The 114,524-nt window shown below is 43.4% G+C and overlaps 3 protein-coding genes across 4 annotated transcripts; 2 read left to right on the top strand and 1 right to left on the bottom strand.

Annotated features, from left to right (window-relative positions):
• The first annotated feature begins 8,898 nt into the window (after nt 1–8,898).
• LOC115137134 (zona pellucida-like domain-containing protein 1) lies at nt 8,899–13,570 on the top strand. The gene is given in 12 exon segments (XM_029673233.2): nt 8,899–8,996; nt 9,286–9,393; nt 9,808–10,034; nt 10,566–10,602; nt 10,605–10,755; nt 10,964–11,036; nt 11,303–11,400; nt 11,658–11,741; nt 11,873–12,044; nt 12,299–12,398; nt 12,588–12,614; nt 12,736–13,570. Coding segments are annotated over 11 exon segments (1,230 nt in total). The 5' UTR covers nt 8,899–8,996; nt 9,286–9,293; the 3' UTR covers nt 12,897–13,570.
• Nucleotides 13,571–13,643: 73 nt separating this feature from the next.
• On the bottom strand, nt 13,644–15,345 carry zgc:162608 (uncharacterized protein LOC100037332 homolog). Its single transcript, XM_029673234.2, has 3 exons — nt 15,141–15,345; nt 14,908–15,007; nt 13,644–14,678 (listed from the first exon to the last, which is right to left on the bottom strand). Exons 1-3 carry the CDS (start codon nt 15,187–15,189, stop codon nt 13,865–13,867), a joined length of 963 nt encoding a protein of 320 aa, XP_029529094.2. The 5' UTR covers nt 15,190–15,345; the 3' UTR covers nt 13,644–13,864.
• Nucleotides 15,346–27,347: 12,002 nt separating this feature from the next.
• Nucleotides 27,348–92,678, top strand: si:dkey-103g5.4 (uncharacterized). 2 transcript variants are annotated; one of them, XM_029673232.2, is made up of 33 exons: nt 27,348–27,526; nt 27,692–27,915; nt 28,658–28,819; nt 29,917–30,096; nt 30,789–30,909; nt 31,015–31,104; nt 32,165–32,342; nt 32,623–32,785; nt 32,997–33,185; nt 34,541–34,715; nt 38,028–38,167; nt 39,471–39,581; nt 39,860–40,065; nt 44,210–44,367; nt 44,843–45,070; nt 45,295–45,630; nt 69,347–69,745; nt 70,452–70,622; nt 70,750–70,907; nt 71,138–71,278; nt 71,537–71,684; nt 71,984–72,135; nt 72,418–72,543; nt 73,990–74,179; nt 74,277–74,351; nt 74,580–74,741; nt 74,850–74,909; nt 75,258–75,374; nt 77,316–77,467; nt 77,664–77,750; nt 77,978–78,124; nt 91,106–91,267; nt 91,511–92,678. In XM_029673232.2, exons 1-33 carry the CDS (start codon nt 27,379–27,381, stop codon nt 91,652–91,654), a joined length of 5,400 nt encoding a protein of 1,799 aa, XP_029529092.2. In that variant the 5' UTR covers nt 27,348–27,378; the 3' UTR covers nt 91,655–92,678. The 2 variants fall into 2 exon arrangements, with proteins under 2 accessions (XP_029529092.2, XP_029529091.2); XM_029673231.2 differs by having other exon boundaries at nt 91,508–92,678.
• Nucleotides 92,679–114,524: the final 21,846 nt, after the last annotated feature.

The following is a 114,524-nucleotide window of genomic DNA, read 5'->3' as shown; positions in this document are numbered from 1 at the left end:
TTGTCAATGACAGATTATGCCCAAGCAGAATCAGGAAAGAACAAATACAATATTCTATGAATGAAGACGTAGCATACATTTTCTCATATACCATAAATAGTATTGTCGGTGTCCTGGAATTTTTATTTCATTTTTGTTTAACCTTTATATAACTAGTCAAGTCAGTTAAGAACAAATTCTTATTTACAATGACGGCCTACCCTGGCCAAACCTAACCCGGACAGTGCTGGGCCCATTGCGCGCCGACCTATGGGACTACCAATCACGGCCGGTTGTGATACAGCCTGGAATCGAACCAGGATATGTAGTGATGCCTCTAGCACTGAGATGCAGTGCCTTCGACTGCTGTGCCAATGGGAAAACCTATTATTTCCAAAAAGTCAACTTATGTTTTGCTAGAGGTGTCACTACAGACCCAAGTTCGATCTCGGGCTGTGCTGCAGCCGGCCGTGACCGGGAGAGCCATGAGGCGGCGTACAATTGACCCACCATCGTCCGGGTTAGGGGAGGGTTTGGCTGGCTGGGATGTCGTTGTCCAATCACGATCTAGTGACTCCTTGTGGCGGGCCGGGCGCATGCATGCTAACTTAGCCAGCTGTACGGTGTTTCCGCCGACACATTGGTGTGGCAGGCTTCCGGGTTAAGAAGCAGTGCGGCTTGGCGAGGTCGTGTATAGGAGGACGCATGACTCTCGACCTTCGCCTCTCCCAAGTCTGTATGGGAGCGATGGGACAAGACTGTAATAAATATATAAATGCATTTATTTTCAGATACATTTCCATGTAGACTAGTCATGGACATTCACAATATTTTTTTTATGACTTTTGTTGGTTCTAGAGTCATGTCCCTTTATCAATAAACGGAGGGGAATGTATGCCAAATATTTACATCTAAATAGAAAATACTATCCTATTTGGCCCAGCACACACAGAAGTCAGCCACAAGTCAGCCACAAGACCGAGACTCATCGCCTCTCTTCGTGCTGTCTCAATAAGTCATCAGCAGATGGTAAACCCTGCAACACATGCTTTCTGGGAGCAAATGAAGAGCTCAGACAAGCCAGGATGTGTTCCACAACACATTCATTTTATGTGAGGCACTTTTGTGCTGTCTGGCTGGCTCTGGGCCAGAGGTTCACTACTCGTCTTCCTGGAATGTAACTCTCTATCATGTCTCTTTATTAGTGACACGAGTCTTGGCCCCATGAGAAGGTCGTCATCTGAGCGAGGCCAGGGTAGTGTTACTCAAGTCAAGCAAAGGCATGCACTGTCTCTATGCGAGGGGGTCCACCTCTGGTGTAACTCAGGAATGGAATAGGCCTTTTTTTAACTTCAAGGCGTCAGTTGATTTCTTTGACAGGGAAACAATGTATGTTATATAATGTTAAATATGGTCTTACTGGAGCTGATACAAGTCTGTGATTTGGGACTGCATTCTGGTCATTTTTAATAATCATATTTGAATTTGCAGGTATTTCCAAATAATAAGAGGAACAGTTGTGTCAAGTTGGCTGGATGTCCTTTGGGTGGTGGATCATTCTTGACACACAAGGGAAACTGTTGAGTGTGAATACCCCAGCAGCGTTGCAGTTCTTGTCACACTCAAACCGATTCGCCTGGCAGCTACTGACATACCCCGTTCAAAAGCACTTACATATTTTGTTTTGCCCATTCACACTCTAAATGGCACACATACACAATCCATGTCTCAATTGTCTCAAGGCTTTAAAAAAATGTCTTTAACCTGTCTCCTCCCCTTCATCTACACTGACTGAAGTGGATTTAACAAGTGACATCAATAAGGGGTCATAGCTTTCCCCTCGATTCACCTGGTCAGTCTATGTAATGGAAAGAGCAGGTGTTCCGAATGTTTTGTATACTTTAGTCCACGAGCACTGATAACAACCCAAACTTGGCCAGCAGATGACAGCAAGAGACTACTACTCTTACGACAATCTTTTTTTTTTACTCATCACCGTGTCTTGACCATCATTGCATTGTCTTATTCAAGCAATGACAGTGACCAATAATTAAGCTATTTCTACTTTCACACTAGTTCTACTCCAACATCTCCAACACAAAATAGTCTTCTCAAGGACACACCATGTACCATAACACTTAGATAATGGCCCTTGTATGGCCATAGAGCCCCATAGTGGAGGTGTCATAATACCCATAAAACCTAGCGGTCAAACAGGGAAATGGTTCCAACAGTTTTTCCACCGTTTTAGACACACTTAAAATAAGTGCTTGGTGTAGGCTCACCCTGGCGTGACGTTTTGATAACCTTTTAAATCTCTCCCAGGCAAGGTGACTTTTATCAATATATTCGTCTCTATTTACTCTCAGATTATTTTAAAAAATCTAATTAGCATCAAAGTATACATCGTGCAAAACTACAAATCCCTGCAAGCTCCTGCTCCTCATATCTTCTCAATGCCTTTGCTAATATGTATTGTGTCAATTTCAAACTTGCACAAGACAATTCTGTCAATTTAAAGAAATCTATCCTCTTTATTAATTTCTACATTTAGCTAACATTAGATAGTTATAATCCAGAGATTCCTACCCTTGCCTCGAGTCTCGTCCAGATCACCATGGTATTTGTAGTTCTTTATGATAGCCACATAATTAGCATTTCAATTTTGGAAGGGTAAATACAGTTGAATGTATTGATAAAAGTCAAGAGATATTTGCATGGTTATCAAAAGTTCACACCAGGTGAGCCTACAAAAAACACAGCCATTATTTTAAGTGTTTCTAAAATCCCCTATGGGAGAAATTAATGGTGGAAATACGATTGGAACAATTTCCACGTTTGACCTCTAGGTTGTATGGGTATTATGACTCATACTATGGTACTCTATAATAGGTCCACCTTGCGAGCTGGCATGATGAGAAAGGAGAGATAAACTAGTTGCGTGACGCAGGGGTAGTCAACTCTGATAGACAGGTACTATAATGAATTCTTGATCTCTCCACTATACCCTTTGTGAGAGTTCAGTTATCAGCCGGAGGAAGACGACACGACAGCACCCTCCTCAGGGGATAGGTATTCAGTGTAAAGCAAATTAGTACACAACTGGGCCCACTGATTGGCTTGGTGTCGCCCTCTATATAGGTGTAACAGGAGAGGAGTGGATTGGGAGCAGACACGGGGACATGTGAGGACGTCGGACTTTCCTACCGCAGAGAAAGCGGCTTCATCTAACACATCTTGGCTCTATGTTAAACAAGGCAGGTTATAGATAGGGGGAAGAATTCCCCCTGTAAATATTATGTGTAGACGATAGTCTAAAGACGAGGGGAGTCATTTGTTGTTTTGCGTTCCCTTTTTGGCCACAGCCTTTTGGTTAGCTGCTTAGTTTGTTTATTCTTTTCAATCAAATCAAATTGTATTTGTCACCCACGCTGAATACAACCTTACAGTGAAATGCTTACAAGCCCTTAGCCATCAATGCAGTTTTAAGAAAATACAACAGAAATGTAAGAGACAAGAATAACAAATAATTAAAGAGCAGCAGTAAATAACAATAGTGTGGCTATATACAGGGGGTACCGGTACAGAGTCAATGTCAATGTGCGGGAGCACCGGTGTCAAGGTAATTGAGGCAATAAGTACATGTAGGAAGAGTTATTAAAGAAGTGACTATGCATAGATAATAACCGAGAGTATCAGCAGCGTTCCAGATGGAGGGAGGGGCAATGCAAATAGTCTGGTTAGCCAATTGATTAGATGTTCAGGAGTCTTATTGCTTGGGGGTAGAACCTATTTAGGAGCCTCTTGGACCTAGACTTGGCAGTATGGTACCGCTTGCTGTGCGGTAGCAGAGAGAACAGTCTATGACTAGGCTGGCTGGAGTCTTTGGAGTATTTGACAATATTTAGGGCCTCCTCTGACACCGCCAGATATAGAGGTCCTGGATGGCAGGAAGCTTGGCCCCGGCGATGTACTGGGCCATACGCACTACCCTCTGGTTTGCCTTGTGGTCGGAGGCCGAGCAGTTGCCATACCAGGCAGTGACGCAACCCGTCAGGATGCTCTCGATGGTGCAGCTGTAAAACCTTTTGAGGATCTGATGACCCATACCAAATCTTTAAGTCTCCCGAGGGGGAATAGGTTTTGTCGTGCCCTCTTCACAACCTCCCTATCCAGTTGCATAGGGAGGTGTTCAGTCCCAGGGTCCTTAGCTTTAAGAATGAGCTTTGAGGACACTATGCTGTTGAATGTGCTGTAGTCAATGAACAGCATTATCATATAGGTGTTCCTTTTGTCCAGGTGTGAAAGGGTAGATTGGAATGCAATAGAGATTGCATCATCTGTGGATCTGTTGGTGCGGTATGCAAATTGGAGTGGGTCTAGGGTTTCTGGGATAATGGTGTTGATGTGAGCCATGACCAGCATTTCAAAGCATTTCATGGCTACAGATGTGAGTGCTACGTGTTGTTAGTCATTTAGGCAGGTTACTTTAGTGTTCTTGGGCAAAGGGCCTATGGTGGTCTGCTTGAAACATGTTGGTATTACAGACTCAGACAGGGAGAGGTTGAAAATGTCAGTGAAGACACTTGCCAATTGGTCAGCGCATGCTTTCAGTACACGTCCTGGTAATCCGTCTGGCCCTGCGGCCTTGTGAATGTTGATCTCTTTAAAAGTCTTACTCACATCGGCTGCGGAGAGCATGATCACACAGTCGTCCGGAACAGCTGACTCTCTCATGCATGTTTCAGTGTTACTTGCCTCGAAGCGAGCATAAAGTTATTTAGCTCGTCTGGTAGGCTCGTGTCACTGGGCAGCTCTCGGCTGTGCTTCCCTGCCACGTCCGACAAGCGTCTGAGCCGGTGTCGTAAGATTCGATCATAGTCCTGTATTGATGCTTTGCCTGTTAGATGGTTTCGTTGGAGGGAATAGCGGGATTTCTTAGAAGCTTCCGGGTTCGAGTCCCCCTCCTTGAAAGCGTCAGCTCTACCATTTAGCTCAGTGCGAATGTTGCCTGTAATCCAAGGCTTCTGGTTGGAGTATGTACGTACAGTCACTGAGCGGATGACGTCCTCGATGCACTTATTGATAAAGCCATTGACTGATGTGGTGTACTCCTCAATGCCATCGGAAGAATCCCAGAACATATTCTAGTCTGTGCCAGAAAAGCAGTCCTATGGTTTAGCATTTGTTTCATCTGACCACCTTTTTTTATAGACCAAGCTTGTAAGCAGGAATCAGGAGGATAGAATTATGGTCAGATTTGTCAAATGGAGGGCGAGAGAGCTTTTCACACTGTTTCAGCATTGGATTCTACCTTGTACAGGAACTATTTTGTCAGGCGAAAGAACCCGTTTAGTGACAATACGAAAGCTAAGGAACCACAACCACTGCCTCCGGTCTGTTCATTTCATTTCATGGGGTTTTGGACTAGCTGATCTGTCACACCTCCTAAAGTCTACAGTATCATTCCCTTACCTATTACCTATTCCCAGCATATTTTCTTTCCCAACTCAAATCAGCATCTTAAACAACCCTAATTGCCCTCGGTTATTGCCGTGACTGAGATCAAATTTCCGCCACCTTTGTTGAGCGCTGAGAATGGATATTGTAAAGAAGCACAATGGTGATTACTGTGTTGGAGTATGTTGTCACTACAGTATAATCCTGGCTGACATGTCTTGGTGTTTTTTTACACTGGTCATGTCTGTCTGGGACTTTTTCTAGCTCGTTTTCAGTGGTGAAGGTTACAGCTGCAATGTTTAACTCTGTGAAATGTTAGGTTTCCTGTATTGGTGATTGGATGGACGAATACCTGTATTAGAAAAACTGAATAGAGAAAGATTCCACGTTTAACAGCTACACTGAACAACAATATAAATGCAACATGCAGCAATTTCAAAGACTTTACTGAGTTACTGATCATATAAGGAAACCAGTCCATAGAAATACATTCATTAGGTCCTAATCTATGGATTTGCATGACTGGACAGGGGTGCAGCCATGGGTGGGCCTGGGAGGGCATAGGTCTACACACTTGGTAGCCAGGCCCACACACTTGGTAGCCAGGGCCCAGCCAATGTTTTTGCCACAAAAGGGCTTTATTACAGACAGAAAACTCAACACCCCCCCCCCCCCCCCCGCTCAGCTCATGGAACATGGGATGTTGCGTTTGTTGAGATGTTGTGTTTATATTTTTGTTCAACATATTATTAACCCATTCATTTTACATTTGAGTTCATTTTCCTGAATTTCTTTGTCATATCTGTGTTCCCTCTCTCAAACCACAAATGATATAGCAAAATACACATGCAATTTTTTTTTTTTTTTTTTTTATCTAGCTAATTCATTTCTTTCTTCGCATCATATAGCATGTAAGGCAAGCAACATGCATTTTATTACTATGGTATTTCCACATGTCCAATATTGTTCTTTCATTCATTTCCAGAATCAATCAACCTTGATTATCCATTGATTTGAAATATTAGTAAACAGCTTAGCTTGAAACTACAAGGGTCCACAGTTTTGCATAATCTGGAATTGTCCCATTGAATGACCCCAGCAGCCATTAGGACCACATGAAAATACAACCCGTGCTGAAGACTAAACAATTGTCATTGGAGAAATCTTGGGCAGAGGCAAAAAAGTGAAGGGACTGTCACCAAGTGATGCATCCGTATAGTGTAACAAATCTCTTCTCTCGCCAAGGGGCTTTTGGCAGAAACATATTTTGATTCTATATTTCCCGCTGAACAATAGGCCTTCACAGTAGCAGTTGTAGCCTATAGCAAAGGCTACTTTCAAAGTAGCTCTTGGAACAAAATAGAATAGAGGGATGACATGCGAGTGAAATTAACAATGCCTATTTTTTTGGTTCTGTGTTTCTTACCTTGTGGCTTCCGTTATCACATTTCCAGCATTCATAGTGTTTCATTCTCAAGACATGAATCCACTCTTCTACATAGGACATCCCAAGGGCCGCTTTGTCTCTCGTATAGACTTAACTTCTCACTTTTAGATGGAAGTTTGATAAGAAATGCAAAAGGAACCCCAGGGATTGTATGGCATTTTGATGAATAGGTTTTGTGTGGTGATTAATGTTTATAAAATTTGAACCGACCCGCCCACTGTTCCAAACAAGGTTATGTAATGAAATGCCAGTGCATGTCCAACCCGTGAAGCTCTAAGGGCCTGTTTCTTAGACAGAGGTTAAGGCTGGTCCTGGGCTAAAAACCATGATCAAAGGAGAATTTCGTATTTTCTGAATCATCTCATTGGCTCAGAATTCATATTATTGCATAGTCTACACAATATCGCAACCTTTCAAATAAAAAATACAATTATAGTACAAGTCATTGATAAAGCCTACTCATTCAAGGGTTTTTCCTATTTCTTTTTTGACTATTTTCTACATAGTTTACGTTTTCACAAATATTCTACAATGAAATAACACACATGGAATAAGTAAGCATTTCACGGTAAGGTCTACACTTGTTGTATTCAGGACATGTGACTAATACAGTTTAATTTGATTCGAATCATCTAGTAGCCAAAAAAAGTGTTAAACAAATCAAAATATATTTTATATTTGAGATTCTTTAAAGTAGCCACCCTTTGCCTTGATGGCAGGTTTGCAAACTCTTGGCATTCTCTCAACCAGCTTCATAAGCTGGTCACCTGGAATGCATTTCAATTAACAGGTATGCCTTGTTAAAAGTGAATTAATGCATTTGAGCCAATCAGTTGTGTTGTGACAAGGTAGAGGTGGTATACAGAAGATGGCCTTATTTGGTAAAAGACCAAGTACATATTATGGCAAGAACAGCTCATATAAGCAAAGAGAAACGAGTCCATCATTACTTTGAGATATGAAGGTCAGTCAATCCGAACAGTTTCAAGAACTTCGCAAAAAACATCAAGCTCTATGATGAAACTGGTTCTCACGAGGACCGCCACAGGAAAGAAAGACCCAGACTTACCTCTGCTGCAGAGGATAAGTTCATTAGAGTGACCAGCCTCAGAAATTGCAGCCCAAGTATTTCAAGAGTTCAAGTAACAGAAACAACATCAGCTGTTCAGAGGAGACTGTGTGAATCAGGCATTCATGGTTGAATTTCTTCAAAGAAACCACTACCAAAGGACACCAACAAGAAGAATAGATTTGCTTGGGCCAAGAAATACGAGCAATGGATATTAGACTGGTGCAAATCTGTCCTTTGGTCTGATGAGTCCACAATCACCCGACCTCAACCCAATTGAGATGGTGTGGGATGAGTTGGACAGTGGGAACTCCTACATATGTTGAAGCCGGTTGAGAGAATGCCAAGAGTGCGCAAAGCTGTCATCAAGGCAAAGGATGGCTACTTTGAAAAATATAAAATATATTTTGATTTAACACTTTTTTTGGTTACTACATGATTCCATATGTGTTATTTCATAGTTTTGATGTCTTCACTATTATTATTATTATACAATGTAGAAAATAGTAAAAATAAAGAAAAAGCCTTGAATGAGTAGGTGTCCAAACTTTTGACTGGTACTGTATATTAAAACATGATATATAGTTATTACTAATTGTTTCCACAATTAGCAAATCACCGAAGAATATTGCATTCAAGCGGGTTTATGAAAGTGTAAAAAAATCCTGTTGTTGAATGGAATGAATCTAATATGATAAAACAGATATGAATACAGTGTACAATATGTCCCTGAAAAGCAACAACGCTCAATCGTTCTTAAAATATCCCCTATTTGACTCCAAGAAAGATGAAATATCCTGTGCAGGTTAACCTTTGAGATCGATGTCAAACCCCACTGACACAGTCCTCTCAGTGGTTGTTTGATGGCTTTCACTTAAAAAAAAGATAAAAACCTTGGTGTGTGTGTGTGTTTGTTGATGGGATGGATGTGTGTTTCACTCCCATGTGATATTAGATGTCAGGGAGGTCTAACACCTGCAGTATATGAGACACACCCCACCACCACCTGCTCACACAAACACCTGCTCAGGAACCTCACAGGTAGGATGGGATGACTTGAGACTCAGCTCTCCTTGCTTTAGTTTTGAAAGGTCAAACCAAACTGACTTGGAGTAGGGAATCATTTTTAGGGGGAAGTTGATCATTTTAGACATGTAACAGATTTTCTTTGGTGGCACATTTGACATGTTTACTTCCTATGTGGGATAACAAACCTCAAAACCACCTCTGCTTTATCAACTTCTCTGCACTCTGTCCATGGATGCCGACTGTGGTTCTTTCTGTTCTGTGAATGTCCTCTGAGTGTGTCTCTCATCCTCTCTCTCCACAGTAGTTAAGATGCTCTCCCTGTGCTATGTCTCCGCTGTGATGGCTATTTTCCTCCAGCCTGCCCTCTCCATTACCTACAACTGTTCTGATCTGTACAAGAGGGTCCCAGGTAAGTCCTGAGGGTTGAACCTCGTGGCTATTCAGGGGTGGAATTCTCCATGTGAAAATCTCAGGGGGAACATTTTGAGCTGAACGATAATTGAGACACAGTAATCAGACAGTGGTGAGCTCACTGATTGATTCCCCCCAGTAACTTGCCTGGCTGGGCTGAGGAGACAGTGGATTGCGCAGTCAAGTGGAACAGAGTCAATAGGCATTTTAACGTCATAGATTTCGCCAGTGGTAACTTGTGGAATAGACACCGGCTGGAATGCACTTTTAACCAATCAGCATTCAGGATTAGACCCACCCGTTGAATGAACAGTGGTAAGATCCCTGAGTGATTCCCCCAGCAGCTACTGTGGTCTAGTAATGATTCTGTATATGTTTTAACCTCCACTCTCTCTCCTCTGTGGCCCCTCAGACAACAACGACTTGACGGTGGACTGCGGGGCCAGTATGATCAACCTGAAGGTGAACCTGTGTACGGCTCAGTGGGCAGGCTTCGACCCCTCCGGTCTGGCTCTGAATGGAGAGCACAACAAGAGTCAGTGCCAGGGCTTGATTGACACCAGTGTGGATCCGCCTGTCATACGCTACCAGCTGCCTGTCAATCACAGCCAGGCGAACCCCTGTCGACAGTCACTGCAGGTGAGAGGGTTACTTGACATTCACTGTGACAGAGTGCCTTGGGTAAGGTGTATATTTGAGGAAATCTGCATATTACAGTTAATGCACAATGAGAGAGTGACTTAGTTACGGTGTAAATTAGGACATCATTAGGATTTGGGCTTTTTGACTGTATGTAATGTGAACTGTGTCCAAGACTATCCCGCTGGTGGTTATTTGGGAAATAGCTCATGGAAATAGGAACATTATGTTTAGCCTACTGTGAACTGTTCAGTTGTGTAAAAATGATACTACCTTACCTTATTATAGAATCGAATGTAAAACAAACCTAATATTGAAGGGCTGTGTTTGTGCACTGGCTAACTGTCTAATAGCAACGTGTTGATCCCCTATCAATCCAATCATCCACGATCTTACACTGATCCGTCATTGTGTGGATCCTACATAACTGATCTATCATTCATTGGGTCTTACATCAACAGCTGACTAGATTACCCCTTTCCCTTTCAGTCATCAATTCCTTAAATCCGTCATTGTGTTGATTGAGCCTAGATCTTGGACGAGGCTCCGGATGCCTCTGGTCCTTTCAACTTTTCTCCAGCATCCAGTCGGTCATCATCACAGGTTACCTTAACACCCCCAAGTCCTCTGTGGGGATCATCAGTTACGCCACGGACCTCTACTATCACTTCTCCTGCCGCTACCCGCTGGAGTACCTTCTCAACAACACACAGATTGTAGCGTGAGTCTCGGTCCTCTAACTGGTTATCGGTAAAAATGTACTTTATTGATCCCCAGAGGGTGAATTGGGTTATATAGCTAGTGAGGTAGCTACGTAGATGTAGATAGATGGGGGGGGGGGGGGGGGGGGTTGATTACAAATTCATTCTGGTATCTTCGTCAGGTCCTTCTTCTCTAACGCCAGCTCTCTCCCACTCTCGCTATCTTAGGTCGTCAGTCTCAGTGGCCACCAGTGACAACAATGGCACGTTCATCAACACCTTGAGTATGAGTGTTTTTAACGTGAGTGCAGGATTCAATTCCCTATGTATAAACAAATAGCATCCATGAATGGTCAGGGCTGTCTGAGAAGTATATAATATCTCAAGTACACTGTACCTGCCTATAGAATGTTATTATTAATGTAGCTATATCTTAGCGACATTATGAAGTGCTCATTTACTCTTATTTCACTCTACTATTAGTCTTTTGATTTGGATATTTACAGAACATATCTCACCTGTGATCTTCCTCACAACTCCTTCTCTTCTCTACTGTTTGTTGTGTAGGGCACTGATTATGGTTACCCATTGGTGGTTCCACCGACAGGACTTGAATTGCGTTCCAAGGTTTATGTGGAGGTCAAGGCCACCAACCTCACTGGGAAGTAAGACAACATTTTGTCTCTTAACTTATCTACTGGGTCAAATGTCAAGTCCACACTCATTTCATGTACAGTATTTTGTATTGTAGTTTTCCATATCCATTATATTCATATTTATTTTGTATATTCTATATTTTCATTATTGTGAACAGTGTACACTCTTTTTCTAACAAATTGACATGACTCTCTCTCTCTCTCCCTCCCTCCCTCCCTCCCTCCTTCCCTCCCTCCCTCCCTCCCTCCCTCCCTCACTCCAACAGTTTTAATCTTTTACTTGACCACTGCTTTGCAACCCCATCAGCGTACAACATGTCAAACAATGAGAAGCACGACTTCTTCACAGGGTTTGACAAAAACCATCCTCTCATCAATTTCAAATATAGAGATATATGAATGATAAATTGCAGCCCAGAATATTGATCATAGTAAGTATGTGCAAAATGACAAAGCGTTTTCTTATAATCCTTATTCACAGATGCACTGTTGATTCACGCTCATCCGTCACACAGAATGGGATTTCCAAGAATTCCCGATTCTCCTTTGAGGCATTTCGCTTTGTGACACACAATAACCTGGAAAAGTCCAGTATCTTCCTGCACTGCATCCTTCGACTGTGTGAGCCCAGCAAGTGTCAGAAACTGGTTGATGTAAGTGGAGTTCACATACCTACACCATTCTTAAAGTATCTTGTTCTTTACAATTAGCACCACCGATAAAACAGTGTTGACCTTGACCCATCACAGTAACCTTGTCAAGAGATCGGATCTCTTGGTATAGTGGCTAACTTGTTGGGTTGACAGTCACTGGACCAGGGTTCCAAGTTCCGGTTGGTGCTATCCCCTGAATTCGCTGCAATGCCATAAATGGTTCATATAAGCATAAGAACTTGTCTTTGTTACAGGCTTGCAATAGCAGGAGAAAGAGATCCCTGGAGCCTTTTGGATCCGAGTCAGCGGAATCAGCCACCGTTTCTGTGGGACCACTCTATACTAGCAGAGATGGTGAGACCTGGAGTCATCATTAATGATTTTGTTCAACATTATGTCCGAGATTCTGATATCCAGTAATAATGATCACAGGTAGCACTTCATTCACTGGAGTTTATAGAGATAATTGCTATTAGTACCACTGCTACTCAAATTCCATTTCAATTAATAATATGTTTTCCCTCCCTGTTGTTTATCCTACAGAGGAAAGACCTGCTGCGTTGGCATATAGTGAGTTAAATGTTTTTGCTAAATTAAAGTGTCAAATAATGAATATGTCTAGGTGGGAGGATAAACGTGCCATTTAAAGCACGCCCAAAACTATGCTCTACTTTTCCTCTGTGTGATCCAGGCAGCGGAGGGGTACAGTCAAGAGGTGACAGGGTTAACATCACAGGGCTGGTGGTAGGGATCCTCTTTGGCACTGCAGCCATAGCCCTGCTTGTCCTTGGCAGCTGGTTTGTCCTCAAGAAGTTCTACTGGGCAGGCGGTCTGTCCCACTCCTTTGACTGAAAGGTGTCTTGGCCAATGACCATCTACCAACCAACCTGTCCACCTCCGAGCTGCCCAATCTGCTTTGCCTAATAGGGTGTGTTTTAGATTTCTTGTGATGTCATTAATTTTGTAGCCAAAAACTACTAGAAGACCTTGAGTGTGTCCTAAGAAAACAAGTGGACACTAGTGTCTAATTCTCCTTTTGTTCATAGATAAAGTTAATCAATATCAATTACCTGTTACGAAGGAAAATGTGTAAATGCCTGAACCATCACAATACTTCACCTTTTATACTAATATATAAGAATTTCTGAAAGTATGTTAAACGCTTGAGCAATAGTGTAGTAGATGAGGCAACATAAATACTTCTTTGAATTTGAATCATTATTCTGGAATGTGGGAACTGATATATTAACTATGGCATTTATCTGACTATTATTAATAGCATTGCCTACGACTCCATAGACATACGCACGGAGTCTTCCACAATGCTATAATATATATAATATATGATATGGATTTGGGGGATTTTGTTTTGATATATACTGTACTCAATACAGTTGACTTGTAACCGAAGTGGGCGGGGTTTCGCAACCCAGTTTTCGTGTCAATCATGCTCCAATTTCAGACCTGCTACTACTGCTCTGTACATTATTGGAAAAAAATACAAAATAAAGTTCAACATGAATTCAATGTTGTAATGGTGTCTGTTTTTTATGAGAATACAATACAAGTACTGCATATGAACTAGCCGTTTACACTGTAAACTTCACACGAGCTTTATTTACAGTTGACAAAATAAACAACAGCAAAAACATAAATATACATGGATTACTTACTGTACTGTATATACAATGGTAGAGGAGTTGATATATATATATATTAGCACAAGGAGCAGAAACAACGATATAGTTTAAATGTACCCAAAAATGGGACACCATGTTCTTTCTCTCTCATTTTGCTATGAGGAAAGTTCTGTTCTGCTTTTACTGGACAGTGTGCAGAATGTCCTGGAGGAGAGCGCTTAGTTTTGCAGAGAAGTCCTCCTCCAATAAGCCCAGAGGTGGAGAGGGCTGCTCGCTGGGGCTCTGAACCTGTGACTCCTGCCCCAGAAGGTGCTTCTCTATTCTGGCATGGAACAACTGGTCCTGTAAGGTGGCACTCTGGCAGAACTGCTCCATGCTGGTGAACACCTCTGCCCTGAGGGGGTGTGGAGCCAGCAGGAGACGGACCAGCTTTGCTTTCAGCACCCCCACCCTGCCCTGGACCTCCAGACTCAACGCCTGTACCTCCTGCCCCAGCCGTATGTTCACCTCCTGCCAGAAGTCCCCCTGGAAGGTACCATTGAGCTCCCTGATCATGCTGGATGTCTTGGTTTTGAAGTCCTGGATGACGGAGGTCATTTTGGCACTGCTGTCATCCAAGGTCTGGCTGATCCACTGCACGGCCTCCAGGTATAGGGTGGGTCCGGCCGCTGCCTGGCTTTCCGCGGCCTCCAATCCCTGAAAGTAGAGCCTGAGGTGGCTACACAGCTCCTGGCTGTTGCTGTTCACGGCGCTCTGGAGCTGCTTGATCAGTGGGGCCAGGCGATCTCTCACGCTGGCCAGGGTGGACTCACTGGACTGGGGGTGGGCAGGGTACACGGCGAGCCTCTCCCTCAACTTAGCGAGCTCCTGGCGAAGGCGGGCGCGCAGCCTCTCGGACTCCAGGGTAAGCTTGTGCCTGATCTCACTCACCATGGGGTTGGGGCTGTCCTGGGTGTACAGGTTGCTGCTCTCCACATGGCTCTTCCACATCCCACTGTTAACATACAGGATCAGTTAAAGCATTGTTATAAATGCTGTTATGAGGCTGTTAAAATACTGTTATAATACCATCACAAAGCTGTTAAGAGAGCGTTATAAGCCTGTTATGGAACTGTTATAAGGCTTTATTGGACCGTTAGAAGGCTGTTAAAAGGCTCACCTGAAAAAATGCATTTGTGATTCATGATTCAATTATTTATGTTATATATTGTATGAGGACATACTTGACATCCTTGTTGAGGTCTGTCTTCTCATGAGCCTGATTGGTCATTATGTCCTGTAGGGCCTGTGATGCTTCTCTGTTGGTACGGTGGAGTGGGTATGCTACAGTAGAAGATAGACGTTGACATACATTAACTCATTTTAAATCCTCTTTAATACATCTGCTCTATATTATAAACACTATTCGATAGCAGATGCAATGATGTTTTTAATGGAAAGGAAAGAAAGCACAAACCTGTGATTGTCAAAAACGACAAGGCGAAGATCACTACTTTGAGATGCATGTTTTTTTTGTTTTTTTTACACTGAGGAGAAATGGGAAAATGAATTAGGATTTTTAACAGGAATCTTCAGACTAAATAGACCAAAAAAACAGAAGTAACGCAAGATCAATAAGTGAGAGAGTGGCCTGTCCTTACCTATGTGCTAGGTTTGGTGGAATGACTCTTCATCAAGACCGTGCTTATAAAGGGATGGGTCCTTCTTATCATTGGTTGTCCTAAACTCTGCCTGTGTCAACACACAACACGTGGAGGGTCATGTTGATAAGGAATAGCACCCAACACAATGCACAAAAAACACTCCCTGTCACAGACTGCACAAGCTCCAACATTCCTTGCGACATCGGTTTAAAGAATTTCAAATGATGTCATCCTGTAATAAGGGAAATATCGTAAAAGTATTGTGGTCATGAAAGGAGTCATGTGGGGCGACACGGTCAATATCAGGAAGAGTTTGCGGGTCAATAGAGGACATAAAGTTAGTTCAATTCAACTACCATGGGGACAAATTATCAACAAAAAAAACAACACTTTGAATTATATTAAAATGCACTATTAAATGTATCCCCTTAGGTACACTACATGGCCAAAAGTACACCATATATACACACAAAAGTATGTGGACACCCCTTCAAATGAGTGGATTAGGCTATTTCAGCCACACCCGTTGCTGACAGGTGTATAAAATTGAGCACACAGCCATGCAATCTCCATAGAAAAGCATTGGCAGTAGAATGGCCTTACTGAAGAGCTCAGTGACATTCAAAGTGGCCACATTTTAGGATGCCACCTTTCCAACAAGTCAGTTGGTCAAATTTCTGCCCTGCTAGAGCTGTCCTGGTCAACTCTAAGTGCTGTTATTGTGAAGTGGAAACGTCTAGGAGAACACTTCCTGTCCCAATGCATAGTGCCAGCTGTAAAGTTTGTGGAGGAGGAATAATGTTCTGGGGCTGTTTTTCATGGTTCGGGCTAGGCCCCTTAGTTCCAGTGAAGGGAAATCTTAACGTTACAGCATACAAATTACATTCTAGACGATTCTGTGCTTCTTTGTGGCAAAACTTTGAGGAAGGCCATTTCCTGTTTCAGCATGACAATGCCCCTGTGCACAAAGCGAGGTCCATACAGAATTGGTTTGTCGAGATCGGTGTGGAAGAACTTGACTGGCCTGCACAGAGCCCTGACCCCAACGAACACATTTGGGATGAATTGGAACGCTAACTGCGAGCCAGGCCTAATCGCCTAACATCAGTGCCCGAATCAACTCTATATTAATACCCATGATTTTGGAATGAGATGTTTGACGAGCAGGTGTTCACATACTTTTAGTGTATGTCAACTTGCAGGTCTCTGAGATCCCAGGCCACCACACAGACAAGGCTATATAGTTTACATTTTTTACATTTTATTTCAAAAGTATGAGGGGGCTTCACACTATTCACACACACAGTCCCAAAATACTCTCTACGCTGCTGGAGGTCCTCGCCATGCTGGAGGTCCTCGGCCTTCGCCATCACCGTCAGTCATCCAGCATTTGTCTGTTGGTCGTTGGTTGCAAGTTATTCCTCTTTGTCCATTGTCAACAAGTGTCTGTGGCACCAAGCCCATGGTATGTTCCATGCTGGCGACAGAGGAAGACATGCATGAGCCATTCTGAACAGAAGTGTTTGACCACACTCGCATGTTTAGGGGTCGACCATCCCTTATCTGCAGGATAGAGCGTTGTCGACTCAGGTCGCTCTGGCTGCATGTGACGTGGTGACTAATGCTGGTAGTGGTCGTGGTGGCAGCAATGGTTTCGCCAGAACAAAAAGTGAGCTGAGAGGGGGGTGATGTGGGGGCCTATGAGGTATGCATGACATTTTTTTCACCTTTATAATACAGCATTGCATGCATTATCATCGCTTTGTGTGCTGGCATAGAGCATAGATCATAGAGCATAGATCATAGAGCATAGATCATAGAGCATAGATCATACAGCATAGATCATACAGCATAGATCATAGAGCATTTCATGCAGTTCTACATCCTTTTAGATGATTTGAGACTTTAGCAGAATCATATTTAATACCTCACAAATGATCGAAATGACAGTCTACTTTGACTAACAAACCGAGATCAATAAAAACGTCCTCGTCTTGAATCCGTTAGTAGCCTAGGTGTGTGGAGATCTCGTACAACATAAGGAAATTATAGTCTTAAAACAGCTTTCCGGTTTCACCCAATGACAAGCTCTGCCAAAAGCCTCGGTTTTACTTTGTGCAAAACAATGCTGTTCGCTCAATAGGCCTATTCGGAAGTTGATAACATATTTAGTAGCCTAAAGACAGATTTGTCTTCTCTGTTCACTGAGATATTTACCACACGTTCCCAACTGCATGCCATGTGATTGGGCTACACACAATTCACAGTTAAGCTATTTAAAAAATATACACTGCTCAAAAAAATAAAGGGAACACTTAAACAACACAATGTAACTCCAAGTCAATCACACTTCTGTGAAATCAAACTGTCCACTTAGGAAGCAACACTGATTGACAATACATTTCACATGCTGTTGTGCAAATGGAATAGACAACAGGTGGAAATTATAGGCAATTAGCAAGACACCCCCAATAAAGGAGTGGTTCTGCAGGTGGTGACCACAGACCACTTCTCAGTTCCTATGCGTCCTGGCTGATGTTTTGGTCACTTTTGAATGCTGGTGGTGCTTTCACTCTAGTGGTAGCATGAGACAGAGTCTACAACCCTCACAAGTGGCTCAGGTAGTGCAGCTCATCCAGGATGGCACATCAATGCGAACTGTGGCAAGAAGGTTTGCTGTGTCTGTCAGCGTAGTGTCCAGAGCATGGAGGCGCAACCAGGAGACAGGCCAGTACATCAGGAGACGTGGAGGAGGCCGTAGGAGGGCAACAACCCGGCAGCAGGACCGCTACCTCCGCCTTTGTGCAAGGAGGAGCAGGAGGAGCACTGCCAGAGCCCTGCAAAATGATAATTTTTGTGTGATTTTGTTGTCAGCACTCTCAACTATGTAAAGAAAAAAGTATTTAATAAGAATATTTCATTCATTCAGATCTAGGATGTGTTCTTTTAGTGTTCCCTTTATTTTTTTGAGCAGTGTATATACAGGCCTACTCCTGGTGTATTATTCTGAATTATGGTCATTTATCAGGGGTGACGCATGATGAATGCAACGCTGGAGAGCAACGACCACACCTTGTTCATAGGTTACAATGTTGCGCAAACCATAAACTTGGACTGAACCAACATGTATCCATTCTTAGAATATTAGGCCGTTTCACATGATGTTATTTTAAGGGGCAGGAGAATTAGAGGCCTCAAGTTGAATGAATTTGATTAGAATTGCAAACAGTAGAAATATTGTGTTCATGCCACAAGATGTACTGGTTCCTGACAAATGGGTTCCGGAACAAAACTGTCCAAAATCAGAGGTGCCGGATCAAATTAAGCACAGGATTTAGCATTGGTGTGTTCTCCATCCAGAAGCAGTCCCCAAACGGTCTTCGGTGGGGTTTAATCGGCAATTGGCATCCAACATTATTGTGCATTACCACCACCTACTGTACGAGTGTGGGCCAGAGAAACTAAAGCCTACCTGACAGCCCAGTTAATCTTAAATTATATATATTTCAGACAGTATCTAATCATGTTCTACTTAGTAAGCTCTTTAAACTAATTTCCTGTATCCCCTTCTCCCTCACACTGGATCTCAGCCTCTTTCCCTCTCATACTGCCCACACTGTATTAGTACATGCTCCAGTATCTATATTTCCTGGCAATAATCACACTTTCCTGTTGGATGCTTTTCTATCACATTTAAAGTCTTATTTAACCCGTAGTCTTGTAAAAATAGCTTCTGCTCTTCTTTCTCTTCCTGCCATCCTCACTCTGTACTTGGAATAGATACCTGCCCTTAGTCTGTTCCACTGCTCCCATAAGCTTGACACCTGTAACATCGTAATAGAGTCGGTACATACACTTGTACAGGATACTCATACATCATAACTTCACTTTGTCGGGCAAAGACTCAACTTCAAAACTCAAAAGAAAAGAATGACTCTTCTGTTTCCCCAACTCTTGCCACCTTGTTTGTGGCAAGAGTTGGGAAACGACGAGCATCACATACAGCGGAAATCTTTCCCCTCAGCTGGTCAACTTTTATATTTACTGTTACCCCAGTTACCACTCCTTTCATTGAGAGCGAAACAATTCACTTTTCTTGCCCCCATTTGTTTTACTACGATGCTCCTTCTCCCTCGAACCAACAGAAATAATTATCACTAGACCACTTCTGGTTACCCTCACCGATTCCACATTACCCAACTCTTTTTTCACCCACCGTGAAACCACAAACAGATCAGCCAAAAGGCAAGAGTCCACTTTTTCCATAAACTTCATTCCTACTGTCACAGACTCATCTTTTCGATAACTTCACCACATCTACCACCTCCGATATGTCACCCTCATTCACTTCCATTTCTCCTCCTGTCTTCAGCTCCCTCTGCTTAGACTTTACACCATTCTTTAACAAACCATCTCCCTTTTTCCCACAATTTTTACCCAACTCAAGCTCACCCTATTCTTCCCTCTCTCTCTCTCTTAGACCTCCTCTCCCTCTCTTTTTCCCTCCTCCTTTTTCCAAGTATACAGCTCCTTACGATAATACTGCACTACTCCTGACAACCATTTTGTTCTTGCTTTCTCTAGGGACTCCATTTCCACTCAATCTCCAAACTGGAGCTGCAAGCTCCCTTTTCAGTAGTGTGGTAGCTCGTTATTTCAATCATGCCCAGGTGTGGCAGACCTGGGCCAACTCAGTATCCAAGGAGACCAGACAAGGGGGAAGAGTCTACAATAAATCAATCAGAAAATAAAAAAGGAGGGAGAGGCACAGCAAACCATTGAAAATAATGTAACATAGAGTAAAGTACACAAATGATGATAAAGGTCACTGCAAGCTCTAAATAAATATAAAATATACACAAAAAGGGCTGGCTTCCAATTGGGGGAAAAACAAGGGAGGGCAACATGTGACAGGCCCTTAACAACACTATCAGATATAGAATACCGAAGCCAACTAGGCTAAAGCTCAATGGTTGCTTCCCGCCAGTCCCTGTCATGAGGCTCAAATCAACAACTGGGTGAGCCTGGAAAAACTCAATTCTGAAGTTCATTCAGTTCATTCTATAAACTATTATACACAATTATTGATTTTGGCTTGAATCCCCTCAGTCTCGGGTACACGAAGAGTACACAGACATGGAAAATAGACTTCTGTCAAAGAACTCACACTATCCGCTCCTCCTATGAAAACAATGGTAGTATATATTATCAGGTTCCGGCTGAACTTGGTTTCCATCTCACTAGAGTTCTCTAATCAATTCTGGATTACTTAATGGAACACTCAGGATCATGGTGGGTGGAGGCAGTAGGCTACATTCACAGACTAGTCTTATTGTTTGTGAATGTAGCCTTTTTGAAACATAATCAAGCTGTTAAAACTCAAACTACATCCTCACAAGTACATCAAAAATGCTGGATCTTCTTCTAAGGCCGGATCTTATTGTTCTTATTGTATCTTGTTTTGACATGTTTTTACACTTCTCACGTCTGTGCTAATATGACTAAAATTAGCTAGCTATGTAACCAACAACTGTAACAATGTATTTGAGAGACAACAAGTGCTTACTGGGCATATGTATATATGTTTTCAATAAACATTTGCAGACTATTTTAATTTAAATTTTACCCAATTTTGTGGTATCCAATTGTTAGTAGCTACTATCTTGTCTCACAGCTACAACTCCCGTACGGGCTCGGGAGAGACAAAGGTTGAAAGTCATGCGTCCTCCGATACACAACCCAACCAAGCCGCACTGCTTCTTAACACAGCACGCATTCAACCCGGAAGCCAGCCGCACCAATGTGTCGTGAGGAAACACAGTGCACCTGGCAACCTTGGTTAGCGTGCACTGCACCCGGCCCGCCACAGGAGTCGCTGGTGCGCGATGAGACAAGGATATCCCTACCGGCCAAACCCTCCCTAACCCGGACGACGCTAGGCTAATTGTGCGTCGCCCCACGGACCTCCCGGTCATGGCCGTTTACGACAGAGCCTGGGCGCGAACCCAGAGTCTCTGGTGGCACAGCTGGTGCTGCAGTACAGCGCCCTTAACCACTGCGCCACCCGGGAGGTCCGACTAAATATAGTTTACATGTTGTCAGTATCACAGGAGTTTGGTGGCACCTTATGGAGAATGGGCTCGTGGTAATGGGTGGAGCGGAATAGGTGGAATGGTATCAAATACATCAAACATGAGCTGTGTTCAAATACCCATACTAACATACTATATACTACATACTTAATGAGTACATACTATTAGTTTATTTTAGTTTACTGTAAACTAACGGTATCCTTTCATTTGATCTTATTAGAGCTTCGCCTGTCTACCGGAAGTTGATGCTGTTGCTATGCAACCTCTTGCTAGCTTGATAGCCTAACAAATTACTAGCTAGACATTTTACGACTTCAGGTGTATTATTCAATTCAATCTGGAGTGCCAAAGTGTGCTCAGAGTGCGCTCTGGGCGTTCGTAAATTCAGAGCATTGTCAGATTGTCTGTTTGTAAATTCAGATTGTTTCATTCTCGGACTGTTCAGAGCGCACAACGACAGTCAAGTACCCAAGCTAACTGGCTAACTTGCTAGCTACTTCCAGACACAAATGAGAGAACACCTCACTCTGATGATCTGATGATTACTCGCCCTGGCAGAGCTGGTTAGGCTGTTTTCATGTTGTCCAGAGCATTGGTGATTGTAACTGTGCTGCTGGCAACAATTTAATTACGCTTTTTTGACGTCGTTTACTGACACCGGCCATATTCAGGCAACATAATGTGTAAGTTAATTTATTGGAAAAGTCATTACTTTATTACATTGCTCAACATTTTCTGAACATTTATCATAATTAGTTAAAGCAATTAATTGGTGTCCGCTCTCGTTGGACTTCAGGCTGCATATTTTTTGCCATTTTCTCCAAATCATAAAACGTTGTGCCTCGACCCTTTTTTAAAATAATTGCATTATGGGCCCTGAAAGTATACTATATACTCAAAATACGTCACAACTATTACGGTTAGTGCGGTTAGTATGAGTATTTGAACACAGCTATGGATTCCATGTGTTTGATGCCATTCCATTTGCTCCGTTCCAGTTGTTATTATGAGTCGTCCTCCCCTCAGCAGCCTCCACTGGTCAGCATTCCTTTGATTGTAAGCCAAGCCTGTCTGTTTTGCCTCAACGTTGTGCATATATTGGTTTTATTGGATAACAACCAACCGATCTATATTGCTCTCACCTCGTTTGAGCTCATCTGTTGCAATATCTCTATACGAGTCATACATATTTTATATATGAATGAGTATAACCAGTCATAATGTCCATGATCTCATACTACTCGTACGTACCGATGTAAAACATGTATCACTAGCCACTTTAAACAATGCCACTTAATATAATGTTTACATAATCCTACATTACTATACCATCTACTGCATCTTGCCATCTTTATGTAATACGTGTATCACTAGCCACTTTAAACAATGCCACTTAATATAATGTTTACATACCCTACATTACTCATCTCATATGTATATACTGTACTCTATACCATCTACTGCATCTTGCCATCTTTATGTAATACGTGTATCACTAGCCACTTTAAACAATGCCACTTTATGTGTTCACATACCTTACATTACTCATCTCATGTGTATATACTGTACTCGATGCCATCCACTTCAACTTGCCTATGCCGCTCTGTACCATCACTCATTCCTATATCTTTATGTACATATTCTTCATCCCTTTACACTTGTGTGTATAAGGTAGCTGTTGTTATATTGTTAGGTTAGATTACTCGTTGGTTATTACTGCATTGTCGGAACTAGGAGCACAAGCATTTCAACTACACTCGCACCAACATCTGCTAACCATGTGTATGTGACAAATAAGATTTGATTTGATTTGATCTGCAGCCATCACGTCAGCACAGAAGGTTTAACCATTGACTGCAGCCAGGTCACATCCTTCACTCATCTCATCCTGCTTGTATGTGTGTGAAAGGTTACCACAACTCTCTTAGGTAACTAGCTAGTTGTCATTGACGGGGCATTGTCATTGACAGGGCATAGTCCAGAGCTTCTGTGGTGAATTATGTAGGTTATTCCATGTAGCCAAAGTCCATTCTTCTTTAAAAAATAAAGTGGAAAAATATATTATGTGAAATGTCCTCGAGAGTGGAGAACAGCGTATCGCAAGGTCTGAGCAAGGGGGGGAAACAGCTAATTCTACACATTTCGCCATAGGCCAAAGAGAAAACACCATTTTTTAAAGCAAATGTCCTGCAATTCTACACATATTGCCATTGGGCAATGTGCCAATATTGACATTTTGCAATGAGGCGGAGAGGATCTAGCATTTTTAAATTTAATTTCCTTTAATTCAACTTTTTTTATTGCCATCACTTATGACGTGTTCATATGCTATCTAGGGAGGGGGAACCACCAGCGGTGGATTAAGGCCACCTGCTTATGCTTGTGCAGAAGGTTGACTTCTGAACATACTGCAGGTTATTACATAAAGAAAATGAGAAGTAAAAAGTGTGACCGTGATCTGGCAGAGTTACTCAAGAATTGCATTTGGCGAAAGGCTCGGCACACGCATACTCAGACTGACTGGCTCTCGTTCAGGCAAATGAGAAATGAGTGCACTCAGGCTATCCGGAAGGCTAAAGTTAGTTACTTTAAGAAGCAGTTCTGTCTCTGTGGGTCTAATGCGACTAGCCCTGATGCTCCTCCCTCTTTTTCCCCTACGCTGCTACAAAGTTTCTCCCTGCAGGCGGTCACTGAGTCCGAGGTGCTAAAGGAGCTCCTTAAACTTGACCCCCAAAAAACATCTGCGTCAGATGGTTTAGACCCTTTCTTCTTTAAGGTTGCTGCCCCTGTAATCGCCAAGCCTATCTCTGACCTTTTTAACCTGTCTCTCCTCTCTGGGGAGGTTCCCTTTGCTTGGAAGACAGCCACAGTCCATCCTTTATTTAAAGGGGGAGACCAAGCTGATTCTATCTGTTACAGGTCTAATTCTATTTTGCCCTGTTTATCCAAAGTGTTGGAAAAATTTGTCAATAATCAACTGACTGGCTTTCTTGATGTCTATATTATTCTCTCTGGTATGCAATCTGGTTTCCGCTCAGGTTAAGGATGTGTCACTGCAACCTTAAAGTTCCTCAATGATGTCACCATTGCCCTTGATTTTAAGCAATGTTGTACTGCTATTTTTATTGACTTGGCCAAAGCTTTTGATACGGTAGACCATTCCATTCTAAGGAGTATTGGTGTCTGAGGGGTCTTTGGCCTGGTTTCTCAAAGAGTGTGGTGAATGAAGTCAACACATCTGCTGTCTCAGCCTTTGCCTGTCACCAAGGGTGTACACCAAGGCTCGATCCTAGGTCCCACGCTCTTCTCAATTTACATCAACAACATAGCTCAGGCAGTAGGAAGCTATCTCATCCATTTATATGCAGATGATACAAGTCTTATACTCAGCTAGCCCCTTCCTGGATTTTGTGTTAAATGCTCTACAACAAAGCTTTCTTAGTGTCCAACAAGCTTTATCTGCCCTTAACCTTGTTCTGAACACCTCCAAAACAAAGATCATGTGGTTTGGTAAGAAGAATGCCTCTCTCCCCACAGGAGTGATTACTACCTCTGAGGGTTTAGAGCTTGAGGTAGTAACCTCAGAAGTACTTGGGAGTATGAATAGACGGTACACTGTCCTTCTCTCAGCACATATCAAAGATGCAGGCTAAGGTTAAATCTAGACTTGGTTTCTTCTATCGTAATAGCTCCTCTTTCACCCAAGCTATCAATCTAACCCTGATTCAGATGACCATCCTACCCATGCTAGATTATGGTGACGTAATTTATAGATCGGCAGGTGAGGGAGCTTTCAAGTAGCTAGATGTTCTCTGCCATTCGGCCATCAGATTTTCCAATGCTCCTTATATAACGTTTCAGGTAAAACCCTAGTGCAGACTGTTTTGATGTAACAATGTTTATTACAGCAACAGGTAAACAACAGGCAGGGGTCGATAATCCAGAGTAGTGGGTCATAGGTACAGGACGACAGGCAGGCTCAGGTCAGGCAGAGGTCGGTAATCCAGAGTAGGGGCAACAGTACAGGACGGCAGGTAGGCTCAGGCAGAGTGGTCAGGCAGGCGGGCTCAGAGTCTGGACAGGGAAAGATCAAAACCAGGAGGGCGAGAAAAAGAGTGACTGGGGGGGGAGCAGGAGCAGAGAAAACCGCTGGTTGACTTAACAAACAAGACAAACTGGCAACAGACAAACAGAGAACACAGGTATAAATACACAGGGGATAATGGGGAAGATGGTCAACACCTGGAGGGGGGTGGAGACAATCACAAGGACAGGTGAAACAGATCAGGGCGTGACACCTTATAGGACACACCACTGCACTCTATACTCTTCTGTAAACTGGTCATCTCTGTATACCAGTCACAAGACCCACTGGTTGATGCTTATTTATAAAACCCTCTTAGGCTTCACTCCCCCCTATCTGAGATATCTCCTGCAGCCCTCATCCTCCACATACAACACCCGTTCTGCCAGTCACATTTTGTTAAGGTCCCCAAAGCACACACATCCCTGGGTCGCTCGTCTTTTCAGTTCACTGCAGTTAGCGACTGGAACGAGCTGCAACAAACACTCAAACTGGACAGTTTTATCTCAATCTCTTCATTCAAAGACTCAATCATGGACACTCTTACTGACAGTTGTGGCTGCTTTGCGTGATATATTGTTGTCTCTACCTTCTTGCCCTTTGTGCAGTTGTCTGTGCCAATATTTTTGTACCCTGTTTTGTGCTGCTACCATGTTGTGCTGCTTCCATGTTCTGTTGCTACCATGTTGTTGTCATGTTGTGTTGCTACCATGCTGTGTTGTCATGTGTTGCTGCCAGCTATATTGTTGTCTTAGGTCTCTCTTTATTTGTATTTTTAATCCCAGTCCCCGTCGGAGGCCTTTTGCATTATGGTAGGTCGTCATTGTAAGTAAGAATTTGTTCTTAACTGACTTGCCTAGTTAATAAATAAAGGTTAAATAAATGAAATAAAAATATTACACATCCCAGGCACACACTCAAGTGTATTCACACTCAAGCACACACACACACACACACACACACACACACACACACACACACACACACACACACACACACACACACACACACACACACACACACACACACACACACACACATACCCATGCACATTCCTATAGTCCTCATATATACACATATATATATACACACACACACACACACACACACACACACACACACACACACACACACACACACACACACACACACACACACACACACACACACACACACACACACACACACACACACACACACACACACACACACACACACAGCTTTGCATTATACATTTTAGTTATGTATTGTGGTTTCTAGGCGGTTGACCTATATTTAAACTGCTACTTTTTTTCATTGATATTTATTTGGTATGTGGTATTGATTTAGTACATGTGTATGCGTATGTGTACCACTTGATAAAAGCCAGGACAGGCCCGTTATCATGAGGAAGCAAAGGGTGAAGATGTTACCTTGGATTTTGAACAGAAGCTGGCAGCCTTTCAGTACACAGGACAAAGTTTGACTGGATAAGCAGCAAAACAAGGTCTTCATTTCTCACGACCACTCTTTGACCTGGCAACACGGCAAACAGAACCCCCCCTGAAAAACAATTAGCTAATTCTAAACATCCAATTCAAATCAATAGTAAATTCCTAGAATTTGGGGAGAATTGCAATGAACCGTAAAGCAAAGTGGTGATGATGTGACGGGAGCCAAATCACAACCTGTTCAATATCAGTTCATTGGTAGGATTGATATGAACAAAGCCTGTAATCTGACCTGGATGCATAGGGTTGCCATTTTCAACCCACCAGCCTCCCATGTTACCCTACCTCGCAGGCCCCATCAATTATTCAGTAGCCCAGGGAAAGTGCTGGTCTCCAGTCCCCCACTGACTCTGGGACAGCAGTAGCAAGATTGTCCAGGACCGGGATGATGCTAAGGAAGGTAGGGCCAGGAGTATGCAGGCGGCCAACCCTGCTGTTTTGGTGCCTGTATGTCTTCGTGGAGGAGCACACTGTGTATGGCCACAACAGAACTGTGGAAACCAGGGAGATGGAGAGGCCATTTTGTGAACAAGGTAGACACACTGTATGTCTCTGCATGCTTAGATAGACCTGAGAATAATTATTATGTGTGGCATGAGAGACAAAACCTGACTATGCCACCTTGTGACAGCGCATGAAAACCCTTGGTGGTACACTACCACTACCACTTTGTGGTAAAACTCTATTTATTCAAACAGGATACTATTGTCCAGTGGGAAGTCCCACACCAGTGCCATGTCCGAAGGGTACATTTGGGCCGACGGTTGGTGCTAGTTCCATGGACAGCTGTCTCAGCTGCCCAACTAACCACTACTGTCCGCGACCTGCTCTGACCTCAGGCATACCCTGTGGAGCCTGGGCACAGCAGCCCCTACCTGGCCAGGACAGATGTGTGTGTCTTGGAGAAGGGCAAACCTTCCAGGTGTGTGTATGTGTGTTTGTGTGTCTGTGTGTTTGTGTGTGTGTGTTTACGTATGTTCTTGTGTGTGTGTGTGTGTGTGTGTGTGTGTGTGTGTGTGTGTGTGTGTGTGTGTGTGTGTGTGTGTGTGTGTGTGTGTGTGTGTGTGTGTGTGTGTGTGCGTGCGTGCGTGCATGTGTGGTTGCAAAGCCCTTCTTTTATGTTTTGTATTGTGTATCAATGACTCTGTCCTGTCCGTCTTCCGTAGTATCAGGCACACAGGTTGCATGCAAGAACAGTTAACACAATATACAGTATATCCACTTAGTTCATGGGTTCAATCTGTAGCCGGCGGGCTCAGAATGTTTCATATCAAGTTTCACCACAGCCGGAGTCTAATTTCCATCCGCGTCAGTCACCCAGTGACTGTTGAGCCTTCCACTCAGCAGCTCATGTTCAAAGGGGAAATGACTCTAGGTACTCTGAATGACTTCCAGGTATTGGGTGTTGATCTAAGCGTTTTAATGTCAAATCAAATCAAAATCCAATTGTATTTGTCACATGCTTCGTAAACAAGTGCGTGGGGAGAGTCCAGTGTGTGTGCTTTGAGTCAAACGAGTTTTGCGAAAGGTCTAATGTCTATTTGTGTGCATGTGTGTGTTTGTGTGTATGTGTTGTTATGTGTTTGTGTGTGATGTGTGTGTGTTGGTATGTGTGTGTGTGTGTGGGTGGGTGGGTGTGGGTGTGTGTGCACGTGCCAATTTAGGCCAGTGATGGGCAGTGCCCCTGTGCCCTAGGGTACCGCCTCATGGGCCAAGGGGACACGTGTTTGCACAGTGTCTATGATATTTGTAGAGATGGGAGAGCGAGGACACAACACGGAACCTGTCTGGACAGGCAGCAGTGGGCACAGCACTGTACCCAGCAGGTTAGGAGAAGATAACTCACCCATGCATGCACACACACACCCTGCACACACGTACACACACACGCACACACACACAGAAACTCTACGTACTGTAGTTCATTGAACAAAGTACTGTGTGCAGTACAGGTGTGTTGATAGTACTTTTTTGATAACACAATTTGCTTTACCAAGACATGCATACAAAAACCGTGGAAACTGTTTCCATTGATACATTCTATTCTGTGTACAATGTACAGATGGAACTGTGGCAACATGGGTGTCTACTCTGTGCTAGTCCAACCAATCATTTACATATACAATAGATCTGTGGATCCCAAACTGGGGGCTCGCGGTCGCGAGTAAATTTATTTTTTTTTTTTTAAAGAAATCAGTCCAGCTTTCAACTTACTCTTGAAAGTTGTAACAGTAGAATGCACAAGATGCAATCTGTTTTCCTTGTCGGTCATTGCATACTGTATCTTAGAGAGCTATTTATAACTTGTCAGAAATGTCAAGATCAACTAGCCATTGTCAGCTAACAATTTTTAGCTAGGTTTTTTTATCCCATAGATTGTGTTGTAATGCTTGAGACACTCAAATATCACATGAATACACATTAGACATGGCAAAATGTATAGAATTGCTAGAAAATAAGCTTTAAAGCTGCAAAATGTTCTCTTCACCAACATGAGGGTGTGAACAGTGCTTGTGCCCATAGAAATAAATGTGGCACGTGTACACGTGCGCAGTGGGGGCGCGGGATGTTCCCCAATGCTTAGAAGAGGGGCCTGAGTAAAAAAGTTTGGGAACCCCTGCACTACATGACTGACAGCGGGCACTGTTTTGGAGCCACTGCGCCTCTATCTTCGCACTCCCCCACCATTGTAAAAAAATATTTTAGAAACCATCGAAATGCATTTATTAATGTCTACATTCGTTTTTGGCACGTTCATTCTATTATTCTATCATTGGCCCATATATAGCATCAGCAATCCAGGGTTTATATACATAATGGAGTCCAACGTAATGTGTAACCTTTTTCCCTTGACTGGCTGCCGCTCAGTCCCAGCCTTTTCCTAGATCAACAGATCCCAAGTGTTACTCTCTTCCTCTCCCAGGTGTGTCTCTCTCCAGGGGACTACCAGGGCTTTGATGGAGCTCTGGGCCTGTGTCTGTGCAGGGAACCCCCAGAGAGAGCTGTGTGTGGTGGCTGGTGTAGGAGCAGGCCAAAGCTGGCACTGCATTTAGTGTGTGCTGCCGTAGACTTGCAGCTGGTATATAGCAACTCTGAAGGCCAGGTAAGCCATGATGACTTGAGCATGTGTAAGTGAAGAGTTGTATGGCAGACACATTATGCGCACATACTCACACAAGGCACACACACACACACACACACACACACACACACACACACACACACACACACACACACACACACACACACACACACACACACACACACACACACACACACACACACACACACACACAAAGGCAGCATAAAAATGTAAATGACCAATTAAAATGTGGATTTGATACACACACACACAGGTACAATTATTTGTCTCTCTGAAGTAAAACCATCAAGCGATGTCTGTCATTGAACAACCCCATGCCATGATTAGATAGTGAAAAAACACACTAATCTCTTTTATAATTTCTTTAAACAATACAATTACATTTACCAACATTTCTGAACATGGATATATAGCATTTTGGAATGAAACTCTTCAATTACAAACACTTGATCCTGTCCCCTTATCTCCAACCAACATCCATAGGACCATTTTATTGAAAAATGTATGGGTATACAGTACACTACCTTGAGTTAAAACTTAGCTTGTACAATCACAGACAATGTACGGAAGATGAACTGAATAAACTTGGAAATCACATACTTGGATATCATATGCTTGGACATCATAGACAGCCACATAGAGTAACAACCTGACATAGTTATGAATAAACGGTCCAGTGTTTTCTCTAACAGGTGAGCGTCTCCGGGAGTGTGTTGCTGGAGACCGTGTTCAAACGCTGGGACTCCCAGGGGACCTTGCAGTGTGACGGTCGCCACAATGTCTCCCTTCCTGTGTACACAGTGCAAACAAATGGTGAGCTCCTCAGATACAGTGTGGGCCCAGTTACAATAGGCCCTTAATACATGGTAGGACCAATAATAACAATGACTGTCTTTGTGTGTGTCTGCTTTTTTAAAGATGCAGGGTTCCTTGGTCTCCTCAATGATGTCCCAGCGGAGATTCTGAAGTTATTTCCAGAGAAAAGCATGGGAATGCACATCTCTACAGGTTACCTATCATCAGAGAAAGATAAAAAAAAACTACAGTGCTATGAAAAAGTATTTTCCCTACTTTTGCATATTTTTTTATAATGAATGTTGTCAGATCTGCAACCAAAACCTAATATTAGATAAAGGGAACCTGAGTAAACAAATAACACGACAATAAATACTTATTGAATTTATTTCATAAAAGTTATGCAACACCCAATGCCCCGGTTTGAAAAAGTAATTGCCCCTTTACACTCAATAATTGGTCGTGTCACCTATAGCTGCAGTGACTCCAACCAAACACTTCCTGTAGTTGTTGATTAGTCTCTCACATCGCTGTGGAGGAATTTTGGCTCACTCCTCCAGGCAGAACTGTGGTAACTCAGTGACATTTGTGGGTTTTCAAGCATGAACTGCTCGTTTCAAGTCACAACATCTCAATTGGGATTAAGTCTGGACTTTGACTAGGCCATTCCAAAACTTCAAATTTGCTGCATTTGAGCCATTTTCATGTAGACTTGATTGTGTGTTTTGGGATCATTGTCTTGCTGCATGATCCAGCTACATTTCAGCTTCAGCTCACAGATGGATGGCCTGACATTCTCCTGTAGATTTCTCTGGTGCAGAATTCATGGTTCCTTCTATTAAAAAAAAGTTGTGCAGGTCCTGAGGCAGCAAAGCATCCCCAAACCATCACACTACCACCACCATGTTTGACCGTTGGTATAAGGTTCTTACTGTGGAATGCAGTGTTTGGTTTTTGCCAGGCAAAGTTTTTGTTATTTGTAAAGTCAGGTTCCCTTTATCTAATATTAGGTTTTGGTTGAAGATCTGATAACATTCAGTATAATTTTTTTTTTTTTTTAAAAGAGAAAATCAGAAATGGGGCAAATACTTTTTCATGACACTGTACATGTTATCCTAATTTTACTGTCCCAACACACTTACTGATAAAATATTATCTCTGTGATTAATTCATTAATCCATCCATCCATTCCTCCGTTTGTTTCTTTGTTCGTTTGTTAATTTTTTCATTCATTCATTCAACCATCCATCCCTCCATGACTATTTTCTACCAGGTGACTCTGGTGTCAGAGAGGAAGGAGGGGCTGGGTCTGATTGGTCCAGCAGAGCAACCACCTGGGGAGGAACCATGAACTCCAGCTCTGTGGGGATTCTGAACCCTACTGCATGTCTACACCTACGGGACACACTGCTCTTCACTGTCACCAGACAACATTACCCTCAGTATGATGTGTAAGTCAATCAAACTGTGCTTCTGACAGTGGATTTTCTACACTTTGCTCTCAGAAATTAGTTTTTAATTTGCATAGGACTTCAAGATATGTTTTATAAAATGTCAAACCTCTTCATCTGGGACAGGGTGCTGTTGCAGATCCAATGCACTCCTGAAAGCATTACGGAAAAGCCACTATCTGCAACAATTATTTTGGCCTTTGCGTATCTTTCTATGAACCGTATTTTCTTTATCCTTTTTTTTTCTACTGAGCTTCAAACTTCCTGTCTTGTTGTCCAGAGAGAACCTGTACAATACCAACCGTGACTTTGACTGGGGTCCTCTGAGACGGCTGGCTGAGGACCTGACACTGGCCAGGACACCACCGACACTCTTCTCACTGGTCTTCACTCAGCCTGGGGTGTACGCCTTCAAACTCAGCGATCATCAATACAAACACATGGTATTACCCTGTTTGCTCAAACGTGGCCTTAGAGGTTCTTACCTAGTGAACAAAATGGGTGAAAGATACAATCGTTGTATAGTAATGCCCTGCTCCTCTTCATTTTTCTTTTCTTGTGTTATGGAGTAACTTTGAACTGATAAAAGTGAAATCCATAAGCCTTCCCAGTATCTAAAGCCAATATGCTCACGTGCTCCTCTGCTCCTCACAGTATGTGAGGGTAATGCCAGCAGGTGGACAGTGCTATGAGGCTGGACCGTTCTTCCCCACTGTCCCCCATCATGTGACAAGAATGGGCATCGCCAAGAGACGACACCTGCTTCTACGCCCTGACTGGTTGGTGACAGGAGGACTGCTGCTTGGCGCTATGGTCATCCTCAGCCTGTGTGTGACGCTGCTGGTGAGAGCACTTCTTGGCGTTGACAGGCACACACACATGCGTCCTCACAGGCATGCCTTGATTGCAAGCGCACACACACGTCCATAAACATTATTGGCAAGTGTAATTGGGAAATTTGAGTTTAGAATATGCGTATGTGTAACAGTTAAGAACGTAGTTGAGAGTGGGGTCAGTCGAGCCAAAGGGTTAGTTGAGTCACCCCTTCTTTCTAGGAAACTATACATAAAATGAATCATGTGACCAAATATTTAGAAAAAAAAGAGAGAAAGACAAGTGGTAAGCAAGTTTGGTTCAAAAAACAGATTTTCACAAAGTCAGATTAAAATGTGTTGTGTTGTAGCTTTCATGATGCTTGTATCTAAACCAAAGCTGATCATTTTAATACTGTTCTATACATCAGTTAGAGTCTCTATAAGCTTATACAGTATATGCAGTCCTAAACCAAGCATGAAAGTGCATCTGTGTAGCTGTGTGGGCTAATATAGTCCAAATGGTTGCTGTGGGGCAGTGGTGGAAAGTACATACTGTAAGTATTTTTTACTTAAGTCGTTTTTTTAGGGGGTATCTGTACTTTTAGATTTTTGACAACTTTTACTTCACTACATTCCTAATGAAAATAATGTACTTTTTCTCCATACATTTTCCCTGACACCCACAAATACATTTTGACTGTTTAGTAGGACAGGAAAATGGCCAAATTCACGCACTTATCAAGAGAACATCCTTAGTCATCCCCACTGCCTCTGATCTGGTGAACTCACTAAACACAAATGCTTTCTTTGTAAATTATGTCTGTGTGTTGTAGTGTGCCCCTGGCTATCCATAATCTAAAGTTAAAACAAGAAACTTCTGCCGTCTGGTTTGCTTAATATAAGAAATTTGAAGTATTCTTTTAATGGATGACTTTCACTTTAACTTGAGTCATTTTCTGTTAAGGTATCTTTACTTTTACTCAGGTATGACATTTGGGAACCTTTTCCACCACTGTATTTTTCCTTTCTGTATTGCACATGATGTTCAGTGTTCTATTTGTGACACTCAAGGTGCGGGTTGATGGTCACTAGACCTGGATACTGGATGTTATGGATTATTTTCATGTCTGTTGATTGCAGCCAGAATGGAGGTACAAGGACACTGAGTATTCATTGTTCTATTGTATTGATGACATTCTGTGAACACTATTGATTCTGTAGCAGGTGACAAATTCATTTCCTGTTTTGTGTTTCGACTTCCTACAAGCCTCTCGGGCTGCTGTTGACTCCCTTTAAGATTCTAGTGGAGCAAAGGTCACGCACATTGTGCACACAATTCTGTTTTTACACACAAGTCAGACAGATTTGTATTCCCATGTGTAGATCTTGTTTCGGGAGTATGGCTGGCCAGAGAAAGTGGCCACCAGAGCCCAGTACCGGACACTCCAGCTCCAGTACCCCATGGAAGACTACGCCTCAAAGGGTTCCAGGGTGACGACATTAAAGAAGTACCACCGAAACCTCCAGGCCAGGATGACGGATGCCTCTATACAGCCCGGTACAGTACAATATATCCTCCTCATTCCCACTCACTCTTCACCCACCATAGCCCATAGGCAAGCAAGCTACCCAACCACCATACTATAAAACATTCCCAGGGACCGGACCATAGTATAACAGCTTACACCTGTACCCTTTACTACCTTACACAACCCTGTTTACACAATGGGGAGACTGACCCTTAGACACCCAAAAGCCACAACCAATCACACTCTGGTGTGGTGCTTGCAAAATACCACCGTTCACGCGCATGCTCACACAATATCAACAGCCACACATACTACAACTGAAACCATCTTGATCAAGTTGGACAATCAGCCCAAATACACTTAGATTTGTTATATTTATATTTTAGCAATTTACATTTGCAATGAAATCACTGCAGTAGTGTAAGAACAAGACCAGTATACAGAAAAATGTGCTCAGTAGCTGATTCAGCATAATATAGAATGGAAAACTTGTTTTATGTGAACGAATGGTATTGTAGACAGGACAATCAGTGCAAGACAGTACAATAGGGGCACAATGTTACAGTAATATCAGTAGCGTGGGTAGAATCACTGGGGAAGACAAGCCAGAAAAAAAGCCATATTACAACCTCTGTGTTGTGATAATCGCATTGTTTGCTGTATAACCTGTTAGTTCAATCAACCAACAACACAAACTATAGCAGCATAAATACTGGAGGCTGAGGCAGGAGGGGTCGGGAGACACTGTGGCCCCGTCCGATGATACCCCCTGACAGGGCCACACAGGCAGGATATAACCCCACCCACTTTGCCAAAGCACAGCATCCACACCACTAGAGGGATATTTCCAACCACCAACTTACCATCCTAAGACAAGGCCTAGTATAGACAACAAAGATATCCCCTACGGCACAACCCAAAGGGGGGCGCCAACCCGGACAGGAAGATCACGTCAGTGACTCAACCCACTCAAGTGACGCACCCCTCCTAGGGACGGCACCAGTAAGCCAGTGACTCAGCCCCTGTAATAGGGTTTGAGGCAGAGAATCCCAGTGGAAAGAGGGGAACCGGCCAGGGAGAAACAGCAAGGGCAGTTCGTTGCTCCAGTGCCTTTCCGTTCACCTTCACACTCCTGGGCCAGACTACACTCAATCATAGGACCTACTGAAGAGATGAGTCTTCAATAAAGACTTAAAGGTTGAGACCGAGTCTACGTCTCTCACATGGATAGGCAGACCATTCCATAAAAATGGAGCTCTATAGGAGAAAGCCCTGCCTCCAGCTGTTTGCTTAGAAATTATAGGGACAACAAGGCCTGCGTCTTGTGACCGTAGCGTACGTGTAGGTATGTACGGCAGGACTAAATCGGAAAGATAGGTAGGTAGTGCTTATGCCTTGCTACCGTGATATATGTGCCTAGCTACCTGTGATATATAGGCCTAAGGCCGAGACAATAAGAAGACACAGTGGCAGAATAAATTCAACCACAACTTTGTTTCATCACAAAACCAGAGAGCAACCTCTGTCCACAAAGCATATGACATGTAACAAACAGTTACATTACCTACAGCATAGTCAGGTAAGTTAATGTCTCCGACATTTTCAGACTACTAAACAACTATTAATTTAGAACCACAGAGAGTTACCGCAACAGGGGCTGCTTCCACTATTCCAACACCATTTCAACTTCAATATTTCAACATAATCAAATCACCTACACTTAGTCTAATACAGCGATACCAAAAACAAGTTAGTCCAATCAACATAAGCTAAATATGATGTGGCTGTCCATGGTTCTGATTTCTTTGTGTATGCATGCTTGCGTGCAAGTAGAAAAACATGTTGACCCACCCAGTTTGTAGAGAAACGCCAATGCCATCCTCCTCTCTTCCATGAGACGAAACGGTCTATAACTCGGTCATACATTACGCTTTTAGTTTTTGATGTCATAGGCTACCTGGCTAAAAAGCTCGCTCGTTAGCCTAACTTCCTTTCATGGGCAACGTTAGCTAGTTAACATTAGCCTACTACAACTAGCTACATATTGAACTTCTATCCTCTCAGGCCAGGGGCACAAAGTATGACTTTATGGTTGGATCAGAATCGCCATTAAAATCAATGGCCAGTACGGAGAATTAAGTAAAACCCACAAGTCCAAATCCCTAAGTTATGAAAGGGACAGTTTTAGCTAGTTAGCTAGCCTCCAGAGGACAACAACACAATGAGATGGGGCCGAGGAGTATTTCTGTCTGTAATAAAGCCCTTTTGTGGGGAAAAACTCATTCCAATTGGCTGGGTCTGGCTCCCCAGTGGGTGAGCCTGGTTCCCAAGTGGGTGGGCCTATGCTTCTGCCCATATTAACTAATGTATATAGGCCTAGGCTATAATATGCCCATATAAAGGAATGTATATATAATATTTGTAGCCATACGTGATTTAATGAAAAGCAGCAAACATATGCATTTAATGAAAGACTCATGAACACAATCTTGCAATAGTCTATAGCTGGCTTCACACACAGCTTCCCCAGCGCTTCACAGCTTCCCAGGTAAACTCAACATATTGTAGCCTCACGGGAATGAACGAGCTGTAGCGGTGCTTCAGGTGAGATCTTCTCTTGCAAATTGAAGGAAAAGTATGATACCCTAAAGCCTGGCTTCCTTTGACACTCATGAACACATGCCTCTGAATACAGATATCAGTTAGTCACAGTGGGCCACATCCTAACTGAAGATCTGTGCACGTAACTCCGACTTTCATGTCTATCATTCATGGGTATCAATTTGAGACTAAATTTGAGTTAAGAGCATGGATCTCAAGTTAGGATTCGGCTTACTAGTATTAATAAGCTAATAAAACAAAATACCTATTCAGGATAACCTCCCTTGTTGAATATTTATCTTTGTAGCCCTCATATATACACACACACACACACACACACACACACACACACACACACACACACACACACACACACACACACACACACACACACACACACACACACACACACACACACACACACACACACACACACACACACACACACACATATATATATATGCTTATTCAACAAGGGAGGTTATCCTGAATAGGTATCTTGTTTTATTAGCTTATTAATACTAATTGGGAACACACTGGTTGAATTAACATTGTTTCCACATTAAACCAACGTGGAATAGACGATGACTTGACGTCTGTTCCCAGTGGGATTTAGCAAATGCTTTTGTCCAAAGTGACTAACATATGGGTGGCGCCAGCGGGAATCAAATCCACAGCCCTTGGTTTGCAAGTGCATATGTCATGCTATACATTCTGTGTTCTATTTCATTGTGTGGTAGCCCTGCACTTGGAGGCAGATGAGTTCTGGGACTATGAGCATCAGGTGGACCTGGAGGCTTTCAGCACTAACACCTTCTACAGCATCCTACTAAAACACAGTGTGTCTGTCACCGCTAGACTGAGCCAGCTCAGAGGAGAGGTATAACCTTGCAGAAATGGAATAACAATAGTATTTATAGAATTATAATGTAACGATATAGGATTAGATTTTTAAATTTTTTTAATAGATTGAGCAACATGATCTCACAAACTCACAGATATTTGACATTTATAGACTGTATGTACATGTATTTCTATAGGTAAGACAAACCTCGCACCAAACCTCTCACTCTCTCACCTTCCCAAGCCTCAAATATCCCGAACGTGAAGTCCAAGTAAATCGAGACAATGTCATATTATATAGTCTTCTCATATTGTATGACATATTGGAATGCTTGTGTTTTTTTGGGTTACACCCGTTTTTCACCATATTCAGGGCTGGTCCTAGCCTTTTTGGGGCCCAAAGCACCTCATGGGCAAAACATTTTAGTGGCCCCACTTTTAAAAGCGGAGAGAAGAAAATTACATTTTAAAATAAGTTTGCTGCAATTCTACTTAGGAATCTACTATTTAGGAATTTTATAAAATATTTTATGCAATTCTACTCATTTTGTTATGGGGCACAGAGAAAAATGTGCAGTTTTATCGCTCATTTCCATCAATTATACACATTTTGCCATAGAGTTGAGATACATTTTTGTAGTTTAAAATAATTTTCCTACAAATTTTTCCATGAGTTATGCCATGTCCTTTATTCCTCGGAGAGAGGGGTTACAGTCAAGGTGTGCCATTATCAACGGCAACCCTGGAGCAATTAGGGTTAAGTGCCTTGCCCATGTGCACATCGGCACATTTTTCACCTTGTTGTCTCAGGTATTTGAACTAGCGACATTTGGAGGTCAGGGCCCCTGCGCAAGTGCCCTGCATGCCTGGTTGGTCATTTGACCATGATTAGTACAAGTTTAGATAGCTGGTTAAACTAATTTACCAATCTAGAAATGTTTTGCTGACATGGGTCAATTGAGTGACTGTCAGTGACTGACGTAACAAGAGAAAAACAGATGTATGCTTATGCACAACCAAATCGCACCTTGTGTATTCTGCTTTTATAACTCAACAGTAAGTTGAAAATGTATTTTTGGGTCTGGGGCCCCTTAGTGCCATGGTGCCCTAAGCGGTCACTTAACTTGCTTATGCCTGGGGCCGGCTCTGACCGTATTAGCCTTTCCTGTTTGTGGTTAAAGTATCTTAGAGTGGTTAGGATTATTACACTGCTCCGGGGAGCTGAGCCGATAACGATGTACAGTAATATGAGCAGCGTGGACCCTGCACGTCTTTGTGAACCCTGTTTCGGAGACAGAAACTTGCTATGCTCTACAGTGTTTGTTTGTGTGTGTCTGCAGGTGAAGGACCTGTATCAGGGGGTGATGGACAAGCTGAAGGGGCTCCAGCTGCAGCCGGGCTGGTCTGCAGTTGGGAAGACCAGGGAGGGCTATGAGAGGCTGCGGAGGCAGGTGTGTGTTGCCCTGACCTGAATCAAATACATGATACGCTGTACAAACACCAAAGGAGCTAATGAAATAGTCCACGAAGTGCAAACATCAAGCTAAATCAAGTGCACCTTGTATTTGACCCAGGTCTCATTGTTTCACGTGCATTGCATTCTATACTAACACTGTGGTAGGTAAAGTACTGCAATACCAGATGCTATCCCCCTGTTGACATAAGAGGGCATTGTCATGTGCCACTGTGATCCACTGTTGCCTCCATCTCTCCCACTAAACACCACCAGGTGGAGCAGGAGGTGATCCGACGTAGGTCCCTGGCCCAGCAGCTCAGGCATCTCTTGGACAGTCAGCTCGGGGTCCTGAGGACAGAGCTGATGGCCCAGCAGACGGTGCACAGGACCTTCGGGGCCCATCTCAGGGAGTGTGTGAGGCTACTGGGCCAAGCAGTGGACAACACTGACCACCCTCTCTGGGATGAACACCCACAACAGTAATGTCTGAATCTGTGTCCCTTGTCTCTTCCTGTCATGCCTGTGTGTTCTGGAAAGAGCTTTGAACTACAACTGTTTTTAATTGGCCAGGGGTATTAATGAGAATATTACAGTTTTTCTCAATCCCGTACAAGCATGTCTTGGACCAATGTTGTCATTTTACAAAACAAAGTCCACAAAAACACAGGACTCGGTGGCCTTTTGCAAAACTCAAAACAAAAATACATTCATCAAAACTATATTATACTGTCAAAATGTCTAAATGAATAAATTCATCAAAAGACCACGACTGCCTGCGAAAAGATTAACGCAACCATACTTCTCTCGAGTCAAAGCAGACAAAAGAGAAAGTTAGTCTGTCTTTTTAAAAATTCCAGTAGATCAACACATTTTCTTTGTAGTCACTAAATCATGATGGTCAAAATTGGAAGAACAACTATCCAAAGGTGCCTAATTATGGGTCATTACTCTCCTTTTATGCATATTTCACCAAACAATTTTATACACATAAAATAAAAAAACAAGCACATTGAGGGCCTCCCGGGTGGCGCAGTGGTCTAAGGCACTGTATCGCAGTGCACGCTGACCAGGTCGCTAGGTGTACGGTGTTTCCTCCGACACATTGGCTGGCTTCCGGGTTGGATGCGCGCTGTGTTAAGAAGCAGTGCGGCTTGGTTGGGTTGTGTTTCGGAGGACGCATGGCTTTTGACCTTCGTCTCTCCCGAGCCCGTACGGGAGTTGTAGCGATGAGACAAGACAGTAACTACTAATCATTGAATACCACGAAATTGGGGAGAGAAAGGGGGTAAGAAAATAAATAGAGCTTTAAAATGGAAGGTCACAATGTTGGAGATGATGACTTAGAAGTAACCCAACTTCATTCTATACATGTCTGCAATATTGTAAAAAAAAATCTAAAAAATGTGTCCCTATTGTCTAGATATTTCCCTATATTGTACATGGTATGACACTGATAACGTGATTTAGAATTTAGTAGTATAAAGCAGTAGTATTTACTTATTGACAGAAAGAGTGAACACATTTCTCTTCCGATGAAAATATGTGTTCCTATTCGGTCAACAAAACACTTAGATGACATTTGTATTTAAAGTTCAGCGAAAGTTGGTCTAAGATATGTAAGTCAGGTCCAAAAGGCAAGAAAATAATGAGTTCTGTAAATGTATTTTAAGAATTTGATCATTGCTGTTCTGTTATTGATACGTTTCAAAACAGACGCAAAAATAGCTTGTACATGATTTTTTTAAAACAAACTCACTTCTCATTGGTCTGTTAAGATCAGGGGTGTCAAGCTTGAATCCTGGAGGGCAGCACAACAAATCAAATCTGGTAAAAGACCATGGTAAAAGACCAAGTCCATATTACGGAAAGAACAGCTCAAATAAGCGACGAGAAACGACAGTCCATCATTGCTTTAAGACCTGAATGTCAGTCAATGCGGAAAATGTCAAGAACTTTGAACTGGTTCAAAAACCATCAATCACTATGATGGAACTGGCTCTCATGAGGACCACCACAGGAATGGAAGACCCCGAGTTACCTCTGCTGCAGAGGATAAGTTCATTAGAGTTACCAGCCTCAGAAATTGGAGCCCAAATAAATGCTTCAGAGTTCAAGTAACAGACACATCTCAACATCAACTATTCAGAGGAGACTGCATGAATCAGGCCTTCATGGTCGAATTGCTGCAAAGAAACCCCTACTAAAGGACACCAATATGAAGAAGAGACTTGCTTGGGCCAAGAAACACAAGTAATGGACATTAGACCGGTGGAAATTTGTCCAAATTTGAGATTTGTGGTTCCAACCACTGTGTCTTGTGAGACTTGGTAAGGGCTATTTGACCAAGAAGGAGAGTCATGGAATGCTGCATCAGATGACCTGGCCTCCACAATCACCCGACCTCAACCCAATTGAAATGTTTGGGATGAGTTGAACCGCAGAGTGAAGGAAAAGCAACCAACAAGTGCTCAGCGTATGTGGGGACTCCTTCAACACTGTTGGAAAAGCATTCCAGGTGAAGATGGTTGAGAGAATGCCAAGAGTGTGCAAAGCTGTCATCAAGGCAAGGGGTGACTACTGAATCTCAAATATAAAATATATTTTGATTTGTTTTTGATTCCTTCCATGTGTTCATTTCTAGTTTTGATGTCTTCACTATTATTCTACAATGTAGAAAATAGTAAAAATATAAAGGAAAAACCCTTGAATGAGTAGGTGTGTCCAAACCTTTGACTTGCACTGTATGTACTAGTAGTACCAGTACCAGATCAATGTACATGAAGGCAGGGTAAAGTGACTAGGCATCTGAATGGATAATATTCGTAAAATAAAGAACAGAGTATCAACAGCAAATGATGATTGTGAAAGTGTGTGGGAGTATGCGTGTGTGTGCTGTGTCGGTATGCGTGTATGTGTTATGTGTGCGGCTGGCTTCCGGGTTGGATGCGCGCTGTGTAGTGTTTGTGAATGTGTCAGGGGTTTGTAGCGCTTTGCTATCAAGGGTGGTGAAATTGCCATACCAAGCGGTGATGCAGCCAGTCTAGATGCTCTCGATGGTGCACGGCAGCTCCTCTTTCCCCCAGTAGGCTGAAAAGATTTGGCATGGGCCCTCAAATCCTCAAATGTCTACAGCTGCACCATCGAGAGCATCTAGACTGGCTGCATCACCGTTGGTATGGCAATTTCACCACCCTTGATAGCAAGCGCTACAAACCCCTGACACATTCACAAACACTACACAGCGCGCATCAACCCGAGCCAGCCGCACACACATAACACATACACGCATACCGACACAGCACATACTCCCACACACTTTCACAATCATCATTTGCTGTTGATACTCTGTTCTTTATTTTACGAATATTATCCATTCAGATGCCTAGTCACTTTACCCTGCCTTCATGTACATTGATCTGGTACTGGTACTACTAGTACATACAGTGCAAGTCAAAGGGGAGGAGCAGCCTTTGACTTGCACTGTATGTACTAGTAGTACCAGTACCAGATCAATGTACATGAAGGCAGGGTAAAGTGACTAGGCATCTGAATGGATAATATTCGTAAAATAAAGAACAGAGTATCAACAGCAAATGATGATTGTGAAAGTGTGTGGGAGTATGCGTGTGTGTGCTGTGTCGGTATGCGTGTATGTGTTATGTGTGCGGCTGGCTTCCGGGTTGGATGCGCGCTGTGTAGTGTTTGTGAATGTGTCAGGGGTTTGTAGCGCTTTGCTATCAAGGGTGGTGAAATTGCCATACCAAGCGGTGATGCAGCCAGTCTAGATGCTCTCGATGGTGCAGCTGTAGACATTTGAGGATTTGAGGGCCCATGCCAAATCTTTTCAGCCTACTGGGGGAAAGAGGAGCTGCCGTGTCCACTTCACGACTGTGTGGGTGTGTGTGGTCCATGTTAAGTCCTTAATGACGTGGACGCCAAGGAACTTGAAGCTCTTGACTTGCTCCACAACAACCCCGTCGATGTGGATGGGGGCATGCTCTCCCCTCTTTCTCCTATAGTCCACAATCAGCTCCTTGGTCTTACTGACGTTGAGGGAGAGGTTGTTGTCCTGGCACCACACTGCTAAGTCTCTGACCTCCTCCCTGTAGGCTGACTCATCGCCATCGGTGATCAGGCCTACCACCTCTGTGTCGTCAGCAAACTTGATGATGGTGTTTGAGTCATGCGAAGCCATGCAGTTGTGGGAGAACAGGGAGGACAGGAGGGGACTAAGCACACACCCGAGGAGCCCTCGTGTTGAGAGTCAGCGTGGAGGAAAAGTTGTTGCCTACCCTTACCACCAGGGCCTGGCCCGTCGGGAAGCACAGGATCCAGTTGCAGAGGGAGGGGTTCAGTCCCAGGGTCCATAGCTCGGTGATGAGCTTGTTTATCCTTGCCTTCAACAGCAGTTATATTCTGATCAATTAACAACAATGGAGAAATGAAAAACAGCAGGAATACAGCAGCCCTTTAGAACAGGAGCTCTACAGCCAAGTTAGATAGACCTTGCTGTGCTTTGTGATGAGAGCTTTGTGGTACACAGTTAGAACCTTGAGTTTTCCCAATGCCTGACAATGTTACCTGACCAGAAATAAACTCTGTGCCCTATGATCGTTAATACAGTGTTGTTCAGAGGGTGGCGTCACTGGCATCCGAGATGGCAGAGCAGGTGTCGGGGGAGTGCCAACGACAGGGGGCTTGGGCGACCCTGGGAGAAGGCACAGGGGCGAAACTTCTGTGTCCCGACACTGGCTCCGTCCTTAGCAAGGAGGACATCATAGGTGAGACCTCTTACCATACTGCACCAGGCTTGAAACCCGAATGCTTAAACATTAAATAACAGATACAGTATCTTACAGTACAGGCACACAACTGCAATAAACAGTCATTCTAGAATCTATTGTCTGTCCCTGCTAAATTTGAGAAGTTCAGAGAAATACATATTTTATATGAATGAAGGTAAAAAAAAATAGTAGTTACACACAGGAGTCACCCTGATTTGTGTTGCGTTCACTCCAAAGCTGTAGCAAGTGAAATGACACCACCTTGTGGTAGAAAGATGTTATGTTTTTGTCAATGGGACAATATACGTATAATGTAAATCAGCCTATGTTCCAGTCAGATGAATTTAGCTTCATAGACACATTGGCTGTGGTAAGAGACTTAAGTCAGATTTACTGAAATATTGTTATAAAGTTTGACATATCGCTTCCTATGAGGTGGATCAAATTATTTTCCCAACTTCATTTCTTCCAGCCCCTGACGGGTCAGTGCGTGCCTGTGGAGCGGCCCAAACAGACTCTGTCACAGGTCTCATACTACCCAAACCCCACACCCACATGCTCCTGGCCAGCGGGCACAGTATGCCAGTGCCCCCTGACTTCTTCCTCCACCCTCAGACTGGCAGACTGCTGCCCGTAGCTGGCAACGTGGGCTATGACCCAGCCAGCTCTATCCTAGTCTTCACAACAGACTCATGTACAGGTGAGTCAAGAGCGCTGTGTGGTAACCACAACTAGAGATCGATAGTACATGCATTACGACTTTGTAATGCACTTTGACTTTGTAAGTTTACGTACAAAACACATACAAACAATTCACTCTTTCACTTTTTAAAGGAATAGTAATGATTTAGATTCACTCAAATCCAAATGTATGATTTAGATAAGGTTGTAGATACTTAAAAATGTCCTGCTCCTTGTTATCAGGGGATATGAGAAAGTGGGAGTTTCCCCTCCTGCCGTTTGTGCCATACCCCCTCTCCCGCCATTCAGCCCAGCCCGTGACCACCCAACTGAGAGGCCTCCGCCCTGGACAAAGACTGCTGCTAGGGAGACCCATGTGTGACCCTGACACAGGCGTCCTGGTGCCCATTTTAGCTGTGACCATCCACCCTCAGACTGGGCTGGTGTACCCCCTGGGAGGTGTGCATGTGTGCCCCCTCACCCGACTGCCCCAGCCCATCCAGGTGGGCTCTCCCATGTTGGACCCCATGACAGGAAATGTGGTGCTGATTGCCGGAGTCAGTCTAGATCCAATAACAGGTCAGTACTGCCTGGGCGAACAAATTACCCCCATAAATACTGTAGTATTACTATATTTATATACTATTCACTGTAGTGTTTTACAGGCTTTACTAAAGTGTTTTTGCGGTCACCTTATAGGCCTACTGCCCTGAACAGGCAGTTAACCCACTGTTCCTAGGCCGTCATTGAAAATAAGAATTTGTTCTTAACTGACTTGCCTAGTAAAATAAAGGTAAAATAAAAAATATATAATAATAATTAGCGTATGGATTGGTTGCGCATTGGTGTCTAGTTGTAGGTTAGTTTTCTAGTGAAATTGTTGACTGGAGCAAATCGAGTCTGAGTCAAGACCAAGAGACAAGAAGGGGGACAAGGGGTCTGAGATAGAGTCAAGACCGCGACCAGAAAAATACGAGTCCAATTCAAGACCATGATTGTAATTTTGTCAAATCACCAGCATAATAAGAGATCAAAATGCCCAGTATGGATTTATAAAATAATGATTATAATAATATAAAAATCATTATAATTTATATTGTTATTCTCAATGATTTTCTGATTGAATCTTTTCAGTTTTTGTTGGAAATCAGGATTTTTCTTTGCTGGTCTCTGGGGATATGAAACTAGCTAGCGAAGTCAGCCATTGGCTAGGCCATCAGAAGTTTGATAAAGGCATCTACCATTCAACTTTACAAAAACGTATAGAATCTTCTGCCTTCTTGAAGGCCAACAAGTCACTGAGCAGTAGCGAGCAGTAGTTTTCCTATGGTCCGGCTAGCTAGCTTTTGTTGCCGGCTAGTTTGCAGAGGCTGCAGCAGGTGTTATCAAAGTGGATGTTGTTGCTCATTTGTTAGCTTCTCATTTTTCAAGAATAACTTTCAAAAATAAGTTCATTTTCAATTATCATCATCATCTGGTGAGTGGGACTGTGTTTGTTTATTGCAGCGTACTTGCTGTAGTTAGCCATCTCTATGAAAATAACTTGTGTGTGAAACATTGTTGCATTTAACGTAGAACTGACAGTACTTTAGCAACATGAAATTGTATTAAAATCTGTTCATATACACCCCCAGGAAGAATATGATACTGAAAAAAAATAAAAAATCTGACAAGCGACCAATTTGGTCATTTTCACGTTTTCATAAATTCTTAGAATGTTTGGGAATTACGTATGCTAAGGCATTTGTGAAAATGTTATAGCAATCAATATAGAGTGAGAAAGCGGCTATGGGTTTGGACAATTTATAGACACTGCAGTGGATAGTGATTTACATTTGTGGATTGGGGATTTACATTTGTGGATTGGGGATTTACATTTGTGGATTGGGGATTTACATTTGCGAATACATTTGGTATGATGTTGATCCCATACACCTCACTCTGACCATTTTTACTCGCCGGAGCAGAGCTGGTTAGGCTGTTTACATTTTATCTACAGCGTACTTGACTAACTCACTTTTTTTGCCCTAATGTTTACTGACACTGGTCATATTCAGCAGTTGTTGCATGTTTGTAAATTCATCAGTTGTTCTGCGCTCTGGCACAGTCAGAAGAGAGTGCTCTGAAATCGGAGTAGATCGCCAGAGTGAATTTGCGAACGCAAGAAAATGCTAAATGTATAACAGTTGTTCAAGTTATTGCAAGCTAACCAGATGACGCCTGCATCTCTAGCTGTGTATAGCCACCGAAAAACAATATGATATGAGGGGAAAAAGTCAGTCACTCACCCACTCCTCCAATGGCAGGACATGACATCCTTCTAGCACAGGCCTGGGCAATTATTTTCCATGGAGGGCCACATTAGAATATATTTTTTTGCCATTGCAGGCCAGGATCTTATTACAAAATCAAATCAAATTTTATTGGTCAAATACACATGGTTAGCAGATGTTAATGCAAGTGCAGCGAAATGCTTGTGCTTCTAGTTCCGATCATGCAGTAATATCTAGTAATCTAACAATTTCACAACAACTACATTTTGCACACAAGTGTAAAGGAATGAATAAGAATATGTACATATAAATATATGGATGAGCGATGGCCGAACGGCATAGGCAAGATGCAGTAGATGATGTAGAGTACAGTATAACCATATGAGATAAGTAATGTAGGGTATGTAAACATTATATAAAGTGGCAATGTTTAAAGTGACTAGTGATACATTTATTACATCCAATTTGTAATTATTAAAGTGGCTAGAGATTTGAGTCAGTATGTTGGCAACAGCCACTCAATGTTAGTGATGGCTGTTTAACAGTCAGATGGCCTTGAGATAGAAGCTGTTTTTCAGTCTCTCGGTCCCAGCTTTGATGCACCTGTACTGACCTCTCCTTCTGGATGATAGCGGGGTGAACAGGCAGTGTCTCGGGTGGTCGTTGTCCTTGATGATCTTTTTGGCCTTCCTGTGACATTGGGTGGTGTAGGTGTCCTGGAGGGCAGGTAGTTTCCCTGGTGATGCGTTGTGCAGACCTCACTACCCTCTGGAGAGCCTTCCGGTTGTGGGCGGAGCGGTTGTCGTCCCAGGCGGTGATACAGCCCGACAGGATGCTCTCAATTGTGCATCTGTAAAAGTTTGTGAGTGTTTTTGGTGACAAGCTGAATTTCTTCAGCCTCCTGAGGTTGAAGAGACGCTGTTGCGCCTTCTTCACCACGCTGTCTGTGTGGGTGGACCATTTCAGTTTGTCTGTGATGTGTACGCCGAGGTACTTACAACTCCTCCCAATCTGCAGACAGTTCTGTACAGTATGCACGAAGCAAGGATTTTAAAGTTTGATGAAAACGTTCCAAAGCTCCCTGGCTCTGGGCATGGAACGCAGTAGACTTGTGTTTAACTTTAAGCTGTTTGAGAACCTGAGCAAATAAATGAGAGGTAAAGTTAGACCCCAGATCTGACTGGATGATTTTTGGAATCCCAAATGTTGAAATAAATTGAATTGACGCTTTAAATACTGTTTTTGAAGTTGTGGTACGCAAGGAAAAAGCTGCCGGATATGTGGTTGCTTGACACATAACAGTTAATAAGTAGCTATGACCTGACTTGGACCTTGGTAAAGGCCCAACACAATCGATAATAAGATGCTCAAAAGGTTGCCCTATGGCTGGTATTGGATACAAAGGTGCTGGCTTTACAACCTGGTTTGGCTTGCTTGTGTGCTGACACGTACCACAAGGTTTAATAAACTGAAATACATCCCGCTTTAAACGTGGCCAGAGAAAATAACGAAGTATGCGATCATAAGTTTACGAACACCCATATGACCTGCCACATCACCATGTGAAGTTTGCAACACTTTATTTGGCAAAGACTACTTTGCAAACTTCACATGGTGATGTGGCAGGTCATATGGGTGTTCGTAAAACTTATGATCGCATACTTCGTTATTGTCACGGTTTACTTCTGTTGAAGGAAAGGCGGACCAAAATGCGGCGTGGTTTGTGTTCATCTTGATATTTAATTAAAATACTGAACACTGAATACAAAAACAATAAACAAATAACGACCGTGAAGCTAAATGAGAACTGTGATGACACAAGCAATCAACATAGACAATCACCCACAAACAAACAGTGCAACCCAGGCTACCTAAGTATGATTCTGAATCAGAGACAACTAATGACACATGCCTCTGATTGAGAACCATACTAGGCTGAAACATAGAAATACCCAAATCATAGAAAAACAAACAGACTGCACACCCAACTCACGCTCTGACCATACTAAATAAATACAAAACAAAGGAAATAAAGGTCAGAACGTGACAAGGAACAACTATTTGAAAGACTGGTTCTCCTAGACCCTGATCATAGTGTGGAACCCATTTCCTGACCAACAGCGCAACAAGAAGAAAATAACACTGAGCACTATTCCTCACCACTGAATCAGGAACAACTTTATCAAACAGATCAGCTAAGTTAGTATCGGCCTTTTGCTCAGCCATCAATGAATCTCTAGAACTAGTCAACTGTTCTGTCTGTAGTTTGACTGGCAACTCAAGACTTTCTGGCTTACTCTTACTCTGAAACATTTTGGTTGCCATCTACCAGGGACACTACACCATCTGAAATAAAGGCTGAAAAATCACAGTGGGAAGACTGAGAATCAAACTCAACGAGTGGCTGAAAAAGCTCACCCTGGTGGTCAGAGGCTGCAACAGGACTTGCCATCACAGCAGGTTTAACTTGACCTGACTTTTTTTTATTTAAGCAGAGGACAATCTTTCTTCCAATGCCCTTCAACTAAACAGTAGCGACAGGTATTAGCATTAACCGGTGCTTTAAGTCCTCCAGACCCAAACTTCTGCTGAGGTCTTTGGAAATAAGTCCCAGAAAAAGGTGACCTACTATTCCTAGGAGTAAAGTTATTTTTATGGTACATGTCAAATGTCAAAATGGCTTTTATTTGTTAGCCTGTACTCATCTGCAAGGATTGCTGCATCACTTGGAGACTTAACTTTACGTTCATTCATGTATGTAGCAACCTGGTCAGACACAGAATTTTTGAACTGTTCTAACCCAATCAAATTAGACAGACCCTCAAAAGTACTGTGAGTGGACCAACTAATTGGGCGTCACCCTAAAGCGGGAATGTGGAATAAACGAGTCAGGAGTAGGTTTTCTTGATTGAACACAGTTCTCTATTGAGGGCATTTGGTCAACACAAACACTCCAACATAATCAATGAAAATCTCCCAAGGAAAAACATACATCTTCTTCTCCAGATAGGATTATTTTTAAACTACAACAAAGGTCACGGGATTGTCACCGTTTTAGTGGTTCTTCATGGATAGCTCCTCTGTCTCGGTGGCCATCTTCCAGAGATAGTCCCCCCCCCCCTCTCTGCTGGTTGCATACTCTCTCTTTGAAGGAGAATATGTCATTAGTACCATCATCTGTGCTTAATTGCCTCTGGTTACCTTGTCTCCCATGCCTTGTTGGGCTACTATCCGTGAGCCCAGCCTGCCCTCTGGTGGTCCTTCCACATACCTTCTCCCTCAGGACCGAACCGGAGGGTCGGGCGCCAGACGCACAGTCTTGGTCGCGTCGGGATAGCGCGTCTGCATTCCCGTTCCTCAATCCGGCCCTGTGGAGGACATGGAAAGAGAATGGTTGTAAAGACAAAAATCATCTGGCTATTCTGTTGTTATTGTTTCTTACTAGCCATCCACGTGAGGGGCGCATGGTCAGTAACTAATGCAAACCTCCGACCCAGTAGGTAGTACCGGAGATAATCGAGGGCCCTCTTAATGACTAAGGCCTCTTTCTCTACGGTAGCATACCTCTGTTCCCGATCACTGAGCTTCCTACTTATGAAGAGAATCGGCTTCTCTGCTTCGCCTTTACCCTGAGCTAGTACGGCCCCGAGCCCCGTATCCGAGGCGTCGACCTGCACAATGAACTCTTGTGAGAAGTCCGGAGCCTGTAGAACAGGATCAGAACACAAGCCATCTTTTAGCAATTGAAGGGCCTCTTCCGTCTCGTCTTTCCACTCTACCTGGTTTGGCAGGTTTTTCTTGATGAGGTTTGTGAGGGGGTTGGCAATGGTTGCATATCCCGGGATAAAACAGCGATAATATCCCGTTATCCCTAAGAAGGCCCGAACGTCTCGCTTGGTCCGGAGTCGAGGCCAGTCACGAATTGCCCTGGTCTTCTCTGCCTATGGGCGTATTTTCCCATTCCCCACGGTGTACCCCAGGTATTCCGCTTCAGACAGGCCCAGGCAGCATTTATTTGGATTGGCTGTCAAATCCAGGGTGGTGTTGAACTTGGCCTTTCCTAAGCGCTCCAAGAGTTCATCCACGTGGGATACGCATCGAATGTAGAGATGGCATTCACGCCCCTAAAGTCGTTTCAGAGTCTCATACTACCATTGGATTTGGGGACCAGGACTATGGGACTGGACCACTCACTCGTCGATGGCTCAATCACGCCCATACTCAACATCTCCCTTACCTCGTTCTTAGCGATGACTCGGCGAGCCTCAGGAATGCTGTAAGGGCGGATATGCACCTTCTTGCCGGGTTCAGTGTGGATATGGTGGAACAGGACATCTGTTTGTCCTGGGAATGGAGAGAATATTCGACCGAAGTTCATAATCAGCTTGTCTAGCTGTCTTGACTGCTCCGGCAGGAGAGTTTGGCCACGGCGCACCTGTGGTAGAACCTCCTCTTTTCCTTTGCCCTCCAGGAACATCAAAGCCACCTCCTCCTCTCGTCCACGGTACGTCTTCAACAGGTTTATGTGATAGAGTTGGACCTTCTTCCTCCTGTCAGTTTGCTTGGTGAGGTAACTGACCGGTGAGACCCTTTTCATTACCTCGTAGGGTCCCCTCCACTGCACCAGCAAGCGATGTTCGGCCGTGGGCACGAGCACCATCACTTTCTCTCCCACGGTGAACTCACGGGGGGTCGCGGACTTATCATAGGCCCGGCCTTGGGTCCTTTGTGCCTTCTCCATATGCTCCTTGACTATGGGCCACACTGCTGACAGGCGGTCTCTCATCAGGGTAATGTGTTCTATTGTGGATCGAAAGGGGCATGGTTGGGTCACCCAGGTCTCCTTGGCTAAGTCGAGGATCCCTCGACAGGGTCTGCCATAGAGCAATTCAAACGGAGAGAATCCAGTGGATGCCTGGGGTACTTCTCGCAGGGCAAACATTAAGTGTGGGAGAAGCATGGCCCAGTTTTTCCCGTCTCGGGACACCACTCTTCTCAACATGCTTTTAATCGTTTTGTTCAAGCGTTCACACAACCCGTCTGTTTCAGGGTGGAATATGCTTGTACGTATCTGTTGAACCTGATATAACCGACACAAGTCCTTCATCAACCGAAACATGAACGGGGTTCCCTGATCGGTTAAGATCGTCTTGGGGTGGCCCACACGAGAGAACATCATGAATAACTCCTTGGCAATTCCCTTTGACGACATGTTACGCAGGGGTATGGCCTCCGGGAACTTGGTAGCGTAATCTATAACCACTAGGATGTACTCGTGTCCTCTGGCGGATTTTGGGAGGGGTCCTACGAGGTCCATAGCTATGCGTTCAAAGGGAGTCTCTATGATGGGGAGAGGAATCAAAGGGTTACGTAGGTGTGGCCGTGGAGCTGTACGTTGACATTGATCACACATCCTACAATACCTGGCCACATCCCGGGTGACCCGGGGCCAATAGAATCTCTGCATGATTCTGTCAAAAGTCTTGTCTCGTGCCAGGTGTCCTCCTAGGACGTGGGAATGAGCTAACTGTAGAACTGTATCCCTGTATGGTCTAGGCACCATGAGTAATTCCTGGTTTTCCCCCCTTCATCGTACGACCCAGTATAAGAGACCCCGCCTGATTGCATAGCATAGTAAGGAAGAGGGGGCTCACCTGATCTGTCGACGTTCCTCCCGTCAATCACCATCACCTTCCTCATGGCCTCCCTTAGGTCTGGGTCTTTATACTGTGAGGTGCCGAACTGCCCACAACCCTTTTTAAGTCAGTGGGTAATTCCCTCAATATCTTGTCCACTACGAGGGTCTCTATCACATGTCCTACTCCCTTTCCAGGTTCTAGCCACTGTTTCGTCAGTCGTATTAATGCAAAGATCTGGGCACAGACGGGTTGATCAGCTGTATAGGTCCATTGATGCAACTTTACTTTAGGTCCAACTTTACGGCCCTATCTCTGGTAGCCAGCTGGTACCGGGACAGGATCTCGGTTTTTAGTCGCCCATAGTCCGCAGCTTCGCGGGAATCCAGGTCAAAATTGGCTTCCTGAGCCACCCCAGTCAAAAGAGGGGCTAATGCGCTCGCCCATTCTGTGGGCGGCCACTCTTCCAAGGTGGCCGTCCTTTCGAAGGTCATGAGGAAGGCCTCAATATCATCCTCCTTGGAGAGACGAGGTAAGATGGCGTGAGCAGCCGCTCTTGGCTTAGCTCTAGGTTCTTCTCGGCGGCTCAGCTGTTGTTGCAGGAGTTCTATGGTTGTCTGTTGTGCCGTGATCAATTGTTGTAGTAGGGCGTTATCCATCGTTCTTGAATGGTTCCTCCGGGTCTACTGGAAGAATCTTGATTTACTCACTTATCCTTGTGTCACTCGTCCACCTAATGCCTGCATTCTCCACCAATGTGAGCGGACCAACTAATTGGGCGTCACTCTAAAGCGGGAAGGTGGAATAAACGAGTCAGGAGTAGGTTTTCTTGATTGAACATAGTTCTCTATTGAGGGCATTTGGTCAACACAAACACTCCAACATAATCAATGAAAATCTCCCAAGGAAAAACATACATCTTCTTCTCCAGATCAAACAGGAACACAATAGGATTATCTTTAAACTACAACAAAGGTCACGGGATTGTCACCGTCTTAGTGGTTCTTCATGGATAGCTCCTCTGTCTCGGTGGCCATCTTCCAGAGATAGTTTTCCCCCCTCTCTGCTAGTTCCATACTCTCTCTTATAGGGGAAGGAGAATATGTCATTAGTACTGTCATCTGTGCTTAATTGCCTCTGGTTACCTTGTCTCCCATGCCTTGTTGGGCTACTATCCGTGAGCCCAGCCTGCCTCCTGGTGGTCCTTCCACAGTACTAACTTCAGAAGCTGTACACCAACGATTAAATGCAGAAGTCAAATCACGAACAAACTCAGAATAGGTTTGTGATCTAACTTTTTCCTGTAACGAAAACGTTGACGATATGCCTCTGACACAAGCTTGTAGACCTTCAGAACTGCTGATTTAACTTTAGCAAAAACTTTACTGTCAACTACACTCAGTGCTGTAAAAGCCTCACGTGCTTTACCTGTAAGTACACATTGCAACAACATAGTCATGCCCAAATCTGACCAAGCTCTAGCTTCTGCAATACGCTCAAATAAAGCAAAGTATGTGTCTGGATCTGACTCACCAAATTTAGGCAACAAACGAAGATTCTGTGAAACATCAAACTGTGGTAGTCCTTCTGGTCTATTAGCATTTCTCAATCACTCTATCTCTAACTGCATTTGCAACAGCTCCCTTTGCTGCTCAAAAGTTAATGAAGGGCTAGACTGAAAACCTGCACCCTCACTACTAGCAGACCCCCAAAAACACCCATTTCTCTAAGACCCTGCTTTAATCTAGTTTTAACAGTCTCTTAAATTTTTTCATCAACCTCTGAAGGAGCTTGAACAAAACTACTCAAAATGGAAGACATTTTCCTCAACCAATACAACTATTACAAATGCAAAAAAAAACACAACTCACCTGCTGTCAGTCTGGGTTCAAGGACAGGAGCCATACCCCACTATCCTCCAAAAACAACTAACTGGCCCTGGTCTTCGTGCAGTCACATGTGGTGGGGTTTTATGCACACAAAACCAGTGGGGTGGAAAAGACAACCAGAAACTGGCGGCCCCCCCATAACCACGGAGGTGCTCCGGAGCCGATGTAAGGGAAAAGGGAAAGGGATGCTCTACCCACGTTCACTGTCACCTAAAACAAAAACACCACGAGCCTCCTATTGACACTCGCTGATAAGCCTGAACATGAGAGGACTCCCACCTGAACAAAACCCAGAAAAACCCAGAGTGAATTGCGAACCAAATTTAGCTACCAAAATAACTGAACCAAAAGAACACATGGCTCTCAATGTTCTCTCCAGTATTGGCCCAACCAAAACATCCCCTCCAACAAAAGATTTGGCAATCTGAACTAAACTAACCCAAGTTAACTACAAAACAATAATCAAATAAGCCAAATTACAAATAAACAAACATATCAATAATAAGACAAAGACAATCTAGACAAAACCTTAACCAACTATAACAAAATGTTAGAGTAAACTAAAATGCTAAAGTAAGACTAGAATACAATTAACTTTAACCTGTTATGGCTGCATCCCTTTGTTCTCAATTTCCGCCTGAAGACATACCCTAATCTAACTGCCTGTAGCTCAGCCCCAGAGGCAAGGATATGCATATTCTTGGTATCATTTTCATGGAAACATTCTGAAGTTTGTGGAAATGTTAATTGAATGTAGGAGAATATAACACAGTAGATCTGGTGGAAGAAAAGAGAAAGAAAGAGCATACGTTTTCTGTTTTTTATTGTTGTAGTATCTTTCACATGTACTAGAATAGCCACACAGTCAGATAGGATGCTGGAGATGATGTTGATGGATAACACAAGAGGGCAGCTGTAGGTGTGCAGAGTTTCAGACTGATAACTTCAGGAATGGGTGAGCTACATGACATTTAGCATGAAGTCACCCAGGTGTCCCACACAAGTTGCCCAAATGTACCCAAGTGGCCGAATTGGTGAAATGACCTATAACTATATACAGCAGTGCAAATAACTATATACAACACATCAAAAAGCAATTCTAACACACACACACACACACAAAAAATGTTTTAAAAAATATTAGAAAATAAATATAGAAAAAAAAACTGTACACCCCTTGGAAATCCTCGTCACAGTATTTTGCTGCCTGTGCCCTGTCCCATAGCAGTCTCTTTCTGATGTAAAGCAGAGGTAAACTGAACAAGTGGTGCATTTCATGCGACACAGAACACAACGACGCCTCCATGTTGTGCCCTTTTGGCCCTGAGGCACAGTCATGCCTGCACAGGTAGAGCGGGCAGCTTGGCACCGGGGCCTCCCAGTCGGAGTCGCTATCACTGTGAAAGAAAACATAAAAAAATATTTGTATTGTATGAGCCTTTTATCATCACATAAAATAAACAGATATGTATTGATTGTATAGAGCAGAGGGAACAGTCACTAAGGTGTTCCATTCAACTCCGGCCATTGCTATATATATATATATACACACACACACACCCAAACAAACCACACACACACACACACACACACAAACAAACTACACATTTCATTGCAAAAATGTTTTTTTTATATATTTTTTTTATATATAATATATATATATTTTTATATTTCATAAAACGGCATTAGCACTTACCCGTCCAGAAGTACGTCCTGTCCTTGCAGAAACAGCTCCTCAGTTTGTTTTCCTCAAACAAAAAATCTGTCTCACTTTCACTTTTACTTTAGAGTTTGACTTCGCTTTATACACCAGGATATCTTCAATGAAATCGTTGAAACTACAACTTTCCGAAATACAGCTGTGCGTAAAAAGCCTTACAGCAACTGCTCTGATCGCCAAGGCGAAAATGGAGTTCCCTGCGCGTGCGATTACAACCAAGGAATTGTGGTCCAACCCCAAACCATTACATACTGGCGTTTACCTCAGCTCATTGGCTATCTACCCAGCTAGATTTCAAGAAGATCAGTGGTCATTAGGCAGAAATATAGTCAATCAATGAAGCTTCGCTAAAATGATTGATGAGTCAGGTAGTCATTTATCGTTGTCTTCAAATCAGCTCACTTCGGTCAATTCTCCCTGCAAAAAAAACAATAATGTTTGACTGTGTTGCAAAAATCCAGAGGAATGCACTGAAACCCACCATGACTAGATAAACTATTGTTTTCAGGGGCGAATCACGCCGAATGCTACGTAAAAAATTGATAGAGATGGAATTCACGGCACAAATAGTTTACAAAATGTTTAGATTTAGGCTATAAAAATGGATTTTATCAAAGAAAACGGCACTTCATTTGATCAATGTGATACTCAGGAAGAGAAATAAGAGCAAGATATCAGAATGTAAGTCATAATTTTACCTTCAGATGTGAATGTTTAAAAACTGTCATGGCGGAAAATGTTTCTGTTCTTGATTGCTCTTCTCAAACAAAAGCATGGGATTTGTTCTCTGTAATAGCTAATTTGGAAAACGTAGTTTGATTACCAAGATTCTAATCTTTTGAAGGGTGTAAAACACTTGCATTTTCAAGAATGTTTAATGTTACGAAATTGTATTTTTAGTTGTCATTCTGAAATTTCCCCTGATGTTGGTCCCTGTACGGGTATCGCAGCCATAACAGTTTTTTAACTTACAGATGAGCCCCCACTTGTCACAGGCCGGCTCATTGTGGCAAAAATGAGGGGACGCGAACAACAGGTATAGGCCAATTTAAAAATATCTTTATTGTAAACAAAACTATTAACTTTAAACTAAGAAAAAGGAATGAGGTGTGGAAGTATCATAATGTAAGGTGTATGTAAAGTGCATGGATGCGTGAATCTGTGTGTATGAATGACTGAGTGAAAACTATGCAAAACTACAAAAGAACAAACAAAACAGGTTCATCCCTGGAGGAGCGGAGAGACAGTTTAAATACTCTGATCCCAGGTGACTCCAATCACTAACGGAGGAACCGCCCCTGCAATGCAGAGGAGCCGTGACACTACCGTCCAGTCGATGTGGATAGGGGGGTGCTCTGTCTGCTGTTTCCAGAAGTCCACGATCATCTCCTTTATTTGTTTTGTTGACGATGAATGGGAGGTGTTTTCCTGACACCACACTCTGAGGGCCCTGACCTCCTCCCTGTAGGCTGTCTCGTCGTTATTGGTAATCAAGCCTACCACTGTAGTGTCGTCTGCAAACTTGATGATTGAGTTGGAGGCGTGTATGGCCACGCAGTCATGGGTGAACAGGGAGTACAGGAGAGGGCTGAGAACGCACCCTTGTGGGGCCCCAGTGTTGAGGATCAGTGGGGTGGAGATGTTGTTTCCTACCCTCACCACATGGGGGCGTCCCATCAGAAAGTCCAGGACCCAGTCCCACATGGCGGGCCGAGACCCAGGGTCTCGAGCTTAATGACGAGTTTGAAGGGTACTATGGTGTTAAATGCTGAGCTGTAGTCGATGAACAGCATTCTTACATAGGTATTTCTCTTGTCCAGATGGGTTAGGGCAGTGTGCAGTGTGATTGCGATTGTGTCGTCTGTGGACCTATTGGAAAGGTATGCAAATTGGAGTGGGTCTAGGGTGTCAGGTAGGGTGGAGGTGATATGATCCTTGACTAGTCTCTCAAAGCACTTCATGATGACGGAAGTGAGTGCTACAGCACGATAATCGTTTAGCTCAGTTAACTTAGCTTTCTTGGGAACAGGAACAATGGTGGCCATCTTGAAGCATGTGGGAACAGCAGACTGGGATAGAGATTGATTGAATATGTCTGTAAACACACCAGCCAGCTGGTCTGCGCATGCTCTGAGGACGCGACTAGGGATGCCATCTGGGCCGGCAGCCTTGTGAGGGTTAACACGCTTAAATGTTTTACTCACGTTGGCTGCGGTGAAGGAGAGCCCGCAGGTTTTGGTAGCGGGCCGTGTCGGTGGCACTGTATTGTCCTCAAAGCGAGCAAAGAAGTTGTTTAGTTTGTCTGGGACATCGGGGTCTGGTTTTCTTTTTGTAGTCCGTGATTTACTGTAGACCCTGCCACATACCTCTCGTGTCTGAGCCGTTGAATTGCGACTCTACTTTGTCTTTATACTGACGCTTAGCTTGTTTGATTGCCTTGCAGAGGGAATAGCTACACTGTTTGTATTCGGTCATGTTTCCAGTCGCCTTGCCCTAATTTAAAAGCAGTGGTTTGCGCTTTCAGTTTTACGTGAATGCTGCCATCAATCTATGGTTTCTGGTTGGGGAAGGTTTTAATAGTTACCGTGGGTACAATAATCTTGAAGCGTGGAATCAGATTGGTCAGACCAGCGTTGAACAGACCTGAGCACGGGCGATTCATGTTTTAGTTTCTGTCTATAGGCTGGGAGCAACAAAATGGAGTCATGGTCAGATTTGCCGGAAGGAGGGCTTTGTATGCATCACGGAAGTTAGAGTAACAATGATCTAGAATTTTGCCAGGCCGGGTCGCACATTCGGTATGCTGATAAAATTTAGTGAGCCTTGTTTTCAGATTAGCCTTGTTAAAATCCGCAGCTACAATAAATGCAGCCTCAGGATATGTGGTTTCCAGTTTACATAGAGTTCAATGAAGTTCTTTCAGGGCTGTCAAGGTGTCTGCTTGGGGTGGGGGCAACACACGACTGTGATTATAATCGAAGAGAATTCTATTGGTAGATAATGCGGTCGGCATTTGATTGTAAAGAATTCTAGGTCAGGTGAACAAAATGACTTGAGTTCCTGTATGTTCTTATGATCACATCTCGACTCGTTAATCATAAGGCATACACCTTCGCCCTTCTTACCAGAGAGATGTTTGTTTCTGTCGGTGCGATGCGTGAAGAAACCGGTACCAACTCTGATAACGTATCCTGAGTGAGCCATGTTTCTATGAAACATAGAATGTTACAATCTCTGATGTCTCTCTGGAAGGCAACCTTTGCTCGGATTTCATCTACCTTGTTGTCAAGAGACTGGACATTGGCGAGTAGTATACTCGGGAGCGGTGAGCGATGTGCCTGTCTACGAAGCCTGACCGGAAGACCACTCCGTCTGCCCCTTCTGTGGCGCTGTTGTTTTGGGTCGCCTGCTGGGATCCAATCCATTGTCCTGGGTGGGGGACCAAACAGAGAATCCACTTCGGGAAAGTCGTATTCCTGGTCATAATGTTGGTAAGTTGACGTTGCTCTTATATCCGATAGTTCCTCCCGGCTGTATGTAATAAGACTTAAGATTTCCTGCAGCAACAGTGTAAGAAATAATACACAAAAAACACAATACCGCATAGTTTCCTAAGAACGCGAAGCGAGGCGGCCATCTCTGTCAGCTCCGGAAGTTACAGGATTGTACATAGTGTATGACTGTGTTGACAGATATATCTACTGTAAATCACATCTTGATATGTTACTTATTTTACTTTTTTAACATGCAGAGAAATAAACCACGTCCATGTTCTCCTTTTGGTAGGTATTTTCATTATTAAACATGCAATGAACTACATGGAGGGAAAAGTACACTGCATTCAGCACCACGGACAGAACTCTTGTTAATGGGTATGTACAAAAACACAAGAAAGAGAGAGCTCAACATTACATTTAAACTACTCAATCAGTGTGAGGAGTGAAGTCTCTGATGGGCATTGACTAGAGCAGTGAAGTCAGGTATAGTTTCTGACTTCACTATGTGCAGGATTGTTTAGAGGCGAGAGTCAGTAAGAGATGATCTGTGACTTGCCTTGTTATATTTCTTCACTGAAAATGTCTGTTCACATACATAGGTTGACCCAAACAGTACAAACATCTTCTGAACGTGACTCCTAATCTTTGGAAGGTTTTGTTCAACAAAATATGCATAAAACCTTGTCAGTGACATTGTTTAAATAGTTCTCCAATCACTGCTTCAGACTGAAGATCGATAAGCTCAAGTTGCAGGTCATTGGGAGCATTATCCACATTGAAGGTGAAAGGAGAGGAAACCAACAGCATGTCATTTTCCAAAACTTTGAAATCCTCAAAACGACAAGAAAACTCACCGTTCAATGCATGCAGCAGCGATGTATACTTCTCCCGCTGGTCAAATGATAGGGAACAGACTAGTAGTGTCGCAAGGTGGGTGAGAATGTTGGCTTCTACTTGATGGGTCAGGAGGAGTAATTTTCCCTTGAAGGCTTTGACAAGGACTGTACATCTGATGTGCAAAAAGGCCCTTCCCTTGTAGTTTGGAATTCAGTTCATTCCTGAGGGCCATGATGTCCACGGTGAAGGCAAAATCAGCCAAGCATCTTGCAGTTTAGGGAAATCCACATATTTTCCTTTCATTTGCAGAAACTCAGCAATCTCCGACTTTTAAGTACCTTCCCCAAACTGAGCCATCTCACGTTAATGTGGTAGGGGAGATCTGCATTACCCAAGTCTCTCTTCCAACAGTGAGACAAACTGCCTGTGGTTTAAAGTTTCTTCTCTTATGAAGTTTACCACTTTAGTGACTGTATCCACAACATGGCTCATTTTTAGAACAGATTTACAGAGCACCTCCTGATGAATAGTGCAATGCAGGAAAATCATTTTCTGATCTGGGTTCATCTCAGTTATTATTTACCTTTATTTAAGTAGGCAAGTCAGTTAAGAACAAATTCTCATTTTCAATGACAGCCTAGGAACAGTGGGTTAACTGCCTGTTCAGGGGCAGAACGACAGATTTGTACCTTGTCAGCTCGGGGATTTGAACTTGCAACCTTCCAGTTAGTAGTCCAACGCTCTAACCACTAGGCTACCCTGCCGCTTGATCTTGTATTCTTTTCAAAAGGCCAAAGTTTTTTTCCTGTCAAGTTTGGGCACCCATAAGTGGTCACAATGGATCACTTTTCAAAACTCAGTCCCAGCTTTGCCACACACTTATTAACCCCCTCCAATAAACATTTCCCTGTGTTTGTGCTCTTCATGGACTGCAATGAAGCAAACTCTGTCATTTCAAAATCTGGGATTATGCCTCGTAAGAATATCAACAACTGTGCCGTGTTACGTGCATCACTGCTCTCATCCAGGGCCAAAGAGAAATAGATGTAATCCTTTACTTTGTCTTCAACTGTTTTTCCATATTCTCTATGATGTCCTCAACATGCCGGGCCACTGCTCGTCTTGACAGAGAAACATTTTCAAACAGCTCTTTCTTGTCGGGGCAAAGTATTGCTGCAGAGTCAATTAAACGTTCTTTAATGAATTCGCCCTCAGCAAAATTGTTTTGCTGTTTAGCAATTATGTGAGACAGTACATAGCTAGCTCTCACAATTCCATTGTTTGCTGAATGCAGTTTTGTGAAAAGTCCTTGCTGCTTTTGCAACTGAGAAAGCAACTCCTTCGATGCACTTGCCCTATGCTCAGAAGACATATTCCTATATTTCTCTGCATGCTTCGTCTGGAAGTGTCAGGACAAGTTGTAGTCTTTCAAGACAGCGATGGTGTTTTTGAACACTAAGCACACAGCTTTCCCTGATACCTCACTAAAGAAATATTTCGATGTCACTTGTCGCGATACGAAACCTTCAGCCCCGCCCCTTGGCCGGCAGCGGCGTGCTAGAGGTGGTTAGCGTCCCGTTCCCTGGATTGGACAGGGCACTATAGATACTTCAGGTTATCTCGGTATAACCAGGACCGCTCGCGTAGCCCTGCCTCTTTTTCTATATCGAAGCGTTGTCCGCGTAGAGAGGTCTTTTGCCTTGTCACTCTCAACGGTCTAGCTCTAGCTGGGATGTGTGAACCCCACCTTTATCCTCTAGACTCTTTGCTTCACCACTAATTGGTCCTTGAGTTGTTATTAAGCACTAGTCCTACCAGCTTCTATATGATTTCCCTGTGGTTGAGTATTTCCCCTCTGTGATGTATCTAGTGTGAAGACCTTTAGTCAACTTAGTCTCACTACTCTGCCCGTCGGCTATGTATCACTTGGATAATAAAACTTAGATAGATCGATAAGACAATTAAATGAATCACTACTGGACACACCTTCCTCCTTGTCTTTTAATGGTAACTCATTATGTCATAGAGCATTGATCCCCGTTTCCAGTGTCCCGGTAGCGGGGATTGTCAGAGTTGTTATCTCCCGTGCCGTTAACTGTCGTTGAGAGAACCTTTTGCTCGAGACAAAATAAGACTACCGTTTATTTTTGAAAACACTCTGTTTTTTGTCTTTTACAATCAAAAACACTTCAAAATACACAATTTGTTACTCGGTCACACACAGCGTTAATCAAAAACATGCAAATGACTTAATGCTCTTATAAAATGCCTGGTACAATGATAACACTTATCTCTATATTAAATACTTGTAATAGTTATTTAATTACTTTTGAGAGATGACGGGGAGACCCACGAGATCAGGAGCAGAGCAGAATTTAGTTAGGTTGCGACTCCCCTCTACTGTCTGAGAGGTTGACTTTGAGTCGGTGGTTTACTAAGTTTAGAGATTCAAGTTAGACTGGAGAGATCAGAGGTTCTCCGCTGAGCTACCGCAGTGTCTGTGGCGAGAAATACCTAGCCGGGATGAGGAGCTCAATCAATTAAGATATTTTGCATCCTGATTCTGCCAGGCGAAAGGCACTCTGACGACAAAACTACTGTCCAATAGCTAAACGGCAAGAGCCCAAGTTCCAGCAAGTTGGAATCTGTAAGTGATTTGAGTCAGGTGGCAATTACCCGAAGTCAAATGGTTGTCTAAATGAATTCAGAATTCAAGAAGTCAGCGCCAAAGTTAATGGCAAATGTCTCTTTATATACCTTTTGATTCTCTGCACCCGATCCGCTGCTCCTCCCATTCCCCCAGAGCAGAGAGGGTGATGACATATCTTACAACAGGAAATACTTTTCTTACAGTGCACATATAGGCCTCTGTTTATGACAGAGCCTATTACTCTAGCAACAATGAGTCTAACAGTTTTTCCCATTCCTCAGAGGAGTCGTTGAGGGGTGGAGCGGGAGTTTCTTGGTATTGTGAGGTTGAGTTAGGAGGTGAGCGGGTGGCAGATTCGGGTGATTGTGTCCAGTCAGGTAGTTCAGATGTTTCTGGAGGCTCAAAGACGGGTGGGGATATAGGGGGAAAGGGACACAGGGGAGATCCCTTTGGTGTTTCACCACACACTTTTGCTGGAACATCCTACTTTCATTGTCTACCGTTTCTTTGAAATCTTTGATTTTTTTTTTTTTGTGCAATTTCTAGATAGCTACTATTTGTAACTGTGACGTGTGTGTCAGCCTGTCAGTCACTGTCTGTCCTTGTCCAGTTGTTATTTATACGTGCCTTCAAAATAAATGTCCCATAAGAGTTGGGAGTTAAATCATTACACTTTGATTTGTCCAAATATGCAAAAAAAATCTAATAAAGCTAGCTAATTTATGTCTAACATGACGTTAGCTACTTTGGGTATCGTCAGCTCAATTAACTTGCTATCTGTTGTTGGGTTGGTTGAGAAAACAAAGCTGGATAGTGGAGTCAACGTTGTTTTTCTAACTTATAGAAGATGGACATACAGAATTTCTTCTTGGGAAAAAGGGCTAGAGATGCAGCTCAGCGAACATGGAGACGGTTATTGTATTTGCAGGAGTAAGTGAATAGATTGTGTGTGTTTGCAACACAATTATTTACTTGTAGCATTAATAAAACATTGTTTTTCTATATTTACTTGTAGCATTAATAAAAATAAATATTTTTGTTTTACTTGTAGCATTAATAAACAAATACAGTGCCTTGCGAAAGTATTCGGCCCCCTTGAACTTTGCGACCTTTTGCCACATTTCAGGCTTCAAACATAAAGATATAAAACTGTATTTTTTTGTGAAGAAGTGGGACACAATCATGAAGTGGAACGACATTTATTGGATATTTCAAACTTTTTTAACAAATCAAAAACTGAAAAATTGGGCGTGCTAAATTATTCAGCCCCCTTAAGTTAATACTTTGTAGCGCCACCTTTTGCTGCGATTACAGCTGTAAGTCGCTTGGGGTATGTCTCTATCAGTTTTGCACATCGAGAGACTGATATTTTTTCCCATTCCTCCTTGCAAAACAGCTCGAGCTCAGTGAGGTTGGATGGAGAGCATTTGTGAACAGCAGTTTTCAGTTCTTTCCACAGATTCTCGATTGGATTCAGGTCTGGACTTTGACTTGGTCATTCTAACACCTGGATATGTTTATTTTTGAACCATTCCATTGTAGATTTTGCTTTATGTTTTGGATCATTGTCTTGTTGGAAGACAAATCTCCGTCCCAGTCTCAGGTCTTTTGCAGACTCCATCAGGTTTTCTTCCAGAATGGTCCTGTATTTGGCTCCATCCATCTTCCCATCAATTTTAACCATCTTCCCTGTCCCTGCTGAAGAAAAGCAGGGCCAAACCATGATGCTGCCACCACCATGTTTGACAGTGGGGATGGTGTGTTCAGGGTGATGAGCTGTGTTGCTTTTACGCCAAACATAACGTTTTGCATTGTTGCCAAAAAGTTCAATTTTGGTTTCATCTGACCAGAGCACCTTCTTCCACATGTTTGGTGTGTCTCCCAGGTGGCTTGTGGCAAACTTTAAACAACACTTTTTATGGATATCTTTAAGAAATGGCTTTCTTCTTGCCACTCTTCCATAAAAGCCAGATTTGTGCAATATACGACTGATTGTTGTCCTATGGACAGAGTGTCCCACCTCAGCTGTAGATCTCTGCAGTTCATCCAGAGTGATCATGGGCCTCTTGGCTGTATCTCTGATCAGTCTTCTCCTTGTATGAGCTGAAAGTTTAGAGGGACGGCCAGGTCTTGGTAGATTTGCAGTGGTCTGATACTCCTTCCATTTCAATATTATCGCTTGCACAGTGCTCCTTGGGATGTTTAAAGCTTGGGAAATCTTTTTGTATCCAAATCCGGCTTTAAACTTCTTCACAACGGTATCTCGGACCTGCCTGGTGTGTTCCTTGTTCTTCATGATGCTCTCTGCGCTTTTAACGGACCTCTGAGACTATCACAGTGCAGGTGCATTTATAAGGAGACTTGATTACACACAGGTGGATTGTATTTATCATCATTAGTCATTTAGGTCAACATTGGATCATTCAGAGATCCTCACTGAACTTCTGGAGAGAGTTTGCTGCACTGAAAGTAAAGGGGCTGAATAATTTTGCACGCCCAATTTTTGATTTGTTAAAAAAGTTTGAAATATCCAATAAATGTCGTTCCACTTCATGATTGTGTCCCACTTGTTGTTGATTCTTCACAAAAAAATACAGTTTTATATCTTTATGTTTGAAGCCTGAAATGTGGCAAAAGGTCGCAAAGTTCAAGGGGGCCGAATACTTTCGCAAGGCACTGTATATAGAAAAATATTTACTTGTAACATTTCACACGTCACGAAAACGATTCTCGCGCTTCCATGGGGCAGAAGTCAGACTGTTGTGATTCTATATGGCCAGATTGCTAGCAAGAATGACAAGAAACTGCCATATGTGGGGGATCGTAAGTGGCTCATTTCAGCATGTTTCATCTTGTTATTGATAACAAATCTTGTTTCATGGTGTTTTAACTGATTTAATGTAAATGCAAATATGGCTAAAATTCGCTAGCTAGCTACTAGAAACCAACAACTGTAATGACGTATGAAACAGCAAGTGGTCATTGTGCACATTTACAGTGGGGCAAAAAAGTATTTAGTCAGCCACCAATTGTGCAAGTTCTCCCACTTAAAAAGATGAGAGAGGCCTGTAATTTTCATCATAGGCACACTTCAACTATGACAGACAAAATGAGAAAAAAGAATCCAGAAAATCCGATTGTAGGATTTTTTATGAATTTATTTGCAAATTAATGGTGGAAAATAAGTATTTGGTCACATACAAACAAGCAAGATTTCTGGCTCTCACAGACCTGTAACTTCTTCTTTAAGAGGCTCCTCTGTCCTCCACTCGTTACCTGTATTAATGGCACCTGTTTGAACTTGTTATCAGTATAAAAGACACCTGTCCACAACCTCAAACAGTCACACTCCAAACTCCACTATGGCCATGACCAAAGAGCTGTCAAAGGAAGACTCTGGGAAGACTGAATCTGCAATAGGTAAGCAGCTTGGTTTGAAGAAATCAACTCTGGGAGCAATTATTAGAAAATGGAAGACATACAAGACCACTGATAATCTCCCTCGATCTGGGGCTCCACGCAAGATCTCACCCAGTGGGGTCAAAATGATCACAAGAACGGTGAGCAAAAATCCCAGAACCACACGGGGGGACCTAGTGAATGACCTGCAGAGAGCTGGGACCAAAGTAACAAAGCCTACCATCAGTAACACACTACGCCGCCAGGGACTCAACTCCTGCAGTGCCAGACTTGCCCAATTGGTGGCTGACTAAATACTTTTTTGCCCCACTGTACCTGCTTAGGAGCCCAATGACCCAATATAGAATGCATCATGATAATTGATGTAGATATACATACTAACACGTTTGGAAAATCTGACAAATATGCAATATAGTTTGATGCTACCCTCAACAGGACAGTAGTTTTCAGCTGACAAATAGGCAATATATTGTTTTTTTTGTTTAATTAAACAGGTAGAAATATTGTCCTTGACCTTGGAATCTGATTTATTACCACAAATATTATAAAATCATGATTTTCAAGTGTTTGGTGCATGAGTTTCTACATATTATCTGCAAAAGTTTTGGCATAACCCTTTGAATTATGTTGCAAGTGCGCAAAGCATGACAATCTCACATTAGTTGTGACCAACATCATGAGTTATTTTTTCAATAAAATATTGGACATTGTTTATGAAAACATTGCAACAAAAATAACACATACCTTTTCCAACAAGTTGTCTGTATGGAAAATTACAATATATTTATGCACTCGGCACAGCCAGAAGAGGACTGGCCACCCCTCATAGCCTGGTTCCTCTCTAGGTTTCTTCCTAGGTTTTGGCCGTTCTAGGGAGTTTTTCCTAGCCACTGTGCTTCTACACCTACATTGCTTGCTGTTTGTGGCTTTAGGCTGGGTTTCTGTACAGCACTTTGATATATCAGCTGATGTAAAGAAGGGCTATATAAATACATTTGATTTGTAATTTGTACTATTAACAATATATTCTATTGGTTTACTGACCACAATCCATTTAATTAATATTAAGACGTTTTGGTTATTTGGCGTTAGGAGAGCACAGTGCATGGAAGGAAGCAGTGAGATATGTGACATAGCGTTGTTTCTGCAAAATGTTCACTGCTAACGTGGGAGGCCAAGAGTACGGGGCGCTTCATTTCGGTCGCGCAGAGAACCCCACTCCGAGTCAGGTCTGAGCCCAGGATGTTCTGAATGTCAAGTGACGTTCCCTGTTGCTGTCCTTTCAGAATCACGAACCTGCCACACACTGAAGGCCCATAGGTTCTCCACTGCGCAAACTTGTCTATAATAGATATGAAGGCTGTTAAGATACCGTATTAATGTTTCAAGAAAGGAGTGTATATATTTGGCCTGGTTTTATGCACTGACTGAACGGAAGCTGATGATTATGAGATTTTTTACTCAGCTGGTCTCGGGGAGAAATTAAGAGTCCTCACTGTCAGAGACCGAGACCGAGTCAAGACCGAGTCAAGACCGAGTACAAATGTTTACGACACCGAGTCAAGACCAAGACACTCAATATGTGGTCTTGAGACCTGATTCCAGACCGGTCTGGAGTACTACAACACTAGTAAGCACTACATGATCAAGGGATACTACAGTGTGTAGTATAGTATTCTCCAGTATACAACAAAGTTCTATAGTAAACACCCCTCAACGATCGAGGGGATACTACAGTGTGTAGTATAGTATTCTCTAGTATACTACACAATTCTAAGTAAGCCTTACATAATCGAGGGATACTACAGTGTCTAGTATTCTACAGTATACTACAACATTCTAAAGTAAGTATTACACATGGCCAAGGGATAGTACCGTGTGTAGTATAGTATTCTAAAGTATACTACAAATGTCTATAGTAAGCACTACATTATCTAGGGATACTACAGTGTGGAGTATAGGATTCTACAGTATACAACAGCTTACTTCATAATTCTATAGAATTCTATAGTAAGTATTATAGTATTCTATAGTAAGCTTTAGTATATTTTTATGTGGGTACTACCCAACTTCCATGGACGTATGATGCAGTCCAAATACGGGCACCATACTGGTGTTTTGAAACACTAAACAATGTTATACCAATTATTTTGGGTTTTAAGATCTAGCTGAAGCAGAGTTAAAAGTAGCTCTGCAAAAAAGACAATAGCCTATTAACTGGTGACTTAACCATAATTAAGACCATGAGTTTTCCCTGACCACTTGACCTGAACCAGGAAAAACTGTAACTAGGACACTAAGTTTCTCTGGGTCAGGTCAAATGGTAAGGACAAACTCCTGGCCCTACACATAATGTCATATCCCTCTCTCTAGGAGCGGTGCTTCCAGTAGGCGGCCTCCTCCTGGGTGAGTCCTTCATCGAGCCCCTGAGCAGCATGGTGGTCCGGGTGGGCGGCGGTAGCATCCGGGCTGGGAAGCTGGTGCCTCATGCCGGGGGGTTCCAGGCTCTACTGAACAGCCAGACTCTGGTTGCCCGTATCCGCCTGGTGGAGCTTCTGCGTGGGCTCAGAGAGGACTGGGGCTCTGGGGAGATGGGTTTGCTGGGTCTGCAGGCCCAGAGGAAGGAGACTGAGCTGGGACGGATCCAGGCTGCAGCCAAGGAGTTGGAGCAGGCCTGGGGGAAAGGGCTACACTGTCACCTGCAGCTGCTGAGCCGGCTGGAGACCCTGCTGGACTGGGCCTGGGGCGTTGTCCAAGATGGTGGCGTCCAAGGTAAGTTGTTTTCACACCTGCTTGTGTACTTTGCCGGTTATTTTTGTCCAGGATTCAATCAGATCAGCCTTAACCCACGGTAACCAACAACTGCATAGCTTATCATTGCTTTTGTTTAGGTGTGTCGGAGTACACCTCTGACACAATGCATTGAAACGATCAAATCCATAAGCGGCACCCAGCATTATACCTGTTGTGGACATTGCCATCGCATTAGTAGAAATCCCATGCAGTTTGAACACTGGGATTTGTGATGTAATTTACACCTCATTTAGGCTGATATAAATCCTTATTATTTTTGTTTGAATGATTTTCAATTTAAGAGTCATTATTTTCTGTAGAGCCTACACTTTCTTGTTCTGAACTTCTCACGCGGGTGGGATATAAGGAGTCGGGATGGTTATGGTTTTGTGACAATGACCGCAAGGTTAGCCGCTGACAGCTCCAATACAGTCTTAACAAGAGCAATAATAAGCTATGCGTTTGTCGGTTACAGCGGGTTAACGATGATCTGATTGAATACTTACTGCTAATCCAGATGTTTGGAAATAGAGAGAATGGAAGGCCAAGTTTAGGCCCATCAGTCCGTTTTGTCCGTCAAAAAGTTCCACTGTCTTCCTGGCTGCCCCTTCCTTATTCCCACTGCTTTCGGGGTAAAAAGGGTTAAGAGTTATGGGGACCTGACATCTGTATCCTACTACCTTAGGAGAAATCCATCTCCCTGGTGCTGATCTGTCCCTGCCGGCACTGGCTGGGATGGAGTATCCTGATCCACAGGGCTCTGGCCTAACGGTCCCCATCCTGGGGGCTCAAATGGACCCTGTGTCAGGACTCGCTGTCCCCCTGGCTGGAACCATGGAGGACCCAGATGGCAAAGGTGATTGGATGATGGATGGATGGATGGATTGACTGATTGCCTGATACAGAAGTACATTTAATATATTTGCCATACATTTATAGTATATCATATCAGTATTTCTGTGCTACTGTATGTTATTCGACAGGACTAGTTGCGATTCGTTTTGGAGCCCTGACAGTGGACCCTGTAACAGGGGTGCTGGCTCCTGTTGTGGGGGTTCGCCTGGATGTGTCCAGACAGACTGTTGTGCCTGTTACTGCTTCATACTGCCTGGCTCTGGGAGATAATACTGACAGTGTGCTGGTAAGAAAGATAAATTACACTGGTTGCGTTTCTTTTCAACACGTTCAACTTGGCCATTGTCAATATACATGTTCCCAAAATGACAGGTAAAGCACACAAGGTGGCTACAACACGTTGCGTTTGAGTGCTTTTCAGTCCCTTGTTCAAACAACTAACATAATCAACACATAGTGGTTGAGTTCTATAGGATAAATCACACATATCGCTTTTTGACTTATTGTGGATGCCAGGTGGAGGCCCTGCGGAAGGAGTGGTGTCTGAGGAACAGGTACTGGAAAGAGGAGAAACAGAAGGAGGAGGAGCTGCTAGGGGATCTGGATGCAGCTCTGCAGCACTGTGTCCTTGTGGCCACTCAGGAAGACTCTGAGCAGGTAAGCTGAAATAGGCTGGGCAGGCAGATGGATGGGGCTGCTCAGCCCTCAACAAACAGGAAATGATTTGTCTCATGCTGAATTGTTTGAACGCATACATGTCCTTTTGATTTATGTTCATCTCCCTAGTTGCATTACTGTATAATGGAGATCTTTATCCATTCTTTGTGTGTGTGTGTGTGTGTGTGTGTGTGTGTGTGTGTGTGTGTGTGTGTGTGTGTGTGTGTGTGTGTGTGTGTGTGTGTGTGTGCACTGTAGGCCCACTGGGTGGACAACGAGAGGCAGCTGAGGGAGGCTGCAGCGGAGCTTCATGAGGCTGGCCAGTCAGAAGCCCAGAGGAGAGCATCCCAGCTCTCAGACCTGTCTCTGCTCCTGCCTCCTCACGTTCTGCTCATCCTCACTCAAGGTATTGCAAGTCTGGCATAACTTCAGTTAATCGTTAGAGAGTGGATTTGGATAGGCTTATCCATAGCTCAAAGCTATATTGTAATATGCTTTTGATTGCATATTAGGCTACCTTGTGATGTGTGTGTACATTTTATGGATTTGAACTTCATTTAGAATAAGGAATTCAGAGGAGGAGAGTAACAGTGGGAAAAGTGGTGGCTGAGATTGAGCCCCGGTCTCCGGTGGGGAATCATAAATGTGGCTTATACTGTGTTACCACAACTCAGCACGTGTCTGTGTGTGTATCACTTTGTTTAGGTGATGATAAGGAGTGGGAGCAGCAGTGCTGCTGGCAGACAGAGCTGGTGGCTGGGCTGGACAGGGTGAACGTGTGTGTGGAGAAACTGCAGCAAGACCAGGAAAGATGGACAGCACAAAGAGGAGAGCAGACGCCATCAATCCATGTCATGGTCAGATCTAGCATAGTTCAATCCGATTATGCAAACATATAGATCAAGTAATCACTAGGGGCCGGTTTCCCGGACATAGATTAAGCTTAGTCCTAGACTAAAAAGCTTGCTCACTAGAAAAATAAAAACCTTTTACGGTGAAGATGAATTGTATAATTTATTAAGGGGAGATGGATCGTAATCTGCAGATGAATGCATGTTAATGTACAAGAAATGACTGTGTCACATTGACTCACAAATATGGACATGTGTTGTTTTGAGTCTCTCTTGTATGTCTCCCAGGATGGGAAACTGAGACAGAGAGAAATATGGGAGCAGCTAAACTCCAGGCAGGCAGAACTAGATGCTGCTCTTATAGCGCTGCGTTGTGTCCGAGAACTCTGCCAACTCCGTGCAGATACAGCGCAGGTAAGCACAGGCGGAAAGCAATACAATCACGGTCAGTTATGATACAGCCTGGATTAAAACCAGGGTGTCTGTAGTGATGCCTCAAGTACTGAGATGCAGTTCCTTAGACCACTGCGCCACTCGGGAGCCCAATTGGGAAGGTGACCAATGTTTTGTTGTTTTGGCTTTGTACTCCAGAACTTTGGATTTGATACAATGACTATGAGGTTAAAGTGCAGACTGTCAACTTTATTTTCATCCATATCGGGTAAACCGTTTAGAAATTACAGTACCTCCCCCCCACCACCCATTTTAGGGGACCAAATGTATTGGGTATTAAAGTAGTAAAAAATTAAGTATTTGGTCCCATATTCACAGCATGCAATGACGACATCAAGCTTGTGACTACAAATTGGTTGGATCCATTTGCTGTTTGTTTTGGTTGTGTTTCAGATGATTTTGTGCCCAATAGAAATGAATGGTAAATAATGTATTATGTCATTTTGGAGTCACTTTTATAGTAAATAAGAATAGAATATGTTTCTAAACACATCTACATTAATATGGATGCTAACATGATTACGGATAATGATGAGTGAGAAAGTTACAGAAGCACAAATATCACCCCCCCCTCCAAAAAAAAAAAATGTTAGGTTAGCATGATGTCATAAGGTGAAAGCACCAATTTGTAAGTCGCTCTGGATAAGAGCGTCTGCTAAATGACTTAAATGTAAATGTAAATGTCTTGGGGGCATGATATTTGTACCTCTAACTTTCTCACTCATCGTTACTCACGATTCATTCAGGATTATCCTTAGTCTTGGTAGCATCCACATTAATGTAGAAGTGTTTAGAAACAAATTATATTCTTATTTACAATAAAAGTGACTCCAAAGTGACACAATGATGCATTATTTACCATTCATTTCTATTGGGTACAAAAGCAATTGAAACACAACCAAAACAAACAGCAAATCCATCCGAACAATTTGAAGAGTCACAACCTTGATGTCGTCATTGCGTGCTGTGCATATTGGACCAAATACATAATATATTTTGATTTGTTTAACACTTTTTTGGTTACTACATGATTCCATATGTGGTATTTCATAGTTTGGATGTGTTCACTATTATTCTACAATTTTGAAAATAGTAAAAATAAAGAAAAACCCTTGAATGAGTAGGTTTTCTAAAACTTTTGACCAGTAGTGTATACTGTAAGTGAATTTCTAGAAATTCCTTTGGTCCCCTAAAATGGAGGGACTATGTACAAAAAGTGCTGTAATATCTATACGGTTCACCTGACATGGATGAACTTTATCTTTGACCTAATAGTCATTGTATAATTTCACAAACAATTGTTCAGGTTCCCAATATTTTTGGAGCTCACTGTATATTTGTTATTGAATGAACTATCTCTTTAATATAGTCGACTCGTGTTGCCATTGAGCGTATCTTTCTATCCAGTCTGTGTTATCAGGTTCCTTCTGGTACAAGGAGTTTGGGCTGGCCAGGCTGAGGGTCCCCAGTAACCCTCTGAAGGTGGTGTCGTTGACCCAGCAGAAAGCTGTGCCTCTCCTGGAGCGACTCATTCAGCTTCTGGAGGAGAACAAAGAGCCAAGTCTCTCCCCGAGCACCTACCGCCAGCGCATCTCTGGTACCTCAGCAAGCATTATGTTGCATTTTTCAGTCTTGTTTTTTTTCTGATAAGGATGTTGTTTCCATAGCTTTTTTTGTCAAATGTGTGTTTGTAGGTTTGTCAACAAAACAGACGTTTGGATTGGAGACATGTTCTCGTGCATGGACAGAGTCCGTGCCTGTGGTTAAAGGTAGGCGCAATAGACAGTGGCCCTAGTGGTTCAGATGGCTCGGTTGGTTGGAGCATGGTACTGGCAACACTAGTGTTGTGGGTTGTCACAGATAGACTTAGATTCTGCTAAATGATCACACTGTTCTATGTGATTGAACCATTCTACTGCGGTTGCTCGTTGTTCATAAACACTGCCTTATCTAGTAAAAAGGGATCTATTTTTTGACGAGTTACTGTTGTTTAACAGTGAGAGATATCTATGAAGGAATCTCCACCCAGTCTCTGAGAGACCCAATGAAGGCTCAGCCTCAGGACCAGGATTCGAAGGGCCCCAGTGTCCCCCAGCCCAGTCCTACTCACTCACAGACAGCTCACAGAAAAGCTGCCATCTCTGACATACACTCACAAGGTAAGATTTAATTGATTAATGATTTAATAAATGAATTACCTTTACTTCATCATAGACTCTGCTGATCATATTTATGAAGAGTCCTAATGACATCCCATTCCTTCACAGAGGGCGAGCCTATGAATGAATCTGTTCAGCAGTCACATGTCTGTGTCCCCACACTGTCAGGTAAAGAACAACATTGAAATGTGCTGTTTATTACACAAAATGACTTAACATGACTATTATTTTGTTTTCACTATAACTGTGTGCAGAGAAATTGTAATCTCATCTCGTTTCAATTCTACTCAAGTGCTTTGAATATGTCTCTACCTTGTGGGCAACATATTGACTACGTATAGTGTTTGGACGAATTGCAGAGGTTCTCAAACAAGATCACAAGGATGACTTGTTGTAAAAAGTAGCCCTGAGATAAGTTATGAGTGTTTCATAATGGCATGTAAATGTTTGTGTGACCTGCTATATGTGTACAGTATGTGTGCATGGTATAAGTCTGTGATGATGTTTCCCATGCAGAGGGGGAGTGGGATAAACTTCTGGAGCTCTCCCCACTCTTCCAGCTTCTAAAGCGTGTGGAAAGGAAGCTGAGGGGCCCAGCGCAAGATGCAGGACTTCTGAGGGGGGAGCTCGACGGTGGGTTACACAATAGCCTGTAGAGTAAAACGCAGATTACAAACGTCCTGTGATGTGTTTGGGCCAAGAATTGTAGAGATTAAAGAGGACCCTCACACACACGATTGCTCCGCCACGTACCACAATATATAACAACCGAGACAACACACAATAACAAACAAAACAATGTTTCTTTTTATATGTACTTCTCTTGTTGCAAACCTTTAGTCACCAGATAGTTTGTACCAAAAACAATAACCAAACCCCCCAAAGAGGAAGTAAAGGATGACACTGGCATGGAGAAAGATCTGACTAAGAACATACTGTACCACCTCTTTGAGCAAAAGGCTTGGTGAGGGACACTTTTCAGACAGTCCTTGTTCAACACAAATGTAATTTGACACGGTAGTAGTTAATATTTGAGACCAACTCTGGCGTTCAATAAGGAATCAGTAAGAAGACTATTTCAGAAACAGTTCAAGTCTAAACAGAGAAACGGGACAGGAAGGAAGACAGTTGGGAAGCTTCATCATGGGACTGATGGCAAGATGCTTTATTAATCGAGGTGAGATTAGGTATCATTGTTGTGTGGAGCACTTTGAAACAAACTGTCATGGTATGCACTATACAAATAACGTTTATTTCAACTAGTAATTTAACTACATTTTGCAGTAACTTGGTGGTATTTGAACTAATTTCAAGTTAGTTCATTACTTTTTTGCCATGTAGCGGTGTAGCTAACTACTGGAACTATGTAATAATTATCTTTCTTTTCCACCATCAGGCCTGCTAATTCTCACTTGAATCATTGTTTTTGTGATTAATAAGCTAAATGACACATTACAGTATGTTACCATATGACCCCAAAGTGATCTGTTCTTGGAATTTGTAGTCTGATAATTTACATATGATCATTTTTCACTAAGTACTGTAGTTTAGATTAAGTGAACTACTTTTTCAAAGTAACGTTAGTTAAGTAAAGTATACTTGTGTTAAGGGTAGCTTTAGTGTAGTTTAACTTCTTCCAGTGTGAAGTGATCGGTATCTTGGTATACTATATTTACAGAGTATCTTCCCTAACACTGACCATCCATCATAATAAAATCACCCGACCACCACGGGGAAAAAGCAGCTAAGGTGTCTGACATAGCAACATAACACCACAGCTGCTTCTTCTCCTTCGAGGTTTCACAACACCGGGAGTCATTATTCCTCTCCGTTTGACGGTCGTTGAAAACATTTTACATTTGAGTCATTTAGCAGACTCTCTTATCCAGAGCGACTCACAGTTGGTGCATTCATCTTAAGGTAGCTAGGTGAGACGAGGTGAGAAAACCGTAGAAAATACATAGTAATATGATTTGTTTCAGTCTGACTATGAAATTAGTCACAAAATTACACAACAAAAATGCAACCAAAAGGCCAAATCGGACCACTTGTTCAGGGAAAATCTCAACCAGCTGTGGTTGTGAAGGAACTAGAAAAAGATCTGAATCAAAGTGAAAACAAGCCAAAGACAAAATAGCCATTGACAAAAAGACAATCCCCTGTCAACGACTGCTTTGGTGCTTTCATAATTATTACCAAATGGCCCACCCACAACACTCAGTACAACTTTACTTGACCTAAAAATGTATACTTTCAATTGTGATAATACACAGCCTTTTGAGAGTAACTAGACTACTTGTGCTATGTTTTTTATTTTACCTTTATTTTACTAGGCAAGTCAGTTAAGAACAAATTCTTATTTTCAATGACAGCCTAGGAACAGTGGGTTAACTGCCTGTTCAGGGGCAGAACGACAGATTTGTACCTTGTCAGCTCAGGGATTTGAACTTGCAACCTTTCGGTTACTAGTCCAACACTCTAACTACTAGGCTACCCTGCCACCCCAGGTGAAGTGTGAATTGATAACCGAGCAAGGAGAAATGGACAACTGGATTTATGGATTCTCTCTTTCAGGCAGAGCGAGCTCTTTTATTGACTATCTGGATGCACAGTGGGAGTGTGAAGGAGAGCTGCTCCTTCTTGACCCAGGTCGTCTTAATCCCAGAGAGTTCCTGGTCTACCACCATGGACTATTCCTACTGCAAACACTACACACTCTCGAACTGGTTAGTCACTCACTTTCTCTCCCACATACTGAGAGAGGTTGGTGAAGGGTCATAGTTCAAAGCATTGTTTAACTCATCTTTCCTATCAAAAGGAGATTAATTAATCATATGTGGTCTTTACGGTCGGTCTAAACGTATTTTTATTTGTCAATGTGAATGTTCTTAGCACCAATTGTTAATACTATTACTCCCATAGACTCCAGCAGTGTCACTCCAGATAGCAACTAGTCTTCCATCCAATAACTACAAATACAACGCCTTCCGGAATTCCTTCTTTTATCAGGTGATGTCCCAATTTCCACTGTATGTGCATGAGAGAGATTACATTTCTATTTTGGAATCAAATATGCATTGGGGAACAGTGTGCATGTTGTACACGATAATCAACATCAATACAAATTTATTTCCCTTCCCTGACAGCTCTGAATCTTGCAGTTTAGCTTCTGACGTTTGTGATGTTAACATCTGTGCCACATCTGTTTGCTACTAACTGATGTCGTGTGTTGGTAGGAGGCTGAGAAGACAGTGTTTGTGCGTCGCCAGAGACTGCAGTCAGTGGGAGGATTCTCTCTGCTCCTCTTGCACTGTCTGTCACATGTCGCTGTTGGGGACATGAGCGTCGACTCCAGTCCTACCTTCCAACGGGCTTTCTTCAAGGTGCTGCCAAACTCTGTCTGCGTCCCAGAAAGCAACCTATTTCCAACATAGTGCACTACATATGACCAGAGTCGTATGGTCCCTGGTCAAAAAATGGCATTATATTAGGGAATAGGGTGTAATTTTCTCCCCTAGAAAAAGTCAGCCCACCACATACTGAGAACTGAATCCTCGCAGAATTTATGTGAATCTTTGTGTTAAAAGGATCTCTAGTTTCAGTGGAAACACTACAAATTTATTGCCCATTAGTATGTGGACACCCCTTCAAAATAGTGGATTCGACTATTTCAGCCACATCTGTTGCTGACAGGTGTATAAAATTGAGCACAACACCATGCAAACGCCATAGACAAATATTGGCAGTAGAATGGCCATAGTGAACTGTGAACAGACTTTAAACGTGGCACTGTCATAGGATGCCACCTTTCCAGTTCGTCAAATTTTTGCCCTGTTTGGGCTGCCCCAGTCAACTATAAGTGCTGTTATTGTGACGTGGAAACGTCTAGGAGCAACAACGGCACAACCGCAAAGTGGTAGGCCACACAAGCTCACAGAACACGAATGAAGAGTGTAAAAATCGTCTGTCCTCGGTTGCAACACTCACTACCAAGTTCCAAACTGCCTCTGAAAGCAACGTCAGCACAAGAACTGTTCGTTGGGAGCTTCCTGAAAGGGGTTTCCGTGGCCGAGCAGCCGCACACAAGCCTAAGATCACCATGAGCAATACCAAGTGTCGGATGGAGTGGTGTAAATCTTGCCGCTATTGGACTCAGGAGCAGTTGAAAATTGTTCTCTGGAGTATGGAATCACACTTCACCATCTGGCAGTCTGACAGAGGAATCTGGGTTTGGCGGATGCCCCAAAAATCTAACAACTGTAAAGTTTGGTGGAGGAGGAACAATGGTCGGGAGCTGTTTTTCATGGTTCGGGCTAGGTCCCTTAGTTCCAGTGAAGGGCAATCTTAATGCTACAGCGTACAATGACATTCTAGGCGATTCTGTGCTTCCAACATGGTGGAAACAGTTTGGGGAAGGTCCTTTCCTGTTTCATCATGTTAATTCCCCCATGCACAAAGCGAGGTACATACAGAAATGGTTTGTCGAAATCGGTGTGGAAGAACTTGACTTGCCTCCACAGAGCCTTGACCTCAACCCCACCTGTAGGATGAATTGGCAAGCCGAATGTAAGCCAGGCCTTATCGTCCAAAATCAGTGCCCGACCTCACTAATGCTCTTGTGGCTGAATGGAAGCAAGTCCCCGCAGTAATGCTCCAATATTTAGGGGAAAGCCTTCCCAGAAGAGTGGTAGCTGTTATAGTGGCAAAGGGGGATCAACTCTCTATTAATGCCCATGATTTGGGATTTTGGTCATATAGTCTACCTTTGTGCGATTGTAGTCTGTCACCGTCATCTGGTCAATGCCAATTGCAACAGTGGGATGCATGGTGCTGAGGACCATGCACCTCCCCTCTCTGTTTGTTCACTGTTCCGAGCAGGTCTTCTTTACAATCAACTTGGCTGTCAGGGAAATTGATGTAAAGAAATTGTCCATAGACACATTTCTGTCTTTGCCCATGTAAGGCTCCACGAGTCTCAAAACCACAGTCTCAGACCGTCGCTCACCCGTTGGCCTGGTTTAATCTTTCCCCAGATATGGACAGCCATTGAGCAAGTACTTGGTTTCGGCATAACCATAACTTAAATACACATTTGTCTGGTTTGTGGACATGCATTGGGTAAAACAGCACAAGCTTTGGTTGAGAACAGTTGCTCATCAACAGCTATGTTCTCTCCTGGCTTGTAACAAGTAATGCAATTCTTTACAGAACTCGTCCAGATGTCTGAGAGCGGCGAACCTGTCTGTCTGCACACATATTGGTCTTGTCTCCTTGTCATCAAAACGAGAATAATCTCTCTAGTCCTGTTTATACCTGGGGCTAGCATGCGTCCTTTGTTCTGATTATGTCCATATTCTGATTGTGCCCACATATAAACCGTTGCATCTACACATGGTATTAAAATGTCTCTTACCCATCCACCGGGTCTACACTGTGACCAGATTTCCCTGTATGCAAATAATTTGACAGATATTGTTTTTCAAAATAATATTCAAATAACATTTTATTGGTCACATACACAGGGTTAGCGGATGTTAATGTGAGTGTTGCAAAATGCTTGTGCTTCTAGTTCCGACTATGCAGTAAAATCTAACAAATTCACAATAACTACCTTACACACACGAATACACACATGTAAAGGGATGAATATGAATATGTACATATAAATATATGGATGAGCGATGGTATGCTAGATGCAGTAGATTGTGTAGAATACAGTATATACAGTGGGGCAAAAAAGTATTTAGTCAGCCACCAATTGTGCAAGTTCTCCGACTTAAAAAAAGATGAGAGAGGCCTGTAATTTTCATCATAGGTACACTTAAACTATGACAGACAAAATGAGAAATAAAATCCAGAAAATCACATTGTATGATTTTTAATGAATTTATTTGCAAATTATGGTGGAAAATAAGTATTTGGTCAATAACAAAAGTTTATCTCAATACTTATCCCATTCATTCTTTCCTTTACACGGATCAGTCGTCCTGGTCCCTTTGCAGAAAAACAGCCCCAAACATGATGTTTCCACCCCCATGCTTCACAGTAGGTATGGTGTTCTTTGGATGCAACTCAGCATTCTTTGTCCTCCAAACACGACGAGTTGAGTTTTTACCAAAAAGTTATATTTTGGTTTCATCTGACCATATGACATTCTCCCAATCTTCTTCTGGATCTCTCAAATGCACTTCAGACGGGCCTGGACATGTACTGGCTTAAGTGGCCAGAGATTTGAGTCTGTATGTTGGCAGCAGCCTCTCTATGTTAGTGATGGCTGTTTAATAGTCTGATGGTCTTGAGATAGAAGCTGTTTTTCAGTTTCTCGGTCCCAGCTTTGATGCACCTGACGGGGGCTCGGGTGGTTGTTGTCCTTGATCTTTATGGCCTTCCTGTGACATCGGGTGGTGTAGGTGTCTTGGAGGGCAGGTAGTTTGCCCCGGTGATGCGTTGTGCAGACCGCACTACCCTCTGGAGAGCCTTGCAGTTGCCTTGCAGTTGCAGGGTGGTGCAATTGCTGTACCAGGCGGTGATACAGCCTGACAGGATGCTCTCGATTGTGCATCTGTAAATGTTTGTTAGTGTTTTAGATGACAAGCCAAATTTCTTCAGCCTCCAGAGTTTGAAGATGTCACGCCCTGGTCTAAGTATTTTGTGTTTTCTTCATGTATTGGGTCAGGCCAGGGTGTGGCATAGAGTTTTTGTATTGTGGTGTGTTTTGTCTTGGGATTTTGGAATGTGTGTATAGTGGGATTGTAGCTTAGTGGGGTGTTCTAGGAGAGTCTATGGCTGTCTGAAGTGGTTCTCAATCAGAGGCAGGTGTTTACCGTTGTCTCTGATTGGGAACCATATTTAGGCAGCCATATTCTTTGGTTGTATTGTGGGTGATTGTCCTGTGTGTCTTGATGTCCTGGTTAGAGGTTAGTAGACACTTGTATAGGCTGTTTTCGGTTTTCGTTTTGTAGTGTTAGTGTTTTGTTGTGTGTTACGTTTGTTTATTAAAGATGAATCACAATAGACACGCTGCAGTTTGGTCCGACTCTCCTTCACCATTAGAAAGCCGTTACAGAAGAGGCACTGTTGCGCCTTCTTCACCACACTGTCTGTGTGGGTGGACTATTTCAGTTTGTTCGTGATGTGTACGCTGAGGAACTTAAAACTTTCCACCTTCTCCACTACTGTCCCGTCGATGTCGATGGGGAGGGGGGTGCTCCCTCTATGTTTCCTGAAGTCCAAGTCCTTTGTTTTGTTGACGTTGAGTGAGAGGATCAGTGGGGTGGAGATGTTGTTTCCTACTTTCACCACCTGGGGGCGGCCCTTCAGAAAGTCCAGGACCCAGTTGCACAGGGCGGGGTCAAGACCCAGGGTCTCGAGCTTAATGACAAGTCTGGAGGGTACTATGGTGTTAAATGCTGAGCCGTAGTCAATAAACAGCATTCTTACATAGGTATTCCTCTTGTCCAGATGCGATAGGGCGGTGCGCAGTTTGATGGCGATTGCATCGTCAGTGGACCTATTGGAGCAGTAAGCAAATTGGAGTGTGTCTAGGGTATCAGGTAAGGTGGAGGTGATATGATCCTTGACTAGTCTCTCAAAGCACTTCATGATGACAGAAGTGAGTGCAATGGGGTGATAGTAATTTAGTTCAGTTACCTTAGCTTTCTTGGGGACAGGAATAATGGTGGCCATCTTGAAGCATGTGGGGACAACAGACTGGGATAGGGATTGGTTGAATATGTCCGTCAACACACCAGCCAGCTGGTCTGCGCATGCTCTGAGGACGCGGCTAGGGATGCCGTCTGGGCCGGCAGGCTTGCGAAGCATATCACGTTTAAATGTTTTACTCACGTTAGCCACGGATAACGAGAGCCCAGAGGCTTTGGTAGCGGACCGTGTCAGTGGCACTGTATTTTCCTCAAAGTTAGCAAAGAAGTTGTTTAATTTCTCTGGGAGCAAGACATCAATGTCTGCGACGGGGCTGGTTTTCTTTTTATAATCCGGAATTGATTGTAGACTCTGCAACATACGTCTCGTGTTTGAGCCGTTGTATTGCAACTGTACTTTGTCTCTATATTGACACTTTGCTTGTTTGATTGCCTTGTGGAGGGAATAGCTGCCATCAATCGACGGTTTCTGGTTAGGGAAGGTTTTAATATTCACAGAGGGTACAAGATCATCGATGCACTTGTTAATAAACTCGCTCACCGAGTCAGCGTATTCCTCAATGTTGTTGTCTGAGGCTATTCGGAACATATCCCAGTCCACGTGATCGAAGCCATCTTGAAGAGTGGAATCCGGTAGGTCAGACCAGCGTTGTATTGACCTGAGCACGGGTGTTTCTTGTTTTAGTTTCTGTCTATAGGCTGGGAGCAACAAAAGGAGTCATGGTCAGACTTGCCCGAAGGTAGGGCGGGGGAGGGCTTTGTATGCGTTGCGGAAGTTCGAGTGGCAATGATCGTGTCGCGCATTCGATACGCTAATAGAATTTAGGAAGTATTGTTCTTAGGTCAGCTTTGTTAAAATCCCCAGCTACAATATATGCAGCCTCAGGATGGGAGGGGGATATACACGGCTGTGACTATAATCGAAGAGAATTCTCTTGGAAGATAATGCGGTCGGCATTTGATTGTAAGGAATTCTAGGTCAGGTGAACAAAAGGACTTAAGTTCCTGTATGTTGTTATGATTAACGACTCATGGTGTAATCACAAGGCATACACCCTGCCCTCCTTCTTACCAGAGAGATGTTTGTTTCTGTCGGCGCGATGCGTGAAGAAATCGGGTGGCTGTACCAACTCTAACAACATATCCCAAGTGAGCCATGTTTCCATGAAACAGAGAATGTTACAATCGCTGATGTCTGCCTGAAGGCAGCTTGTGCCCTAATTTCATCCACCTTGTTATCTAGAGAACAGGACATTGGCGAGTAATATGCTCGGAAGCGGTGGATGGTGTGCTCGCCTTCTGAGTCTGACCAGTAGGCCGCACCATCTGCCTCTCCTGCGGCGACTGCGTTGTTTTGGGTCGACCTCCGGGATAAGATTGCATGTCCAGGGTTGAGGTCCGAACAAAGGATCCGCTTCGGGAAAGTCGTATTCCTGGTCATAATGATGGTAAGTTGACATCGCTTTTATATCCAATAGTTCTTCCCGGCTGTATGTAATAACCCTTGAGATTTTCTGGGCTAACAATGTTGGAAATAATACATGAAAAACAAACAACTGCATAGTTTTCTAAGGACCTAAAGCGAGGCAACCATCTCTGTCGGCGCCATTTTCCATGGGATGCAAATTCATAAATGTATTTTAAGACAAATATTGATGCCATAGGTCAATGGTGCCACCTGTGATTTCATTTGGAGGGCAGGATAATTATGATTTACATGGTTTCACTGTCCAGATCCATCTACACTTGTAAGATATCCAGACACAATGCATCCCTGACTACCTCGGGAGGTGGTCTGTAAGATCTGATCACAATCAGATCACAATATGTCTTTTAATCGTCTACACCTGCCCAGAATTCTGGACACAATCAGAATGTGGACAATATCAGGACAAAGGAAGCCGGTTAGGACCAGGTATAAACAGGGCTTCTGAAGCGGTTGCACACCTATCAGACCAAAATTACTCCACATCCCTGCTCTTTCCGCCGTATGCCCCGTAGATATACAAGAGTGCAATAAAAGCATGTCCCACCCACTTACTGTTTTACTTTCCTGTGCGCATGAGTGACAGTGCAATCTCTGATGTGCTACAACATCTGAATGTCACATAAGCAAAGAAAACTGTGGAGTGCGCTGGCAATTTGTCTCTTTGCGTGAGGTGTAGAACCTTCTCTATCTGTGAGAATATCCTGGAAAAGCTGCCTTCCTGTTGCGTTCTCGTCACTCTTTCTACCCAAACCGTGCCATCCCTCCCAGACTTCTGTTTTACCTTGACAGTTGAGATCACCGTCTCAGTTGGCAAAACTCGGGTACCGGAGGCTTGAAGTCAACATCAGAATCAGGTGAAGACTCTCCATCAGCAATGCTGCTTTCAAGCTCAATATCCCATCCGACTCCAGCTCATCTAAATTCTTTGTCCATTTGTTTGTTTGGCATTACCATTGGGAACTACACACGCTGTATGTTTTATTCAGCGTTGGGGGCGCCGTGAGAGTTCAGCTACTCTTCAAAGATGGGCTGGGATTCCGCTGTCCTGACTTTAGGGGGAAGCTTGTTTCACCAATTGGGTGCCAGGACACCTGAAACTAATCCAAGGCCACAATGACAATCACAATTACTGAGCAATCAGACAGTTCAAACAGCAATGATTAACTAGGCTACTAGGGAAAAGACAGCACTTAATTTCAATGGCCCTAACAACACCAACTGCTACTTAATGAATCAAAAAATATACTTGCTGCTCTTGTAAGAGTTCATCACCTTTCAAACTATAGATGACACACTAATACTGGGGCCAAGTAAGGCTCCTTAAATAGTCAGGGAAGACAGGCATGGCCACTCTCTCTTAAAGCAATTACACAAATAGGCCACAACGACAGTTACATTTCGAACAAACTTAGTTCTCTGTCTGTCGTAAACGTAGGCCATTGCAAACATAAACACAACATAAAGTGGTTGTCTAGCAATTTTATGTTTGTTTTTCAGGAGGGGAGTTACATGCAGGTAGATACAAGCACAGCATATCAAACAAGCAAGACACAGACAAGCAATCAAGAACGATGTAATGTTTTTTTTTTCTTCATCATTGCAAACATTGGCTAAACAAGAGGCTATATCGCACCATAATCATCACACAAAACACAAATTGTTTTGCCCCAATGCAATGTGTAGACTTGCTTGTGCCTACGGCATTATCCGTTACCACAGACATGGTCGTAGTCTTCATATATATTTTTGGAATGTTCATTCAAATCGCAGCTGTTCAGAAATACGAGGCACAGACATAGGCTACATCATCATATTGATCAAATTGGTTGAAGGTTCAGAAGAGGGTGAGTAAAGAGAGAAATTTGAATGTGTGTGTTAAAATACCATATGCGCAGAACGTGATTTGGATCCTTAGATTTTAGAAAGAAGTTTCCAGGCTGGGCGGGTTCCAGTGTTAATGCTGTGGGACATGATGTGTGCCAACTAAGGTTTTTCGGCATAAAGTTGTACAGCCACCTAAGAGAGGAGGTGATAGAGAGATTGCTGTTGCAGAGAGGCATATTATATCCGTGCACGACAAACAGAGCCCTAGAGGCCCGGATGAGACATTTATGTTAGGTTACTTCCTGTGAGCAACAGGTGTGCAATTTCTTTTTTTTGTAAAAAACAACAACTAGTAAAACAATGTAGAAAACAGTATATAAATAAGGATTGTGAAAAAAGAAAGAATCAGTACTACATTGTGACGTCATCTACGGGGGCCTTCAGAAAGTATTCATACCCCTTCACTTATTCCACATTGTATTGTGTTACAGCCTGAATTCAAAATGGATTCGATTAAAAAAAAAATCTCACCCACCGACACACAAAACCCCATTATGACAAAGTGAAAACATTGTGTTTAAACATGTTTGAAAATGTATCGAAAATGATACACAGAAATATCTATTTGACATAAGAATTCACATGTCATGTTAGAAACCCCTTTGGCAGTGATTACAGCTGTGAATCTTTCTGGGTAACTCTCTAAGAGCTTTGCACACCTGGATTGTATAATATTTTTGTACATTATTATTTTTTAAATTCTTCAAGCTCTGTCAAGTTGGTTGTTGACCATTGCTAGATAGCCATTTTCAAGTCTTGCCAAAGTGGATTTATTTCAAAACTGTAACTAAGCCACTCAGGAACATTCAACGTCGTCTTGGTAAGCAGATCCAATGTATATTTGGTCTCGTATTTTATGTTATTGTCCTGCTGAAAGGTGAATTTGTCTCCCAGTGTAAGTTGGAAAGTAGACTGAACCAAGTTGTCCTTGTTCTTATCTCTATTACGTTTCTTTTTATCCCCCAAAAACTCCATAGTCCTTGCCGATGACCAGCATACGCATAACATGATGCAGCCATTGCTATTCTTGATAGTGTGAATAATGGTACTCAGTGATGTGTTGTGTTGGATTTGCCCCAAAGATAATGCTTTGTATTCAGGAAATCTTTTTGCAGGTTTACTTTAGTGCGTTATTACAAACAGGATGCATGTTTTGGAATATTTTCATTCTGTACAGGCTTCCTTGCGAAATGAAGTGCCATTTAGGTGAGTATTGTGGAGTAACTACAATGTTGTTGATCCATCCTCAGTTTTCCCATATCACAGCCATTTTTTTTTTAAGTCACCATTGGCCTCATGGTGAAATCCCCTTCCTCTCCAGCAACTGAGTTACGAAGGACACCTGTATCGTTGTAGTGACTGGGTGTATTGATACACCATCCAAAGTGTAATTATTTTATCAATAGGTGTCCTTCTTTACAAGGCATTGGAAAACCTCCCTGTTTTTTGTGGTTGAAGCTGTGTTTCAAAATCACTGCTCGACTGAGGCACCTTACAGATAATTTTATTTGTGAGGTACAGAGTTGAGGTAGTCATTCAAAAGGCACTATTATTGCACACAGTGTAAGTCCATGAAACTTATTATATGACTTGTTAAGCAAACTTCTTCAGGCTAGGGGGCAGTATTTTCACATCCGGATGAAAAGCGTGCCCAAAGTAAACTGCCTGTTGCTCAGGCCCAGAAGCTAGGATATGCATATGCATGGTAGTATTGGATAGAAAACACGCTAAAGTTTCTAAAACTGTTAACATAATGTCAGTGAGTATAACTGAACTGATTTGGCAGGCAAAACCCCGAGCACAATCCATCCAGGGAAATTTTATTTTGAGGTCATGCTTTTCTATGGGAAACCTGATTTATTAGGGCCCAGATTGCAGTTCTTATGGCTTCCACTAGATGTCAACAGTCTAGAAATTGGTCGATGTTTTTCTTTTGAGAAATTAAGAAGTAGTCCTATTCTTTCCATGTGTCACTCTGATGGACTCAAGTCTTTTGATGCTCGTGAACAGGAGCGCGCTCCTCGTTATTTTTTCTCCGGTATTGGATACGGTTTATTCTGTCTTAAATTTTATGGATCATTTACATTTTAGGGTACCTGAGGTTGAATAAGAAACGCTGTTTGAAATGTTTGGACCAAGTTTACAGGTAACTTATTAGATACTTTGTAGTCATGTTGGGTGAATTGGAACCTGTGTATTTCTGAATCAAATGCGCCAAATAAATGGACATTTTGGGGATATAAAGAAGGAATTTAAAACAACCATTAATTGTGTCAATGAGACATTTGGGATTGCAAAAATATGAAGATCTTCAAAGGTAAGGTATTTATTATATCACTATTTCTGACTTTCGTGTTGCACCTGCCTGGTTGAAAAATGGTTTTCATGTTTTTGTATGTGGGGCGCTGTCCTCAGATAATCGCATGGTGTGCTTTCACCGTAAAGCCTTTTTGAAATCTGACACAGCGGCTGGATTAACAAGAAGTTAAGTTTTATTTTGATGTATTACACTTGTATTTATATGAATGTTAAATATATATATTTCTGTAGTTTGAATTTGGCGCTCTGCAATTTCACCGGATGTTGTCAAATCTATCCCGCTAATGGGATTTGAGCACTAAGACGTTTTAAGCAAATTGTTACTCCTGAACTTATTTAGGCTTGTGTCTTTACTATCATTAATGCGATGATGATTATTTTATCAAATCAATTAACTATGTGTAATTATTACAATGATTAAATTAACAATTAACAATTGTAACAATTAACTCATTAGCAATCATGGAAAAAGTTTATTTAACTAGTTACCTTTTTCCGAATGAACTCTTAAAGATATAAAGTTCTTATATTTCAGTCATCAAACAGTCATTAATGAATTGTTACCTTCTATCAGTCTCGTTCTGAATGTCGCAAAACTCTTGGATATCTGCACGAACAGTAGCATAAATGATGAATCAGCGATATACAAATTGGCTTAATTATTTATTTACTAACTAACAAAATAATCACACAGAATTACATAAACACACAAACAGGATAGCTTACACATTGATTACTACACAATGCAATGAAAAGTCCCTAGTGGACTAACCCGATATGATGGCTTGATAGACAATGGGAAAAGGGTGTGGATAAAGAGCGGGAAAGACAGTGGGAGAGACAGAGAGTGGGCTTATTGTACATACATGTGAAAATACGCCCAGCGTAAATATGGATATTTAGCACCCAAACAACTGCTCATTCGGATTTTGAAATGCAACAGATATTTACGCTTGTATGTCTTTGTTTTCTTTCTGTTGAAATCGGCGGTCTGTCTGGGGAGTAATTCGACAGACGTCTCAAAGTCTTTCGTAGTTTGTTCAGCGGGCTCTGTTCGTTAGAATAGAGTGGTGAGAGGAAATTGTTCTTTGTCTCTCGTTTTCGGTCGAGTTTACTAGACTAGTTTACATGCACAGCTGCAGACTGTTAATGTGCAGTCTTGTAGTGTTCTTAACCATTTCAAAGTGCACAGCTGGCGCTGCACATAACTGGTCTGTATTTAAATTGCCAACCATTTCAACATGTAGCCACAGCTCCATGCTTTCTGGTCTAATGTGAATTTGGTCACGAGGGGGGGGTTATGCATCCTGGAAAAGGGGGCGTTCCATGACGCTGACATAATGTCCGTGCTCACGTCAGTGTGGTCACTGACTGACTGGTTAAGACTTCAAATGAAAAACAATTCTCTCATTTAGAAGGCTAACATCACAACCGTGATCTGTACTTCTCCACAACTTTGTCCCTGACCCGTTTGGAGAGCTGTTTGATTTTGAGATAATGAAGGATTGTTCTACTCCAAAGCGATCTCTAGTAAAACACATTCTTGTCTATGTAATGCGGTCTTTAACTCATTTCTCAGCTCAAGCCATCTCCAGTGACCATATGCCCTGATTAGCTGCAGGGATCTAGAGTGGAGCCCATGAAAACACAGAATAAACAGAACAGATATGTCCTGTTTGTTAAGTATTCATTGCTAACTATTAACATAAACAAACCAGGTAAATAAGTATTTTCTATCACAACACAGCCTACATATCAATGCATACACACAAACTATCTAGGTCAAGTAGGGGAGAGGCGTTGTGCTGCGAGGTGTTGCTTTATCTGTTATTTGAAACCAGGTATGCTGTTTATTTGAACAATATGAGATGATTATTAATTTTCACCCAACTTGGCCCACCGGTGTAACTGCTTAACTGCCGACTGTACACTGTACTGCATGATTGCAACAGGTTTACTTGCATTAGTTCTAGTAGCTAGCTATGTTGACAATGATGTTAATATGGTGACAACGATGTGGGATGTGTGTAGCGGTTAGCGATTATGACATGAAGGTTTGGCTTCGAAAGGTTTTTTCACTTGGCCACAGAAAGCTGATGTGTTGTACACTGAAGTTCACAATCGAAGGGGAAAAAGTGAAAAGAGGGGAGCATGTAGATGCAAGAAGGAATACGAACCGCATCATCCCTTTATTGTTGTATGTGGCTGCTATGAAAATGAACTGTGTTTGCATGTGATTAAGGGTGTATTCATTCCACTGATTCTGTTGAAAAACGTTTCTTAAACGGAAGCAAATGGAAAAAAAACAGGGATAGAAAAATACCTACATTTGTCCAATAGAAACTCTTGTTTGCAACTGTTGGACTAATAATTACACCTTAGATCCCCTACTGTAGATGGAGGCAAGAGTGTGCAATGCAGTATTGAATGTGTCAATGTCTGTCACCTTGATTACTCAAATGTATCTCGGCCTGTGCACCTACGTTGTAAACTTACATTTTTAGGCTAGGTTGTAAGCAACCTCATGATGGGTACAGGGAACATTTGAGTATCATGTAGTAGCCTAAATGTTTTGATGTTACATTGAGCTGTGTGAATGGAATATGAATGACAGTCATCCAATATGCTGTAATAGAAATAAGAACTTGCTCATGAAAACAACAACAATCGTCCTCCCTCATCTTAAACGCCCGACCACCACAGGAGCCACAGGAGCCAATTCCTCATTCAATTATAACAAGGCTTATGATATGGTATGATCATTATAAGGTTATCATAAGACATTATAAAGGGATCCTAAACACTCAAGACAATTAGATTTATCATAGTTTCATAATGCTCTATGACTGCATCTATAAGGTCCCACAGTGTGAATATGTTTACAAGTCTTCATTAGAAGGTGTGTCAAGTAAAGTGATACCATAAGTTATAATACTTTTTTAAAGACTCATTTGTGCGTATAAGAAGTTATAAACCATTATATGTCATATGTTACTGTTTTTCTTTCTTAGCTGCTGCAAGCATGTCTGGGTGAGCTATTCGAGGCCCGACTAGAGAGTTCCTCAATGGGTATGGAATGTGCTGCTCCACAGAGCTCCATGCCATGGGACTCCCACCCCACCTCCCTGCTGGAGGGGCTTGAGAGGCCCAGTCGGGGGCTCCTTTCACAGGAAGTACGTTCTTCCTCTCCGGGGAATCGACATTAGCATAATGTCTGGCATTTTACCTCAACGATTATGATAGCTAGAAACAATGAATAAACCATCTATTTTGGTCTTTCCAAATAAAGTGATATCGAGTTTTATTCCTATAGCATTCCACACGATGGTGATGGAAAACAACTGTGTTAGCCACAGTCAGTGAATCTTTGGCAATTATAATGTTCCATTCCTGTTTCGTGTCTGTTTCTGGAGCAGGAGGTGGAGGGACTCCTGCAGAAGCACAGGGAGGATTTGGTGTTCCTCCACGTTGAAAGGCTGTTGAGAAAGAAGAGCTTGATGCTCCGAACCATGGAAGTGCGTCACAAAGCCCAGGAGGAAAATACTGATCAAGCGCAGTGATTGTCAACCAGGGGGGCATATGACATGATTTAGGGGTCCCTGGATTTTGGGAAAGCATTTTAGTAAGCGTCGGAACGGAAAATGTTGAGAGCCCCTCACATACAGTACTTTTTTACAATTCATGATGGCTGATCTGCTTGGGAAATACACAGTTGTGTATGGACTGGCAACTGATGAAAGACCAAAACGTTCTCCTTGGGAGTGTGACGGAGAGGTTCTTCATGCACACACACACACACACACACACACACCTATCCTTTTACAATCTGTATACAACCTGACCATGACGTCACAAAATACCTCAGACTGACATCACTGCAACCAGGTTTGCCCACTGGGACTAGAATGCTGGGACGGTGGCGCAGGAGGTGTCCCTCATACCTATGTGTGTTGAGATTATTTTTAGGATCATCAGTTGCTGTTGTCAGTTACAGGCACAATCTGTGATGTTTCCTGCTGTTCAATGGTCATGTCAATGAATACCCATTGGTTCTTGATGAATATAACTTTAGAAATGCCTTATGGATTTAGTGCAACTGCATTACTCTATCATAATCCAAAATATAGGTTGCAAATGCTCCATGTTTTAGCTTTTTTTTGTCATCTTACTTTTTGTTAACAATAATTGTATAATTTAAAGAAATGTGTATGTTTAAAACTATCATATCAATCTTTTTGATAACCCTTGTATCCATAGCTGAGTGTATGAATTTGACAGTGGTTGCATTTCTTCAGTTCCACCTCCCTGCTTAAATGGTGGCTGCTGCTGTTGGGCTGAAACATTGTGGTGTTAAAATCTAGATTGTAGTAGAGGTTTTGAGTTTTAGAACATTGGTATACACAGTATTGACACAGGACACTGTAGGAGGACAGATAAGTCTTAAAACCTTTTCAAAAATCCAAGACTGATTTATACACTTTATGCAATGATCAGTCTGTACTTTTGATGTAAACTGTTATTCCTGTATTGCTTGTATCAACATTTCTATGTCTCAAATGTGCGTGGAAATAAATAAACAAAGACCATGAATTATGGCTGATTCGTGTGTTTATTATTACATTTGGCAGTCAGGAAGCTTCATGTATTTTCTCAAACCAGCAACTGCAACATGCAGTTGTCTCTGAGTATGGAGCGCAAGAGCTGATCAGTTAATGGCTTTCTCTGGGCGTTTGTTTACACTGGGTCTCAGTTAGAGCACAGCTTGTCCTCATCAGGGTAGATCTGGGCTGGTGTGTTGTATGAAGGCATAAAAAGGAATGCAAAGGGCAAAATATGGTACAAAAACATTTCCTCCTTTTTCACTCCCGACTAGTGAGTTTCAGTGCAACAACAATGATGAGCAACACAATGCCAACAACAAATCCAACGATGTTAAGGATCTTGGCCATCCTGGATGCCTCTGCAGCCACTCTTCCCTCTCCAACTGCGTTTGCATTATCCGCCTTCAAACACACAATGGGGGATAATCAATGCATTATCCCACTTTCACTTAGATAACCACAGAATCCACCTCAAAAAATCAGACAAGCTATTCAATAGTTAATCAGCAGATGCATTTGTAAATACCTTTAGACTTCTTGAATAATTGATTGAGTCTGAATTTTGGATATCTTACCCTGCATGAGCAAACTATTGCTGCAATTCCAATTGGGAGACAGCAGCATAAAGTGTTGAAAATGGACCATCCCAGGTAGGATGGCACTGTGGTGCGGGCTTGAGTTCCTTCCATTGTCTCTGTTTTTATGTAGTTAGACGTACTATAGTGAACCAAGTTGGAGCTGGTCAGTGCCTGTCCCAAATAAGTGATGGGGGTTGGAGAGCAACAGACCTTTATTGAGGGGGTGTAGACTGTGGGATGTGGGATGTGGACTAAGAAAGAGGTGTGTCATCTTGGCGAATGTGAAAAACAAAGGGCAAAGTAATGATGCTCATTTCCTTTGCAATAGGGAAGGACCAAGGGACTAGTGCGGAGTTATGATTGGGAGGAGAGACTAGTAGGAAGTGACAGCCTCCCGTTACAAGATCCTAGCTAGTGAAAGTGGTTTCCAAGTAACTTTTGAGATACTTTTTATACTAGGCATAACACTTATTTTTTTATGATTGGTACTATAATAAAATAGCAATCAATCCATAAAGAAAGGTTATTATTAAAAACATTCATTTAATTTGTAGTGTTGGTTTGATAACAATGTTTTAGGTCTTCTTATAAGCTGCTTATATCATTACTAAAAATAAACAAATTAATTTGATAACACTTCCTATGAATATTCTCTTCATAATGCATAACACATCCTGAGTAGTCTGTTCAAAATATTTCTCATCCACGGATTTCCAATACAAATTACTTGATCTGAAATCAACCCTCTATAACAGGAGGTGTAAACCACCAATAGGAGCTACACTACATGACCAAAGGTATGTGGACACCTGCTCATCGAACACCACATTCTAAAATTATGGGCATTAATATGGAGTTGGTCCCCCCTTTGCTGCTATAACAGCCTCCACTCTTCTGGGAAGACTTTTCACTAGATGTTGGAACAATGCTGCAGGGACTTGCTTCCATTCAGCCACAAGAACATTTGTGAGGTTTGGCACTGATATTGGCCGATTATGCCTGGCTTGCAGTCGGTGTTCCAATTCATCCCAAAGGTGTTCGATGGAGTTGAGGTCAGGGCTCTGTGCAGGCCAGTCAAGTTCTTCCACACCGATCTAGACAAACCATTTCTGTATGGACCTCGCTTTGTGCATGGGGACAATGTCATGGTGAAACAGAAAAGGTCCTTCCTAAACGGTTGCCACAAAGTTAAAAGCACAGAATCGTCTACAATGTAATTATATGTTGTAGTGTTAACATTTCCCTTCACTGGAACTAAGGGGCCTAGCCCGAACCATGAAAAACAGCCCCAGACCATTATTCCTCTTCCACCAAACTTTACAGTTGTCTCTATGCATTCAGGCAGGTAGCGTTCTCCTGGCATCCGCCAAAACCAGATTCGGTCATGGAAACCCATTTCACGAAGCTCCCGACGAACAGTTCTTGTGCTAATGTTGCTTCCAGAGGCAGTTTGGAACTCGGTAGTGAGTGTTGCAACCGTGGACAGAAGATTTTACACGTTACACGCTTTAGCACTCTGCAGTCCCATTCTGTGAGCTTGTGTGGCCTACCATTTCGCGACTGAGCCATTGTTGCTCCTAGACGTTTCCACTTCATAATAACAGCACTTACATTTGACCAGGGCAGCTCTAGCAGGGCAGAACTTTGAGGAAATTACTTGTTGGAAAGGTAGCATCCTATGACGGTGTCACGTTGAAAGTCACTGAGCTCTTCGTTAAGGCTATTCTACTGTCAATGTTTGTCTATGGAGATTGCATTGATTTTGTGCTTGATTTTATATACCTGTCAGCAACGGGTGTGGCTGAAATAGCCAAATCCAGTCATTTGGAGGGGTGTCCACATACGTTTGTGTATATAGTATAAGTGTTTAAATTGTGCAGTATTTAGCAATCATAATAAGTGTATGGTAGCAGCAGCTGTGATGTGTGTATAACATGAACGGATATGTGTGTTTGTGGATGTGTGTGGATGTCTGTGTGTGTATGTGTGTGAGTGCATGTGGGTCTTTCTATAAATAATGTGGCCAATGTGTGACATTGGGATCAACATTTCAAAATGGATTGAAAGAACAGCAAAAAAAATGTTCATGCAATTCCACATGTGTCCTTAGAGGAATATATGCAAATTGGCCCATAACTCCACCTATACAACAACATAGTCCTAGGACTATATTCAAGTCAGCCTATTCCAGTAATTGAATTTCTATTTTTGTATATATATTTTCCATCTATTTTCTATTTTTTACCACAATTTTGTGGTATCCAATTGGTAGTTACAGTCTTGTCTCATCGCTGCAACTCCCATATGGACTCGGGAGAGGCGAAGGTCGAGAGCCGTGCATCCTCCGAAACACAACCCAACCAAGCCGCACAGCTTCTTGACACAATGCCCACTTAACCGCACCAATGTTATGTAGGAAACACTGTACACCTGGCGACCGTGTCAGTGTGCATTGCGCCCGGCCAGCCACAGGAGTCACTAGTGCACGATGGGACAAGGACATCCCTGCCGGCCAAACCCTCCCCTAACCCGCACGACACTGGGCCAATTGTGCTCTGCCCTATGGGTCTCCCAGTGGCCGGCTGCGACAGAGCCTGGACTCGAACCCAGAATCTCTAGTGGCACAGCTAGACCACTGCGCCACTCGGGAGGCCTCAGGACCTCCAAATTTAAGTTCAAGTAGTCTAACCTCTCTGGGGTTTGCGTCCCACCTCGACAACGTCCAGTGAAATTGCAGGGCGCCAAATTCAAACAACAGAAATCTCATAATTAAAATTCCTCAAACATACAAGTATTATACACCATTTTAAAGATAGACTTCTTGTTAATCCAACCGCAGTTTCCGATTTCAAAAAGGCTTTACGGCGAAAGCACACCATGCGATTATGTTAGGACAGTGCCTAGCTACAAAAAACCATACAGACATTTTCCAGCCAAGGAGAGGGCTCACAAAAGTCAGAAATAGCGATTAAATTAATCACTAACCTTTGATGATCTTCATCTGATGGCAGTCCCAGGACTCCATGTTACACAATAAATGTTTGTTTTGTTCAATAAAGTCCCTCTTTATGTCCAAAAACCTCAGTTTAAATTGGCGCGTTATGTTCAGTAACACATTGTCTCAAATAACATCGGTGAAATTGCAGAGAGCCAAATCAAATTACAGAAATACATATCATAAACATTGATGAAAGATACAAGTGTTATACATAGGATTAATGATAAACTTCTTGTTAATCCAGCCGCTGTGTCAGATTTCAAAAAGGCTTTACGGCGAAAGCAAACCATATTATCTGGGGATAGAACCCCATCAAAAAACATAGACAATCATATTTCATCCCGCCAGGCACGACACAAAATTCAGAAATAACGATATAATTCATGCCTTACCTTTGAAGATCTTCTTTTGTTGGCACTCCAATATGTCCCATAAACATCACAAATGGTCCGTTTGTTTGATTAATGTCCATTTATTTAGCGCGTTTGATCCAGAAAAACACCAGTTCCAACTCACGCAACATGACTACAAAATATCTCATAAATTAGCTGTAATCTTTGTCCAAACATTTCAAACAACTTTCCTACATTTCAAACAACTTTCCTAATACAACTATAGGTATTTTTTTAACGTAAATAATCGATAATCGATAACATTTAAGACGGGATAAACTGCGTTCAATAGGCGATAAAAACGAAGTGTAGCAAGCTTTCAGGTCACGCACCTCAACCACAACAGTACACTTCACTCGATCCTCGTTCTGAACTGCCTTACTTCTTAATTTCTCAAAGGAAAAACATCAACCAATTTCTAAAGACTGGTGACATCCAGTGGAAGCGATAGGAACTGCAAGCAAATGCCTTAGAAATCTAGATTCCCATTGAAAACCCATTGAAAAGAGTGACCTAAAAAAAAATGTCCTGGTTGGTTTGTCCTCGGGGTTTCGCCTGCCAAATAAGTTCTGTTATACTCACAGAAATCATTCAAACAGTTTTAGAAACATCAGAGTGTTTTCTATCCAAATATACTAAATGTGAGAGCGGTGGTGGATTGGCCTCAACCCACATCCAGAATGAAGCTGCAACATTTCTTAAGATTTGCCCATTTCTATCAGCGTTTTATCCGGAGTTACAGCACCCTGGCTTCCCCCCTGCCAGCACTCATCTCTCCCAAGGTCTCGTTCATATGGTCCCCAGCTGCTGACCGGGTGTTCTTGGGCCTTAAGCACCGCTTCACCACAGCTCCAATTTTGAGCCATCCGGACCCGTCCCATCAGTTCATGGTGGAGGTAGACGCATTGGATGTCGGAGTGGGGGCCGTCCTGTCCCAGCGTTCTGCCCTGGACCTTAAGCTGCATCCCTGCGCCTTCTTCTCCCGTCGCCTTAACGCCACGGAGAGGAATTATGATGTGGGGAATCGAGAACTACTGGCGGTGAAGATGGTCTTGGAGGAGTTGAGACACTGGTTAGAGGGGGCAGAACTTCCATTCATGTGTGGACGGATCACAAGAACCTGGAATATCTCTGCACCTCCAATCATCTCAACTCCAGACAAGCTTGATGGGCCCTGTTGTTCAACCGGTTCAACTTCACCATCTCCTACCACCCGGGTCTAAGTATGTTAAGCCGGACACACTTTCACGCCGCTATTGCCCCTCTTCTACAACCTCAGACCCCGAAACCATTCTTCCTACCTTGTGCCTAGCGGCTACCCTCATCTGGGGAATAGAGAACCAGGTCCATGCAAATGCAAATATAATGCATATATAACTTGTCTGTGTATAGCCGTATATAAGATAACTGCTGGGTCTGCCCAAAGAGAGATCCTGATTGACATGTGTACTATGGTACATTGAGTTGATTGGAACCTCTCCAGCACGTTAACAATAAACAATGATTAATTTAAGATTGACTTTGAATGTCCCTGTGTAAGAATTGTGTAAGAATTTCCACAACGGTGGCGCATTTTATGAAGCGTGTCACGACTCCCACCGAAGGTGGCTCCTCTTCCTGTTCGGGCGGCGCTCGGCGATCGTTGTCACCGGTCTACTAGCTGCCACCGATCCCATTTCCCTTTTCTGTTGGTATTGTCTTATTGGTTACACCTGTTTCTTGTTTAGGTTTTAGTTGGGTTATTTAAGCCGGTAATGCCCGCCTGCTCTTTGTGTGGGCTTATTTTTCCTCTGTTCATGTTTGTGGTTGTGCGATCTCCTTTGTTTTTCTCTTCATCCAGAGAAAGTCTCAGTAACTTAACCTCTCGATTGACCTCAGTACCTCGCCCTCGTATTGTGCCACAGACTCTTTGATATTCCATTGGGGCAGGGAATCACCAGCGGGTTCTCTCATCCAGTCCAAACTTGAATCTCTAAATTTAGTAAACCACCGACTCCAATTCAACCTCTCAGCCAGTAGAAGGGAGTCGCTACCTAACTAAATTCTTAAAGAACTCTTTGTTTCAAATATTTTTATTAAACACACACAAGAATGGTGTATAGGTATACATGACAGGTATACAATTCTTATCTAAACATAAAAGAGCATACAGGAACAACAAGACCCAGAGTTCTGGGTGCAGAACAAATAATACAAAACACGGACACGTAGAAAGAAAGAGGGAAGATGTCCCCCCCCATCCCCTATCCCCCCCTCCCAACTGCTCGGGTGGTAGGGCCAGCACACGCTGCCCAAAGGTAGATTAAAATATTACAATTGAGAGTGCGTTAATAAGTACAAATTCACAGCGCCGACTCGTCCAAGTAGGAGAGGAAAGGCTGCCAGATTTTATCAAAAGTTGATAATTTATTGTTCAGAATATATCTAATTCTTTCTAAGTGTACAGTGTTTGCCAATTCACTGAGCCATAATTTGGTAGAGGGCGCTTCCCTCCTTTTCCAAAACAACAAGATTAGTTTTTTTGCCGAGATGAGACCATACGAGATTAGTTGTTTTTGGGGGTTGGTTAATCCGTTTAGGGACTCAGATACTCCCAGGATTATCAGTCTGGATCTATTGAAGTCTCCAAAACTTCAGAGAGGATCCTAAAAATTCCACACCAATAACCATGCAAGCTAGAGCATAGGGCAAAGCAGTGGAGTAGTGTACCCTGCGTAGCCTGACATTTATCACATGTAGGGGATGTGTCAGGAAATATCCTATGCAGTTTAGTTTTGGAATAGTGTAATCTGTGTAATACCTTGAATTGTATGAGACGATGTCTGGAATTAATGGAGCGTGTGTGGATATACTCCAAGCTCTCTTCCCAGTCTGCCACTGAGATGTCAGTCCCTAGTTCTTCCTCCCATTTTGCCTTGATGGCATCAGTAGAAGGTGTGCTAACAGATTGAAAAGCATCATATAGACGCGATATCAGTTTATATCAGTTTATCTGAGGTGGGGCATATTTTTATGCATCCGTCAAACATGGAAGGTTTAGCATTCCCAAATGTTGGGAGGTGTTTTCTAACGTAGTCTCTAATTTGTAGGTATCTGAAAAAATTACTTCTGGGAAGATTATAAGTTTCCCTCAGCAGCTCAAAGGAAGCAAAGGTCCCTTCTATGTATAAATCCCCTATGGTACTTATCCCCAACTCTCCCCATCGCTCAAAGGTGTTATCAAGGTTAGAAGGGGCAAAGGAGGGATTCCTGGCGACAGGGAGCATGAATGACATTGGTCTGAGCTCAAAGTGGACTTTAATTTGCTTCCAGATTCGGACTGTGCTATGTATTATAGGATTGTTACAATAAAGTGACATCTCCAGATTGACAGGCGACAAAATCACAGCGCCAATAGAGAAGGGGTGACACTCCTCACGCTCCATACTAAGCCAGCTGGGTGCAGGGAGTACGTCATCCAACAGAAATGTAACAATGCGGAGGTTAGCGGCCCAGTAATAAAATATCAAATTTGGGAGAGACAATCCTCCTTCCATCTTGGATTTACAGAGGTGTTTTTTGCCTATCCTGTGTGTTTTATAATCCCAGATGAAAGGATTGATAATTGAGTCCAGTTGTTTATGAAAGGATTTAGGTATGAATACTGGGATGTTCTGATATAGGTAGAGCAGTTGTGGGAGGAAGACCATTTTAATGGCATTAATTCTTCCGAGCAGAGAAATTGGGAGAGTTCTGCAAAATAGTATGTTTGCTTTGAGTTTTTGTATCAGAGAGGGGAAATTCTCTTTAAATAGCAAGGAGTATTGTTTGGTAACTACAATTCCTAGGTAGGTAAATTTTTCTGAAGATAACTTAAATGGGAGCTGTTCTAGCCAGGAGGTATTTTGCGACCGTATGGGCATTAATTCACTCTTGTTCCAATTTATTCTGTATCCCGAGAAGGTACCAAACAAATTGATCACATCAAGAATAGTTGGGATACTAGCCTGGGGTTCTGTTACATAGAGGAGGATGTCATCTGCGTATAGGGAGATAAATTCTTAAAGAACTCTGACCGATTGAAACACCACTCCTGAGCTCGTGGGGCTCCCTGTCATCTTTGTAACCAAGTAACAAATTGTGTATTTTGAAGTGTTTTTGATTGTAAAAGTCAAAAAACAGTGTTTCCAAAAATAAACGGTAGTCTTATTTTGTCTCGAGTAAAACGCCCTCCCAAGACAGTTAATGGCACGGAAGATAACAACTCTGACACTCCCCTCTACCGGGACACTGGAAACGGAGACCAATACTCCATGACAAAGTGAGTTACCATTAAAAGACAAGGAGGAAGGTGTGTCCAGTAGTGATTCATTAATTGTCTTATCGATCTATCTAAGTTTTATTATCCAAGTGATACATAGCCGACGGGCAGAGTAGTGAGACTAAGTTGACTAAAGGTCTTCACACTTTAAACTAGATACATCACAGAAGGGAAATACTCAACCTGAGGGAAATCATATAGAGACTGGTAGGAAAAAGGCTTAATAACAACTCAAGGATCCATTAGTGGTGTAAAAGGAGTCTAGAGGATAAAGGTGGGGTTCACACATCCCAGCTAGAGCTAGACCGTTGAGAGTGACAAGGCAAAATACCTCTCTACGAGGACAACGTATCGACAAAGAAAGAGAGGCAGGGCTACGCGAGCGGTCCTGGTTAACCTGATAACCTGAAGTATCTATAGTGCCCTGTCCAATCCAGGGAACGGGACACTAACCACCTCTAGCACCCCGCTGCCGGGCAAGGGGCGGGGCTGAAGTTTTTATGTGTGAAAGAGGTGAATGAATGCCACAACCAGTTCTGTGTGAGCTGAGTTTTCCAGTTCTGTGTGAGCTTATGTTTCACCTGTTCTTGTGCTTGTCTCCACCCCTCTCCAGATGTCGCCCATCTTCCCTATTATCCCCTGTGTATATATACCTGTGTTCTCTGTCTATTTGTTGACAGTTCGTCTTGCTCGTTCAAGCTTACCAACGTTTTTCCTGTCAGCTCCTATCATTTCCCAGCCTCGCTTAGCTAGTCCTCCCGGTTTTGACCTTTGCTTGTTCTGCCCCTGTACCCGCCCGCCTGACCTCTCTGCCTGATGCTGAGCCTGCTTGCCGCCCTGTACCTTTGCTCCACCTCTGGATTACTAAACTCTGCCTGTCCCTGACCCTGAGTCCGCCTGCCATCCTGTACCTTTGCCTTTCCCTGGATTGTTGACCCCTTCCTGCCTTGACCTGTCTTTGCCTGACCCCTGCCTGTCTTTCCTATAATAAACAGTGTTACTCCGACAGTCTGCATCTGGGTCTTACCTTGATTCCTGATAGTACGAACTGGCCATGACTGACCCAGCAGACTTGGACCAGCTCCGGTATGCCATCTCCTCCCAAGGAGCCACCATTGGTAGGCACAAGGAGTTGTTTTGCGGCATGATGGAGGGGTTCCAGGCCACGGCCAATCGTCACAACCAAGTTTTGGATATTTTGCGGGAGCAAGTCCGTGGGTTGCTTACTAGGCAGCCGACCATGACGGTAACCTCCCAGCCCCTCTGTAACCCAGCTGGTAGCAGCGCCGTCACCCCATTTTCCCGGGAACCCCGTTTTCCCTGGGACCCCGTTACGCTGATGTCTAGGAGGGCACTTGCCTGGGCCATGGGGGTGTGGGAGCAACAATCTGCCATCTGCCTCAGTCTTGAGGTAATCGTGGCAGATGTGAGGAAGGTGTTCGGGAGAGAGGCTCCGGTGTCCGGGAGAGAGGCCGCCCGGAAGTTACTCCAGCTTCGGCAGGGCACCCTCAGTGTGGCAAACTATGCGGTGGAGTTCACCACGCTAGCAACGGAGGGTACCTGGTACCCGGAAGCGCTGTTCGACACGTTCCTGCATGGCTTATCGGAGAAGGTAAAGGATGAGCTGGCAGCACGAGAACTACCGACGGATCTTGACTCACTCATTGCTTTAACCATCCGGATGGATGGTTTGATTACCGGAACGTATGAGGGAGAAGAGGTTCGATTGCGGTACCAATCGCTCTCTCAGGGATCCCACCTTGCAGCTGATAAACTCAGGAAGTCCCTGGCATCTACATCCCAGAAAGGATCCGTGCTTACCCGAGTCCCTCCAAGAGCCTCCAGAGACTGCCGATTCACCTCTTCCCGAGCCGATGCAGCTCGGTAGGGCTGGGCTGTCTCCAGCCGAACGCGTATGCAGATTTGAGACGCAGAGTTGTCTGTATTGCGGTATTGACGGACATTTTGTGTCTACTTGTCACTTCAAGAGAGCTAGCTCATTCGTTGGAGTGAGTACACTGGTGGGTCTGAAAGATAATTGTTTTTTTCCCCTTACTCGCCCCCATCTCTATGCCACCCTGCAAGTGATGAGAAAGGGAGGGTCTTAAATTAAAGTGAAAGAACCAACGTGAAGCACCAAGGACTGTCATTCTAAAATTGGGTTAGATAATATATCAATAATTATAATTATGATTTGTAAAGGTAAGGCTTCCAGAGACAGAGCTGTGTCCTAAAAAAAGGAGGAGAGACACCAGATTGGGCTAACCTTGCAACAATCTCATTCTTACCTAGGTTGGTGTGACACTGTTATAACGTGTTCTCTTTCTCTTCCCTGTGAAATGTTATTAACATGCTGTCAGGTGATCTGTGCCTCTCTGGCTGATAAGATTTCAGAGCTATCTTGTTTTCTTGTCACAACCTGATCAGTTTCACCTGTCCTTGTTATTGTCTCCACCCCCTCCAGGAGTCGCTTGTTATCCCTGGTGTATATATCCCTGTGTTTCCTGTCTCTCTGTGCCAGTTCTTTCCATGTCAACCAGCGTGTTTTCCCTGTGCTCCTGCCTTTTCACTCTTTCATCTGCTATGGCTCGCTCACCTTTGAAGGAATCCGGAAGTTCCCGAACGCAGTGTTTCTGAGAGGATCCGAAGTTAACCGAGCTCCCTCGTGAATCATCAATGACGGGTGAGTTGGATACTCCTGAGCATATGCAATTGGGAAGAGCGAGGTTATCTTTTGGGGAACGCTCACGTAGGCTGAGTTCAAACTATTGTCTGTACTGTGGAGGGGCAGGACATTATATAGCTACCTGCCCTGTTAGGAAACCCTTGTCTCTGGTGGGTACAAGTACTCTGTTGAGCCAGATTGGGAGTTCCCTAATTCCCATCACCCGTACACCTTTTTTGTGCTTTTGCTGTGGGGAGACCAATCTAAGTCTCCCCGAGTGCTCATTGACTCTGGGGCTGATGAAAGTTTTATGGAAGCTACTATTGTTTCTGAGCTTGGGATTCCCACTCAACCTCTCTTGGTTCCCAGGGATGCAAGGGCACTGGACTGCCGCTCAATAGGTAGAGTCACCCATAGTACTGAGCCCGTTCATATACGGGTTTCAGGTAATGTTGAAGGAATTGAATTCCTCTGTTTTAATTCCCAATTAAAATTAAACACTGTCAATTCATAAGAATTTGTAGGACCCTTATTTTATAGGAATGGACAGAGCCCCGGTCTTAAAGTCAAGTAACAGCCTTTATTCAAGAGAGTACTGCCACAATACAGGTTACCACAGGTTATAAACTGAAAATGACGTCATTAGTTCCAACACTACCTTGTGCCATCTCCGTTCCAGTACAAAGGCTGTGTCTTAAGCCTTCCCACATCCGTCTCCTTACCAATTTAATATAATTTACGGGTCAAGGCTTTCTTGTGTAGATAAGCATTCTAGCCAGTCTGATTAATTTGTACCAAGGAACAGACCGTCATTGTTACTAAACTCTTGACCACATTCACACACATTATTTTCAGTACTGGGATCAGGTAAGAAAATTAGTACATATACAGTAACATAATAGTATTCTGATTAGTACATCCTGATTGAAATGTACACATAATTAGTCATTATAGATAAAAATTCCCATAACAGGTAACAACATTGAGACCATACAGTTCCTCCTCATTGCATCTCCCCATGTTCCGGTTGTCTTGGGATTTTCATGGCTCCAAAAACCCAACCCTGTTATTGACTGGACCACGAGCTTCATCCTGGGTTGGAGCCCATTTTGCCATTCCCACTGTCTTCAAGCAGCACAGCCGTCCCCGAGACGTCTTCCTCAGGACGTTAGCAAGGCTTTGGGTGTTTCTGCCATTCCCACTGAATACCATGACCTACTTGAAGTTTTCAGTAAGGCACGTGCTACTTCCCTTCCCCTACACCATCCTTATAATTGTGCCATTGGTCTTCTTCCAGGCACCACACCACCTCGGGATCGCCTATATTCTCTATCCGGGCTGGACTGGGGCCGTCCGTCCATCTGCATCTCCGGCGCAGGGTTTTTCTATGTGGAGAAGAATGACAAGACCATGCGTCTGTACATTGACAACCGGGGACTGAATGACATTATGGTTAAAAAATCAGTACTCCCTACCACTCCTCTCCTCGGCTTTTGAACCTCCCCGGGGGGCCACCATTTTTTCCAAGCTGGACCTTCGGAATGCCTACCACCTGGTTCTGATACGCGATGGGAATGAGTGGAAAACAGCCTTCAACACAGCCAGCGGACATTATGAGTACATTATGAGTACCAGGTCATGCCATTTGGTCTTCCAGGCTTTGGTAAACGATGTGCTCCGGGACATGCTAAACCATTTTGTGTTCGTCTACCTTGACGACATCCTGTTTTTTTCCCGGTCCACCAACAACATGTTCTTCATTTCAGGCAGGTCCTTCAGTGCCTCGTGGAGAACCAATTGCTCGTGAAAGCCGAGAAGTGTGAGTTCCACCGCTCTACAATCACCTTTCTGGGATATGTCATTGAGGGTAATGTCCACATGGATCCTAGAAAGGTGAAAGCAGTGGTGGATGGGCCTCAACCTACGTCCAGTGTGCAGTTTCATTCAGGGTTAAAGCACCCTGTCGGCCCCCCACTCAGCACTCCCCCAAAGTACTCCAGCTGTCAACAAAGCCTTTGTGGACCTGAAGCATCAGTTCCCAACAGCACCCATCCTCATCCATCCGGACCCATCTCGTCAATTTGTGGTAGAGGTTGATGCTTCTGACGTTGCAGTGGGGGCCATCCTGCCCAGGATCAAAAGCTTCATCCCTTTGTCTTCCTGTCCCATCGTCTCAATCCTGCAGAGAGGAACTACGACGTGGGCAACTTGCAGCCACAGTGGGTTGGGGTATTGAGACCCTGGTTCGCAAGACCCTGGTTCGCAAGGCACAATGCTCCCAGCCTGGACCTGAAGGGGGCCCGGCTAACCGGCTGTTTGTCCCTAACTCAGTCCGGTCCTGGAATGGGCTCATTCCTCCAGGCTAACCTGTCATCCAGGTTCCCGCCGTACCCTAGAAGTCCTCCAAGAACGTTTCTGGTGGCCCACAATGGTTCCTGATGTCTCTGCCTTCATCGCCGCATACACAGTGTGCACCCAGAACAAGACTCCAAGGCAAGCTCCTTCTAGCCTTCTTCAGCCACTACTGGTTCCTCATCGTCCCTGGTCCCATATCTCTCTGGACTTCGTCACTGGGCTTCCTCAGTCTGATGGCAACACCGTCATTCTGACAGTGGTGGATCAGTTCTCTAAAGCCACTCATTTCATCCCTCTCCACAAACTTCCCTCTGCCAAGGAAATGTGCAGCACTCCTTCCGGATCCATGGACTCCCGGTGGAAATGGTTTCCGACCAGTGTTCTCAATTTTCATCCCAGTTTTGGAAGGCGTTCTGTGCCCTAATTGGGTCGTCGGCCAGCCTATCCTCCGGATTCCACCCCCAGACGAACGGCCAGTCACAGCGAGCTGACCAGGACCTGGAGACCACCTTAAGATGCCTGGTCTCAACCAACCCCACTACCTGGAGCCGACAACTGGTCTGGGTGGAGTATGCCCAGAACAACCCCACTACCCTTCCAGCAACGGGACTCTCCCCTTTTGAGTGCTCCATGGGGTATCAACCTCTGCTCTTCCCAGAACAAGAACCAGAAGTCAACGTACCCTCGGCCCAGATGTTCGTCCTCCACTGTCGACGTACATGGAGAAGAGCTTGGATAGCACTTCTCAAGACCAACTCCAGGTATCGTCAACAAGCGGACCGCCGCCGGACTCCAGCTCCCTGCTACCGCATTGGGCAGAGGGTATGGCTGTCCACACGGGACCTGCCCCTTCAGGTAGAGACCCGCAAACTGTCCCCCCATTTCATTGGTCCGTTTCCCATCTCTAGAGTCCTTAGTTCCACTGCTGTCCGTCTCTTGTTACCCCGTACCCTCCGTATTCACCCTATACTTCATGTGTCTAGGATTAAGCCCGTGTCTCATAGTCTTTTGTCTTCTGTCCCGAGGCCCACCCACCACCTCCCCATGTCATCGATGGCCATCCGGAATACACAGTGACACGTCTCCTGGGTGTTCAACCAAGGGGCAGGGGTTTCCAATACCTGGTTGACTGGGAGGGTTACGGCCCAGAGGAGAGGTGCTGGGTTCCCGCTAGAGGCATCCTGGATCCAGCCCTCATCACTGACTTCCACCGCCTACACACCGGTCAATCAGGTACAGTATGCACCCAGGTAGGACGCCAGGTGGTGTCCCTGAGGGGGGGGGGTTCAGTTTCACCTGTCCTTGTTATAGTCTCCACCCCCTTCAGGTGTTTCTTGTTATCCTTGTGTTTCCTGTCTCTCTGTGCCGGTTCGTCTTGTATGTTCCAAGTCAACCGGCGTGATTTCCCCATGCTCCTGCCTTTTCTATTCTCTTTTACTTGTCCTTCCAGTTTTGACTCTTGCCTGTTTTCTGGACTCTGTACCCGCCTGCCTGACAATCTTCCTGCCTTGACCTCGAGCCTGCCTGCCACACTGTAACTCCGAGACTGGTTTTGACCTTTTGCCTGTCCACGACCATTCTCTTGCCTACCCCTTTTGGATGTAATAAACCATCTACCTCCAGTGTCTGCATCTGTGTCTCGCCTTGTGCCCTTATATTTCTTATCCTCCAGAGGATGGTGATGCCAACTTTGGATGAGCCCCCATCTTTCCCCTGTATATACAGACGATGAGTAATGATTGAAGGTTGTTTTCTTCATCCCCAATCCAACGGCCAGCCTGAGCGTGCCAATCAAGACCTGGGGACGACTCTTCAGGTGCCTCGTCTCGGCCAACCCCACCACTTGGAGTAGCTTTTGTTACATCGAACTGTCTGCCTCTGGGTCTTATCCTGAGGTCTGATACAGTCATACAAAATGAGTGGTCTCATTGTATACACATGAAGTCATGAGCGGCTATCAATGGAGTATTCATTGAACTGACACCATGTCAGATTTTCCATCAGAGAATTTGTACTTCAAACATAGTCATCATCTTTTACCATTGGCTACCATTGTCCCACATCTACTATGGCTATAGTTCCACACAGACCCATTAGCAGTTATCAATTTGTCAGATATGCAACTGTTGGTCACAGACAGCTAGCTACCTTTGAAAAAAGTAGGGGCGTGGATCAGGAAAACAGTCAGTAGCTGATGTGACCACAATTTGACACATCTCATTTGCATAGATTTGCTCAGGCTGTTGATTGTGGCCTGTGGATCATTGTCCCACTCCTCTTCAATGGCTGTGCGAAGTTGCTGGATATTGGCAGGAACTGGAACACGCTGTAGTACACATCGACACAGAGCATCCCAAACATGCTCAATTGGTGACATGTCTGAGTATGCAGGCGATGGAAGAACTGGGACATGTTCAGCTTCCAGGAATTGTGTACTGATCCTTTCGACAGGGGGCCGTGCCAACTTTCAAAATAAACTATTTTGGTTTTGTGAAAAACATTACTGGTACATTGTGTTATTAAATTACGTGGTAACCCAATGAGAACTTTTGGGGAATGTTCTCTGGTTGTTACAGATGTTGTGCACAACATTTTAGTGAATGTTAGGATAACATTCCAAGGATATTTAATAATAAAAAATAAAAAAAGGATGTTATCATCTTCATGTTAGATAAAACCCTAACTAGAACTTAATGGGAATCTTAGATAATGTTCTGGGTATGTTCCTAGTTTGCTGGGATTGCAATCACTGTATCTCAAACACATCAACTCATGCATTTGGACGGAGATGTCGAATTCATTTCGCAATGATTACATTTTAATGAACCCCAGTCATACAAAATCAAAATGAGTGGTCTCATTGTACACAAATGAAGTCATGAGTGGCTATAATTGGAGTATTCATTGAACTGACACCATGTCAGATTTTCCATCAAGGGCACACTGGCATTTAGGGTTTGGATGCAACCAAGATAATCTGTATTTCAAACATACTGTAAGTCATCCTCTTTTACCATTGGCTACCATTGTCCCACATCTACTATGGCTATAGTGCCATACAGACCCATTAGCAGTTATCAATTTGTCACAGCGTGCAGTCACTTTTTATAAACGGTCATAATATGAATAATAGATTGTATTCTACCTGTTCATACCAATAACTGCTGCCTTGCTTTGCTTTGGTGGCTATGCTGCCTTAGAGTCCTGGATGACATCCAACTTGCTTTTGAAGACATTCTATACATGTCAATGGCTGGAACCTGTCAGAGGATCTTGTCTGTATTTGACATGCGTCAAGTTTCAATTATATAAGTCGTAATTGTCTAATGCTATTGCTACATGCTTAAGGCGTACGATAGTGAGGTGTAGGTTTTCTAACTTTCTAACACTGTAGGCTACGGAAGAATGATTCATTCACACTATTTCCTTTGTCTTGTTTACTCAAGGTCACATTCCATGGTCTCTATGGCTCTGTGTCTCTGTCTCTTCATCTTTTTGGGGGGTTCCGCTAGCGGGGGAAACACTGACCTTCAGCTAATGGGTTCATGTTTTCCCATTTCCTTTTCAGACATTGTACTTTAAATGAAACTAAGTGAAAGTGTCTGCAGCACATCCATTCTTGTACAGCTGCTGTTTCAGATCAACTGAGATGTCATTTGGCAATCAAGGAACCTACACAAGCAGGAACGCATGCATGCACACACACACGTGCGGGCATGCAGGCTAACACAAACGTACCACGCATGCCGCACGCACACACGTGTACACACACACACACACACACACAAAAGGAAACCACACAAATCTGATAAGGATCATTAACGCTTAACCTGTTGCGACGAGCAATCCCGTATCCGGGAGCGTAATTATAGCCTCAAGCTCATTACCATAAAGCAACATTAACTATTCATGAAAATCGCAAATGAAATGAAATAAATATATTGGCTCACAAGCTTAGCCTTTTGTTAACAACACTGTCATCTCAGATTTTCAAAAAATGCTTTTCAACCATAGCTACACAAGCATTTGTGTAAGAGTATTGATAGCTAGCATAGCATTAAGCCTAGCATTCAGCAGGCAACATTTTCAAAAAACAAGAAAAGCATTCAAATAAAATAATTTACCTTTGAAGAACTTCGGATGTTTTCAATGAGGAGACTCTCAGTTAGATAGCAAATGTTCAGTTTTTCCAAAAAGATTATTTGTGTAGGAGAAATCGCTCTGTTTTGTTCATCACGTTTGGCTAAGAAAACCCCCCCGAAAATTCAGTCATTACAACGCAAACTTTTTTCCAAATTAACTCCATAATATCGACAGAAACATGGCAAACGTTGTTTAGAATCAATCCTCAAGGTGTTTTTCACATATCTATTCGATGATAAGTCACTCGTGGCAGTTTGGTTTCTCCTCTGTTCAAAATGGAAAAATGCACGCACCTGGAGATTACGCAATAGTTTCGACGGAGGACACCAACCGGACACCTGGTAAATGTAGTCTCTTATGGTCCATTTTCCAATGATATGCCTACAAATACGTCACAATGCTGCAAACACCTTGGGGAAACGACAGAAAGTGTAGGCTCATTCCTTGCGCATTCACAGCCATATAAGGAGACATTGGAACACAGCGCCTCAAAAATCTGGCTCACTTCCTGTATGAAATTTCATCTTGGTTTCGCCTGTAGCATTAGTTCTGTGGCACTCACAGACAATATCTTTGCAGTTTTGGAAACGTCACAGTGTTTTCTTTCCAAAGCTGTCAATTATATGCATAGTCGAGCATCTTTTCGTGACAAAATATCTTGTTTAAAACGGGAACGTTTTTCATCCAAAAATGAAATACTGCCCCCAGAGGTTCAAGAGGTTAACCTTTATTTAACTAGGCAAGTCAGTTAAGAGCATTAAGAACAAATTCTTATTTACAATGACGGCTCACCCTGGCCAAACCTGCTGTTTTTATTCTTTAGAACTGGAACCCCCATCTGAAGCTAGCCAGCTAACTGGCTATATAGCTAGTAGTCAGTTAGCCACTGCTAGCGGTCTTTACCATAACTCGAACACCAGCCAGCTTCAGCTCGGTCAATACATGCCAGTCTGCACAGCACGACCCAGAGCATATCGGACTGCTTTTTCTCTACCACATCACCGAATTCCTACCGCAAGCTCTGGACCACTACATCGGATCATCGCAGCTAGCTATCTGCAACCTGAGTGGCTACTGCTGGCTAACGCCTATATCCTGAAGCAAGCACCAGTTAGCCTTGAGCTAGCCTCGAGCTAGGCCCATCTTCCGGCTAGCCCGAAGAGGTCTACCAGCTAATTCTTGGGCTACAATGACTCTTTTGCCAATTGACCTGGACCCTTTATTGCCGACGTAGAGCCCCGCTGATCCATCAAGACTGGTCTGACGACTTAATCGTCCGAGGAGGTTTCAACAGGCTTTTCCATTGCGACGTCGCTGAAGACCCATCTGTTAGCCCCGGCCCGCTAGCATTATGAATCAACGTGCCTCCAGCTCGCCTAGCATAGTAGCAACTACCGAATGGCTCCCTGACTCACCTATTGCTGCTCATTGGACCCTATGATCAATCGGCTACACATGCCTCTCCCTAATGTCAATATGCCTTGTCCACTGCTTAGGTTAGTTGTTATTGCTTTATTTCACTGTAGAGCCCCCAGCCCCACCCAACATGCCTTAGATAGCTATTTTGCGCTTTCATCGTCACTCAATGCCTAGGTTTACCTCCATTATACTCACATCCTACCATACCCTTGTCTGTACGTTATGCCCTGAATCTATTCTACCACGCCCAGAAATCGTCTCCTTTTATTCTGTTCCCAAAACGCTAGACGACCAGTTCGTATAGCATTTAGCCGTACCCTTACCCTACTCCTCCTCTGTTCCTCTAGTGATGTATAGGTTAACCCAGGCCCTGTAGCCTCCAGCACCACACCTATTCCCCAGGCGCTGTCATTTGTTGACTTCTGTAACTGTAAAACCCTTGGTTTCATGCATATTAACATCAGAAGTCTCCTCCCTAAGTTTGTTTTATTCACTGCTTTAGCACACTCCGTCAACCCTGATGTCCTAGCCATGTCTGAATCCTGGCTTAGGAAGGCCAACAAAAATTCTGAAATTTCCATTCCCAACTACAACATCTTCTGACAAGACAGAACTGCCAAAGGGGGCGGAGTTGCAATCTACTGCAGAGATGATCAGGCCTACCACTGTTGTGTTGTCAGCCAACTTAATGATGGTTTTAGAGTTGTGCTTGGCCATACAGTCGAGGGTGAACAGGTGAACAGGAGGGGACTATGCAAGCACCCCTGAGGGGCCCCCGGGTTGAGGGTCAGCATGGAGGATGTGTTGTTGCCTACCCTCACCACCTGGGGGCAGACCGTCATGAAGTCCAGGATCCAGTTGGAGAGCGAGGTTTTCAGTCCCAGGTTACTGAGCACAGTGATGAGCTTAGTGGGCACTATGTTGTGTTGAATGCTGAGCTTTAGTCAATGAACAGCATTCTCACATATGTGTTCCTCCTGTCCAGGTGGGAGAGGGCAGTGTGAAGTGCAATAGAGATCCAAGGCGTCTGGGCCGATTTGTGTTGATGTGAGCCATGACCAGCCTTTCAAAGCATTTCTTGACTACAGATGTGAGTGCTATGGGGCATTTTCCATCAAGATAGAACTGCTAAAGGGGGCGGAGTTGCAATCTGCTGTAGCGAGAGCCTGCAGAGTTCTGTCATACTATCCAGGTCTGTGCCCACACATTTTGAGCTTCTACTTTCAAAATTCCACCTTTCCAGAAATAAGTCTCTCACCGTTGCCGCTTGTTATAGACCCCCCTCAGCCCCCAGCTGTGCCCTGGACACCATATGGGAATTGAATGCCCCTCATCTATTTTCAGAGTTCGTACTGTTAGGTGACCTAAACTGGGATATACTTAACACCCCGGCCGTCCTACAAACTAAGTTTGATGCCCTCAATCTCACACAAATTATGAAGGAACCTACCAGGTACAACCCTACATCTGTAACCATGGGCACCCTCATAGATATCATCCTGACCAACTTGCCCTCTAAATACACCTCTGCTGTCTTCAAACAGGATCTCAGAGATCACCGCCTCATTGCATGCGTCCGTAATGGGTCCGCGGTCAAACGGCCAACCCTCATCACTGTCGAACGCTCCCTAAAACAGCGAGCAGGCCTTTCTAATCAACCTGGCCTGGATATCCTGGAAGGATATTGACCTCATCCCGTCAGTAGAGGATGCCTGGTTGCTCTTTAAAAGTGCTTTCCTCACCATCTTAAATAAGCATGCCCCATTCAAAAAAATGTAGAACTAAGAACAGATGTAGTCCTTGGTTCACCCCAGACTTGACTGCCCTTGACCAGCACAAAAACATCCTGTGGCATATTGCATTAGCATCAAATAGCCCCTGCGATATGCAACTTTTCAGGCAAGTCAGGAACGAATATACACAGTCAGTTAAGAAAGCTAAGGCTAGCTTTTTCAAATAGGAATTTGCATCATTCCAAAAAGTTCTGGGACACTGTAAAGTCCATGGAGAATAAGAGCACCTCCTCCCAGCTGCCCACTGCACTGAGGCTAGGAAACACAGTCACCACACAGGAAACACAGTCACCACCGATAAATCTACGATAAAATTTTTTTTACGACTGGCCATGCTTTCCACCTGGCTACCCCTACCCTGGCCAACAGCTCTGCACCCCCCGCAGAAACTTGCTACAGACAGCTGATGTTCTGAAAGAGCTGCAAAATCTGGATCCTTAAAATCAGCCGGGCTAGACAATCTGGACCCTCTCTTTCTATGATCCAAATGATCCACCTGAAATTGTTGCAACCTCTATTACTAGCCTGTTCAACATTTCCTTCGTATCGTCTGAGATCCCCAAAGATTGGAAATCATCCCCCTCTTCAAAGAGGAAGACACTCTAAACCCAAACTGTTATAGACCTATATCCATCCTGCCCTGCCTTTCTAAAGTCTTTAAAAGCCAAGTTAAAAAGATCACCGACCATTTCGAATCCCACCGTACCTTCTCCACTATGCAATCTGGTTTCCAAGCTGGTCATGGGTGCACCTCAGCTACGCTCAAGGTCCTAAACGATATCATAACAACCATCGATAAAAGGCAGTACTGTGCAGCCGTCTTCATCAACCTGGCCAAGGCTTTCGACTCTGTCAATCACCGCATTCTTATCGGCAGACTCAACAACCTTGGTTCCTCAAATGACTGCCTCGCCTGGTTCACCAACTGCTTCTCAGATAGAGTTCAGTCTGTCAAATCGAAGGCCCTGTTGTCCAGACCTCTGGCAGTCTCTATGGGGGTGCCACAGGGTTCAATTCTCAGGCCGACCCCTTTCTCTGTATATATCAATGATGTCGCTCTTGCTGCGGGTGATTCTCTGATACTCCTCTATGCAGACGACACCATTCTGTATACATCTGGCCCTTCTTTTGATACTGTGTTAAGAAACCACTGTGTTAACAAACCACTTCAATGCCATACAACACT

The sequence above is a fragment of the Oncorhynchus nerka genome, linkage group LG11 (genome assembly GCF_034236695.1).
Source record: "Oncorhynchus nerka isolate Pitt River linkage group LG11, Oner_Uvic_2.0, whole genome shotgun sequence".
Lineage (NCBI taxonomy): Eukaryota > Metazoa > Chordata > Actinopteri > Salmoniformes > Salmonidae > Oncorhynchus > Oncorhynchus nerka.
Note: the sequence above shows the minus strand (reverse complement) of the source record. Positions and strands in the feature narration are given on the sequence as shown.

Coding starts and splice junctions, on each gene's coding strand:
- zgc:162608 (XM_029673234.2), bottom strand. CDS start 15,189: ATGCATCTCAAAGTAGTGATCTTCGCCTTGTCGTTTTTGACAATCACA. Junction 15,008..15,140: donor GTCGTTTTTGACAATCACAG/GTTTGTGCTTTC, acceptor CTTCTACTGTAG/CATACCCACTCCACCGTACC. Junction 14,679..14,907: donor GACCTCAACAAGGATGTCAA/GTATGTCCTCAT, acceptor GTATGTTAACAG/TGGGATGTGGAAGAGCCATG.
- si:dkey-103g5.4 (XM_029673231.2), top strand. CDS start 27,379: ATGATGCTAAGGAAGGTAGGGCCAGGAGTATGCAGGCGGCCAACCCTG. Junction 70,623..70,749: donor GGAGGACCCAGATGGCAAAG/GTGATTGGATGA, acceptor GTTATTCGACAG/GACTAGTTGCGATTCGTTTT. Junction 74,910..75,257: donor CTGTGTCCCCACACTGTCAG/GTAAAGAACAAC, acceptor TTTCCCATGCAG/AGGGGGAGTGGGATAAACTT.